The 121,896-nt window shown below is 44.7% G+C and overlaps 3 protein-coding genes and 1 long non-coding RNA gene across 8 annotated transcripts; 1 reads left to right on the top strand and 3 right to left on the bottom strand.

Annotated features, from left to right (window-relative positions):
• Positions 1–1,790: 1,790 nt before the first annotated feature.
• On the bottom strand, positions 1,791–3,565 carry LOC144375019 (uncharacterized). Its single transcript, XR_013434282.1, has 2 exons — positions 2,812–3,565; positions 1,791–2,700 (listed from the first exon to the last, which is right to left on the bottom strand). It is a non-coding gene; the product is annotated as an uncharacterized LOC144375019 (long non-coding RNA).
• A 5,814-nt stretch (positions 3,566–9,379) lies between these two features.
• Positions 9,380–83,857, bottom strand: Fyco1 (FYVE and coiled-coil domain autophagy adaptor 1). Of its 5 annotated transcripts, none has more exons than XM_005332911.4 (18): positions 83,705–83,857; positions 73,455–73,608; positions 69,722–69,828; positions 68,153–68,278; positions 64,291–64,397; positions 62,741–62,884; positions 59,173–59,263; positions 56,205–58,613; positions 55,084–55,176; positions 54,418–54,536; positions 52,525–52,692; positions 50,878–51,027; positions 49,887–50,098; positions 47,172–47,316; positions 31,088–31,183; positions 21,692–21,902; positions 14,837–14,946; positions 9,380–13,172 (listed from the first exon to the last, which is right to left on the bottom strand). In XM_005332911.4, the coding sequence occupies exons 2-18, from the start codon at positions 73,507–73,509 to the stop codon at positions 13,097–13,099; spliced, it is 4,419 nt and encodes a 1,472-aa protein (XP_005332968.2). In that variant the 5' UTR covers positions 73,510–73,608; positions 83,705–83,857; the 3' UTR covers positions 9,380–13,096. The 5 variants fall into 5 exon arrangements, with proteins under 5 accessions (XP_005332968.2, XP_077894105.1, XP_077894102.1 ...); XM_078037976.1 differs by lacking the exon at positions 9,380–13,172 and adding an exon at positions 14,256–14,406; XM_078037977.1 differs by lacking the exon at positions 9,380–13,172 and adding an exon at positions 14,256–14,406 and having other exon boundaries at positions 73,455–73,611; positions 83,705–83,837.
• Cxcr6 (C-X-C motif chemokine receptor 6) lies at positions 39,413–41,619 on the top strand. Its single transcript, XM_021731439.3, has one exon. It carries the CDS (start codon positions 39,670–39,672, stop codon positions 40,693–40,695), a length of 1,026 nt encoding a protein of 341 aa, XP_021587114.1. The 5' UTR covers positions 39,413–39,669; the 3' UTR covers positions 40,696–41,619.
• Positions 83,858–92,934: 9,077 nt separating the features above from the next.
• Positions 92,935–97,069, bottom strand: Xcr1 (X-C motif chemokine receptor 1). The gene has a single exon (XM_078037975.1). The coding sequence runs from the start codon at positions 97,046–97,048 to the stop codon at positions 96,038–96,040; it is 1,011 nt and encodes a 336-aa protein (XP_077894101.1). The 5' UTR covers positions 97,049–97,069; the 3' UTR covers positions 92,935–96,037.
• Between the last annotated feature and the right edge of the window lie 24,827 nt (positions 97,070–121,896).

Raw genomic sequence — 121,896 nt, 5'->3', positions numbered from 1 at the left:
CTGAATAGAGAATAAGGATGACTGACATGTAAAATGCCTTTTGTGGAATTAAAACCAAGAGGGAGGAAAAAAAAGTCCTCTTCAAGACAATTTGAAGACAACTTGGTAACTATGGTTACCTCTAATTAGTGAGCACCTTATGCTTTCTAGATTTGGTGAAGGAAAAGTGAAAGGAAAAACAATACCAAATAAGTAAAAATGCTAAGCTCCACCGAGTGCATGTAGTCTTGTATTCTGAACATAACAACAAGATCAAGTTGGCTAATAACAATTCAGCCTTCTCTATCTTCACCTTCACTTTCTCTGTCTCTCTCTGCACAACAGGGACTCATAAACTCAAATGGGGAGTTAAGGAAACCTCCATAAAGAAGGTGACACCAGAGGTCAGGTGCTGGATAGGCTGCTCATTATAGTCACACTGGTGCAAAAGGCCAAGCTGGCTGAATTAAGGTGAAAGTACAGAGTGTCCAGAAGGGCTCCTCCTATTCTGTGCTGGACACCAGGCAAAGGAGGCACCTGGCTGTGGTCCCCTGACAAGTGTCCAACAGACAGCCTGTAATTACTTGGATTTGAACTTGAGCAGAGAGGGAAGCTCCCAGAGAACGTGTTCTAGAATGTTCTTCAGGTTTCCTAGGAGATGGGGGCACAACACAAACAGCATATCCACACACGAAGAAAGAAGCCAGGAGGAGGCATCTCCTGATCCACCTCAGTCCCTTGGCCCCTCCTAGAGCTGAGATGTTATCAAAGCCCTGTCTTCTGACTGAATAAGTTTCCAGCAGAATCCAGGTTGGGCCACACTTATAAAAAAAAGACAGAAAACTCCTGTGTCTCTCTCTGAGAGGTTTCTCTCTACTTCGGGGAAGAAGGACTTCAACTTACAAGTGATGATCTAGTAAGATGGGTTTCCAGTGAACACTAGAAGCTGCAGTTTACAGAACCAAATGGTTATTCTCTTCCTGACTAAAAAACAAGTGTGGAGTTGGAGCTTGAATAAGACAAACTTTGGCCTCAATTGAAACCTCTGCAGTATACAATTTTTTTTTCATCCATTCACTCAAATGCTATTTTCTGAGATGATTGTGGTCCAGGCACTGTGCTGCCCACCAGAGATGCTGAAATGAGAGCTGAAAGGGACTGACATCAGGCTTCATCATTCTAGTGGGAAGTGATGAAGTCAAAGAGCAAAGACTTGGAATCATTTGCACTTGGACACCTACTGACATTTCAAAGTCAACTGTGCATACTTCAACTCATGGATTTCTCCTGAAACTTTATCCACCTAATACCTTCCCCAACTCAACTAATGGCAACTCCATCCTTCCAGCTGCTTAGGTCAAAGCCCTGGGATGATCTTTGACTCCTCTCACCTTCCATCTAATCCTCAGCAAACCTCTTTGTCAGATTGGCTTCAAAATGCATTTAGAATTAACCCTCTCTTCACCTCTTTCTCCACCACCACCTGGAACAGAGCCACCAACTATCCGTCTCCTGGATTATTGTGCTACCCCGCAATTGATATGACTGCCTCTACTCTAGAGTTTATATGCATAATTATAGCAATGTGCTAGGGTCTTTGTTTCTAAACAGGCCTCAGGGCCATGGTTTATCATCACGGTTTCCTTCCATCACTGCATTTTCGACCCTGGAAAGCCCATCTAATAGGCCTGGCCACATATGGTTTGGATCTTGCTAAAATGAACATTTTCATTACTCTCACAAAGAATTCTGACCAATGGAGGACAAAGTTGAACTAGGTGCTGGAGGAATGAGTCACAATTACCAAACAGTAGGAAGGACTTGCTTCTTTATTCAACAGAGAGAACATGGGGAATTGCTTAAGCAGGGGATGGAAGATTGAAAAAGCAAAAGGGAACATTGGGAAAACATAGTGGTGATAACCACAGGAATCAGAGTCCCCACTTCTGTAAGACTTGGGGAGCAAAGGAAACAGGTTAGAATAAAATAAACTGAGAAGGCCGTAGGAGGGGGTCCTGAGCAGGTGAACCCAGAGCTCTGAGGGGAGGGTGCTTCTCCACTTCCCTCCCTGAGCAGGAGGAAGGAGTGTTGTGGTGAGGCAGGTCTAGGATGAGGGAGAGCCATGTTGTTGCCAGGGTGGAGAAGCCCTGCTGAGGGAGACAGCTCACAGGCAGGAAGAAACAGGTCTCTTGCTTCTCCTTCTGCCCTCAGGGGTCTCCCTATCTGTAGCACCTGACACAGAAGCCTCAGCAGGGTATATAATGGTGAATTCAGAGCTAAGAGACAGTAACATAATAATTAGATTGATTTTTTTTGTCTAAACAATGCCACATATTTCCTTTGCTCCCCTAGTCCTACAGAATTGAGGGCTCTGATTCCCGTGGTTTTCAGTACTATTGCTTTTTCAATTTTCCCTTTTGCTTTTTCAATCTTCCATCCCCTACTTAAACAATTCCACAGTTAACACTACAATGCACCCACAGGTTCCAGTTCATCAAGTCAGGGTCAAGAAGGACAAGATGTGGCCTGGACATCTCCTATAGATCCTGCACTTCTGTTTGATGAAAACCATGCATTTATGTTTCTTTGCATGAGTGGTGGCTGTATCATCAAGCGGAAATGTTCATTGATGATGTTTGTTTTGAGGTTAAGTAAGAGAAGAAGGACCCATCCCAAGGCATCAACTTCTCAACACTGCTCTGTGCCATGAGGGGGATATTTCTAGAAGCAAAAATAACAAATTATGTTTAAAAGCTTCATCACTTCACCAGAAATTCATTATATTTAACAAAAAGGTGCTTTATACCATAGAAGTCCCCACACCAGCACTACCTGAAGAATGGTCTGAGGGCTCATGTCAGTCTGCAAACTGTCCACAATGAGATAAGAATGGAAATTGAGAATAAATGGTTAGATGCATTTTGGACAATTAACATTGTCATGAAGTCCAAGCACATGACCAAGCATGTGGGTATGCTCAAGTGTCATGGAACACTTGGGTTGAGTTGCAGGTGGCATGAGCCACTAACTAATGATCACATTACAACAAGTGATGCTTTAAGGGTTGTTTGGCAATCTTTAGTTAAGAAAACCTCCATGAAGAAGGTGACACCAGAGGTCAGGTGCTGGATAGGCAGCTCATTATAGAGTCACACTGGTGGAAAAGGCCGAGCTGGCTGAATTAAGGTGAAAGTACACAGTGTCCAGAAGGGCTCCTCCTATTCTGTGCTGGACACCAGGCAAAGGAGGCACCTGGCTGTGGTCCCCTTACAAGTGTCCAACAGACAGCCTGTAATTACTTGGATTTGAACTTGAGCAGAGAGGGAAGCTCCCAGAGAACTTGTTCTAGAATGTTCTTCAGGTTTCCTAGGAGATGAGAACACAACACAAACACCATAACCACACACAAAGAAAGAAGCCAGAAAGGGGCATCTCCTGCTCCACCTCAGTCCCCTGGATCCTCCTAGAGCTGAGATGTTGTCAAAGCCCTGTCTTCTGACTGAATAAGTCTCCAGCAGAATCCAGGCTGGGCCACACTTATAAAAGAAGGACAGAAAACTCCTGTGTCTCTCTCTGAGAGGTTTCTCTCTACTTCGGGGAAGAAGGACTTCAACTTACAAGTGATGAGCTAGTAAGATGGGTTTCCAATGAACACCAGAAGCTGCAGTTTACAGAACCAAATGGTTATTCTCTTCCTGACTAGAAAACAAGTGTGGAGTTGGAGCTTGAATAAGACAAACTTTGGCCTCAATTGGAACCTCTAGAGTATACAATTTTTTTTCCATCCATTCACTCAAATGCTATTTTCTGAGATGATTGTGTCCAGGCACTGTACTGGGCACCAGAGATGCTGAAATGAGAGCTGAAAGGGACTGACCTCAGGCTTCCTCATTCTAGTGGGAAGTGATAAATCAAGTCAAAGCGCAAAGATTTGGAATCATTTGCACTTGGACACCTAGTGACATTCAAAGTCAACTGTGCATACTTCAACTCATGGATTTCTCTTGAAACTTTATCCACCTAATACCTTCCCCAACTCAACTGATGGCAACTCCATCCTTCCAGCTGCTTAGGTCAAAAGCCCTGGGACGATCTTTGACTCCTCTCACCTTCCATCTAATCCTCAGCAAACCTCTTTGTCAGATTGGCTTCAAAATGCATTTAGAATTAACCCTCTCTTCAACTCTTTCTCCACCACCACCTGGAACAGAGCCACCAACTATCCATCTCCTGGATTATTGTGCTAGCCCCCCAATTGATATGACTGCCTCTACTCTAGAGTTTATATGCATAATCATAGCAATGTGCTAGGGTCCTTGTTTCTAAACAGGCCTCAGGGCCATGGTTTATCATCAGGATTTCCTTCCTTCACTGTATTTGCGTCCCTGAGGAGCCCATCTAATAGGCCTGGCCACATATGGTTGGGATCTTGCTAAAATGAACATTTTCATTACTCTCACAAAGAATTCTGACCAACGGAGGACTAAGTTGAACTAGGTGCTGGAGGAATGAGTCACAATTATCAACCAGTAGGAAGGGCTGGCTTTTTTTCAACAGAGAATATGAGGAATTGCTTAAGAAGGGGATGGAAGATTGAAAAAGCCAAAGGGAACGTTGGGAAAACATAGTGCTGATAACCACAGGAATCAGAGCCCCCACTTCTGTAAGACTTGGGGAGCAAAGGAAACAGGTTAGAATAAAATAAACTGAGAAGGCTGGAGGAGTGAGTCCTGAGCAGGTGAACCCAGAGCTCTGAGAGGAGGGTGCTTCTCCACTTCCCTCCCTGAGCAGGAGGAAGGAGTGTTGTGGTGAGGCAGGTCTAGGATGAGGGAGAGCGATGTTGTTGCCAGGATGGAGAAGCACTGCTGAGGGAGACAGCTCACAGGCAGGAAGAAACAGGTCTCCTAGTTCTCCTTCTGCCCTCAGAAGTCTCCCTATCTGCAGCACCTGACACAGAAGCCTCAGCAGGGTATATAATGGTGAATTCAGAGCTAAGAGACAGTAACATAATAATTAGATTGATTTTTTTTTGTCTAAACAATGCCACATATTTCCTTTGCTCCCCCAGTCCTACAGAATTGAGGGCTCTGATTCCCGTGGTTTTCAGTACTATTGCTTTTTCAATTTTCCCTTTTGCTTTTTCAATCTTCCATCCCCTACTTAAACAATTCCACAATTAACACTACAATGCACCCACAGGTTCTAGTTCATCAAGTCAGGATCATAAAGGACAAGATGTGGCCTGGACATCTCCTATAGATCCTGCACCTCTGTTTGATGAAAACCATGCATTTATGTTTCTTTGCATGAGGGGTGGCAGTATCATCAAGCGGAAATATTCACTGATGATGTTTGTTTTGAGGTTAAGTAAGAGAAGAAGGGCCCATCCCAAGGCATCAACTTCTCCCCACTGCTCTGTGCCACTAGGGGGATTTTTCTAGAAGCAAAAATAATAACAAATTATGTTTAAAAGCTTCATCACTTCACCAGAAATTCATTATATTTAACAAAAAGGTGTTTTATTCCATAAAAGTTCCCACACCAGCACTACCTTAAGAATGGTCTGAGGGCTCATGTCAGTCTGCAAACTGTCCACAATGAGATAAGAATGGAAATCGAGAGTAAATGGTCAGATGCATTTTGGACAATTAACATTGTCATGAAGTCCAAGCACATGACCAAGCATGTGGGTCCGCTCAAGTGTCATGAAACACTTGGGTTGAGTTGCAGGTGGCATGAGCCACTAACTAATGATCACATTACAACAAGTGATGCTTTAAGGTTTGTTTGGCAATCTTTAGCCAAAAATGCCTAAAAATCTGAGCAACTGCAAGTGTATATTTATTTTTCTAATTTGTTTCATTTACCATGAATTTAATTGTTATCAAGCCTTTCAAAATTTAAAGCTTAACATTATTATCTAACTTGGAGGCATAAAAATTTGCATTGTGTAGCCTTCAGCCTGAATTATAGACTGGAAAACAAACCCCACTTGAAATTTTTGGTCAAGAAATTAGATATATCAGCTTCAATCTGGAGTGTTAGTAAAAGAGAGCTGAGAAGCTTATACATTATCCCTTGTAAATGGGACAGTTATCAACCTGAGCTAGCTGAAAAAAAAATTAAAAGAATCATACTCATTTATTATATTATAAACCTTAATACTGATAAAACAGTATTCATTCAAAAGCGGGTCTCAGTGTTTAGTACAGAAAATCACCACTTACCTATCTTTTTCCTATTTGGTTAGTTATAGCTGCAGAACTATGAAAGTTGAATTTAACAATGAGTCTCCATACTAAATGCCCTAGGCACATTTTCAATGATTAATGGGTACTGTCTTCATAATGCTTTCAGTTTTCCCTATGTTTGTTCCTATATTTTTAAATGCAATTTAGTGTCTGTTAAATCCAATTAAAATTTGATATTATATTATAGTTTGCTTTGCATTTTATTTTTTCTCATAAATTGGTGTTATGGTATTTTATAAAAATATTGACTCATGATGAATTGATAAAAATGCAAAATATGACCAACCAGTTATCACTGAGAGTTGAGAAGTGGCACTCTATATGTCTGTAAAATCCCAGAGGCTTGGCTGGCTGTTGATATCTGGCTGAGCCCTCCCTCTTCATCCCTGGGACAATTATGGTGGGTCGGGATTCCTTCCTTGACAGCACAGCCACTGACAGGGACCAGGGGCTAGACCACAGCTGATGGGCTACAGGGCCTACTTACCTGGTTCCTAAGCCCTGCAACTTTACCTGCTTTGGCTGGTCGGTTCCAGTTTCTGCAGAACACCAGAACAGCTGAGAATACAATACAGTTGCTTTTTCTGGGGCCTGAGGGTGGCAGGAGACACCACTGTTGGGGGTCAGGTACCCAGGAGAGGCAGGGGTTGGATATGGCTACAGCTATTCAAGGCCTTAGTGTCACAGGTAATAGAGGCCCTGAGGAGGACTGTGGGCTTATATATTTGGGGTGTGGAAGAACAACACATCTCTTTTCTGTTCTTTCTCTTCTAAAAAGAGGTCCTTAAACCTTTGGCTGTAGTTCAGAAATCTCCTCTTCCAATGGCTTCCATGGAAACCTTGATGGATTCCGCCTTGCCTTTCATGTTTCAGGTTCCTCTCTTGCTTCCTTTTCCTGGATTTGTCTCATCTGCTATGCGTTGCTGAGCTGCTGGTCCCCAAGTTGCTGATCTAAGCTACAGGTCCAGATTTCCCTCACTGGTTTAAGTTCTTTGGGGCTTCAGAGCAAGATTAGCCTAGCATGGTGTGTGCTAGATACTATTCAACAAACAATTTAGTCCTGGATATAATCACTGTGCTGGGCCCCTCCTAGAGCTGAGATGTTATCAAAGCCCTGTCTTCTGACTGAATAAGTCTCCAGCAGAATCCAGGCTGGGCCACACTTATAAAAGAAGGACAGAAAACTCCTGTGTCTCTCTCTGAGAGGTTTCTCTCTACTTCAGGGAAGAAGGACTTCAACTTACAAGTGATGAGCTAGTAAGATGGGTTTCCAATGAACACTATAAGCTACAGTTTACAGAACCAAATGGTTATTCTCTTCCTGACTAGAAAACAAGTGTGGAGTTGGAGCGTGAATAAGACAAACTTTGGCCTCAATTGGAACCTCTACAGTATACAATTTTTTTTCATCCATTCACTCAAATGCTATTTTCTGAGATGATTGTGGTCCAGGCACTGTACTGCGCACCAGAGATGCTGAAATGAGAGTTGAAAGGGACTGACATCAGGCTTCCTCATTCTAGTGGGAAGTGATAAATCAAGTCAAAGAGCAAAGATTTGGAATTAGATAAACCAACCTTCCATCACTTCACCTGTCACTAGACAGAGGTGGGGCTGGAGGGCATCTTTAACATGAGGACCAAGGGACCGGCTCACATCCAGGCTCCCCACAGCACTCCTGCAGGCCTGCCTTCTCTGCCTGAGGAGTGCTAGAGGAGTCTCTGTCCCTGGCAGAATTGTGCAGCCAATGGAATTGATGACCTTTCAGCTGAGCCTGGCATTGGGACTGACCAGGGTCTTGACTGTTTTGAGCCCTTTGTGTCTGCACATTGCTCTATGCTCTGGAGTTCGGGGGGAGAAGATGATGAAGGAGATCTAGCCCTTTGCCCTCGAAGGGGAACCAGAGTTAAAGAAACCATGATTAAAGAAGCAGCCATGAGAAAATCTGGGAGCAGGGGGAGGAGTGGAGGAGGAATGGGGTGCTGGGAGGTGTCCTTTGAGCCCTGGGTCACCCCACAGTGTGGAGCTGTGATTAAAGTGTGAGCTCAACATGCCCCTCTGGAGGCTCCTGGCTGCCCTGGTGAGGGCAGAGTGAGCGGGGGCAGTAGGGCTTACCCCTTTTCTCTTCCGGTTGTCAGCACCACCCATCAGCTAATCGTGGTTTTAGGCCATCTGTCATTTTTGTCCCCCACTCTATTACTCTAGCCAATAAGAAGTTGATTCTTTGCTCAAAGTGATGAGTGCGGTGGAAAGCGGGGGCCACGGGACTGGGGTGGAACCTCAGCTGGCAGAGGAGGCGGCCTGGAAGACACATCTGATTACCAACCTCGAGGTGAACCAGGAAGTATACAAATGCCAGGCCACAAGGCGGCTGCTGAACTCTACCTGCAGGCTTGAGCCCTTTTGTAAAGTCACTATAAAAGGTCTAATAATAATAATAATAATAATAATAATAATGATGATAATAATAGCAGCAAAGGGATCAGGAGTAGAGCATGCAGACTGGGAAAGGGGGAGGGGAGAGAAAGGGAAGGTCTTGGGTCTTGATTTAACATCTGAGCATCATATTAAGTTTCACTTCCCTGTACTTCCTCTTACTCAAACTCCCCCCACCCCCATTAGTGACCTACCCCATGGTACCATAACACTAAGCCAATCCCAGAAGAACACGACCCCTGGACTCTGGAAAGCCCATGGTGCCATTGACCTAAGCCAATCCCAAGCTAGTCCCACCCGCCCAGCTCTGACGCAAGCACCCCCAGCCTCTCCCATAGCGCTACAGCTCCAGCTCCAAACCCCTACCACACAAAAGCTGAGCCCCGAACATCTGGGGGCCTCTCTCCTCTCTATAGAGGGATGGCCTTTATTTGTTAGCTTTGACAAATAAACCTTGGTGTGGATCTCTGCTTGGTCTCCGCCCTTCATTTCTCACTCACCCATCTCAGTTTCCTCTCACTGTTAGATGCACATATGAATAAGGCCAAATGGATCCACTATTACGTGTAATTCTAATGCACCAAAAATATTAAAAAAGGAAAGAAAAAAAAATACCTTGCTTTGAAGAGGGGTAGCTCACCCCCTACTCAGGTCTAGGCGACTCTATCATTCACCTTCCTCATTCTTTTCAAAGGAATGCAAGACAACACTCCGAAGGTCATAGTGTTTACTTTATTTAAATTCTGAGGTTAAAAATATTTCCAAATGGTGTAGCAGATGTTATAAAGGAATATGTTTTGGGATACAAAAATTTCTCACCCCCACTGTGTTGGTGAGGTTTGGTATTTGATGTGCTTTTGAGTAATTCTTTGGCAGATAAGATTGAAATGGGCTCCTGACTCGCCATCCCATAAGGCCACTCAAGTGAGGATTCATTGATTAAAGTGCATTCCAATTGAAGCCTTCCAGGGAAGGCTGAGTGTCACCCTGCAGTCACCAGAGGCAGAGCACCTCCAGATGACACTCATCCATAAAGTTCTAGAAAAGCTTTCCTTTGTTTTTTTTCCCCTATCAGAGATGTTTCTCCTGCAATTTAAAGTTATACTTTATTATTTTAAAAAAGTGCTTAAGAGGGAAAAGGGAATTAATGAATTCAGTCTTCCATTTCCTAGGAAGAACTGCAATTAAATGAAGAAAGCTTCCACTGAGAGGCACCTAGTTTTGTAAACGTGAAGAGTTGTCTCTATGGTCTTTGTCTGTGAGAGTCCTTGGTTCTAAGCACCACCAAGGGCTTCTCTCTGCTTTACTTCCCAATACCTCAGAGCCAAGCTGGTTTCTTGGTCTAAAGAATTCTCACAGGTAGAACCATCCAGGTGGACTTTTACAAATGCAACTCATAAACCACCTGACCACAGTGCACCATCTAATCACATGAAACAGACTCTGAAATTTCATCTCCAAGTGAAATTTCCTCTTATCTGGGCCTGGAGTGGCTTCACCACCTTAGGCGACAGCTGAAAATCTTCAGAAGCACCATCTCCTTTGAGTTTTATTATGTGGTTTTTCATTTCTACTTTCCAAACCCCATGGCGTTTTTCAGTTCCAGATTCTTGCTTAAGAAATTTCTTTGCCTGTTCTTGGTCCAGTCTACCTGGAGTCCATTGTGCTGTAGAGTCCACTCAGACGTGGAGGAGCACATTTTATGGCAAACACGCTTCCTTGTTGATGGATGAGTGTGTCTGGTAGTTGGTGTCTCTCTTGGGCGAAGGTGATTGTGGCTTCAGTGGTAGGTGAACAAGGCGGCTCGTATCATTACTAAATATGATCATTATCCCCAGAGCTGAGCTGTCCCAAGGGGCTGCTATTAAAACAAACAAACAAAAAAGGAATCTGGGATCCCAAGGGATTTCTAGTGTCACTCAGTCTAGCTGGGGCTGCCATCTCTGGCAGTAATTCATCAATTGTCATTTGCATTAAAAAAAAAAAATTACCCCAACCTTCAAACCTCAGTAAAGTTGGGAACTGTTTAAAAGAATAAAGCCATTTGTAAAAATCACACTTAAATAGGCCAAGACGTTCTCTAGCGACACGGTGCACAGCACACTGGAGCCTGAACGGTGAACTAATGTACTACCAAGGTCCATTCAGCACAAAAATAAATATGCTAATGAAACCAAAGAGGAAGGGCCGCTGGGGCACTAGGTCGCCTCAGTCCAGGGCAAAGGCGAGTTTCCACACAAGGGCAGTCAATGCTGGAGGGGGGCTGCGCCAAGGTCAGGCCCAGCCCTCTGGGAGGAGTAAATCTGGTTGGCTTCACAAGGGCCAGGTGGTCTTTGAAGGTGCAATTGGTCCTCTGCTGTGACAAGTGACAGATATTTAGAATGGAACTCAGATGAACGGTCCCAGGTCCCTCATAGGCCCCAAACACATCAGCTACTCAATGAAAGGTGGTTTTGTTGCAGACTGTAGTGTGGATACCAGTTGAAGGCCATCAGCCAGGCCAGTCTCCAAGGCATCTTGGGAAAGCCAAACCTCAAATTAAGACCTCAGACTGTACTGGGGCTCTTGATAGCTTCTTTGTCGCGGGAATAAGATGACACTGGATGATTCTTTGTGAAGGGATAGATGGGTTTAAAGGAAAAATAATCTGCTCCTGAGTAATCTCAGGCCATGGGCATGCCTGTGAGGACACAGGCTAGGGCATCTCCGGGGGTCCGGCCATTTTCTGTCTCAGTGCTGAGCAGTCAGGCCCTGGCGAGGAAGAGACAAGAGTACCTGGTGGCTTTCTGCCAGACAGGCTGCTCTGAGAACCCAGAATACAAAGGGCCTAGCTCTCTGAAAATGCTGTTGGCCATTCTTGCCCTCTTCACTGGCAAGTGCCCACTCCTGTTTCAAGGCCCAAGTCCATGTCAGAGGCTATGTCCCCTTACTCATGGCCCCTGAGCATCCTTTTTGCTAGTGATGATTGAAGCCACGGTGCATGGTGGGCCTGGAGTCCCTGCCCATTCTCAGTCCCTCCAAATCAATTAGTCCAGGGTTCTGAGAGTTGGTCTGACTGGCCTTGGGTCCCAAGGCCAACTTGGAGCAACGGCTGGGCCCCATACTCAGATCCTCAGTCAACCTTTATGGTGTTTCTTCGCTCACCCTTGGCCATTTTGTCTGATGTCCTATGGAAGTACCTGGGACCTGACTGCAGGTGACTGGCTTCACATAGGACACAAAGGCCATCGAAGTAGAGCTGTCTGTGCTGGGAGAAGGGCCACAGAGAACATGAAGAGCATTTCACTCTTGTCCAGGAAAAGGAAACAGGACCCCCTGTGTCCAGGGGCTATGTTTCCTGGGTGTCAGTGCAGGCTGAACAGAAGGAAGTGACAAGTGGGGTATTGGGAATCTGGCAGGTGGGGACAAGGGACCAAGAATAATTTATGTCTCTGCTTCCTTTGTATGGCTGTTTCCTCTGTTACTTTGGTTCTTAAGTTACCAAAGAATTTTGCTAAGAAGGCCCCAGTGTTTGAGAGTGGTCTTGCCTGGGTTTTGCTCATTAGTAAGCCGTGCCTGCAGCCAGCCCTGAAGGCCAAAGCATAGTTCCGCACCTTGGACACGGTGTCAATTTCAGCCAGCATTTGGGCTTTGTATCCTGGATTATCTTCAGTTGATTCTTAGGGTGATGTTTTGAGCTACGAGTGGAGGGCTTTGCCTGGGAATGGGGTCACCCAGACAGAGGGCCAGGAGGAAATTCACCTCAGAGGCCCCTACCAAGTTGCTGAGTACTAGAGCAGCCCCAGACTCCCTGGGGCAGTAAGGGACTGCCACGTGACAGGATGCACCCCCAACCCCTGTGCCTCAACTTGCATGGTGCCCCATGGCCTCCTTTTCCTGGGAGTCCTCAAGGGCTTCAGAGCCTGAGGACTCACAGGGTGTGGCTAGGGTCACCAGGAAGCCTGGCTGAGTGTGGGTGGGACAAAGCAGGACATCCGTCTCCAGGGGTGGAAATCAGGGCCACAGGGGTCTTACGAAACTCTCCACAGGAGGCTGCAATCAACAGCACACCTAGGAGAAGCTGGCGGTCTCCTGAGGTTTACACCTTTGGCAGGATGTCCCTTTGGGAGTAAGGACAGCTGGGAAATGTCATCAATGTAAATGTCACTTGAGCCCTTAGGAGCCATGGGGCTAAAAGGGACAGGTGCATGGTACAGAGTACACAGTGCCCCAAGAAGCTCAGCTTCTGAGCAGCGGCAGTGCAGGGCTTCTTCCAGAGCAGCAAGCCAGTGAGCCTGGGCACAGCCATTTTTTTTTTCTTTTTTCTTTTTCTTTTTTTTTTTCCTTTTTTCTTTTTTTGGGTGTATGTGTATGTGTGTGCTTCATGTGGCAGGAGAGGAAATGTAGTGTTTCCTGTGGATGAAGTGAAGTTACCGTCTAGGTGTTTCATGCTACGGGAAATCGCTTCCATCATAGATCACAGGCCGGTCAACTGCCAAGTGGTAAAATACTTTTTTTGAGACAAACCTAAAGAAACAGAAATGGAAAAGGGAGGGTGTCACCCTGAGAGCTGACAACTTGAGGGGGGTAGAGGCTCAATGGGGGCCTCCTGTGGTCGCTGTGTGACCCTTGTTGGGAGTGGGTGCTGGAGTTCCCCAGGGAGACCAATGTTCCAGAGAACACAGCCTCTCCCAGGGCCCTGGGCCCCTTTCCTGCTTGTCTTGCAGGTTTCTCACTCTGCAAAAGGTCAGATGGCCTTAGAATGTCACCAGGCTTGTCTTGGGGAATAATGTCCTTTCTGCCACAGGCTATGAACCTTTCACCCTCAGGGCTGCCTGGGGGGAGTAGATGGTCCAGGTGCTGGAGGAGGCATGAGGCTAGGCACCATGGGCCTCATTCCACTTCGGCATGCAGATCCTATGCCACTTCTGCTTTTAAAAGCTCAAGTAAGTCCCTGAGATGACTCGGGGGGCCCTGGCCACAGTTCACCACAGCACTGTTGCCTCCTCCAGCGATCACTGGGAGCCTGCTTGGGGCTGTGTTTTGCCCTTGGCTGCCTCTCCTTGGCTTCTCCAACAATCCACCAGGAAGCTGGGGAGGCACTGACAGTTCTTGCTGCCATAGCTCTGAGAAAATGGGTGCAAGTAGGGCCCACAGTGGGAAGGGTGAGTGCTAACTGCTGCCCCATCCTGCTGCCAGGAGGGGTCGTGGCTAGTGACCATTTAGGTGAGGGCTCTAAAAGACAGCTCTTTGAACATGCTGGGCATACCTTGAAGTCCTGCTGATTCAGGGGGAGTTCATTTCCCCAGGGAAGTGCAGGGAAGGGTCAGAAAAGGGGTGATATGGGAAGGCCATCCTTTGGCCTGTCCTGTAGTGGATATCCTTGGCTATAGCCCTGGGAGTTCAGGCCCTGGTGGTGGCAAGTAATTAGCATGGTTTTTCTTGAGTGCCCGGTTTAGTTATTATGCTAAAAACCAAGTGCCCATGTGGGGAGGGAGGTGGCCATAGCCCAGGCCCCTGCTGTAATCTTTACTGCATCCCTAGACGCCCCAGGTTGCTCCTGTGACAAGGCCCAGGGGCTTCACCTTGCAGTTTTAGATCTGTTTCTCTCAAGCTTTTTTTCTCCTACCTCCCGTTCCTCTCTTTCTCCTTCACGCATTTGTCTGGCCTCTCCACTGTATTTCCTGAGCCCCTTCTTTGGGCATTAAGAGTCCAGTGACGTGAGCAGAGGCAGTCCCCGTGGCATGGAAATTCTGTGGGGCTGGAGGAAATTGCTGGCATGTGGTGACACACTGTTAAGTGTCAAAAATCCTAACAGTCACTGGAACAGAGCCCTGTTAACAAGGACCTGCTGACAGCCAGGTATGGTGGTGCACATCTGTAATCCCAGCAACTCGGGAGGCTGAGGCAGGAGGATCACAAGTTCTAGGCCAGCCTTGGGAACTTAGCCAGACCCTGTCCCCAAATAAAAGATAAAAAGGCCTGGGGATGTGGTTCAGTAGTGTAAAGCATCCCTGAGTTCAATTCCTAGTACCCCCTCCCCCCAAAAATAACCCCCAAACAAATGAAAAACTATTGACAGCAGAATGATCTAATCAATCGTTAGTGTTCACACTGTGCCCGAGAAGAGGAGGCAGAGAGGCACGAGAGACCAGGGGCCTCCATCTGGATGCTGGCGAAGGAGGCCCTACCTGGAAAAGGTGTTGTCGAACACCAGCATGTAGATGCCGGGCGTGCGGACCTTCAGCTGGCCCTGGATGTTCTCCTTGTGGGAATTGCATCTGGTCGTGGGAATGAGGACCTGGGAGGAAAAATAGATGGAAAAACACATCAGAGGCTGAGGACCTCATGGCTGCTCTGGGGGGATCTTTCATTTCGGGGGAGGCGGCCGAGTGCTCTGTTGGGGGTCACCGAGGAGGAGTGGTAGTGCCATCTGCACACCCTGAGTTTGGTGACACTTGTGGCAGGGGGGGCTGTATGAGTGTTATCTGGACCCAAAAGCTGGCTCCCCAGCCTCCCTGACTACAGCCAGCACCAGCTTCCTGGGTTTATTTTAGGTGACCTCCATGTGTCCAGCTGTCTCCTGTTGGTCCTGGGGCTGCCCTTGGTCTCACAGGATGGGCCAAGACCTCTTTCCAGATGACACCGCCTCAGGCCCTTCCTGAAGCTGCTGGCCCCCCTCTCTCTCATCCATCTGAACAGCTCTGGCTCCATCCAGGGCTTCTCGCTGGGCCCCATCACAGGCTCCTCTCCTAGCTGAGCCCTGGCTGGCCCACGTGCCCCAGGACCCTTTCATCTTTCCAAACGAGGCCCTGAGTTTCCTGTTTACTCTCTGTTTTCTCTGGGAATGACAAATTTGTCCCAGGAAACATTTATTTTCTCAGGCCATTTTTCCAAGGGTCTTGTTTTCAGAGACCAAATTTGAGCGGATGGTGTATGCTGGCCAGGGCCAGGCTGGGGACCTCAGATGGCCAGTCTCTCCCACCAGGGCAGGACCTTCTACCTGCTGGCCAGTTAAGACAGGGGCCCCACTTTAAAACCACAGTTATTGTAGGAAATAAAACAAAATCAACCAAACATTTAAATATTTTATATTCTTTTCTTTTCTCTTTTTCTTTTTTTTTTTTAACCCCAAGAAGTGACAAGCACCTAGAGGATCTTGTCTTATGAAATGTCCCAAATCTTAGGAACACCTACACTTAAATGTGCACCAGAAGCTCTATAGACCACAGTGACATCTTCACACTTTAAGTTCCTAATGTGACAAACTACCTCAGAGGTGACCATTTTTATTCTTTAAAAAATTAAATGTATCTTTTTCAGAAATTCAATCTTCTTTATGTTCACTTTTTTTTTCCTATTAATCATGTTTAACCTACACAAAAATGATCAAATCCAAAATAATTATAAAAATGAGATAGCTTTTCAACTCAAACTTGAAAATGGCTGCATATTTCTCAAAGTCCCACATGTTGATCAGACGTTCCCAAAGTGAAGTAAATTCCTGCCCAATGCTCTGTCCTCAAGGATCTTGGGGTTTAATGGAGATGACAGACAAAAATCACACGGAGTTCTGGTGGAGTCGGTGCCACAGGAAGACTGGGCAGGGCTGCCCGTCCCAGCCTGGTGGGAGGGAGAGGAGGCAGAATGGTAGGGAAGACTGGCTGGAAGAGGTGACACTGAACTTGGACAAGTCAGAATCCAAGTTATACAAAGGATTTTGTCTGGCTCAATAGAATTAATTTGTTGGGAGCTGAGAATGAATCATCACTTTGAATTACATAACCCTGGACACTGAGACGCCTCTCCTGGGAATTCTTCAGTGAAGGCGCAGAGGGAACCACCCATGTGCAGGTGATGCCTATTGATAAGGAGAATTCTATGCCTGTTATGGAATTTACTAGTTCAAAAGCCTCAAATTCAAATCCCAGCTGCCTTTAGGTAGAAGAGATGGGCGCAAATCGATAAGCCCCAACTAAGCTGTTTTGCTCAGACTTCATCCTCTTTACCCAAGAAGACTTTTCACAGTGAATCCCTTTGATTTTTAAAATCTATAAAATAAAACGCGGAGCCTCGTGTGTTGTTGAATCAGACCCTATTAGGGCTGATTTACCCACTGAGTCCAGCTTCGTCTATTTCTGCTTGTTTGTCTTTATTTCCCCTATTTCTTATATTTCTGATCCAACTCATCGCCCTGTCTGGGGAACGGTTCAACAGTCATGCACATCTGGGATATTAAACCAGAGATCAAAAGTACATCTCTGGAAAATTCTAAAATATTTAGAAACTAAATTAGAAATTTAAATGTATGGGTCAAGGAGAAATCAGAAGGGAAAACCACAAGGCCAGGAAGGAGGGTGCGCAGCGGGTTCCTGATGCGAGGGTGTGTCTGTGCAGGCTGGGGGCCGATGGGGGTGAGAGGGCAGGTGGGCTTAGACGAGTCCGGAGGAGACAGAGAAGCATGCAGCAGCCATATTAGGTAGGACTGCTGCGTGCAGGCTCTGTGGCACCCTGTTCTGCATGGTATCTTATTCAGTTCCTTTCTTGTTCTGCAGTATTCCATTTCCACGAGGGACTCAGAATCCTGGGAGGCTGAGGGGTTGAGTTCTTCTGTGGTCCCTAACCTCACATTTATGAGCCTGGCTAAGACACTCCTCCAGGCATGTGTGGAAGGAGCTGCTCAGGCAGAGGCTGCCTTGCTGTCTGTCACCTGTGGACCCCTTGTGTCCTGTCCTGAACTTCACACTTACAGCCTTCAGATCAGAGCAACAATGGAGAGCTCCTTCTCAAGAGGATCTGGTAAAGCAGATACCACATGTTCCTTCAAATAATGCTCTTCCTATCTTTCAAACATTCTATTCTACAGAATTTTCATTCATTTAGCTGCTATTTCCCATTGTTACTTTAAATAAATTTAAAAAATATCAAAAAGTCTGGTGGAAATTAACAAGGGCTCTGGGATCCAAGTACATACACACCGCTCTGGATTGGGCAGGGGGCCAAGGTCTCCTTGGTGTGACCCTGAGAGGGCAGGTCTCTGCTGTGTTAAGCTCTGGGGTGTCTCTCACCACCCCCAGCACCTGGGTGGCTGTGTCTGATGTAAGTGGCATGTCTGTGGAGCAGCCCAATTTGTTTTCTCCATCTCTTGGTGGGCTCCAGGGCCCTGGGGCCCTGGTACAAAGCAAGGACTCTACACTAAGTGAAAGAAGATGATAACAAAAAGCAAGTATTTCGTGATTCCATTCACACAGAGTGTCTGGAATCGGCACATTCATAGAGAGTAGTGGTAGATGGAGGATGGGACGTGACTGTTAATGGGCACAGGATATCTTTTGGGTATGACAAAAATGATGCAAGGTAGAGAGGAGTGAGGGCTGCACAACTCTGAATACACCGAATCCCCTGCATTGTGTTCTTCACGTGGGTGAATTACATGGTACGTGAATTATGTCTAGATTGAGGGCTTGTTTCTTTTCTTCAGTCCCAGCTTCCCCTCTGCCTCCCTCTGAGGCCCTTAGTGGGCTATCAAGCTTTCTGGCCAAAGATGGGTCCTCTGCCTAGAGAAAGGCCAGGGCCTGGGTCCTGTTCTCTGCTTTGTCCCAGGCTTCAGGCCAATGGTCTGCACACTGGGGGCCTCAAGTCCTTGGTTTCTTTTATCAGGGGCCATGACCTTAATAGAGGAGGCTGCTCAGGAGAGAGGGTGGCACAGGGCAGGGCGTGTCTATGGGTGCCACTGGGGATGGCTGTCCTGTGAGGCTCTGTTCACCTGCACTCTCCTCTTATGCTCCTCACCCTCTCTCACCTTGCCTTATAACTGCTGCTCCTGGTTTCTTCCAGGGTGGCCTTCCCCATCAGCCCAGGAGTATCACTCCCTGGTCATCATTCCTTTTTTGGGGGGTGGGTGGGTGTGTTGTTGATGGACCTTTATTTTATTCATTTATTTTTATATGTGGTGACACACTGAGCCACAACCCCCTGGTCATCATTCTCGAGACTGGGACAGGTTCCCTTCCAGTTGTACTCTCTGTCCCCACTGACCTCCATCATGACACTCACCACCTGGAATCACAGGTGTTATTTTCCAGGCCTTCTCTCCCACGGCACTGTGAGCTCTGAGGGCAGATCTCATGCTGTCCCTTCAGCTTTTATCCCCAGTGGGCCCTAGAGCTTAGTATACACTAGAAGCTCAATAACTGCTTGTCTACAGATTCCAAGCACCTAGTGCAGTTCCTTGTCTTCACACCTATGCAATCGAGTACTGATCTGCATAGTCCCTGTCATTTCCCATAAGGCCAAAGCTAGTGAAGGGGGCACACAGGGAGTCGCTGGGATAGATACCAAGGGTGCATGCCTGTGCTGAGGGCCATTGTCAAGTAGGAATGACGCATCGAAATTTCCTTGCCAAGCGTACCCCATGCTGCTTAGAGGACATTGGATGGGACATTGCATGCATGCTTTAATAAGGTGAGCTTGCTCAAGGACCAAGGCGGATCTGGGTTTAGAGCTGATCAGGTTTGAGGAAGTAACCGGCTCCTTGAGTTTAAGGCGTTGCCAGTTTAAGACAATGGGTTTTAGGGAAGTTGGAGATTGAAGATTATTGCTGGGATTAGGGTGTTCCTGCTGCTTGTTCCTGTTGAGTTCTCGTGAGATTAAAATGGGATTTGGAGATAGCATCGTGGAGTAGGTGAATTGTGCGGGAGACTGCAGAACGAGATTGCCCCTGGACCTGTGTGGAGGCGGTGTGAGAGCGGGAATAAAGAATTGCTGTTTGAACCTACGAAGCTGTGTGGTGGCTCGTGATTCTGGTGCCAAGCTGAGACCTTGGCACCTGGAAAAGGCTGCTCTGGGATAACACTTTTCAGGGGGACCTCTGGCAGAGATCACAGCCAGCCCATGGCTGGCTGGTGACAGTGAGCCCGTCAAGTCCAGATGTACCTGAGCACTAGTATGTGGGCTCTTCTGCCCCCTGGTGTCCACTGTGGGGAAAGAGTGCTTGCCAGAACCCCAGGAAGGCCACCCAGAGGCTCAAGCTCCACTGCCCAGGGACAGGAGGACTTGGTGGGTAAGTGAATGAGCAGAGGCTCATGGCTCAGCAATGTGGGGGCAGGTGGGACAGCAAGGTCTAGACACCCGATCCGCCACCTGATCCTCCCTGCCGACATTCCTCAGGGTCTAGCCTGGGTGGCGCCTGGTGGGCAGTGAAGACACTTTGGTAAGCCCTTGACAGGGTGTAGGTCCTTCATGAGAAGCTGACTGGCACACCGGCCACACCGCTATTGATCCACTATGGCCCTGGAGAGTTCCTGTGCCCTCAGGGACTGGACTCTCAGCAGTGCTGAATCTGGGGTTGTATGGAAGAGCCTGAGGCCAAGGTGTCAGGAGTAGCCCTCCAAGTGGAGGTGCCCTCTGCTCAGGGAGGAAGAGCCCCAAAGCAAGACTGTGGCACTGGCTGCAAGCCCCAGAGGAAGTGAGGGACAGAGCAGTTTAAAGAAGAAACACAAGATCCCAGTAAACAAGGCTACCTTGAGGGGGTGGAATTACATTTTAAGAGTGAGTTTGGGGCTGGGGTGCTGGCTCAGTGGTAGAGCGCTTGCCTAGCATGTGTGAGGCACTGGGTTTGATCCTCAGCACCTCATAAAAATAAAGGCATTGTGTCCATCTACAACTAAGAAAATAGTATTAAAAAAATCCATGAGTTTGTAGAGAATGGAAAGGGCCAAGCAATTCCACAACAAGGAGGCTCCAACACAGCAGAGACGGCGAAGAGCAGACACTGGAACCAGAACAGAGGGGGTCGTGTACCCCACTGTGCCCCAGCCTGCCTCTCTGCTCTCTGCCTTCCTCATCCTCACAGAGCCCCTCGGTGCTCAGGGAACCAGATACTCGAGGGAACGACTGACATTACTGCAGAGACTTCACAGAGCTCTGGCGTCACGTGACTTCAAGCTGCTCATCCCCATCTTGATCCTTGCTGTTTTTGCAAAATATAGACATCAGCTTTCTGCCCTGGTCCAGCGCAGCTGACTGCTCCAGCATCCCTTCCATGACCCTCCGCTACCCTCCATGCCCTCCCTCTGCAGACCTGCAGTGGGATTCAGACTCCAGGTGTGGGATTCTCTCTTCCTCACCCCATACTGGATCAGCCATTCCTGGAGCCCTGATGCCCTTTGTCCCTGTGCTCTGGATTCCACCCATCCTTTCTGCTGTGGCTCCAGCCCCTTTATCTGTATCAGTGGTTCTCAACCTGAGCTGTTTACTGGAATCCCACAGGAAAGGCTGGGAGATTCTGATTTAGTGATATGGCCTCAGGGTTTTAGTTCTCCAGATGTTTCTAACATTGCCGCCCAAGGTGAGGACCACAGTTCCTACAGTGTCAACATTCCCTGCCTAGAATGTGCAGGAGTTCATGAACTGGCATGTGCCACCAAATTCTTAGCCCCACCTCCAAGTGATAAACGGGGCTATCTTTACTGCTATCCTAGCAGATGAGATGCAGAATACCCTATGCTAATAACCACAGCAGAGAGTTCTCACCTCCCAAGGTGACCCATTCCTGCTTTTGCACAAGTCTGAGAGAAAATCATCCTCCAAACTGAGTCCTAGAGGGGCTGGGGTTGTGGCTCAGTGGCAGAGCTCTTGCCTAGCATGTGTGAGGCACTGGGTTTGATCCTTAGCACTGCATAAAAAAATAAATAAAATAAAGGTATTGTGTCCATCTATAACTAAAAAATATTTTTTTTTTTTTTTTAAAAATTGTGTCCTACATCTGTGTTCCCACTAAGTTTCACCTACTGATTTATCCCAAGGTCAAAATGGATCTGTCAGGCATAGGAGTGACCCTGAGACATTTGAAGAACATTCTTCTGAGCTTCTGGGTCTTTTCTTCCCCAAGCTGGATAAGCCCCAGGTTCTTTGCCTGCTCTGTATGACATAACCTAGAACATTCCAGATAAGCCCTGCTCAAAGAGAGCAGAGCCTGCTCTGGGAGAGGGCTGCCCAGGCATGTTGGTATGGACATGAGGCCCCCAGGCAGGAGCCCAGCCTACCTTGCACTGGTCCAGTGGTGTGTCCTCTGCCTCTCGGAAGACCACGCTGAAGGAGATGCTCTTGGGATCAGAGGAGAAGACCCAACTGATGGTGAGGCCTGCCTCGGTCACAGTGATGGGGATCAGGCTGTAGGTACTGGATCTCACAAACAGCTCTCTGTTACCCTCCCCAAAGTTGGCAATCTCTTCCACTGTGAGTGGTAATTTGATCCTGAAATAAAAATGCAGAGATGGACCTGATCCACTGGCAAAGTGTTTTGTGTCCACTGGCCAGGATATCCGTGGCTCAGAGATGGACAAGCCTTAGGTACCCTTGAAAATTATGGGATGCACAGCTTTCCCTGAGTGCTCACTACATGCCTGGCCCAGTTCCAGGCACTGGAGTCACAGCACCAAAATATACAGATAACAGTCCTTACCCATGTGGAGCTGAGAGAACACATGACCTTCTCTGTGCCACTCATGGACAGTGTGTTAGTGACGAGGTCTGTTTTCCATCACCTTCTTGAAGCTGTCTGCCGCTCGGCTGTCCACTGCCTCTCTGCCCTTTCTCGTTCCACCTCCCTGGCTTCTGGTTTCACCTCAGTAGTGCATGCCTCCCCGCTCCCACAGTCCCTCCTCTCATCTGACTCGGGTCCCTGTAGGACTGCACATGGGCCCTCCTGTCCCACACAGTATCCCATCTGGTCGGATGGTTGGAGGGCTTGGAGGTCCTGAGGCTGTGCCCCTGGTTCTGCCTTGTACTGGCTGGGGGAGCCTCTCCCAGGAGTGGGGAGGGCTTGCCGAGGGAGCTGTTCTGCTCTGGGGCCCTCTGCAGGACTCTGTGACCTGGGTGAGGAGCTGAGGGGTTGGCTCACTTCAGATCGGTGGCAGAGCTCTTCCTCATCTTATGGCTGGCGAGGGACCACATCAGAAGATGACCTTGACATGATCAGGGAATCTCCTGCTCCTCCAGCTTTGAGGCCTCCCAGGCTGGGTGGGCCCCACTCTTGCACAGGGCAGCTCCAGAGGCTCAAGGTTAGTGCAGGATCATGGAGATGGCCTTCTGGGCAGAAGTCCACTTACAGTGATGTGCCCTTCAGCAAGTCACTCACTCTCCAAGCCTCCATTGTGAAGTCGGGCCCCGCCCCCTGCCCCTTGACCTGACCTCAGGTGTTATCACAGTGACAAAGAGGGAAAGGCAAGTTTGTTCCCATTTTACAAATGAGGAAACTAAAGTTCATAAATATTAAGAAACTTAAGTTGGGTTCACACAGGTCGGATCCAAAGCCATTATTTTTCTATTACACCAGACTGCATTCTGTGGAGAAAATAAATGACTGATCCCTTTAACACAGGTAAAAAAAGTTAAAGCTCAGACAGGCTAGGCAACTTGTCTAAGAGTGCATAGCAAGTAACGACCCTGAGAGATCAAGCTACCTCCAAAGCCCTGGAGATAAATGGAATAACTCTCCAAAGCTATGTCAAGGAGAAGAGAAACCAATGATTAATAAAACCAAATGCTGTAAAGAACAGCTCTAATTACTCACCACTGTGAGAATTTAATCAATATAATACTTCTCCATGTATTAATTTAACTTATTTCTAATAAAGCGGTTGTACAATATTTACAATTTTCAAGAATCTAAGAGGGAGTGTATGTGTGTGGGGAAGGAACCATTTTGGGAAGGAGCCTTTTCTCAGAATGTGGAAATCCTATCACATTACCAAGTAAAAAGTCACCAATTCTGACAGCACGTCCCATTGACGCTGGGTCACCTTCTAAATCTCATGTTCTAGAACTCTCCATGGTACCAGCTGGACTGGGTCTTGTCTCTTTCTAGACACCATCTACTTTGCAAGAAGGACAATATTCCATCTCTCCAAAGGAGGTGCGGATAAAGACAAACCAAGGGTTTGTTTCCATCTATAACAAGATCACAAAAGACACTGCCAGAACCTTTTCCAAAGTCCACTGCAACCTTACACAGAAAATACCTCTGCAAAAAATGTCTGTCCATCCTAGGACTGACTTCACCTTTGTCAATGATTGCTATACCCAAGGGCTATGATTTCATGATAACTTGTGCAATCCCCTATTTCTGTCTTTAAAAAACATCCCCTTGTTTCAGTCTCCCTGAACACACACATAGGTCACTAAGACCATGCATATACCCATTGCAAAGTTATTCCCAGAGAAACTTATTAATCTTTGGAGGATGTGTTTGTCATAAAGAACATGGGTATGGGGGGCGGGGAAGTGACCCTAAAGGGGCACAGGGAACTTGCAGAGTGAGAGAACTTGTCTGTATCTTAACCATAATGGTGATTACACTGCGTTATTTGTCAAAATCTAAGCACTATATGCTATAAAACATGAATCTTTGCGCACATACACACACACACACACAAAAAAAAAAATTATGGAGAATCACAGCTTTTCAGACAGGAGTCCCCGGTGTTTCTCGAGTACGCTTGGCTAGCAAAGCAATAAAACTTCTTTTTTCTTCTTCTCAGAACCATTACTGGATTGGCATAAGGACCTAACTTTTGGCAACAAATTTGGTAACCACGAAGGGATCTCAGAGCAGCTTTCTTGGGTAGGCCTGCTCTGCAAGGGACCCCACTTCTAGGCTGAGGATGGTTGGTGGCGGCAAATCTGATAAGAGCCATCAAGAATTAGGTGAAGGGTGAGTTCCCCTCAGGCGGCACTGAAAGAGCTATTCCTGTGAGTAAAGGCAGGGACTGAAGGACCATCCCAGCAGCTGCTGAAGATCCTTTGCTTTGGTGAACTCCTACTTTCTGTCTCTGATGGGTATAGGCTGTTCCACTGTGGTCCAAAAAAGGAAACGGAATTCTGTAAAGTCGTGATACATCCTTGGCCATCTGGTAAGTTCCCCAGTGTGCACGCTGAGACCCTCAATTCTACACATCTGATTTCTCTTTGTGGGGGGACATCTGTGGGTTCCACTGGTGTAGGAGTCATGGTTAAGAAGGAGTCGAGAACCAAGGGATATATGCTCCCTTCCGGTTTGTTCTAGGTTCTTATTTGTTTGTTGGCCTTGGGTTTCGGAATTCCCTCTGGTTGTCTGTCTGTGTTTTTGTCTCTGTTACTGCCCCTTTTAAGACATGGGCAATACTGTGTTGATCTATAGGTAGTCTCTTGGGAAAGATCGTGGCTGGTCTATTTTAAAGGCTCCCATTTGTTGGCCATGGTTTTTGGGGATCCTCTCTGGTTGTCTGTCTTTGTGTCTCTTTTTTGTGCAATCTTGCAATTGGTCTGTCAGAGGTTAATTAAGTGGAAGAAATTTGTATGTGCAGTTCTGTCTGTTTTAAATTTTCTCATCTGTCAGCCATGGTTTCGGTGATCCTCCCTCCGTGTTTTTTGTATCTGTTACTGGCCCTTTAAGACATGGGCCACGTTACAATGATCTCACCAGTAGATTCTCTTCCTGGGAAGAGAGATCTTGGCTGACTGGGCCACCTATAGGTATAAGCCTGTCTATAACACAATCAGGCCCTTGAGTAGTTTTCTGGATTATTATACAATCTTGCAGTGGAAGTTGGTCTGTTCAGAAGTAAAGTATATGGAAGAGATCAGGCATTTATGCAGTTGCATGATAAGGAGTCTGAATAGGCAGAAATTAATTTGAAGGTGCCAAAAGGCACTGCCTCTGGTGTATGAGGATAGCAGGATACCAGGAGAAAGAGTTTAAAAAAAAAAAAAAAGGATTTAAATCCTTTAAGTCCAGTGCTGGCGCTCCTAGCTCTGTGTCTCAGCCTGGTCCCAGGCAGTCACAGATCATCTCCTTGTGGGTCAAGGACATCAGCCTAGGGCTGGAAAAAAGAAAAAAAAAATCCTAGGAAAGCTGTTTGGGCTGTAGAAAAGCGGTCAAAGAGAACTTTGCCTCTGTCCTGCCTTCTAGCCCCTTTTGCCCATGGTGGGTGGGTGGGTGGGTGGAGACTGCTGTCCACTAAGGCCGTGGCTGTAGGTTCCAGCACCGTTAGTCTGTGATCTGGGGACAGGAATAGTCTCCCCTTTTAAGATCTGACAGTACACCCCATTTGGCCAGGGAGTACCCATCACTTAGGCAGAGTGATTCTTGCTATGATAGTTTCCCATCAGACTAAATGTACGGGAAGACTGGCAGGGTAAGCAACTGCACCCAGCAAAGAAAATGACAGAAACTTAGGCCAACCCACCTTTTGTGAGCAGCTTCTGCAAAGGCATCTTCAAGGAAGCCTAAAGAAAAGGATGAGAAGGGCCTCTTCCATTGCATATCAATATGTCTACTATAAACAAAAGTCTCAAAAGGGGCCTCTGGGTACAACTGACAGTGGAGAAGTCACTTTAAGTCGATGGCATTGTGATAATGATAAGAAGGGAGAGAGGTCAGGCTCAGAAAATATTCTGTGCTCCAACCCCTTGAATGCCACCTGGGAGAAAAAAGATCAAAGCACAGTTTTTGATTTTGCCAGACTGACTGTCTGATCCCTCTCCTGGGATGAAATTTGTTGTGTAAATAAAATGCACAGATAATATTCACAAGGATTGCTTTAGAATGTGAATTTAAGAAAGGGTCTCAAGGGGCTGGGGATGTGGCTCAAGCGGTAGCGCGCTCGCCTGGTATGCGTGCGACCCGGGTTCGATCCTCAGCACCACATACCAACAAAGATGTTGTGTCTGCCGAGAACTAAAAAATAAATATTAAAAATTCTCTCTCTCTCTCTCTCTCTCCCCTCTCACTCTCTCTTTAAAAAAAAAAAAAAAGAAAGGGTCTCAAACTAGAAAAGAGATATAAGAAAATTATAGGTATGGAAACATAGTTTAGTATGGAAAATTAGAAAGTAAAGAAATGTTTCTAGATGAGAAAGTATTTTGCATGGTTAAGTAATATTCTTGTGCTAAAGTTCAAGTTGAAAGAGAGGAGAAAAATAAGGATATAAACAAGTTGTTGAATGTCTATGTAAGCGGCAGGTTTATGGAAGGTAAATCTCAAAAAGTTTGTGTATGTTATTACATTGGCTATAATTATCACAGTCAATTAGTTATTCAAAGTTTAATGTACTTATATGAAGCAAGTCTGAAACATTGATCTGCTCTTATGAAGACAATTTTCTCATATCTGTTAGGTTTTATTACTTAGGGAAACTAAGTCTTAGAGGAATTAGGGTTCGTACCTGCTTTCAAATCTTTTAAATGATCAGTTTGTAAATGGTCAAATAAATACCTTTTATTTTAGGTTACAACAATATAGTTGATATTCTAAATATATGTGACTATGTATATATCTAGTTGACACTATAAATATATGTGACTATGTATATATCTGAGGACTACATTTGTCTGAGTCTTGTCTGAGTGTTAAGTAAAAGATTATAAAATGAAGGTTTATCTAGGTTTACTGATAAGGTAATCTCTAAGTGCCCTCTTTTATACATTGTACGTGACATAGAAGGGCCACACTGCCATTGGAAGATCTGTTTGCTTTGACTAAATCTATTTCTGATCATTAACACTGTTTCCTAAATGTACACAGATCTAAGGCTACCCTTTGATATTTTTGCTAGTACTGCTAACCTATGTAGACCTATGACTATTGTTACCATAGGCTATAAATTGTAAATTTCACTTTAAAAGTTAAATTTAGTTAAATGTAAGCTTAGAAAGGCCCTTTACCAAGTTGGTGTTCTCCCAACTAAAATTATCTGTAGCATAGTCCCCTTCAGATTTATATAGAAATAACAAAATTGGTTGGTATTTATTTATGTCATTTAATGTTTTATAAGTTATAGATAAAGTTTTGTGCTACTCTTTATACTGGGATAGGAATTTAAATACTTGTGGAAGTTATTGAGAAGAGAGCCTGATTTGTTCAAAGGTTGACAATGTGAAACATGAAAACATTCTGCCACTTTTTCCACAAAAGGAAAGAGCTCCTTAACCTTTTAATGTTTTGCTGATCAGTTCTATTTTTTTTTTGACTATAGAGTTTTTAAACATTGCAATAGAGATTTTACCTGTAAAAAGTTATAAAGCCTTTATTATTATGTTATGTGTTGTATGTATTATATTATGTGTGCACACTTGTGTTTTGTGTTATATGTTTGAATGTACGTATGTCCATATATCATATATGATGAGCGCTCATGAAAAAATGGATCCAAATATTTTTTTTTATTCACGTGATTTAAATACTTTAATTTAAATTGGGTAAATAACTGCTAAGAATTGTTTTAATTTGTAAAAAAAAAAAAGGAGGTTAACAGATCTGTTTGTTTACTTTCACCTTTCCTTTTCATTATATTTAATAATTCTCTTCAAGACAATGTAAATTGTTAAGAAAATTGTTTTCTTTTAGTGCCTTCTGGAATGTTACATAATTTTTTCTTTAGCCATTATTGCCAGAATTCCTATCTTCACCCCTGTGCCACTGAAGACAAAGATAAAACTAATCTACAGCTTCTGCAATAGCCATCACTGAACTGCTTGCAGAACTTGCCTAGACTATGTGTCACTTGTATGCATTGTGAACTCACTTGTATGCATTGTGAACTATCTGTTAGTGCATCAACTTGTGGTAGTGTTGGGGTATTTTTGCTGATGATGTCATCGGTGGTACAATTTTTCCAACAAGAGCTGTCAATTGGCTTGGTGTATCTTCCTCCTTTCTGCTTGTCATGATCATTCAGCTAAAATTTGGGGGCCAACAGAGGTGAGGCAAAGAACCTCACCCCCCCGCTGGTACAAAGACCTCTCCACAGGTGTGGCTGTATACTGGACCAGTAGTCAATGACGGGTAAGATCCAATTACAATGGTACCAACCTAAGACAGGAGGCTGACGCCCTGAGGTCAGCTCATCCAATGACGGGTAAGGACCATATGTAGTATTGGACAACCTAAGGCAGGCACGGTCCCTAAGCCACATGCTTGTTGTTTAAACAGAGAGGGGGAGATGTTGAGAGCCACAGCCAAAGGGGCCCCAGCAAATCCAGCTGCCAGCAAACTTCCAGCTGCCGGCTGATGATTGGCTCACAGTGGCCCCAGCAACATCTAGCTGATTGGCTCCTCTGTGGTGATGTTCATTGGGCTGTTTCCCTGCCCTTCAGACTGCCAGCTGATGATTGGCTCACAGCGGCCCCAGCAACATCTAGCTGATTGGCTCCTCCACGGAGCTGCTCATTGGGGGACTTCTTTGGCTCTGCCCATGCAACCCAGCCAATCGGCCTCAAGAGCAGGAGGATTGTGGGAGGTGGAGAGGCTGGTGTGGGGGTGAGAGGCTTGTGGAAGCCGGTGGTGGCAGTTGGGCTCTGAGGGTTTTTCCCTGGAGCTGTTTTGCTTGGCGTTTGTAGTTCTAAAAATAAAGTTAGTTTCTTTTGACAAGTGGCTCCTGAATTGTGCCCAGCCAGACTGCAGCATTTGTTTATGTTTCAGACGTAATGCTGTATTATATTACTGATATTCAGAGACTCAGGAAATAATACATGGGAACTTTGTAAAATGATATTTTAAAAAGGAGCAAAGATCAGGATTCAGAAATAAAACACTTTTTAAGATTTGTCAAGAGGCCAGCCTTACCTGAGTTAAGGCTCTGCCTCTCGTTTTCTCCATGTTAGGATGGCTCTGAACAGAGTAGGTTAGAATTAAGCTTATTTAAAGTTGTGTTCAAAAGATAAGATTTTTTTGTTGTTGTTGTAAAGATTACTGTGATTTTAAAGTAAACAGGGGATATAATTGGAAACTTAAGTAAATGTTTGCGTAAATGGTAAAGGTATTTAGCTGGACATGGTGGCATACACCTGTAATCCCAGAGGCTCAGGAGGCTGAGGCAGGAGAATCATGAATTCAAAGCCAGCTTCAGCAAAAGTGAGTCGCTAAGCAATTCAGTGAGATCCTTTCTCTAAATAAAATACAAAATAGGGCTGGGGATGTGGCTCAGTGGTTGAGTGTTACAGTTGAATCCCCAGTACTTCCCTGCCCCAAAACTGTAAAAGGTATTTAGGTTTGTAAAAGAGGTTTAAAGGAAAATAAAACTTGTATGGAATTGAGTTGATACATATATGGATCTTTGTAGAGGCTAAGTTGGCAGCAAAGATGCATTACTGTTTGTTTCCCATTTTCCTTGTAAAACTTTATAACGTTGCCTGTTAAGCACACACCAGAAGTACTACTTCTAACAGAACTGGAATTAATTTGAGACAATAAGCCATCACCATCTATAGGATAGACAGGATATAAAGTAAAAGGGCCAAGAAAAAACGGCCAACATTTTGACCCAGAGAACTACGGGGACCTCTCTCTGGGCCTTGTAACACTGAGTCACCTGATCTGCTGATCCCAGAGATTGAGAGGACCCTAGAGAACAAGAAGCCGACCAATGCACATGTTGCAAAGAAGAGGGTCATTGGAGAGGGAAATGTCCCTGAAGCTTCCAAGAGAAGCTATATATGGTTGCAAGACTCTGATCCATCTTGGCAGATGGCATCACTGGTAGAAGGAAGCTAAAGGAGCCAAGAGGCTTCACACATGTTCCCAAGAGTGACCTCTGGAGAATCCCAGCTGACTCAGTGGGTAGGAACCAGGTTGGTTTTGAGCAATTGGTCTTAAACACCTGATAGGAGAGTATGGTCAAAGCATCGTCATAGTTTTTTTAAAATGCGGCTTAAGATGTCCATTTGTGTCAACCCTACTGAAAGTAAGTAGCTATAAAGGAAGGGTTCCTGTGTGGAAGTGCCTAATAATAATGATCACAAAGGACTCTAGAGTCACAAGGTTGTCCTGAGTCAATCTGAGCCTGATCTCATAAACCTACAAATCGTCCTAACCTCCTACATAGATTAACTGAATCTGTTTTCACTGATATGATTATGAGTTACCATCTTTATAGTTTTCAGAGCCTGGCTGAAATACTAATTGTTTACATAAAAGTGATGCTTTGCTGTCTTGTTTATTGTTGTCTTAGCACGATCCCTGCCCTACATAGGTCTTGTCCAGTCACCTGCCATCTGACACTGTGGACCTCTGGATTGCCCTAATGCTGAATACCCTTAACTGTCCATGCCCTACCTGACAGAGAAAAAGGACTTTGGATCATTTCCCCCAACTTCACCCCAGGAAATGACAGGAAATGTCATTACCCATTTTCCATAGAAATGGAATGTAGAAATTGACAGAGGGAAATTTAACAGTGGTCTACTTTTTTACTTTGAATATAGCCTTTGTTGCTCTGCCACTGTGACTTATTTTTAAAACAAACATGTTTCTTTCTCTTCCTCTCCCTGCCCTACCCTAATCTCCACCCCTCATCAAAGAAATAAAATTAAACGGAAGCGCCCACTGGTGTGGGGTTAGAGCCTTGAGCAGTGCCCTTCTGGGGTGTGTGTGGGGGGGGTCCACTCAGTAGCCAGTCACTTACATCAGTTCACCAGATTTCAGCAAACAGATTTCGGCATCCTGCCCCACAGGCATGTCCTCAGTGTCCTCAGGAGTTAGGGAGTTTGACGTGGTGTCCCTGAAATGTCACAAATGAGAATACAGCATTAGCTAATCAGCAACATAAGGTCCCACATGCTGAGATCTGCAGTCTTGTTCATATAGCCAACCTCAGATTGCATGGGAATCCTTAGATTGCAGAGGCCCCAGGACAGAAAGAGGACCACAGGTGGCAGTCCTGGTGGTGGGTGTGGGGAGGCTGGGCATCAGTTTGAACAGGCCACCCTCCACTCCTACACCAGCAGGGACTTCCCCACAGGTACACATGACCAGTACCACTGATTCCTGACTCTTCAGTGCTGGCCCATGATTGGAGAAACCTGCATTGGTTCATCTCTGGGGCACAAGAACAGATGCAAGGACAGACACTTGGTACATCTGCAGCAGCAGCACAGCACCAAGAATCTGGGGGAGGTGACAGGTGGCTTTGCTGTAGGTGCTTATAACATGATGGCATCTGCCATCCCCTCCTCCCCTCCTCCCCAATGCACACATATTTCACAGCCTTGGTCCCATGGTGCCTTACTTCCCTTTTTTGGAGTCTTATCTTCCCTAGACCACATGTTCCCCCAAAGCAGGACCTACAGCTGTGTCTCCCCTGCTATGCAGGACCCAACCACAGCAGTTCAACCCCTGACATTTGCAGGGACCCAAGAAATCAAAGGCTACTTGCTAGGAAATGTCCAAGGGGCCTGTAAATCATTAGTGAGTAGTTTCAGGAGAAAAAGACACGAGGGAATGCCCTCATGAAAGTCAAGAACCAGGGACAGATTCCTGAAGGAGGAAGACCCCGAGTGTCAGATGCTGGCTTAGCAGATTCATACCAAGGCCCCCTGTAGCCATTTTGACCCTAATAAGATTTCTCAGGCATAAAAGCAGATGACTTGCTACCAACTTACAAAGCCTGTCTATGCTGGAGGAGGTCCAGCGTCTCACAGGTAGAGGCCAGTGTCCTCTAAGATTTGGTTTCCACCAAATGCTGGCCACCTCCAGTGGAGAGTCAGGTCCCCTCATCGGGTGCAGCTGTTAATGTTTCCACCATGTAGCTCCTGTGTCCCCACCTTGTTTGCCTGTCTGCTGCCCAGCTGGAGGGCTGCTGGGGGTTGCCTCCTGCTCTGAACATGTCCTGCAGCACTTGCTGCCTCCCTGGGCAGCCTTGTCACTCACTGCTTTCTTCCCACCCTGGCTGGGGACCTGTTTCTAAACTCTTCCCTGCTGAATACCTCCTCCTCTTGCTTTTCCAAGTACTGGCTTCCATGTCTCCACCCCGCCACCCTGGGATACACACAGTCACAGAACAGGAGCTTGGGAGGGGAGCAGCTCATGAGGACACCTAGTGCCACCCCAATTCTCAGGTGGAGGAGCTGAGGCCCAGAGCAGAGCAGACAGGCCTGAGGCCACTCAGGCTGTCTCATTTAATTTGCTTTCATACTTTTCCAAAGAGCAAATACCAAAAAAAAAAAAAAAAAAAAGAGTTAAATAACATAGGATGAGAGAAAACTGTGGTAGGCCTTCCCAATTTTCCTGCATTTGAGATAAAACATTGTCCTAATCTATTATTCTCTCACTTCCTTCATCACCCTCCTCTCTGACCACACAAACAGCTGATTCACAGGGTAGGTTCCCAAGACCTTGCTGGCCTTGGCTGAGCTCATGCACAAGTGTGGATGGGGGTGGGGGTGGTCTCAAAGGAATATTAAAGGCAGAGAATTTCCTTTCCAATGCATTTTCATGTGAGTCATGAGCCATTGTGTGGGCTATTAATTTAATAGGTCATAACCAACATAAAAATCAACCAAATAAAATAGGAAACCTGAATTCAATAGCACATTGCATGTTGGAAGGATAACTACTGTTTTATGAGGCACCTATTTTAACTTTATGTAACCATATGTATACATCTGAGTGGCTATGTAAAACCCACTACTGTGGGATATGGCAACTGTTAGCGGTGGTCAAGGGATCAAGTTTGAGGATGGTGAACATGTAACACCACTAGAGGGCGCCCTATCTCCTACTATAGCCATTTGCTTTTCTTACTGTTGAGCTGGTTTTTTAGAAAAGAAGCCAGATGGACTTAACTGCTCGCAAGTCCTTCCTTCTCCCCTTGCTGTGGGGCTTCCTGTGAGATATGGTGGCTTCCTACTGCTGATAACATGCCACCATTTCCTGCTGAGTTTCCTCTCTGGCACAAGCACAGCAGTCTAATGACTTGCTCATCTCTCTGGGGGTGGTCAGCTGGTATTCCTGTGCAACTTGCTGCACAAAGAGCCTGAGCTCAATAAATGCCTGTGTAATGTGCCTCAGCATAAGGTTTTTCTCCTACACCAAATGCTCTCAAGGGAGGATGCAACCAAGGTTTCCCTTTAGAACCCACTAGGAATCAAGTGGGGAGTACACACAGGGCAGGAGCTGAGACTTCCCCCACAATGCAATGCGGTCCAAGAGGCCACCTCTCTGGGGTGAGGTGTCATGGTGGGGTCCCTCCTGCTAGAATCTGTCACAAATCAAAATGCCCCCGCCTGTTTTTTATTGAATTACTATACAATTTCAACCCTGCACACAGCCTGGAAAGCAGAATCTCTGCCTGTTTACAGTCTGGCTAAGGAACACCCAGCAGCCCCAGAGGTCTTGCTGATGATCTTCCTCAGCGGCTCCATCAATTGCCCTCTGTCCTGCTGAGCCCTGCATGGTTAGGAGTGTTACTCTGCCCGATTCTGCACACTCTTCCAGTCCCTCTGGTTGCCTCCCTCTGTGAACAGTCACCTGTGAACTGGAGAGGTCTTCAGGCCAGCCCTGCACTGTCCAATAGAGCAGCCAGTAGTTATGCTCATCAGAACCAAAGAAAATGAAAAACTTGGTTCCTAGGCTGCACTAGCCACTCGTTGAGCACCCTATCACCCCACGGCTGGTGGCCACTGCATTGGACAGTGCAGTAGAGGGCATGTCCATGATGGCAGACAGCTATGCTGACTAGTGCAGGTGTGGAAGGCTGGCTTGAACCACATTCTGGGATGTGGGGCACTTCTTTATATTTTTCTATTGAATTTATTTTACTACTACTGTCTTTAAATTATTTTGTCAGTTTCATTATAAAGAAAATTCCTAGTAGTTTTCCATTTAGTCACTGGCTTCCTTTTTTGCTTAAAAACCAAAAGAACACTTTTAGTATCTCGAGTCCTGATGATTTGGTGCCTATGGTCTGACCACAATATGCAAACCTGCAGCCCATCCTCATGACCAGTGCCAGATGCTGCTGAGCAACGCACCAGTCTGGGGATCTTAGCCATGAACTCATCCTCCACAGCCCTGCCAGCCACCAGTGCTTTAGAGCTAGACTCTCCTCCCAAGAGCAGTAATGCCTCACCCCTGGATTCTGGCAGTGGCACCCCACAGCTCTGACTTGAGAATGCCAGGTCTCCTGAAGAAGTGAGCAAGTTAACAGTGTTAAATCTGCAGCAGGGATGTCTGTCACTTCCCTTTTATTCTCCCCCCAATTAAACTTAGAAGATGTTCAATGATTCATGGTAAATCTAAGATGTATACGACTGGGTATTAACCCTCAAGTTGAGAGGTTTGTTTCAGAAAAAAGTAATGCCCTTGGTACAATCAGTACTGCAAATAATAAAAGGCATTTTGTAAAGTGGTTTTGAACTAAACTTTGGCCCTCAGACTGCGAGTAGCTTGGTTCCTTTTTAGTTGCAGGTCTTCTATGCTACCCTGAACTTGCCATTAGAGGGTGGTCATGACAATGTGCCATGCTTTCTCAAATATAGGTGTCCCCCCCAACACTTATGGGCAAGCATGCATGATCATGGAGGGCACTGGGGACAGGCCTCCATTCTTCCCCATGACATGAGTGATTCTCTCATGAGCACAGGCAGCCAAACAGGTTTGACAAGGCTCTGGTCATTCTAACACCACCCTGGCATAGCTGACTTGTCCCTGGAAAAAACTAATCTCTCACAGCTTAAAGATTCCAGCCTTAGGCAGTCTTACTCTAAAGGGCTATCCTGCCCTAAAAGTCCTTTTGGAAAGATGGGGACTTTGGTTCATCTCCCCTGCAGTATTTTGCTCAGCACTTTCATTTATTCATTTGTCCACTATTCCTTGCATTCACATGGCCTCTTGGTTCTTGCCCTGAAAGAACATTTCACTCATTCATACTTTGGTGGAAAGGACAATTTGAACTAGTTAATTCATACGAGGCCTGAAAACCCAACTAGAGGTCTGCAGATCTTTAACTGGGGCTCCCTGGGATAGTTCCATACTCAGAAATATCAGGTTAAGAAGCACAGGCTAGGTGATTCTTAGGGACATGTATGTTCTTGTTAACTCTAATCTTCCATTTATTCATCCGTAAGTGATTAGGGAGTGACTAGGATTAGACAGTTGTTCAAGGGAAACATCCAGCACAGTGCACAATTTTACTGGTTCACAGTAAATTGAGTGTTAGTTTCTGGATCCTGAGGTTGCTACTGGTCTCTACTTCCAATTCCTGACACCCACCCTCAGGAAGAGCCACCAGTTTTGCTGGGCAGGACAGCATCAATCTTGTGGGGTGGCAGAAAGGGAGCCCACACCTCTTCCTACTGCCTTCACCCCCTGGAGCTGGTGGAGAATGAGACCCAGGAAGATATTCCTTCCATTCCTGTCTTCCAGGTACGATTTCCTAAAAGTGTCAGTAATGCTGGACCACGGGAATGAACTCCAGCTGTGCTGAGGTCAAGATGCCAACATGTGGGGGACTCCAGGTGTGGAGAGGGTAGCCCCATGAAACCAGAGAGGTCATGCAGATTAGCTTGGTGGGTGGGCACTGCCTGCGGGGGCCTGTGTGTTGTGGTTGAGACTGGGCTGTACCAGGCATTCTGGCAGAGTCACCAGCCAGAAGTCTTAGCCATGAACTCATCCTCCACAGCCCTTGCCACCCACCAGAGCCTTACAGCTAACCTCTCCTCCCAAGAGCAGTAATGTCTCACCCCTGGATCCTGGCAGTGGCACCCTAACAGCTCTGGGCCACTGGTTAAGCATTGACTGAAACCTGAGTTTGGCTCTTTGAATTACCAGTTACTAGCCATGTGTACCAGGGGCTACAATTTTGGTTCCAGTTTCGCTTTATATAGCGTTTTTGCCTATTATCATTACCCAAAATACGTGTATGATTGTATGAATGAAGTGACTCTATATCATGTACAACCAGAGAGAGAAATGAAAAGCTGTGCTCCATTTGTGTACAATAAATCCAAATGCACTCTTCTGTCACGTATAACTAATTAGAACAAACAGCAATTTTAAAAATGGGGATAATACCACTCTACAGGGCTGCTGGTTGGAGCTCTGTGTACACATACAGATCAGCCCACAGCATGGACTTAACATTGGTCCTGACCCAAACTGTTCCAAAGAGATGTGTGGTTAGGGAATGAAATAATGTGAAGGGACAAATATCACCCTCTTTAGTGGATTGACACAGCCAAACTTAACTGCTTGCCTTTGGTTTACAAATACCTGCCCCTCAGGTCCTGGTGAAGGCTTGAGTGTCAAAACAGGAAGAGGGGGGTGTGAGGCATCAGAGTCGTGTTTATCTTTGACCCCCAAATTACATGTGCAGGCTGGCCATGTATATTCTGACCTGTAGGATGGAGGTAGGGGTGGAACTCTAAATTACCAGCCAAGAGCGCTTAAATGTGCAACGGAAACACAGACCACATCACAGAGGAGTAGAGGCAGATCTTGCTTGGTGAGCAAGCTCATCTCTAGAACAAACTGACAGGGCACTTGTGCTGGTGAGTCATTTGTCTTTTTCTTTATAGTGAGAAGGGGGTTAACCTTAGGCAGGTTGGGGTTCTCAGACTACTGCCTGCAGCAGGGCACAGAGCAAAATGGCCAGGCTACGGGGTTCATCTGTGCTTGGTTCTCATTCCACTAATGCCGTTTGCTGCTTTGAGGATTAAATTAGAGAAATGTGAAACTACTGACTCTTGGTTCTGGGCACACAGTAGGTGCCCATAAGCTGAGAGGACTGTTCGGACTGGTGTAAACAGATACCAGGGAGGTAAAGAGAGTCTTGTTACTGTCCATATTTGTTCACTGAATAATCTGTCTTCTTTTAATTTCTTTTGCATTTTATAAAACAATCTGTTATTCCAGATTACTGTTTGTTTTCTTTTTTCAGTATAAAACAATATGCCACCGTAGAAACTTTGGCTACTATAGAAAAATATAAAGGATGAGAGGAACTAAGTTATTCACAATTTTACCAGCTGGAGGGAAACTGATGATAAAATGTGGTTATTTTTCAATTTAAAAAAATAAAAATCACAATTATAAAGTTTACCACCTATCATAGATTGTCAATCAAGAGTCCACAAAATATGGGGCTCTCGAACTTCTAGAATTGCAGGTGTGTGTATATATTATTTCTGAGGAAAGATCTATAGCTTTCCTGCAATTTTAAAGGGGTTTATGAATAAAAAAGGTGAAGAATCAGAATAAAATAATTTTTTGCCACCTATTTGTTATAACAGTTATAGCTAATAATTTTTTTCATTTTAACTAATAAATTTTTCATATTAACTAATAACCTTTTCATATTTACTTTGTGTTTACACTGTTCCAATCATGTAAATGCATTTTTTTTCCCCAAACAATTGAAGGTACTTTTAAAACATTTTGGTCATATCCTATGTCTGAATTGTAATGATCATTTATTTATTACCAGTCTTTTTACATTATAACCAAGTTACTTTAATTTTCAGAAATCAACATAAGATTTTGATTACAGAAGATAAAGAAATGGATGCTTGTGATTTTTCCTCTAGGGGCAGTGATTTTTAATATTCTATCTGCACAGAGCTGTCCAGTCCCCATCTGCCAGCATTATACTTAAGTTTACCAATTATTCCACAGATATTTGTACAGGTCCTTTGGGTAAATGTGCAGTGCCAGTGTAAAGATCTAGCAAAAGCTGGAAGAGGATAAAAGAAGACAAGAATAAATTATGTAATAAGGAGTTGGACCATACCCTCAAGATAAGGAGAGCTGTCTATTTCTTACTTTAAATGAATAAAAAAAGTTTTTGTCCCCAATGAAGTAATAACATATACAGATCACCATCTGACCTACTTAAGTTAGTACTCGAGAAAGCTTTTTGGCAGGATACCTACTGGTTCACCTATCATCCTTAGAGATCTGACCTTCTGTGGTCTAGGTAGGGGGACTATTTACTGAGCAATGCCGTCCTTTGAAGGGGGGAAAAGGCACTTCTGGCCCCAGGAAAGATGGAGTCCACAGGAGCACCAGGGTGTACTGCTTCCAATCAGACTCAATTGTTTGTAGGAAAAAAAGTATCTCCACTGGATTAAAGAGGGGAGATGGCCTCACCTTTATATGCTGTCATCTGGCCTCGCGGGTTTTTGACTGTGCTGAACCCTGCAAGGGGCTATGTCCAAATACCTGCTCTTCTTAAGACATCTTCTGGAGGAGCTGGAGGGTTATGAACCTGGGTCACTGGAATGAGCTGGCAAGGGCTAAAGGGCTAAAGTGGCTAGGCTGGCCTGGCACTCTTTAGCCCAACCACAGGTTACATCACTCATGTCCTTAGCAGGGCCACAGGGCAAACAAGGGTCAGATAGAAGTGAGCCCGCTGTAGGCATGGAGCCCCAGGCAAGAAAGTCTCACTGCTAGGGTCACCCAGCTGGCGCCCATTTCAATTGGGTCTTCCATTTGTGAAAGAAGACCCAAAATACTAATCCTAGACACTAAGGCATGGCCCTTCCCCAGGAAATCTACCTTTAAAGAGATTCCTAAAGATTAAAAAGTCTTCAGGAAAGGTCTCTGATGGTGGCTGTCATGAACTGTGACAGATGATATGGGGAAAGTCTGGTTAGAGAGTGAGGCCAGCCACCCAACTCTCTAGTCATGAAGCCAGCTCAGCCAAGGTACTGGGCAGTGTGAGCTTTTCCAGTGCCTTCCTTTTCCACCTGTCACCCTTTTAAGAAGATGTAAGCAGGAAGGACTTCCCACCCTGACAGAAGTCCTTGTCATCCCCAAACATCTCTGGTCACCAGAAGTCTCCTGACAGGAGAAGCCCACTTACTGGAGCTTCAGAAATTTTGCAAATGAGGCAGAGGATGGGCAGACAGCTGCTGTGAGGCCTGGGTGGATGAGGACAGGCCCCCTCGTGTGGAGCAAAGGGGTCTGGAATGCATGGTGGATTTTGTTTTGAAACCACTGAGCGCAAGGTTTTATGGGATATGTGTGGGGACTAGCTGGGTGAGATCCTGAGAATTCTAGGGTTAACAAAATGTTCCTCATCTTGTCTGAACAGCTTCCCCTAGAAACTGGTCACCTGCAGTATGCTTGACTTTGCTGTTACCAGGCAGAACACTAGGGGGTGATGCCTACTTGTACCTACAGGGGGCAGTGGTAAGACAGGAGTGCCATTCTCAGTTCCAAATATATTTCCTGGGTTTTCACTCACAGGAGAACCTCAGAGCAGATGCCATGGAGGAGTACGATTACGATTACTCAGATCCCATGCTCTTCAACACCTCTAGTGACAGTAGCAAGGTGCATGAGGGCTTCCTGCAGTTCAGAAAGATCTTCCTGCCCTGTGTGTATGCGGCAGTGTTCATCTCTGGCCTGGTGGGGAACTCCCTGGTGCTGGTCGTGTACATTTTCTACCAGAAGCTGAAGAGCCTGACAGATGTATTCTTGGTGAACCTGCCCCTGGCTGACCTAGTGTTTGTCTGCACTCTGCCCTTCTGGGCCTATGCAGGCTTCCATGAGTGGGTCTTCGGCCAGGTCATGTGCAAGATCCTCCGGGGCATATACACGATTAACTTCTACACGTCCATGCTCACCCTCACCTGCATCACCGTGGATCGCTTCATCGCTGTGGTTCAGGCCACCAAGGCCTATAACCAGCAGGCCAAGCGGATGACCTGTGGCAAGGTCATCTGCTTGATTATCTGGGTAGTCTCCCTGCTGGTTTCCTTGCCACAGATCATCTATAGCAATGTCCTACATCTCGACAAGGTCATCTGCGGCTACCATGATGAAGAGATTTCCACCATGGTTCTTGCCTCCCAGATGTCTCTGGGGTTCTTCCTGCCACTGCTTGCCATGATCATTTGCTACTCCATCATCATCAAGACTCTGCTTCATGCTCGAGGTTTCCGGAAGCACAAATCTCTAAAGATCATCTTCCTCGTGGTGGCCGTGTTCCTACTCACCCAGACACCCTTCAATCTTGTCAAGCTCATTCGCAGTACGAGCTGGGAGTACTATACCATGACCAGCTTTGACTATGCCATCCTGGTGACAGAGGCCATTGCATACCTGCGGGCCTGCCTTAACCCTGTGCTCTATGCCTTCGTTGGCCTCAAGTTTCAGAAGAACTTCCGGAAACTTGTGAAGGATATTGGCTGTCTCCCTTGCCTGAGAGTCTCAAGTCAGTGGAAGTCTTCTGAGGACAGTTCCAAGAGTTTTTCTACCTCTCACAATGTAGAGGCCATCAGCATGTTCTAGCTGTTGGCCTTGCTGGACCTGGAGAAACTGCTCTGGAATTGGCAGGAGCGTGGCTACGTCCTCTGGAACTGATGAGGGAGGCTTTGTTTATGGCATCTGCATTCTCACGGAGAAGACATCAGACATGGTGGCTGGCATGCAATGCTTTGTAGACATGGACATACCCTGCTCTCTTCTTAAGACCCAGGCCTGATGCTCAAAGTGTGTGTATGTGTGTGTGTGGGGGGGGGGCTACAATTTTTAAGGACTTCTTCATCCCCAAGAACACTGAAGCCAAGGGGATGAGGATCTTAGGATCTCAGGTTTGTCATTATTGTGACTGGGGCTGATGGCTGAAGAGGGAGCACAGACAACAAAGCTGTTGGTGGAAGGTGATGTGCTGGCTCCCAAGTACAGAAGACTCTTCTGACCACTGGGCAAGGAGTGGAGATGGGAGTGGCCTTGAAGACAAGTGAGGTCTATGTGGCTCAGACCTCAATTACCAGGCACCGAACAGGAATGAGGACAATGTCTGCCACACCTTAGGTTTTGACTTTTGCATAAGTGATGCTAAGGTTCTCTCTGACTAATCCTGGGAGGACCAGCCCTGGAGACTGTATGTGGACCCAAACAAATTAGAGTTGGCTGAAATTCCACTGGTCCATGAACATGCTAGAAGGTGCAAAACAGCTTAAGACTAGAACAAATTTAAGCATCATTTTTGGAGTGGATCCTTCAGTGGCTCCACTCATTTTAAAAAGGGAATTTATCAAAGACCTGCCACATGCACATATACAAATGTGAACGCACACACCCACACATCAGACGGCGTATCAGTTTCATGACCAAGAAATAAAAATCTTAGTCTTCAAACTACTTTTACCTTTAGGAGCATTTAACTTTAATGCTGGTGTTTGAGCATACAAAAAACAGTTACTGGGAGGGAGGAATGGAAGTTCACTGAATTGGATGGGGTCGGGGGGTGGGGGGTGGGAAATGGAGAGGGGATGGGAATGGGAAAGACAATAGAATAAATCGGACATAACTTTCCTATGTTCATATATGAAATCACAACCAATGTAACTCCACATCATGTACAGCCACAAGAATGGGTAGTTATACTCTGTATGTATGTCAAATTATATTCTACCATCATGTATAATTAAAAGGAACAAATAAAAAATACACAAGATGTATGAAAATATATTTTTAAAAAACCCAGTTACTTCTAGGCTCAGAACACAAGAAATAAGTTAAAATTGCAAGCTTCTGGGGCAATGTCTATGAAGGAAATGAACACATCAATGGTAATAACCCTGCTCTTTCATTGTGGTTTCTAGCCTCCTGCCCAAAATGAGGGGTACCTCTGTTCAGCTTCTATAATACAGCCACAGGATGAGAGAGTTTTAAATGTCAGACTTTACAAAAGTTCATTACATCCTGACAATCTAATAAACAGGTTAAAGATAATTGTTGGGTGTACGCATTCCTCAAATCACTGGCCAAAATGTGGAGAATCATTTGTAACAGCTAAGTGGAGTCCCCCAGGAGGTAAGGGAGGCCAGACTAGTTCAACCATGTGGTCTGGGGGTCAGACAGACAACAGGTCAGAACTAAATCCCTGATATTCACCAGCTGACGAGACCCTAAGCAAATCCCAACCTCTGCCCACTACTTCTTTCTTTTTGGTGAGGCATGGATCTTAACAGCACCTACCTCTCAGGGCTGGTATGAGGGACTTGAGATAATAAAAGCAAAGCCCCTGGCACAGTTTACATTCGTGGGTAAGAGTACCCCCTAAGCCAGGAGTAGTTATTCTTTCTTATGAGACCTATTGAAGCAGAATGGAAGCCTTCTACATCAGCTGTGTGCCTCCCGAGGTGTGGTTCAGCTGAGCACAGGCCGGGCCTTGAAAGGCCCACATGATTCCATGCTCTGTTTCATAAACATGCCATATGCATCCATGAGGAGAACTTCCTAATTACACTCAGGCCACATGGACCAAGCGCTTCCTCAAACAACCAAGTCTGCACTCTGCAGGGTGGCAAGGCTGTCTCTTATCCTCTAATGGGCTTTCAGGGGGGAGTTTGGTCATCCCCCTTTGTGCACTTATCTTAATGAGGAACACTTCTGACAGTGCGGCCACTAGACAGACTCCAGCTTCCTTGACAGTGTCTTGGAAGAGAGAGGCAGGGCTTGGGCACTCAGCCAGTGCTGGGCAACGCTCCCTCCTGGGCACCCCCGGCCAAGTCACGCAGCATCCCCAAGGCTTGGTTCACCATTCACACGACTGGGGTGGCCATGAGGCATGCAGTGCAGTCCAAGGGCCATGCGTGAGCCAACATGAGCATGGCAATGGAGGGGGACTGCTGGGGCCGCGGGGTTTCCCTGACCGAGTGCCTGCCTGCAGAGTAAATCAAATGAGACAGGGTACCTACTGGAGTGTGTCCTCTCCCAAGCTCCCAATCATTTGTACAGGTCCTTCCACAGCTTAGAAAAATGCTGCCTGATTGTCCCCAGGACAGCAGCAGAACCTTCCTTCAATTCCTCTATCTCCTCCGACACTCGCTGGTCCACTCTGGGTACTTGTACTCTACACTTGAGAGTAGACCTGGGTCATCACTGGCAATAACCACTAGCACAGCACATGTAGGTTACAGAGAGCTTCCCGTCTTGCCCTCAGCTCTATCCACACCACAGTCTAGGAAGTCCAAGATGCTCTTGTAACAGCCTCCATTCCACAGAGGAGGAGCCTGAGTCAGGGGAGGGCAAAGTCAGCTCTCAACCTCAGACCTGCTCTTCTCCTCCCTGCCTTGGCTGCTCACAGCAGAACATGGTGTCAAAGGTTTAGGATGCAAGGGGGACTGGGGGCAGGAGGCCAGGTAGATGAGGATCCACTGGAATCCAGATTCCCCTGGGGTCTGAGGGTAAAAAACATGCAAAACCCCAACAAACTCCCAGCTTATAGGGGTAGTAACATTCTTGGCTCCAGCCCCAGAGAGCGATGTAGTAGAGGCCAGAGGCCTGCATCATCTGAGATGTGCTAAACACAAGGTGATCCCGTGTCAGGGGCCCCTTGGCCACCCAGGTGTTCTCGGTGAGCACACTGGTGGGAAGATGGTGGCCACAGAAGGAAAAACACCATTTGATAGGAAGGCTAACACCGTCATACCTATTTTTCAGATGAGAAAATGAGCTCAGAGAGATTAATACCTGTGATAGCTCACACAGCAGGGTGCCTGCTAACTCTGCACTTGTCTGAAGGTAGAGATCTTGGGTTAACCCAAGCACAAGGTGGCTTTATAACCATATCCTGTTCTTATTTTTTCTCTGAGATACCAGGCATCCAGTCTCCTGGCTGATGACCACAGTTCCCTCACTCTGACCACGAGCACTAGTTCTGAAGCAATTACTGGCAAAGAGGCTCTGTGGGCTCATTTGCTCTGTGGGCAAGTTTCAGCTCCCGTGTCAACCAGGTATCTGGAGGAGAAACTTTCTTTGAAGAAGATGATGGGGCTGTGGTGTGCAAGGTACTGAGGTCTTGCACAGCAGTGGACACACACACAGCTCAGCTCCTGACACTGCAAATCAGTGTTGAACATCGGGGAAACAGTTCACCTCTAGAGAAGGCTCTAGGTGACAGGCTGTGGCTCAGTCCTTTGCATAAAAGACTCTCATCTACTCTTCCTAAGAACCCAGTGGGCAGGTGCTATTCCAGTCTCTTCTGCACAGGAGAGGGGACTGAGTTTAGGGACTGCACTGCTATGGGCCATGAAGCCTGGAGGTGGCAGGCCGGGGACTTGTTCAAATGTGTCTGATTCTAGAGCATAAGCTTTGTACCTCAATCTGTGTATCTAGTGGCCAAGAAGGGAGGCTGTGCACGATGGGGGCTGAGCAGAGGCCAAGGGGGTCAAAACCTGAGGCCCCTGCTGGCTGTTGCCCAACATCCTCTTCTGATTTAGCAGCTGACAAGAGCTTGATTTCCTTCTCTGCCTGCCACCTCAATCCTGAGAAAAGCTGGACACCTGGTCACGTGCACCACAGGAGAGGGGCTGTGCACCTTTGTATGCCACCATTTGGGCAGAACCAAGTATGGAGGTTGCTTAACAAGTCCCTGGCACAACTGCCAGGTCCACCTGTGCAGCTGACTGTGACACTTTCTTTGTTCCATCACTGCCAGGATGGATGGCAAGCCACCTCTCCGCCCTACAATCTGTGTATGTGTGGAGGAGGGGACAGGCAGCAGGGGAGAAGGGCAGGATTTTGATGGGCAGATGGAGATGTGGAGTTCTGAGCCCCCAGTCTAGTTCTGATGCTTATGAGGACAGGAAAAGTCATGCAACCTCCCAAGGCCTCAGTTTCCTCACGGAAAAATGGGATTGGAATATCTTCTCCTAAGCAAGGGGCCTAAATGAGGCTGTTTAAGGACAGCAGAGATGGGGAAGGGGCTCCACAATTGCATTCAACAGCACCATGTCCAAGGGCCTTTTTCTCCCCGAGGGTTTAGACTTGGTGCTCAATCCCACCTGGACCACTGCTTATCTTGGATCTGTTTATTCTTCCTGGTTTCCTGCCAGGGATGCTCATGTAAATCCAGAGATCTAGATCTCCCACCCTTTCTCAGACTCCTGGTGTTTCTGACTGGGTCTTAAGACTCAGAAAGAAAAGAATGTAAGGCAAAGCTGCCGGACAGGCTTGGGTATATCTCTAGCTAACCCACAAAGAAGTCCCCATGACACAAGCCTTTGCTGACAAGGAGTAGCGCTTCACCCACAGGTGAAGGGCAGGGCTTGCAGGTTCCCATCACAATCCCAGATCCGCCTTGGAGGCTTCAGGTATCCTGGCCGGCAGTTTCCTTTCCCTGAAACAGTTCCTATTTTCCCAAGAACAAAACCACACATATTTGTCAGCAGGCGGAATACCTTCTGCTTTTGTTCCTACTGGGAAAGGGGAAGGTGTGGGGTTATGAGAAAGGGAGCTGCAGGGGGATCTCTTCTCATGCAGGTTACGGGAGGCAATGAGACACTTTCAAGCCAAAGGTGTCCTCCTGGGCCCCTAGGCTGCTGGTTCTGCTCACCTTACCTGCTACATACTGACTTGACAGGTGATAAAAGCTGAATACTTGCAAAGCTCTCCTCATAAACCTTGTTGGGCTCCGTGAGAAAAATGAGAGGGTCAAAGGGAGAGTGAGCACAAAGTACATGTGCAGCTGATGTTTCTGTCCCTCCAAAGGCTGCCCTGACCATGCCAGCTGCAGTGTTCTCACAGTGCTCAGGAGGGCACAGCCCAGGTCAGGTCAGAGGAGTGGAAACTCCCTTGAGCGCTGCAGATTGCAAGTTGACAGACTTGCCTCTAGGTTTTTGCTGCTGTCAGACTGTAGGGCCCGGGATGGGCCTATCTAAAGGATGCCTCAGAAAACACATCTACCTAAGATGACTGCAGCTAAATCTGAGATTCCTTTCTTGTGGCATTGTTACTCAGTCTGATGAGTGTCTCCCAAAGATGAACTGAACTCACTGTTTTATAACTCAAGGAAAAAGCTCCCCATTACTGAGTCTAAGACAGTCCCTAATCGCTGCTGATTCTGCCCCTCTGCACCTTTCCTCTCCTTCTTGGAGCACTTTCACTGAAGTCTCCCTGATTGTGTGGGCTGCATGCTCTCCCTAACCCCCAGGGCCCAGGGTCATTCTGTTCCATTAGCACTGGGCCACATTCTGCTTTCATGGGCTGGCGAGCCAGGTGGGTAGGTGGTAAGGTGAGTAGGACTGGGAGCCTGAGGGCTTGGGAACAAAGCTTGTAAAGGTCAGCATGTTCCAGAACCATGGCCAAGGGCAGCATAGCATGAGTTACTTTTTATATGTTTGGGTTGCTTTTTATGGGCCTAACAGTGGGTCTCTGCTTCAAATTCACAGGCTGAAGCTTAACCCTCAATAGCTTAAACTAACTGTGTTTGGAGATAGGGAAAGATGATTAAGTTAATGAGGCTATAGGGTGGGCTCTAATCCAGTATAAGAGGAGTAGATAGGAGATATGGGGAGGTACCAGGGGTGTGTACACAGAAGATAATCATGTGATGGGACAGCAAGAGGGTGGCCATCTTCAAGCCAAGGAGAGAGGAGGTACCATTTCTGCCAGTACTTCCATCTTGGACTTCCAGCTTCCAGAATTATGAGGAAGTTCATTTCTGTGGGTTAAGCTACTCAGTCTGATATGTTGCCAAGTAGACACATACAGTTGTCCAAGCCAAGGAAGATGCCTTAGAGAAGATGCCGAGACCAGAGTACCACTGAGACATTCCCAGGACTCTCTGGCAAGGTTCCACACTGACAATTCCCCAAGTGCTGGCACTCTTCATGTGCATCCTGTCCCACCCTCTATTCTTTAGCAAAGATAGCCAATCCGGCTTCCAGTGTCTTACTTTCCTGGTCTTTTGATAAGAAAGTCCAAGGGAGAGGCACACAATGAGCACCCAGGGAACGGAGGTGCCATCTACTCACTGTTCGGCCACATTTGGATCAAAAGAGTCAGTTTCAGTGGGTGTTTCAGGTAAGGAGAAGCCGGATTCCTGGATCTGGCACAATTCCTCATCTGTGATGATGTCAAACACAGCGTCATCTGGTGGCCTGAAGTCTGAGTTTATTCCTGGATGGCAGAGGAGAGCAGGACAGAGGAGACACACAAATCATCATACACAGGATGGAGAAGGGTCTGTGGGAAAGTGAGGTGTATAGCTACACAGAACAAGCTGCTGGGACATGCCTTAAATGGTCACTCGAATGATGGCTTTTATGTTCAGATATGAGATATTCTAGAAAAGCAAAGGGGCTGCAGATGAGACTGAATGAACAGCCTGAGAGACTTTTAAAATAAAATCAGGGGCTTAGAAAGATTTCAGTTTCTAACTTCTCTAAGGCCATTACTTTAAAGGAAAAACCTATCAAAATGTTTTCAGGAAAGAAACAATAAAGTACACACATTTCGGTGCCACTGAGTCCCTGCTTTGTAAGATACAGGCAGTATGTGCTTGTGCCTCTTGGAAGCAGGATTATGACCTGCACAGCACCTCTCCCTGCCCGAGCCACTGTGAGTTGGGGCAGACTTTTCCTCAGCTCAAGGAGCTACAGCAAGAATTACGCTTCCAATCAGGGGCCTTGTGTTTGACCTTGTAGGCCTTTCAATAGGACGGCCACTATAGAGAAGCTACTGGGTCAGTTATTCAACCATAAGCACTTGCTAGCATATATTATAGAAAATTAGGGCAAATGTGAGGTGGAAAAAGATAAGAAAAGAAAAAACAGAGCAGATGGGGGATGCCAGAAGTCAAAATAAGCAACCTCAGAACTTTGGTGTGGTGTCATTCTGTCATTGTTGGAACATCTTCCAGTGCGTTGGGGTGAGGAAAGCCCCTGAGTTGTTTAGTATAATGGTTCATGCAAGCTGCCCTGCTGTGCTTTAGAAGGAACAGTTTCCCTCTTATCTCAAGTTTGTATAATAGAGGATTTAAAGCATGGATTGGAAAAAGGAACCCACAGATTGACTTTTTCCTTAGACCTAACTAAATTCCTGAATCTGTACTCTGAGACTGGAAGAAGGATGATAAAATAGGCAACAGGGATCCAAAATGATGTCCATTGAGGGAAATCAGAGACCTAAGTAAATAGGAAGCTATACCATGTTCATGGATTGGAAAAGTCAATTTCATTAAGATGTCAGCTCTTTCTAAACTCATCTGTAAATTCAAAGTAATCCTAATTAAAACCTCATCAGAATTTTCTTGTAAAAATTAACAAACTCATTCTAGAATTTATTTGGAAAAGCAGTAATTCTATAATAGCTAATACTTTGATAAAGAACAAAATTGAAGAACTCACCCATTCCTCTCTTTAAGATACTGTATAAAACTATGGCAACCATAACAGTATGGTACTGGTGAAAGAATAGGCACATAGATAAATGGAATGGAACAGAAAGTCCAGATACAGATCTACATATATAAGGTCAACGGACTTTTAACAAAGTTGCAAAAGTAATTCTGGGTAAAAAGAATAAATTTTTCAACCAATGTTTTTGGAACCACTGGACAACTAAACCAAACCAAACCAAAACAAGTAAATCTCTACTTATACTTTGCAACATACACAAAAATTAACTCTAAACAGGTCACTGGCCTACATATATAACCTAAAACTATAAAGCTTCCAGGAGAAAACAGAAGACTTTGAATACTTGGGATTAAGCAAAGCTAGCTATGACACCAAAAGAAAAGAAAAAAAATAATGATAAAGTGAGTATCATCAAAACTATACATTTCTGTTCTTTGAAGGATACTTCCATTCTTCAAAGAAAAATGAAAAAAAACAAGTTATAGATTAGGAGAAAATATTTGTAAAACACATATCTGATAAAGAAATTTTATCCAGAATATGTAGAGGACTTTCAAAATTCAATATTTAAAAAAATAGGTAAACGATTTGAAGAAGATATAAAGCTGTGCAAAGTACATACAACTCCCATCCCTGAGCAGTTCTCTGTACCTAATAAATAATAAGGCCTGACAATTTCCTTGATAACCCACTTAAACAAAAGAGAAACAGCATTTCTAAAATCTGGCTGGCCGGCACCTGGGTCAAGGAGGAGTTCACAGGGATCAAATGCAAACAGCAGTGATGGCAGAGCAGAGATGACCTCCACTTCTGTCCTTACCATATCAGCTCTACCTCACTGGGCTCTACATCCAAATTTTGGTGTCCACAGGGTGGGCTGTATTAGAAACAGAAGGAACCAATCCTCACTTCATTTTACTGCTTAAGTGGAGGACACAAAGGAGAATACATCCTCCTTGGTCATTAAGAGAGAGTATGAAGGATATGGGCTGTTCCAGGTACAAATCATGGTCTTTGGTTACTATGGAAGGGAGGATGGATACCAGGGCTGAAGGTCTGGAGGACAGAATTTTCCAAAGTGTGGAATGTATTCCACTGGTGGTACATATGTACATAGGTCTCAAGTTAAATCACCCTGGATCATATCAGGAAAAGCGTATTCTCTTTTTAATCCCAATTATATCAACAAGAAAGTCTCAAGATTGGTGGGGCATATTTTTAGTGCCTCTTTGACATCTAAGTTTGGAAGACATTGAACTGAGCTTGCTAATGCTAATTAACCACAGTGGGGAAGGGGTGACACCTAGAATGTAGCAGGCAAAAGCTGACCTTGGTTTCCTATGGCCTGGGACCCAGCTTGGGTTGGTGACAACATGGGACTGAGCTCTCCCTGGCTAGTGCCTGAGCTGGTGCTATCAGGAGAGCCAGGGCCTTCACTGAACTTCCGGAAACAGGCTCGGCAGCAGCGTTCCTTCTTGCCACTGTGCTTGATCAGGACATAGTTGTTGCAGCAGTAGTAACAGAAGATGCGGCCACATATCCTGGAAATGAAACAGGGTGGAGCTGTAAGGATGAGGCCCTGTGGGTCTTCACAATCTGCTCAGCTCCAGACTGGGCTCTGTGTTGGGCTTTGGAGACACATGGCTCTCTAGACCTGGCTATGCCCTTGGTGTAGAGGGCGAATGTAAGCCTACTGCATAAGACTCCATTAAAGACATCCTGGCAAGTTCGGTGGGGAGAACAGTTTACTCCCGTAAGTCTTGGGAGGCAGGAGAGAGTGTGGCTGAACCCTCTTTTCCTGACACCACGCTGCAGGAGTGCATTCCACAGCTCAGGGACTAAGGCTCTAAGAGACCAGATGCTCACAGGCCTGTGCTGACCATTCTCCAACTGCCCCAGCTCCAACCTGCCCTTCATCTTCACCCATCTTTTCTAGGCCCTTGGAGATCTGTGCACCTCTGGCACTGCCCAGGTTCTCCTTCAGAAGCCTCAGGACCAGCTCTTGCTGGGTTCCAGCAATACTTTCCTCTTGGCTCCCCGTGGGAGCAGCCAAAGGGTTGCTGGTCTCTGATGGGCCACATCCCTGGGGGTCCCCTTAATCCTGTCCACACCTGTATGTAAGTCTTTCTTGAGTGTCTTGCTAGGACCCCAACTAATACACCCTCCTCACCTGCTTCCTCAAAGTCAATAAGAAACCTGCTCTTCCTAGAGAGTTGGCCATGGTACCCACACTTGTCCCAGATTTCCTATTCAGGGCCACCGGCTATGGTTCTGGGCCTGCAGGACAGGGTTTCGGTGGTGGCCTGAGAGCACTGCTGACCTGCAGTGGTGCCGCCGCACCATCCAGCTGAACTCTCGCTTGCAGTCGTGGCAGTGGTTTGCTTCCGTGTCCCCAAGCCACCTCTCCTCAGCACTGAGCTTCTGCTGGAATTCCAGGGCATCTGACTTCTGCCAGAGAGCATCCTTGTCCCTGGGACAAAAATCACATTAGAAGAAAGAATCCATGAGAATAAGAGAATTATTCTTGCTTCATTTCAGAAGACTGATGTCAAATTTCCCAAGACCTAGGAGGAAAATGCACTCTTACCTTATAAATGCCCTCTGTTCCCATGCTAGGTCCCCTCTGTCAACCCAAACATGCAGGTTCTTTACTGACACCATGTATGTGGGTGCAAACAGGAGGCATGTCAACTGCAAGGAACAGTCAGAACTGACATGGGTCACGTGCCACTGGGGTATCTAAACAACACTGCAGATGACTCCTGTGGTTCACACTAAAACATGCTGTGCACGTGGACAGTAAATGTGTAAATCTGTGCAGTAAGCCCAGGAAAACGTACTTCCTGGCTGAATCTTAATGTGCTCAAAGCCCTTCATGTTACGGTTTGTTCAAATAACCACTAATCACTGGTAAAGATCAAAATCCCCAGCTTAAAAATCTGATCAGATGCTAACTTCCTTTGATGGTATGGTCACTGTTGGTGGTCACATGGGAAGAGTGAGGCTTTTCAGAAAGGTCTGCCTGATGCACCAGGGGATGTATGCAGAGACGTCCTCATGTCTGCTAGTGGTCATTTTCAGGGCTTCTAGTTCCTGAAGTGGTAAGTTTGGCTTTTTCGCATTTGGAACCCCAGCCAGCATCCTGAGGACTGATGTGGTCTCAGAATTGCTGACATAATCATAGAGCCACTTGGGTCCTAAAAAAAATTGGCTCCATCACCAGCCAGGAAGCCCAAATCAACCACAGACCTCTTTCCTTAAGTAAAAAAAGCCTTAATATGGAAATGACTGACCTATTCCAGGACACTTGAAATTGTCAGAAGACAAGAAGACTTGTTCTCTGGACTAGCCCTGTTCTCCCAGCTGGTTCACAGCATCTGATCTTTCTGTTCCCGTAAGTCTGGGCACCCACATCCTGGACTATGTGAATGCTATCAGGAATGCCACTGGGCTTTTCTGTCACAGCCCTCATGACAATGGCTGAGTTAGGAGGGCACAAATGCCGAGTTTTAAATCTGCAATGTGCAGGCAGTTTGCCAACTTGCAAATGAGTTGCAGTTTGACTATCATTATTTTATAATCCCTAAGGAATGAGGAGATGTAGGCATAGCATACCCTGATGCTGGGGGAAGTGGGACAGTAAAGAAGGAGAAAAGAGCTCATCAGAAAGGGGAAGAGAATAGGGAAATCCTATCAATTATTAAACATCATTTATTGTCACTCTTGTGACTGGGTACACAGAGTGGGAGAATGATCATATACCAATATGGAAACCAGATGGCTCTAGTGGGAACAGTGAGATCCAGCCTCCTAAGGCTGCCAGGGCCCAAGCAGACTCGGCAGGCACATGAGTGCTTAATAACAGGAGGAGTGCAAAAAACATGGAAGTGTTCTTTGCAGTCAAATGTCTTAAAGAAAACCAAGTGCTGGAGAAAGTCCCCAGCTGTGTGTTTGGGCTGATCCTCACCTGAGCAGCTCTATCAGCCGTTCCTCGAGGTACTTCTTGGTTCTGTTCAGGTCATCCAGGTCTGCGAGCATCTTCTGGTCATTTCTCTCCCGGTCTTTCGCCTCCTGGCAGAGTTTGTTGTAATACTCTTGGATTTTTATTGTGGCCTTTTCAAGTTCCTTCTGGGTCCTTGTGGAGGGACAGTGGTAAGTTTTCTTGATTAGCCACAACTTTCTACTTCCTGGTGCCTCTGGGCTCCCCCTGGCCTCTAATGAGGAGTCCTGTTGCCCTTTAAGCCTTCCCTCTGCACAGCAGGGAGCCCTTGGTGTCTGCTCACAGGTTGTGCATTACTCCAGAAACAGACTCTTCTTATCCTCCTTTCCAACACAAAAATGAAATTCTGGGAGGGTAAGGTGATCTTAAGTTGCTAGGAATAACTCAAGTGACCTGAACTCTACACCCCTTGGGTCTTGGACAGGGACTAAGGCTGGAGAGGGGCCTGAGGGGCAATGCTCTTGGGGTGATGATGAGAGAGGAGCAGGAAAAACAGGAGTCAGGACAGAAAGGAGAGGCACAGCTTCCTGGAGGTAGCTACAGAGGGGACCCTAGCTCTCAGGTATCTTTGGTACTCTACACATGGGACATGGCCCTGAGCCCACAGCAGGACTACCCCTGAGAACACTCCAAGGCCCAGTGAACTCTGTTCTGAGTACTCTGGAGTCTCTTAGTGTACCACAGAGGGTGCTGGCTGAACAAGGGTGTCTTCCCAAATTGGCCCATTGGCTACTCCCTATGGTGATGGTTTCCAAGCTTCCTCTATAAACTTCCAGGCCCCACAAGACCTTTGTAAGGGCACACTTAAACAGAGGGCCTTGTAGAGAGACTGGTTAGTACCTAACCTAACCTCATGTCGAGTGTAAAATTATTAGAGTTGTTTATTAGACACTGCCCACCATGAGAGCCCTTGAGTTCAATTGAAAGAAAAGAAAGAAAGAAAGAGAGAGAGAGAGAGGTGGGGGGAGAGAAAGAAATAAAGAAAAAAAGAATGAATGAACGAACGGATTAGCACAAAAGGATGGAAAAGGTTAAAAAGTTGAAGGTTTTTTTTTTTTTTTTAAATATTTAAATCATCAGAAGAACATGACCTGTCTAAGGGTAGCCAGGGTCCTACAGGATTCAAACACTGGAAAAATCAGATGAGAAGAAATGCACATTCTAGCTACTGAACATCAAACACTCTGGCTCTCTCACTGGGCCTGGACCTAGTCTAGAAGGCAAGTGGTGACAGGAGGTGAGCAATGGCTAAAAAGGGAGGGACAAAGCCTCAGGACAACTGGGTACGCCTGTCTTTGCTGGTGACAATCCAGTTCCAATAAGCCCTGCCCTGTGTCAACAAGAAGACAGCTGGTCCTGGTCCTTGGTACATTTGATCTCTTCATGGAGAAAATGGGTAAAAGAATACCTTCTTCATAGAATGGATAGGGGGATTAAATAGCTAATTATGAGTTGAGTATTCCTAATCCAAAATGTTCTGAAATCCACAAAGATTTCTGGTCCCAAGCATTTTGGATAAAGTATATTCAACTTGAACAAGCAAAGTAGTTAAAGTGGTGCCTGCAACATTTTAAGCATTATTTAAATGTCGACTATCATTATCCCTATTATTATTATGTCATGACTTTTAGCTCAGCTTAGTTTTCCCCAAGCATGTGGCTAGAGTGTGTCCTCTTTGTGGTCTGCAGCAAGCAGGAGCTAACTTCTCTGTGGCATACTTCTGGAACCTGCATTTTCGGAGTTTGTGGATTTCCATGCAAAAGGGTTTCCTCATTCTAGTATGAGTGGCTGAGTCTCTAAATGACTGCGTCAAACGCCCCCTTCCCTGATAACCACCAGATGCTCTGTGGGTGGACTCACCTTTCCAGGTTCTCCCGCAGGGCAGCCCCCTCCTTGTCCTTCTTCAGCATGGCAGCCTGGCACTCTGAAAGACGGTTGCTGGTGCAGCTCAGCTTCTGTCGCATGTCTGCTTGGGAGGCCTGGAATGGGACATGAGGGAGAAGACACTCAGCATGCACAAATCCACCAGAAGTGTCACAGACCATCTAACCAGCTGACAGGGTGCCTTGTAAAGGGAAAGATTTTTTTGTTGTTTTTTAAGTTTAAGAGGTCAAGACCCTCACTGCATATTTGTGTGACACACTCCTCAGCAACAACTACAACTGGTCACGGTGGTTGAAGGGGTAACAGAATCTCAAGAGCGATGCTAGAGGTTGAGTAGCAGGGAGCAGGATTCACTTGTGGCACCAATGCCACCCCTGTGCTGGCTCAGTTTATAATCAGTGGCTAGAGAACGTGACAGAGATGGCCAAGGTGGACAACTTCCTTCCTTCACTTGGCAGCTCAGCCAGACCTGCCCAGGGAGTAGGGACACAAACTCAGGTGTTCATGAACTGATGACAGGGTGTCTGAACTGATGGAGACTTCAGCTTCGGAACGGGAAGGCTTACGAGGAGCCTTCTTAAATGGTCCAGTGAACCCAAACCAGATCTCTCCCTGCCAGGTCCACAGGGGGCCACAGCCCACCTTCAGCTTGCCCACAGCCTCCTCGGCGGCCTGCAGCTGCCGACCTCGTTCCTCAAGCTGGGCCCTGAGGCCTTTGCACTCCTCGCTGGAACTCTGGAAAGGATGAGAAAGAGATCATGAGAGATGGGCCCATGCTGAGACACCTTCAGCCTTATCACCCAAGTAAAAACCAGCCACGGCTCATTTCCTATACTGTCTTCTCAATAAGCTTTAGGCTCTACTGGTAACAAAAGACTTTCAGACTTATTAATGAGAGAGATTTAGCTTGGTCCTCAAACTTAGAATTTAATTTCTGTGAAGGGAAAATGTGGCCTGTGAGTCTCATCTGGAGCTTCATGGGGCAGAGTGCCCTAGGGTGGGAGGCACTTCTGGGGAAGTGCGTGGAGCTGCCTAAGAATGGAGGGTGAGGAGTGACCTGAGAGTGCAGAGGCCTTGAGGCAGACAGACTAGTGACAAGCCCCCTGGCTTTGTTTTCTTCGAGCAGCCTCAGGCGCGTGGTAACTGCTGACCTCACAAACTTGTCTGTCCCAAGGACCTTGTGAAAAACGGGGTCAGCTCCCTATACTGCATCTATGGGTAGAGCATCTGAAGGAGCTGGGGCCCAGAGACAGGACCTGAGCCTGGACCTGGCTCTCTATAGGGGTTTCCAGGGGCCAAGGCAGGGCTTGGAAACTAACATGCCCAATGGGGCTGGCATATATGAGTGCAAGAGGAAACCAGAGGATGCGTGCTGCTTTGAAGTGGGTAGCCACTGTCAAGCGCCTGCTGTCTGTTGCCATGTAGGAAAGCAGACGAAGGCTTTTAGATCTTGAGATTTCAAAAGAAGCCACAAAACTGAATTTGTAAACATCCTGCTCTTTAAATGTTGGCTACTCATTTAAAAACGTCTGTGTGGTCTAATCTCATCTGCCATGGCCTTGAGTTTAGACATGTCGGGTAAGGCATCACTCCCCAGTATTCTGTCCCTAACAAGTTCCTATAGAGAAGGCTCTCCTGGACCTATAACAGCAGGAGGGGACTTCCCCTATTGGTCTGTACCTCAAGTATATTCTGTGGCCTTCACCTGTCTCTTGGCTGCAGGGACAGCCTCTCATGGACCCGATGGTTGAAGCTAGGATTACCTTCAGTCTGCTCTGATAGTCCATGATCTCAGTGCTCAACTGGAACTTGAGAGTGTCATGCTCCTGCTGTGCAGCCTCCCGAAGGCTCTGGGCCTGCTGCTCGGCCTGGGCCAGCTGGGCCTGCAGGCCAGGCAGGGAGCGGGCTGCCTCCTCGGCTGCCTTCAGCTTCTCCTGCAAGTTCTCCTTCTCCTGCTGCAGCCCGGCCACTTGGCGCTCCAGGACCTCTCGCTCCCTCAAAGCTGCCTCTTTGGAGTCCCGGAGCTCCTGGGCAGCACAGGCCAGTGCTCCCTCCACCCGCTCCTTCTCTGCGGTCAGTGCGCAGACCTGGATGCCCAGCTCGGCTGTGTCGGTGTTAGCCCGGTGCAGTTGCTCTTGCAGTTCAGCATGCTCCAGTTGGGCTTCCTCAGAGGTGCATTTTGCTTGGGTCAGTGCCTCCCGCAGGGCCTGCAGCTCCTGCTCTCTCTGCTGGGCTTCATCAGCCTTCTCTTCCTGCAGCTTTCCTTCCCGCTCTGAGCACTGCAGCAGCTCCTGGACGTGGGTCCTGTTGAGGGCTTCATTCTGCTCCTTTAGCTGCTGCACCAGGGTCTTGTGCTCCCTCAGAACTGCCTCAGCCACACACAACTGGCTCTGCACCTTGTCCTGGTCATCTAGGGCTGCTTGGAGCTTAGCCTGGAGCTCTACCACCTTAGCCTGCAGCCGCTGGGCCTCCCCCTGATGGATTTCCAGCTGCGCTTGAGATATGGCCAGCTGGACTGCGTCATCTTGGGGTGGGCCGAGCCCTTGCTGGCCTTCCTTTGTGGTGAGGGTCTCAATCAGCTGGGTCTGCTGGTGGCACTGGCTCTCTAAAGCTCTGAGCTCCTGGCTCTGGGCCTCTGCCATCTGCCGGCACTGTTCTGCCTCCTTCCGGAGCTGCTGGCACTCACCCTCCTTACTCTGCAGGGCAGCCTCCTTCTCGGCAACCTGGGCCTTCATGGTCTCCTTGGCCTTCCTTACAGCCAGGAGACTGGCCTCCATCTGGTCACCCAGCTGCCGGATGCTGGCCTGCTCAGCCTCTAGAGAGGCCAGGGAGCCCTGGATGGCTGCCTCCCGCTGCTGCAGGGCCTGGTAATCGGCTTGCAGGGCCTGCAGCTTGCCCTCCAGGAGCTGGTTGCGCTCAACCATGTTCTGCAACTCTTTCTGCAGCTCCCTGTTGGCCTGCTGGAGCTCCTCCTCCTGGGTGCCCTGCTGTCCCTCAGCGCTGTCCATCTGGCCCTTCAGTAGGCACTGCTGCCCCTCCTCAGGCTTCTCAGAGGGCTGTTGCAAGGTGTTGTGCAGGGGGCCCAGGGACTCACTCCTCTCACTGATCGCAGGCTGCTCTGCACTTGGCTGCTCAGCAAGCCGCTCCAAAGTGCCCACCTTCTGGTTGAGGTGGTCCTTGTCCTGGATGAGCTGCTTCTTCTGCTCCTCCAGGTCGCTCACACGCTGATTCACCTGGGCCAGCTGGGTCTCCAGGAGCTGTAGCTGCCGGGTCTGCGACCTAGCCTCCTGCTCCAGCAGCTCCTTCTCTTCCCGCCTCCGCTGTTCTTCCTGTTTTACCCCTGCCAGCTCCTCCTTCAGGGAGCTCAAGTGGGCCAGTGACTCTTGCAGCTGTTGCTGGAGCAGGGCTACCTCCTGCCCCTTCCCAGACAGCTCTTCCTGGAGTGGGGCGATCTCCTTCACTTGGCGCTCCAGGCCAGCCACAGCCTCCTCCTTCAGTTGAAGCTCCTTGGCCAGCTGCTCCAGCTGGGCACTCTGCTGCTGGTTGAGCTCCTGGACCTTGGTGCTCTCCCTTTCTAGGGCCTGAAGCTTTTCCCCCAGCTCCTTGATCTTCAGGGTCGAGTCAGTGGGCATGTGTTCTTGCTGCCACTCCATGTCCAGTGCTGGATCTGCCTTCTGCTCAGCCCTGGCCAGCCAGTTCGAGAGTCTGGTTAGAAGCTGGTCCTTCTTGCCCAGGGAATCCCGTGCAGCCTCGAGCTCCCGTGCCAGGGGCTGCAGCATGGCCTCCAGCTGCTGCAGAGTTGAGTGGCCATCTTCCTTCATGGCCACACCCAGCTCCAGGGCCTGTAGGCACATCTGCAACTCCTTCACAGTGTTCTGGGTAGCCTGTGTGACCTCGCACTGCTTCTGGAGCTCGGTTACCAGGCCCATGAGGCGCATGTTGTCCTCTGCCGCAGTGTGTCCCCTCTCCTTCTCCACCTGTAGCTGCTCCCCCTGCATGCTGACCGCTGCCCTTAGCTCCTGGTTCTCCCTGTCCAGTTGCTGCACACGCTCCTGCAGTTGCTTCTCCCGCATCTCCAGCTGGTCCAGCTCTAGCCGCATCTCATCAAAGCCCTCCAGGGCCTCGTTGTTTAGGGGACTGCTAAGGTCAAAGCTGGAGGCCATCTCCTGAGCCTGGGTGGTGGGGGAACACAAAAGACAAGTGGTTTTAGGGTAAAGCTACCTGGAGAAGCTTTAGAGTTTAATGAGAGCAGAAGTAAAAATAACTGACTTACAATGAGTCAACAAGCTATTCAAAGGACCAGAACACTTTTGCTCAAAGCTTATGCCACAAGGAGATCAGCAGTATATTCCAAAGCCATGAGGCCAGGTGAGTGAGCTCCCCTGACATGCACACCTGCATTTCCTGTCTGGCCTCTTCAACAGAATGAATGGATGTTGGCTCTTAGACAATCTGTTATATTTAAACTGTTGCTTGCCCATTGTACCACACCCACCACCAGTGATAGTCTGTTTCTTTCAAGATCCATTAAAATCTTTAAACTTAAAAAAAGACCTAAATGTATTTAATTGTAAAAATCTGAACTTCAGGAAGTAGTAGATATAACTTTAGAGGTTATTCTGCTCTGGCTGAAACAACAGGTATTTGAGGATATCACTCTTGAGTCACTAGGGGCAAGAACATACCCTGTTGACACAATTGCAAGGCAATCCCCAGTGTTTTCAGCATTACCTGCAAGTAGCTGCTCACCAAACTGCTCATGCTGGAACTTCGGCTAGGGGGTTTCCATAGGTAAGCAGAAGAGCCGGCAGCCAGTGTCCTCCTGTGAGGTCACACAACAGACACACCTGTATTCAGAGCAGTAAACACACACATTCGTGCACAGACCTTGGTGGTCACTATGCAACCAGGTGGTGGTAGGGATCTGCTATGATTTGGACATGTGAACTCAAGGGTTCACCTGCTGGGAGTTTGGAATCTAGGGTGGCAATGATAAGAGGTGGTGGGACCTTTCCAAGGTGTGGCCTAATGGGAAGTCTAGATCAACTGGGGGCATGCCCTTGGAAGGGACTGGGGAACCTTAGCTTCTGGCTTCCCATTTTAGAGATGTGATTGCTTGCTCCCACACATGGTTCCCACCACTGCCATCCACCATGCAGTGATGAAATCAGGGAGGGCCTTGCCAGAGTCTGAGCAATGCTGTTTGGGTTTTCAGACTCCAAAACTATGAGTTAAATAAATCCCTTTATAAAGTTAGCCTGCCTCAGGTATTTCACTACAGTGATGCAGAATGGACTAACACAGGGACACTGCCTTCCCAGATACAGTGTAAACACCTTCCACTGAACAGTACATCTATGTAGGTCTTTGACACCGACTCCATGGTTATAGTTTAAACATCATGGCTTCCCTCCACTGCCAAAAAAGAATTAAGTAAACATATTTTCCAATTTTTGTTTAAATTTTCTTTGAGCTTTTAATGCCTGCCCTGATCAATCATATAGTGAGGAGCAAGTAGAAGTCAATTTGGTTAAAAAGGTCACTCTGTGTTTGGGGCTTATGATCACCACTTTACATTACACATATATATTGTGGCTGGAAGACCTGCTTCTAGATCATGTAACCACATTGGACAATGTAGATAGAGAATATTTACTTTACAGGAAAGGTATATTGGCTAGCTAGCATGAGTCTAGAAATACAAAGACTTGTGTGGTAACTTGTTTAGCAGGAACACTGCAACCTAAACACAGTTTTACCCCATCAGAATTATCATATATGACCTAAAAATTATTGTATGGTCCAACTCGATATTCTCCACAACCCAGCTATTATCCTTGTCAGTATCTATCCCAAAGATAGTTGCATGTGTGCATAAGGAGATAAAGAGGGATGTTTGGGAAACACTGTAACCGTGGAAAAAGTGGAATCAGCCTAACTCTATAGCTAGGGAATCAGATATGCAGTGGTTACTCACACAGCAGAATACTCTATACCATGGGTCAGCATTCTTCTCTTGTAAAGGGTCAGACAATAAATAACTTGGGCTTGTGGTAGTATATGGTCTCTGTACAATTCAGCTATCACTGTGGCATGAGAGCAGCCATAGACAATATGTAAACAGATGGCAAAGTTGGGTTCCACAAGGCCCTGGGGGCTGTGATTTGCTCATTCCTGCTCTATAACCATAGAACTCCACAGGCAAACACAGGTAAAAACTTCAGAACAGGCTGAAGTAAAAAAGGCAAGTGGTGAAGGGTTGTTATCTCATGATACAATGTGTGCCTATTTAAAAAATATACGTAAACAAAACTATGTACAGTCAAAACATTTATGGACACGCACATAGTAAAAAACAAGAACATTTGGAAATTGCACGCATCAACGATGGGGCTGTAACCACATCTGGAAAGGGAGAAAAGGAAAAGAGAAAGATGGCAGTAGAGTGGGGATTTTAGCTGAATGTACAGCATTTTATTTCTGAAAAACCCCAACAAGCACCCACCTGAAGGGACTCCCAGTGGCTGAGTATGGGACAATTTAAGTTTCAAAATGAATAATGACAGCGACAGAACACAACCCACTGAATCAAGTGTGAATTCTGAGTCAGTACGGATATAAATGAATAAATCAACGAGGAAGAAGGAAAAGGTCTCCCTTACGGCAGAATGCCAACTAATAATGAAGAAAGAATGATGGAGTTAGAAAATTAGTGTGATGGTAATCACTGCTTCAGGTAAGACTTCTCAGGACGCTGAAGCTACTAGAGGAGAGACATTTGAGAAAGAGGATACTAGGAATCTCAAAGAATCTCCCCACAGGACACATGCTGATTACATTACCCGGCATATACTATCTTAATGAAACCAATCAACATCATGTGCCTCCGGATATACTGGGCTGAGGAGGACACAACATTTGAGGTATTTCTGCAAAAAAATGCTTAACCTAATCTAACAACAAAGAAACACCAGACAAACTGAAATGAAGGGATGATTTAAAAAATAACTAGCCTGTACTTTTCAAAAATGCTAGCATCACGAGAGGCAAAGAAGAGAAACAGTTCCAAGTTAAAGGGAACTAGAGAGTCAGATCACTGCAACATGTGATCCTGGACTGGATCTTGGATTATAAAAGACATGGAAACAATTTGTAAAGTATGAGTAAAGTCCATAGAAAAGACAGCAATATCCTACCAGTGTTCATTTTTTGATTTTAATAACTATACTTAGGTACTTAAGAGAACAGGGAAATCAAGCCTGCAACTTCCTTTTGAATGGCTTAGGAAATAAACCAGCCTATACATATAAAGAGAAAGAACGATAAACAATTGCAATAAAATATTAACAACTGGGGATCAGGATGAAGGCCAGATAAGTACTCTGTACTATTTTTGCAACATTTAAAACATTCTATAATGACTCAAAATTAAAGTTTAAAACAGGACATCTGAACATGGCCAAATGTTTGAGATGAAATCTTGGTGTTTGCTACATGGCTATCATATTAGAATCAGTACTTTTCCTTACATAGAAAGGTGTAATTTCCTAATAATCTATAGGAGTATTAAAATTAGAAAATTCTATTAGCAGAAAGCAAAACACAACAATGAATGTTAGCCCGAGTTCAACCAGAGTCTGGTGCCTGGGCCCTGCTGCCCACCAGCTCCTCTACCCTCTGATCCTGTTTCCTCACACTGTGAGCTCTCTGATGGTGTGCTCATTACACCTTGGCTGGCTTGCTGACCTTCAGACAGAAAAAAAGGAGGGACAGCAATCTTTCCAGCAACCCTGACAAGAGATAAGATGGGACTTTTGTTCCCTTTCCTACAACTGAGATAACCTCTGTGACCACGGGCAAACACAATGGGGAAAAGCCCAAATCCACCTCCTTTACTCCCACACCAACAAGTCCCTTAAACTTTCTAAAAATCTTAAGCCTCACATCTCCACTGACTCATACCACATGGCCAATTAGGCTGGGTTATGGTTGGAGCCTTTAGATGTTATCTTAGTCACGACTCACCAAAGTCTGCAAAATTAACAGGCAGAAGGTGTGCAAACCTGGATGCAATTTACTGAGCAAGCAAAATTGCTTTGAGTGGATTGGTGGCTGTCTTCAACACTTCAAACATCTCTTTCCCTGACTTTTTTTTTTAATCTTTATTTTTTTAAATTTTTATGCGGTGCTGAGGCTTGAACCCGGTGCCTCACGCATGGTAGGTGAGTGCTCTATCTCTGAGCCACAACCCCAGCCCTGTCTCTCCCTGACTTTTTAAACCAGTGATTCCTCTAAATACCTAGCAAATGTTGGCCAGGCAGCATCCAAATCATAGCCTCTCGATGCCAGGTCAAACTGAACCTCAGTCAATTCATAGAGTTGGCCCACGATGTCAGAGCTCAGCTTTGGCTTCAGAAAGGGGCTTCTTGCATAGTACCAGTCGCTGGAGGAAAACAAAATGTGTGGGTTACTAAATTAACGAAAGACACACATGTAAACCAATTTCATTTTCACTGTAGGAGTATGTAACTCTAAAATAAGGCTGCTCTTCATCAAAGAAATCACTACCATGATCTGGATGTTTATTCACTTATTACTTATACCTATTTCTCAAAGAGGATGTGAAAAGCCTTAAATCTCAGTTACTTGCCAAGAAATGGCAATTTTGGCTGACAGAACACTTCCCTTTTGAAAAGTAATCTTACCCTCTATTCCTTTCAAGAACTAAATATGAGACACTGAGCTAGTTCACTGCTAATTTCTGTTCAGACACCAGTTTAAAAGCCAAGCAACAGCTACCTAGCCAGAAATACCAACTGAGCTTAGAGGCAGAGGTTGTTTTGTTTCACACGAAACAACAAAAACTAAAAAGGATAATGCTGATGAGTGTAGGTAACTTGGCTAATGTCTGTGGACTGTGATGAAGCCAAGCTGTTCATAATTATCTTCACCAAACATCTAGAGAAAACTATTCTTCAAATCAAATGGGCAAATGTTTTCAACTCACACAACTCACAAGACCTGTCACCAGCAAAAGAAGCCTGTCCTTAAGCCAATCAACCTTGAAGGTGACAAATGAAATAAAACATTCTCTCATGATAGATTTTTTTTTTTTTAATTAAAAAGTGATTTCTTTGACCAACTAGAGGTGAGGAGAGGTGAGGCATTGCTGGTAAATGGATGCTGGGCAACCCAAAGAAGTCTAGCTGTAGTGGCTGGTCTGCAGCTCCTAATCTAGTGCCCATTTCTCACACTCTCAATCCAGTCTCTCTCCTCCCTCTTCTCTTCCTGACTAAGGCTGCAGCACTAGTGATCCAAAGGCTGACACACAGACAACCTGGGCCCTGCAGCAGCTCACACCCTTGGCCACCCCTCATGCTCTCCAGGAAGCCCGGATACACTGGTAGGTGCTGACTGCTGCAGCAGGTGAGGACCCAGGTTGGGTGGAGTTCAAAACCCAACAGGCACTTCTACTGAGAGGCCAAGGCTGCAACTGTCCTCAAACACTGACATCCAGGAGCCGCCACCCGTAGAGAAAACTTCCTGGCACTGTGAGTTAGGAGACCTGGCTGTAAGCTCTGACTCCACAGCTCAGCTCAGGGGGGCCTAGAGAAAGGCATTTAATTGGACTGAGCTCCCTTTTCTCACCTGTACAAACTCAGGGCTGCCTGCCCCCCATGCTCAAGGACTGTGTTGGAGGGGCAGAGAAGAACGATGGATGTGGAAGGACACAGCAGGTGTCTGCTACGGGTGACATGAATGGGTACTACTAGAGGAGCTGTCATTGTTATTAAGAAGGGATGTCAGTTCGTGTCTCAGTGGTATAGGGTGAAGCTGTCCTGCATTTACCTGGTCACTTTGGTATTCATGAAGCACTGCTGTAAGGTGTCTGCCAACCGCTGATGCACCAAAGAGTAGCGAATAAAGGCTCTTCCTTTCCCCAGAGATGTTCGAAGCTAGAAAAAGCAGATTACATAGAGAGGAAGAGCTGTTAGCTGACTCCAAATACAGACCTGGCCCAAGGGAGGACTTGCAAAAACCAGACACCCAGTGCAGAACACCTCGTTCAATTCTACCCTACACAGTGGCTTCACTCCTGTCCCTCAAAGGACACAAAGCACTTGATAATGTCACTCCAGAGTGAGGCCTGGAGTAGGTCAATTCTTGCAGGTCTACATTTGACAATAATCGAGAGGCCTACAGTCGTGTGAAGGAAGATATATGAATGAGATGCTCTCAAATCCCTGTGGATCCTATTAGAATGACATTCTCCCTCCTATGCTCCATCAGAATTCCTGGGTCAAACATGAAACTCTTTAATTTGGAATGTTAATTTGGAACTGAAGGGATGGTATGCCTGCCCCCAAACACCTTGTTTTTAAGGTGTTTGGGGGCAGGTACAGGGAAGAAGCCTCAGAGGCTTCGCTGGGGCACATGGAAAAAAAGGAAGAGAGGCCAAAGGCAGAGGAGGGTGTGGGTGGGGGGGGGGGGGAGATTCACCATATGTATAATAGCCTCCTCTGTCCCCATAAAACCATCCATAAAATTCACACGACTGTCAGCACTTCCCTGGTTGCTTTGGTTTCTTTTCAGATATGCCATCTTACTGAATTTAGTCAGAGCATGCCCAGGGGGTGACAGCAGAGATCTCCAGGAGGCCCGTCACACAGTGCTGGGTGGCACAGAAGGGCCCAGGTGACAGGCAGGTCTTTGAAACCATCCTACAATGTCCAAACTACAAAACCAATTCAAATGAAAGACGAGGTCTGATTGGAACCGTCTTAAGGTTTAAAGTTACCACTTAACAACATGGTTTTTGAGGAGGTTTCTGGAAGTCTGTTGAGATGGTGATGGAGTATTCTGGTCAGAGTATGGAGTATTCTGCCACAAGGCAGCTAAACCATGGCAGCTGGGGGCATGTGGCAGCCAAGACAGATGGAATAAAGGGGCCAGCTATAGAGGACACTTTGAGACTAGTCTGCAAATTAGGATTCATATTTCTGATAGGTCAGTCCTAGAAGCCCAATTGAAGTAGGTGAGATTCAAACTGCTCCCCCCACCCCGCAGCGCCCCAAACTACCACATGCACCTATTCTTTCAGGCTCTGGCTGAGAGGGGTGAGTCAGGGACCAATGCTTCCCACTCCTCTGACCCGCTTCAAAGGTCAGGAATGTGGTGGGAGATGGCGTAGCAGTGGTTTCACAGAAAGAAGGTCCTAAACCTCATTCTATGGAGATGTTAACTGAGGCCCTGGGTGGACACAGGATATATGCGTTGGCGCCTCAAGCACTGGCACATGAATGATGTAAACATCCAGCAGCTTGTCACACCATTAGCTCAGAGCTAGGTCTTCCTACTGTCAACTCAAGGAAGTAATACTAGAACATGAAGTGGTTTTAAAAAATAAAAAGGTGTGAAACCTCATGACTTACAGAAACTGTGACAATTTTCCACGTGAGTCTGGTGTATAGTCAGGACACCCAGAAGTGAAGGCTGGCAGTGACCTGACTTCCTGACTTTATAAAAACTGCCACGGCATGTGTACAGAGAGGTGACCTCTACAGAGGCCCAGGGGAGACTCTCAATGACATTCCCATGTCCAAATACTCTTTCCACTGAGGAGCAAGGTGAGAAAAAGTGCTCAGAAGGATAACCAGGAAACTCAGGTCAATGGAAACAGGTGAGCAAAACACACTTCCCCTCAGCCCTGCAGAATTTAACAAGACCCCTCTCCCCCCAGCCCTCCACTATAAGCTTCCAAATCAGGAGCCTGTTCTTATTCTTGGCATATTGACCAATATCACAGCCTTTAGAACAGTAAAACCTTTTAAATGGCAGACATTTGAGCCCATGTTTCTAATTAAGCTCATTAGTTAAACTGATATTTTATATATATATATATATATATATATATATATATATATATATATAAAATCATATAAAAAGGGAACCATTTACTTTAAAAGGTGTTTTTAAACATCCTTTAGGGAAGGGAACAGTGGTTCCTTTGTACTACAAATGAAAATAACTACATAGCTTTTTTATTTTTACCTTTTTAGATCTTGGGTCCACTTTCATTACCTAATTCCTTATTTTTTTTTAGCATCTAAATAGAACCCACATGTACTATGCTGAGAAGAGACATGATAGCAGCACAGGAGAAGGCATCTGCAGGACACTTGAGACTAGTCTGCTCACAGTTTCTGCTTTAAACTGTGCCGTAAGCCTGATGTCAACATGCACCCTGTTCATGGTGATAAACCACAGTCCAAGGAGAGCCCACTTCTGAACTTCTGGAAGCGGCTTACTAGAACTTTCCTATTGTAGTCCAGATGGTTATCTCCTACCCCATGGGAACTAATGGACCCTAAAAATGCTTCTGAGCCATGAACTTTTACTATCATCTCTCCTGAAGATCTAGGCCACACGTGATTACTGAGATTGACCCAAGTACCCAGCAGGTCACCCAGCTCAGCCATGTCCAAGCCATTCTAACCAGTGACCCCACAGAGAACAGTTTGTGACCAAGATGAAAGAATTGGCTCTATAGGAGGCAAAGCCTATGCCAGCCACCAAAAAACCATTTGCAAAGTATGCTTTTTGCTTCTGGAAGGTCCACTTCCATGACCTCCAACTGTCTAAAGGTCTTAAGAGAAAAGATGAAACTAGCCAAAAAATACATTGCTTAAAGCTGGGGAATGGGAATTAAAACTAATTTATTTTCAGACTTCAGCTGTTCAAAGGCATACAGTTGAAGGCTTTGGTTATTTTGAGGGAGTAGCTTAGGAGGTGACAATAGGAACTTTCCAGATTTTTGATGCATTAAACCCTGCTCTCCATCTTGGGTGCAGCTGGTGGAAATGCCCAGGCCCTGAAGTCAGCGTATCTGGTGCCATCATCCTCTATAAGAAGAAACACCCTGGCTCCAGCTGGCATGGCTGGGCGAGGGCAGCTCTTTTCAGAACCCCAGTGCCTCAGCCTTTGCAGGAGGCCCGCCAAGGAGCCTGTGTGCTGATTTCAGAGTGACTTCCCCCTTTCTGGAGATGCTGACAGGATGAAATGCACAGACCCTTTAGACCTCCTGCCCCAAAGCTCAGGGCTTCACTTCTGGATGAGCTAGCTCATGAGAGGGAGGGAGAGACATTCGCTGGGGGTAGGGGTGGGAGAGAGGCGGAGAGGGAGAGGTTGTGAGTGTGTGGGTCAAGTGTGAGTGTGCGTGCTTGTTGCCCAGGAGATTTGTAAAATGGAAAGCCACAGCATTCTGGATGCAGGAAGCTGCTTACCACACCAGCATGCTATGAAATATTCCTGAGATCCAACCTCAGTCTCTTCCTTTCAATCCAAGTTCCCTGGGTGAACTGTAGGGAAAGCAGCCTAGCAAACTCTTAAGAATTAAATTATTATTATGTTTAAAGGTACAGACATACCTCCAAAGGGTGCCATGAGCAGAGAGTTACAATGTGAATGGCCCTCCCTGCCAGGAGATGTTCAGGACCAAGCAACCCCTCTGCCTGGCAGGTACTCATTTAGGTGGTTCCCCAGGCTTGAGCCAAGCCAACAGTGGGTGCTGAGTGTGCCTGGCCGGGTTTGTTACTTCTTCACCTGTAACCCCCACGTCTGCACTTGGCAATTGGCGGCAGAGGTGTCTGCAAGGATGTGCAACCCCACCCAGAGGAAGCCAGGGGGTCCTCTGCTACTCCTCTCAGCTTACCTCCGAGATGGACTTGACAAATCGGATCCCATCGTTGGCTCCTTTCACCTTGGCCAGGCAGGCACAGAAGTAATCCCAGTAGTCTTTCTTATTGCCCAGGAGGCTGGCCTTCTCTTTCTGATCGAACTGGGTTGGAAGAGAGACACAGAAAGGGCCCAAACCCCCTATTGCTCATTCTACCATTTAAATGATAAACTATAACAAAGAGCTTCTCAGGTTTTAGCACTGGGGAACACCCTTTATTGACATTATTTTTATTTAAGGCAAACCAAGATATATTAATCACAAAATGAGAGTATGTGAATGCCCAATTTTTAGATGATGAAACTGAGGCTATGAGAGACTGGCTCAAAGTCATACAACTAGTGAGATTCAGGAGTAACGAAAGATTTAGCCCTTGAAGGGACTTCTGCGCAGAGAGTTAAGCGGAAGATCACTGGTTGCTGTCAACACATGATAAACAGAAGCAAAGAGTCTTGAGTCAACATGAAGAATGTTAACTATGCCCCAAATTAGGGAAATGTGGCCATGACATTTTATCCCAGTTACTCAAATCTTTAAGTTTCAAGGCTACTCTAATACATATAGAACAAATTCAAGTAAATGTCAGCTCTGAGTCATTTCAAATCCAAACCAAAATGGGCTTAACAACAACAACAACAAAAGTCCATAAGCATTTGTGTAAAGCCAAGCAAAGAAGTAGTTGAAGGCATGAGGAAGGCAAGCCCTCAACCCCAGGCCTCTTCCTCCTCTGATTCTTTCTATTAGAGCTTTTTTTGTTTTGTTTTTTTTTCCCTGATTATGGAAGCAAGCTGTGAGAAATCCAGATTTGAAAAAAGCAAAACAAAACAAAACAAAACAAAAAATTACAAGGCCTAATACCACTACCCTAAAATAATTTCAGGTTCATTTCCCTTCTGCTTATTTCAGTGATTTTCCACAGCTACAGCTGTTCTCTAGAGTGCTTTTTGAACAGGCACAAGAGTTATACCACAATTATGCTAAAAATAACAAAAGTTTCTTGTACCAACCTGGGAGGTCCTGATTCAGTAGGTCAGGGTGGAAACGAGGAATGTTCTAACCAGCTCCCCAGTGAGGCTGGTGCTGCTGGTCTTGGCCCATACATGGTACAGCAAGACTCTAAAACAGGGGCCTACAGGTAATCCTCAGAGGGTCCTCACACTCCTGGAAACTGCCCGTGTGACTGGGTGTGCACATACACGTCTATTTGGGGTGAGACCCACAGCTTTCATTGAACCCTCAAAGGGCCATGTAACTGCGCTAAAGTTAAGATTCTTGTTGTTCAGTGGCCTTGTGACTTGCCTTGAGATGCCTACATTTCTAAAGAATGTTCTCAATTCCAAAACCACCCTAAGGAGTAACACCTTGATTTCCCCAGAGAACCACACTGAAGAGGACTGAGCTCTAGCTTTGACCTTGAGTCTAACTGTGGGCTTAATGGCTCTGTTGATATTCCTGATGGTATCATATCCTCAATGCTGATAAGTCACCCAAGAGGGAAACAAGAGACAACATTGCCAAAATCAACACAGGACAGGTGTCACTTACTTGCAGAAGATACTCAAGTTTATAAGAAAACTTGTGCAAGCTGGTGCTGTCATCTGTGATGGGCTCTCCTGCTTCCTTAAACTCATTGCTTAGTTCTGTCACTGCATCTTTAAAGACAACAAACAGGAACGTGTGACCAGATAGAGAAAGAAGTCAGAGAGAAGGGTGGGAATAACCCAGAAAGCATGAGGAGTGATTACTGATAATAAGCAACCCTAGAAATGTAAAGGGCATGTAAATATCTAGGGATGTTTATGTGTGAATGAATCATTTAGTCCCTTAATATTGACTTCCAGAAGGTTTTATCCTTTATTCTGGTCATATTTATTGCTCTTCACTGTCTTAGTCTGTTTTGTGTTGCTATTACAAAATACCTGGCTTGGGTACTTTTATAAACTAAAGGTTATTTATTTTACATTTTTACATCTTTGAAATTGGGATACGCCTTTAAAATCAATCTAAATACCTTAGATTTGTTGAAATAAGGCAATCCTTGTCTTATAATGTTATATTAAATGAGAAGGACATAAAGACCTGGTATCAGTTTTGTAGGCTAAAAGACAAAGAACAGGTGGGCCCATTGGGCGGCCCTATGGTGGAGGCCTTCTGGCTGCCTCATAACATAGTGGAAGGGGCCAGACACTCTTTCTAACAACCCACTCTCCCTGGAACTAATCCACTCCTGTAAAACTCATCGCACTCAGAGACACCACATTAATCCTTTTTGAGGGTTGTCAGGACCCAACCTCCTCCCACTAGGCCCTGCCTCTTAAAAGTTCCAATACTTTCTAATACTGTTACATCATGACCAAATTCCCTTCACTTAAACCTTTGGGGTACAGACCATCGCATTCACTATAGTCCTACTGCTCAGTTCAGGTTAAGTGCAGGCTTTCAGAACACCCTAGAGGCACAAATAATAGTACGGGTAATAACGATGACAACAATATCTGCTTCTGTTAACTGAGTGCCTCGGAAGGGCCAGGACTTTGCACACATTTCTCATTTATACAACGCTGCAAAGCCAGAGTTGCTCTATTTCAACAAATTCAAGATGCAACTGATTTTTAAGATGCATCCCAACTTCAGAATTGTTAAAATGTGAAAAAAATAATCACAACTTTGAATCTCTGAAATCTGATATTATCATCCCCATTTTAAGAAACCTGCTTTTTTTCTGGGGCTTTCTGACTTCAGAGTGCACCTCTTAACTTCTAAGATAATTGACTTCCCTGTTGGAAAGGAGGGAAACCTACCTTTGGCTTTCACTCACTGCCTCTGCCGAGGGACAAAGAGACTGTCAAATGATGGAGTTGGTTTAGATATGGGAAACATTTGCTCAGTTGAGACAGCTGAGATGTGCTGGACAAAACTCCCTTCTTCTCTGATAACTCTTCGAAGAAAAGAAGCCCCTACCCCTGCCCCCAAGCACCACGGTTTAAACACACCTGCCCAGGATAGTAGCTAGGCCTGAGCTGGCTGAAAATCCAATCAGCAAAAGTGGGCAAATGGTGAAGACAGGTTCTTGAGACTCAGTCTTAGGACAAGTGATTATTGTCCAGTTGTGACCTATTTGGAGTGACTGCTACAGCTGGCATTGAGAGCCAGAGCCTTTCTCCTCCATCCTCCCTCCTCTGCGGGCTGGGCAGACACTCAGTTCTGGGAACTCCTGAAACTTTGCAAGAAGGAGCCTTTGGATATGAAATTTTCAGCTCTAATCTCTGACAATCCAAATGTAGTAATTATGAATAATTATAGCTTTACAGAAAACTTCATATTTGACTCTCTCAACAATCCTGAGGTGTCATCATCAAACCCATCTGGCACACAAAGGGAGCAAGTGCACACTGGAAAGGTGATGGGATTTGTCCAGAGTTTTCCAGGGTTAAAAGGCAGAGCCTGGAATGCCTGCCCAACTCCAAAGCCCACGCAGCTACTGTCACCCAGAAGCTGCACGGTGTGACACACAAGAGTGTCTCAGCTAAGGATGCACTACTCCAAGTGAGTGCTGTCAATCTGTGGGCTTGTCAAGACCTATACTGGCAGAGAAAAGGAAAAAGTCTTGCTCTATGGGTTCTGTAGAGACATGGAGACCAACCTAGGGGTTGGCTGGGGGTGATCAGACTTAGCCAGCATAGGGCGTAGATGATGGATGGGACAGGAGCTCAGCCTGAGGGCCCTGTCTTTTTCTCTCTTCCCTCCCAATAAGGACCTCTGGGTCCCACAGATATCCTTGAGAAAAGAGACTGAAACAGAGAAGATTCCTACTTGGTGGAGAAATCTCTGAAAGTCAGCAACAAACTCAGATTTGCAGGGGCTGTCATTTTATTTTCTCTGCATCTCTGTAGATTTTTCTTTTAAAAGCACCTAACATTTTAGCAGAGAGCAGACTGTGTGGTTAAAAGAATAGACTACTGTCAGGCTGTTGGTAGTGCACACCTGGGTTCTGTTCACCACTGGCTGTGTGACTTTAGGTAAATTACATAATCTCTCTATGCCTGTTTCCTCATCTGCAAAATGGGAGTAATAATGGCACTGACCTCACAGGACCAAATGTGAGGACTCAGATAAGACATGTGCATGACAATCCTGTGCATATGCAATGCCATGTAATTACAGGCTGAGCATTCTAATCCAAAAATATGGCCCTCAAAAGTTTGGGATTGGGGGGCATTTCAGAGTTTGGATTTGCAGATTAAGGATGCTCAACTGGTAAAGTCTATGTAAATATTCCAAAATCCCAACTATCTGAAGTCTGAAATACTTCACACTTGAATAAGGGATGCTCAATTAGCTATCTGAGGCCCAAAGCATTATCAATAAGAGGCAATATGTCTGAGAAAGTGGTTTCTATCTTATTGACCTTGGACCTTCACAATGAGGACTGTGGCCTGCACTCCAGCTACACTAGGCCAGTGGCTCTTGGTATGAGAGACTGCTCACTGGACCCAGTCTGATGGGTAGGACCTGGGTCCATTTAGGTACCTGGGTCTATGAACTATCAGAAAGTGTCATCGGGACTCAATAACATGGAGGAAGTGGTCAGTTTCAGTTTGTGTTGTAGCGAAAGTGCTGGAGTTCCAAAAAAAAGCCGGCAAGACCAACCTGGTGATTGGTGAAAGAGGGAAATGTGTCCAAATTCTGACCCTTGGCACATCATCTGAAAGGGAGAGACTTGAATCTACGGCCAACAGAGAAGTAATATTTCCCCTGAAGCTTGATCCACATCCCCTTCCCTGCCCTTCTCGGCAGGAAGGCTGCAGTCACAGTCCCTTCTCATTTGGGGAAGTTGGAAAGTAGCAGGCCCAGACCTGGTGTCACAAGCCAAGGGCCATCTGCCAGCCAGACTAGGTGCAGCAGCAAACAAGACAGACAGGTATCTGGCCTTCCTGCTCAGAGGGAGAATATTCACTGCAAAGAAGCCAACTGCATCAGAGCCCAGAGGTTGTGACTCAGCCAAAGACTAGTACTGAAATAAGATCTAGGCAGGAGTCAGTATTTGATTTTGTTTACAAACTGGCTTTACAGAGCTCTGAAAGGAGCGCCAAGCAAGTTCTCCCAGTCTCCCACAGGGTAGATATCCGAGCCCCAAATATTTCAATGTGATGTGTCCCAAGGGCTCCAATTACTCTGGGTGTGAACAAAGATGAAAGGGCTGAATTCAACTGGCAAGAGCAGAAGTGCAGCCGCAGTCCCTCAAAATCAACCTGGTAGCCCAGCAACCCAACCAAACCTTGCAGATCGCGGATGATTCTCTGGAGTTGGCTCTCGGCGCTGGTGGAAGCCATGGTGAGTCCACCTTCCCTGACCGTGTGGGTCTGGAGGAAGGCTGGAACTTGGTGCTCTGAGGCTGGCTGGTCAGCAGTGGTCAGACTTCATGGTGGCACCTGCTTGGAGGAAGCAGTCACAGACACAGAGTATTAGAGGACCTCTGCTCTGGACACAATGTCACCCCATCTGGTGCTTTTCCTCGATAGGATGGCTTGACCTTCCTGAGTAGGTCTTGTTCTGTGAACTCTCTTCGTTTTGCTTCTGACACATATTCAGGCACAGTGACCTGATTTGGGGCTTAATAAAAAACACGATCAACCAAATAGTACAGCTCGTTTTATTCTGAGCTCACCTTCCCCTCTTCTCATTCAGGACTGCCTCCTATGCCACCCCTAAAAATGCCTTCCCCTGCCAGGTCCCCCAGCCCCTCATACAACAGCTAGACCTCATCAACCCAGATTTGTACAGCTCCCCAAAGCCTAAGGTGCCAACTTCTGCCAGAGCACTCTCTCCCACAGACCCAATGTCCCCCCAGGCCAGTAACTCTGGGTAGGCAGCCCTGGGGGGTTGAGGAGCTAAGAACACATACCCTCAGAGCTTCTGGACCAAGGACAGCCTGGCTTGCTGGGCAGGAAGGAGGCTCCCTTGAGGTTGGGGATTTGCAGTCTCCACCTGGCCTGTCATCCGGGGGACTGTTCATCTCCTGTACCAATCAAGGGACCTGTCTCTATTTTAAGCTTAGTTACCATCCTCTCCTGCTGGGAGTCCTGAGTTACTAGCCTGACGTGGGCAGCTGTTAATGTGATTTAAGGACACAGTAGTGATTGAACACCAAAAGGGTGAGATGTGAGCTCATGGAAAAGAGGTCCGGGCATGCATTTGACACTCCTAAGTCCCTTCAGAACCTCTAATTTCTCCCTGAGACATCCAATGCAACGTCCTGGTATGTGTTTTACACACATGATCACTTTTAATTCTCACAATCACACTGGTAGAATAGATAATTTCATCCCTATTTATAAGGGAAAAACTGACCCTCAGAGAGTTAGGAGCAGTTTGAACTCTGCTCAGTGTGATTTCAAACCTGTGACCTCTACAAAGGACCAACCACTTCTACTGGCTCCTAGAAACTACCCTTAACTCCAGTGTCTCCCAAATAACATGTCACCCTGAGTGTTTCTAGCATTTGCTATTCTCACTCTCCAGTGGCCATCTCCCTGATCCTAGAAGGGAAATGGCCCCAACCATGAGCAACTCCAAATATTTACACAAGCATTCCTGTGTCAGCAGGGAAAGAGGAGGGCCTGTGTCACAGGACTGAGATGCCCAGCGCCTATTTTTAACTAACAAGCCAGTGCGGCTGTGAGTCGGTGAAAACAAAGCAGGAAGAGAGAGGGCTTCTCTGCCCTAGGAGGGGTAGGTATCCAGGCCCACACCTGTACCACAGTCCCAATAACTCATGACTCCGAGCTCCAGAGAGCAGAGATTCAGGGGATTGATGGAGAGCTCCCTCCCACAACAAGTGCTGGCACCACCCACCATGGGCATCAAACTGAGGGCAAGGGTGGTTCATGAGAAGCCTGCCTGCCCATCTCAGGGCTTCTCTCTAGGTCACCTGTGAACAGTGATTTGGCAAGAAGCAGCCAGAGCCCTAGAGAGAGCCAGAGCCCAAGCTCCTTCAACTTCTGTAGGGAAGGCCTGAAGCCCAGGCAGACACGGTGCCCCTCCTGGGAAGGCAGGGATCAGGGTCTTCACCATGGATACTCACTGCCCCAGCACATGTGCACCAGCTGGGGAACAGAGGCATTCAAGGCACAGTCCAGCCCCAGGGGAGACAACAGGAAAATATCCTGATATCCAGACACAGTGGGCACAAGGGGCCCCATGCAGGGATATGAGTACGAGGACAAATTCACAAGTGCTCAGCAAGAGGAGGAGTGAGTCATGGATACCCACAACAGCAATGAGCCTTGGTGAGCCTCCCATGCATTATGTGGAGTGAAAGAAGCCACTGTGAAAGCTACCTCCTTTCGATCCCATTTATAGATGTTCTTGCAAGGTCAAAATGTGGGCAGAGATCTGATCTCTCCCAGTGGCTGCCAGGGGCCAGAAAGGAATGACTACAGAGGGGCACAGGGAAAGTCTGGGGAGGCAAATTCTGTCCGGTGTCGTGATTATGTTGGCGGTTACATGACTATATGCTTGACAAGCATGTATTTGTCAAAACTCACATAACTAGATTATATCTTAAAAACAGTGAGCACTGTGATGAGTTAACATGTGATAGGAACTGACAGAGAGTTAATTTAATTCTGCCTGGGGGCGGGAGAGGGTTGACAGATAATATGTGATGGCCACTGAGTTGGGCCAGCCTGAAAAATAGATGGGAGGTCCCTGACAAGAGCCTAGGAGGGGAGGAGCCAATGGAGGGTGCAGCAAAAGTGAAGGCTGTTCCTCTTACTGGGCGAGGCAACTCAGAGGACCTTGCAGTTTCAGGGAGAACTCATCATGGAGGAAGATGCATGCACCCATCCCCCATGATCATCAAATGAAGCCCACTGCGCCTGTGGGCACACTTAACACTAGTGGTGAGATGCACACTTGGGAGTGGGTGGAGCTTGAGAAGGAGGCCAGGGCAGCAACAATGCTGAGTGACTCATCCCGGCTGTAGCTGGGACAATGCAGGAACCACACCACCAGCTGGCTGTCCTGGAAACCAGCCCCATTTGGAGTCAGACTGTGGGAAACAATGTGTAGAAACCAAGCCAGCATCTTGGTGAGATAAGCCTGAACACAGATGGAAACATGCTCCTTTAAGACTTCTTGGTGCTTTGGTGGCACTGCCCTTGTGTCAGCCTGAGCCCAGAGGCCTTCTGTCTGACCTGACCTTCGCAATAGCGTGTTTAGCTGGCATCAAGTTCCCAGGTCATGGGTTGAGCTGTTCCCAGCCGCTGATTACACAAGCTCATTTTCCAATGAGCCTGTGTCACCGCCAAGGTAATGAACTCTAAGAAACTGGCTGTCACGCTTGTGGGTCACAGTGGACTTTTCCACCAAGGCTGTGGGATTCTGGAAGTAAAATCAAAGTTCCCTTGGGGGAACACTCACCTCTTCCTCTGCCTCGATCTGGGGCATTATTCACCAAGGAAAGGCACAGGTTGGGATACTACTGTTTCGCCCACATGGTCAAGTTTCTTGTGCTCTAGAGAGCATGCTCTTTGGTTGAGGGACCATGGACTTCTGCTATGAACCAGCTCCATCCTGACATCTACAATCCATCAGCAAACTGCTCTCCTGATTTGGGAGACACTAAATTTCCGTACACACTGCCATGTGTGCTTCAGGGAGCAGTAGGGATGGGGACACTCCAGGGCTCCCATACCTTTCAGGGCCTCCAAAGTACAAGTCACCTCCATGAACCCAAGGTCCTTGTTGCATGACATAAAATCCTTTATCACTGTCTCTGGAAAGCTTTTTCAAGTATTAGTTATTTGTTTCATAAAATCTTTGGAAATATTGGATTTTCTTGTCAGCAACTCAAAATTTAAAGTTTAAGCCTATCCCGAATGTCCAAAACATCCAATCTCCTGACAAGAGGAAAAGGGACTACATGCATTAAAAAAAAAAAAAAATTTATCATTTATTACCTGGGACCAGTACCCAAGATGCTAGTCATGGCTTTGGTCTTATTTTAGAGGTGAAGGCCCTTCCCTGACCCCCAAATTACTCTTATACCTGCCTACATGCTCTAAGTGCCTTACACAATAGACACAGCAGATTAGTTCCAAATTAAGAGTCAAAGACACTAACTGACTCACGTAGACTTAATGACACTATAGTGCAAATGACTAATATTCACAATGTTGCCCAGGAACTAGATCAGGCAGAAGCATACAGTAAATGAATAACCACATAAGAAAGGCGATCAGAAGGAAAGAGGAGAGTACAAGTCAGCCTTGCCATGACTTCAAACTTTTGCTCCCAACACAATAGCCAAGAACTGACCCAGAGAGAACACGTTCAGTGGACTCCTCCCCAGTTCCAAACAAGGTGAAGCATACCATTTGTAAATTCTACCCGACCAAAAAAGAAAAAAAAAAAAAAAGACAGGTGGGAAAGCAGTAAGCCTTTTTGGAAGAATCCATTGCCTTGACCTGCTTCCATACACCCAATAGCATCTATCTAGTGACCACCCATAGAAAGGGGTACACTTGGCTGGTACCTGTAGTTTTGAAGACTTGGAGATGCTGCTTGCTTAGGTGTTGAAATGTGGTGGGCGGGCAGACTGCTCTCCCTAGAACTTGAAGAGGGTGGTGGCAAGTCCTCAGGAGTGTACCAGAGGCCGGCGGCAGGCAGTTTGGCACACGTGAATACAGGCTCACTGGGTGACCCAATCCCTGGGACCTATAATTAAAATGCTTGCAACTGCAGCCTGCGTCATCTCTCTCAAGTGCTCCTTGCTAACTGAGTCTTCTCTCTTTTAAATGGAATGAGGGAGGGAGGACTTGGGACTCTGCTATTGCTTTTTGCATCTTATATTGGCCTCCTCCCTCCCATCAACTATAGTTGCTTCCTTGGTCACTCCCCTGTACATATACAAAACTGGCCATGGTTCCAGCCCATGGACACAGGAGAACTGGGTCAAGAGGATCCGAACCCAAAAGGGGTTGCTCTGAACCTGAGAAAAGCTGACCACCTTTTTGAAGGAAGGTGGGCAGTGGCCCTGAGGGAGGGGCCACACATCTGTACTTAGGGCTGTGGGCCAAGGTTCTGCCATTAGAAAACCCAGAGAAAATACCCAAAAGGTGATGGAGAAGGTTTGAAAATCTGGGTGTCACCAAAACAGCTGCATAAATGACTGAAAACTCAACTGGCTCATCTACTCCTGCCCCAAAGAGGACACACCCCACCTAGGCGGGGGAAGATGACAGATCTCCAAAATCATATGCTCCAGGTACTTTCCTGACCAGAGTGTCAAGGGGGTCAGCCTAGCCCAGTATGAATTAAGACCTTTCTTTGATAAGATTTGACAAAGCCACGAACAAGGCCTGGAGGTACCTCTTGAACTAACAGAGCTCTCGTGCTAACAAAGTGCCAGGCAGATAAGGGGTGTGTTTTTGACACTAAAAAAAAATAGTGGGGCTATTCTGATCTAGCAGCTGGAGCCACACAGCTATGATCAGGAGCGGTGGGTGGAGCCCTGGCCTTTAAGGAACTTATGCTCAGAAACAGACAATACATACCCCAATAAGCTTACAATTGAGAAAAATCCCTTGAGGCTTGATCAGTGCTTCTATGAAAACAAGCGAACACACAAGGCACAAGCTCTTCTCTGCTCATGACTTGGAGCTGCCACTGCAGGGTCTTAGGGTTTCCTTCTCCAACTTTGGGGCTGTTCATCGCCACAGTAATTTCTTGTTTAATTTCTGTTCCTCACGCCTGTCTGTAAACTCCAATGCTGTTCATTATTTCCCTCACCTCGCATGTGGTTCTGGCACATACAAAGCCCTCAGTAAGTTACTTGCTGCATGAGTGAATGAGTTAGACAAAATAAAACACGGATCCTCGCTCCACAAACCAAACTAAACCGTGAGGCATAGCAATACGCCAAAAATGTAAATCATAATTTCCCAGATGTGGGGAACAAGTTTATGTTTCAAAATTCAACTCTTCTTATTTTTAAATATTGCTTTGTTCAGCACAAGTTATTTTTATGTTCACTAAAATGATTTATTTTAAAAATCTGGATGTAATGGTGGATATTATATTGTCATTTTATGAGAATCTTATAGAACTATTATTCCAAAAGTGAATGGAATCATATGATTCAGGAATAATTTAAGGACAAATTAAGTGTGTATCTCCACCTCTACTTTATAAAAAAGCCCACAGCTGTGCTGAGAGCTCAGGTGATTGCTGTCAGATCTGGGTTCCACATCTCTTAACCTGGCATGTGAGGCCCTTTATTCTTGGGCTGAAAGGTCCATCTTCTGGTCCCTCCCCCTTCCTTTCTCCTAGTGGTGTTTTGGCCTGGGCTGCCCTGAATTCAATGGCCAGGGCCCTAACTCTGGGTTCAGACGCTCTGTGTTGTCCTCTGTCAAGACTGAGCTCTGCCTTATGCTCCCCACACTTCCCTCTGACCAGGTCCTCCGGTCTTTCTGGTGTTAGCCTGGATGGGAGGGAATACACACTACAGTCTGGTCCCTAAGGAAGTCTTACCCAAACCTTTGCCCATCCAGGACAACAATAACCACTCCATCTGTAACCCAACCCTTCTGTTAAGAGTTGACTTACGTCTCCCCTCTTTCTACCCCTTTTCATATGTTGAAATCCCAACCCCATATCTCAGAATGTGACTGTATTTTGAGGAGAGAGCCTTTAAAAAGGCAACTGAAACTTTGATTGGGCAAAGGGGAGGGAGGGATGGGGAAGGGATATGGGGGCAGGAAAGATGGTGGAATGAGATGGACAACATTACCCTATGTACATGTATGACTGCACACATGGTGTGACGCTACATCGTGTACAACCAGAGAAATGAAAAGTTGTGCTGCAATTGTGTACATGAATCAAATGCATTCTAACCTAATTAAATTAAAATAAATAAATAAAACCCCACCAAATCTACTTAAAAAAAAAAAAGGCCACTGATATTAAACGAGGCCATGAGGATGGGCCCTAAATCAATCTGACTGGTGTCCTTATAAGAAGAGAAACTTTATACACTCAAAAGAAATACCAGGGATATTTGAACACAGGAAAGGCCAGGTGAGGACACAGAGAGAAGACAGCCATCTTCAGGCCAAGGAGAAAGGCCTTGGCAGTAGTCAAACCTGCCAATACTTTGATCTTGGACTTCTAACTATTAAAACTGTGAGAAAATAAGTTTCTGTTGCTTAAGCCATCCAGTCTCTGGCATTTTGTTGTGGCGGCCTAGAATAATAACACACCTCTCCAGGCCTGTCTCTTTCCATTCCTGGAAGTGTGGCTCTGCACCATGACCCAAGCAGGTTGTGGAGAGGAGATGTTGCTGGGCCTGGGTTCTGCTGTGTTCCTTGGAGAGAAGCAAGCCAAGGAAAGCACACAACCTGGACACAGAGGAGCAGGGCATGAGGCTATGGAGGCAGAGGGCAGGGCCAAGCAGGACCAGGATGGTCTGAGGCTGGAGCTATGGCAATAGGCAAGGTGTGTGCCTTCTCTTTTGTCAGTGGTGAGTTTTGTCAATTTGGACCCTATTCAGATTTTGGCTATTGAACTAGTTAGGTGAACTTTCCTTTACCTATTAAGCAACAAATACTTTGATGAAGATCATGCCATGGCTGAGTGGGACTCAGATATATTTAGCTCAGCAAACTATTTTCAGGCAATCTGTCTGTCCTGGGGCAGTTATCTGACCTCTTCCTACCTTGTTTTTTTCCAGGTGTAATGTGGGGAGGTAACCCTTCACCTTCCCTCATAAGGAATGATTAAGAATTATTATCTTTGGAGGTGGGAAAGGGGAAGAAGAGACATTCTCAATGGCTAACTTTGGCTCAGGTTTCTAGGTGTCTCCTCCCTGGAAAAGCACCTAAGATTACAGGTTCAGCTTTAAGAAATTCCTTCTAGCTCCATTATAACTTCCCACCTCTGGTTTGACTGTCCAGCCCTGTGTTGGACCTCTTCTGGGAATCCTTCCCTTGGCCTACCCTCATGAATGCTCAGGGCTTGTTTGGAATACTTTCTTTTGCTCCAAGGTTTTCTTCTGGATACTAAGAGATCCACTAACTTGATTTCTTGCTTTATACCAAGGGTGCAGTGCCCCAAACTTCCAAGGTGGCTGGCCAGATAAGCCCTTGGGCCCTAGACTTATAACCACAAGGCTCCAGTACTATAACCAAATTAGGTCTTTCCTCAGAACCACTGTGATGTACACATCCTTGTCCCTGCAAATGGAATCTAGTCCAAATGAAAATAGGTCCGTGGGCCACAGAAACCATGTGAACTGGAAGGACCATTGATGGTCACTAAAATCATCGGGCTCCAATGTGGGAGAAGAAGGGGAAAACTCCTTTTGCCCAACTAGGTACAGTTTCTGCTATTCTCCTTTTCCCAAAACCATAGGGCCAGCTACTTCAGCCATTTTTAGGAATGCATCAAAAAATAACAAGTAAGTAGGCAGTGTTTCCATGGGTAGACACACGGAAACATTCCAATCCTAACCAACTGACTTATTTAATTGCTCATAGATGCTCCAATACTGTTTATTTTGAGTAAGACAAGAACACAGCAGTTACTAGGTGAGCAGATGTCAATATGACCATAATCAACATATCTCTGCTTATAGGTGCCTCTAAAGTCACAAACTCCAGTTAATGACCCTTACCTGCTGCTTATGATTAATGTAAACTCCAAGTTCTACCAGTTTCCACCAAGAGACCATATCTAGATATCATGCTTCCTCTGCCTCATGTTTAAAAACACTCTTTTCTGGGCTACCAAAGTCTTGTCTTTGGAATATCCAGAAAATATAGGTTACCCATCAGCTAAACCTGTCTCATAAAGATAAGTTAAGAATGGGGGTTGGAGGCAGGGGACTGCCATTTCTTGAGTACCTATCCTGTGTTCAATGACCAGCATGGGGTGAAAGCCACCAGCCTCTCTGATCTTGCTTTGTTATAGGTTTTTCCTGTCAAACATATGTGGGGACCATGCCGTCCTAAAGGACTAGACTAAAAATCGGGCTCCTATACCCATGCTAGTGCACCAAACCTGCCTCAAGTGGCAAAGCAGCAGCCAAAAGTTCATCCCAAAATCTCTCAAGCAAGTGCAAAAGTAACTGAAGTAAAATACTAAGAGTTGAATATATGGATGTTCTTTATAGAATTCTTTCAAAGGTTTTGCGTTTATCTATTTTCTTAATAAAATATTGAAAACAATTTAAAAAACAACAACAAATGAAGCACTACACAAAGATGAACACATCAAACACAAGCAGAAAACCTCTGTCTCCCAAAGCAAGAGCTTTTCAGATGCTTCTAATCAATTCACTTTGATTTCCAGGGTGATAAATAACCATGACCCACAGCAAATATGAGGCATTTAATAGTTTAAGAATGGTGATTATCACAGAGGGTCAAGTGCCACCCACTCAACTCAACCCCATTTCAGAAGGTGAAAGCAGAAACCCAAAGCTTGACAACTGCCCCCTCCCCTGCCACCACTGCTTCCAGCCTCAGGCAGATGGCAGGGGAATTAAGTCTGCTGCAGGAGAGACCACAAGGCACACAGCACAGGAGGGCAGTGAGCAGATTAAACCCTGATCCGCTGCCCCTAAAAATCCCCTGACCCATTTCCCAGTCGGGAAAGGAAACTGCTGTGGTAAGACAAGCAGAGGGACAGAGAGGCTCTGGCCAAAACAAGCAGTGTCAACAAGTGCTCTTTTTCCCCCCCTGGAGGGGATAACCAATAGGAACAACGAAGTAAGAGTGATAAGGGGCATCAGAGGACATATGTGCATTAACAGGAAGCCACGTGGGTAAAGTGTCAACCACATGTACTTTACTTATATAAAAATAAAATTCCATTCTCCCTCTATACTCCCCAGCCTAGGTTCCAACAGCATGGACTCGTCCCCGTCCAGTGCAGCCTTAGAGATAATTCAAACCGTCAAACGGTGGTTTCCAGGAAGATCACTTAGAGGCTACCTTGAGGCCGTGCACCTGGGCACAAGGAACAATGAGTACAGTGAATGGGCCATGGCCTGAGTACCAGCCTGGAAGAACAAACCGTTCCCTTCTGTGAAGAAGGGAGAAACTGGGGCATCAGGAGTCCTGCAAAGTTAAAGTCTGGGCAGTCCAGATGAGCTGTGCAAGCAGGAATTCGGGGACTTGTGCTCCTCTACTAGAGGGTCCTGGGCTAGTTCCTGAGCCTCCACAGGGTGGGCTCCTTTGGCCCCGCGGCCGGCCCGGCTCTTGGAACTGGTGTTTGGGGTTTGTCTTTCTAACTAATCACTGGGGAAGCCTAAGTTCCAAGACCAGCTCACGGAGGCCAGGGGTGACTTCTGGGCCCGCTGAGCAGGAGCAGGGTCTGTGGTAGAGTCTGTGGGCGAACCGGGATGGGCGGGGACAGTAATGGCAACAGGTGACAAGCTGCGCCAGGAGCGAACCTCTCCGCTCCCGGATCGTGAGCAGTCCCAGGGCCCCCAAAGTCCAGCAGGTCTCCCGCGGCACTTACGCGGTCTTGGGTCCACCGCCGCGCAGAACCGAAACTTTCTGGGGCCAAGCGGAAGAGCGCGCGGGCGCTAGCGCGGTGCCAGCAGCCATGACGCGCACACCGACCGCGGGCGGACGGGAGCGACTACAACTCCCGGCATGCCCCGCGGGACCGAGGCCCACAATTCCCATCCGGCCTCACGGATGGGCGAGCATGACTACGACTCCCAGCATGCCCCACGAGGCGAGTATTGCCGGCTCCCGCAAGTCCTGCCTTCTACTTACAAGTCATTGAGCCAGCCCCAGATGAACTTTTGCCCTTCTTTGAAATTCCAGAGGGCATGTGTGCCCACAAATCATCTGTCTGGGATCTTGAGAGCGGCGTTGTTAGTGTGTGACTATTGAGCACTTGAAATGTGGCTTGTTCGGGTATGTTCTGCAAATGTAAAATAGCCTGCATTCAGACTTAGTCCGGAAAAAGAGTTGTAAACCAGCTCACTAATATTTTTATATTCTTACGTGTTATATTTTGTATATAGTGGGCTAAATGAGAAATAAGAGGTGTTCTGGGCCTCATATCCCACCTTTTGACCCCCCTTATTAACACAGGAACTTAAAACCAGTGTTCAAAACTTTGTGTTAACGAACTACCACGCTTAACTTAGATCCTAACCTAATTTCTGCTGGAAAATTGTGTATTGCAAAATACTCTGAAGCTGGACACAGTATAACAGGATGCATTCAATTAGCAGTGTCTACTATGGGCATAAGAGAAAGGCAACAGCATACAAAAAACTGTGGCCTTGTGGTTGGTTCAAGGCCCAAGCACTGATCTGGCCACTGTCCTCAGTCCCTGACCTAGTTACCCCACCATTTAGGCTAGAAATACCTCTTTAACTCATAGGACTTAGCTAGTGGCACTCAGTCTGGGGCGATGGCTCCAACTTTTCTAATGAGAAAAGTGGGGAATTGTCTGGATAGAATAATACTGGAAAGGAAATAGATTTCTTAAGTTAATTTTAGCCTATGACACCTCATTAGCCATGTTTAATAAACTAGATGTAGATAAAACAGTGAATTGGATTGATGAAATAATCAGTTTGGGGAATGGGTCACAAGAAGGCTCCTGAATAGAAGTGATTTTCATTCTTGTTAAGTGAAAGGTGTGGGAGACCAGCCTCGCACATGACTAAGTTAACTCCCCTGCTGGGCAGTGTGGCGTCAGGCACCCATGCTGCTAGACTGTCCTGCTCTTCTAGGGTTCGAGTGACTGTGTCTTGCTACAGCCCCATGGGTGAAGCTAGGCTCACCTGTTGCTTTGTAATATAATCCCTTGCCCTGTTTAGGCTAGAATGTTCCATGGAGGTGCCTTGTGTGTGTGTCCCCTTCTCTTACTGTGCCCTTGAGTGTGGCCTACCCAGATTTCAGTCAACCTGCTGACAGTGGACATCATGAAGATAGACTCAGCCCCCTGAAACCTGACCCCTTGCCTTATTTGAATAGCTTCTCCTCAATAAAAGGGGTCAGCATGTGCTGTCTCTCTCTCTCTCTCTCTCTCTTCCTGCGGACCCTTAAGGTCAGAGGAGCTGTCACAGTGACCCCAAAGAAAAGGGTATTTGTGTCTCTTGTGCAGTTATTTTGTGCAGCCCAATTAGCCCAATTCAACTGGAGTGACCCCTGAGCCTTTTAGTAGCGAGAACAGAAATCCGGCAGAAAGGAAAACTGTAAAGGGAGAGGAGTAAGAAGAGATGACAAAAGAAAAACAGAAGTCATCAACATAGTGGTCTAAGAAAGTTCATTGTTCCAACCACAGAGTGAGCAGTTTTATGCACTATTAAGGGTGGGAGGGATTTTAACATTGGTAATTGGGTCCAACATTCTTATTTGAAACTTAGGCCCAAAATAAGTTTAGAGAAAAGTGGGTGAGAAACTTAGCACAGTTATGCATTACTTAGGACAGTGATGTGTTCTGAGAAATGTGTAGCTAGGCAATTGTCAATGTGTCAACATCATGTAGATTAAGATGGCTATGATGGCACTAGGCGAGGCAATCCAAGGGGACAGCATCATATATGTGGTCTGTCATTGACCAAAATGTTGTTAGGCCATGCATGAATGTATTTGTTGAGGATCTATGATATACCAGACCCTAGCCAAAAGATCCATATAGGATTATATTTAAAACTCACAGTAACTCTATGATGTAGGTAGGATTTATTATCCCTACTTTAGAGATGAGAAAACTGAAGCTCAGAGAGGTTCAGTCATTGTTCAGATGTACCAAGGTGATAATTAGTGGATAGTGGAAGAGATTAGAGCAGAGGCAGGAGCTCCCGAGAGGTGTCCCATCTACCAAACACACTGTCAGATAACAAGGAAGAAGGTTAACAAAATCATTAATATTAGGTAGTTTAATATGTATTTTCTTTTTATATAAAGCTGAGTATTTCAAACTATAATGTTTCACACAAACAACTCAGCATATTCTTGGGTTCTGATCTGTACATATGAAGTAAAGAGATCAGATTCAAAATCACAAAAACCCCATAGCTTTAACAAATAGCAGGAGAGGAGGCTTCCTACTAGGAAAGTGACCATGTCCATAGTCCTGATGAAGGAAGAGACTAAGCAATTGTTTGCATTCTTTAAAGGCACCATGTTAAGTGTGTTCTACTTGTGCTTTAGTTTTAGAAGCTGTGTTTTCTGCCAGGGAACTCACCAACTTGGTCTCAACTGACCAGGTCAGGGTGGATGCCAGCTATGCCAGTGGCCAGGTATGGCAGCTCAGCTCAAAAGAGCCACCCTCTTCTTGATAGTCCCTATCAAACCAGTCTTCTCTTCTGAAAAAGGTGAGTATAAGACACACCCAGGGAGTCAGAAGTTGATTGCAGAATCAGCAGCTCCAAGCTGACTGGGTCATTCTCTCCTTCAGAAACCTGTGTTTCAGTAATTGTTAGGGACAATACAGAAGGATCTGGACTTCAGTGCTCCAGAACTTGACTTGAATTCTGACAAGTATGTTTTACAGAATTGTTTCCTCATGATTCCACCTTTGACTTTTTCCTCAACAGTCCCCACCAACTGACAACCTTTGAAATTTTATTTTATTTTATTTTATTTAAATAAATCATGTGTGTATTTTTTTAAGAGAGAGTGAAGGGGAGGGGGGAGAGAGAGAGAGAGAGAGAGAGAGAGAGAGAGAGAGAGAATTTTAATATTTTATTTCTTAGTTTTTGGCAGACACAACATCTTTGTTTGTATGTGGTGCTGAGAATCGAACCCGGGCCGCACGCATGCCAGATGGGTGCGCTACCGCTTGAGCCACATCCCCAGCCCGCAACCTTTGAAATTTTAAAATAATCTCTTGGTAATATAGAATCAAACTCTTCCCCATTTTGAGTTGTAATCAGAGAAAACAGTATTTCCCACAAAATAAGGTGGCAGTCTTTCCTGGTTCACCCAGGAGAGCGCTGTTGTCCCAGCATGAGTATTAGCAGTGCCTCCTCTCACTCTGGGTCGTATCCCAATTTGTTAGTAAGTTGAATACTCACTTTTTCTGTTAGACTATTAGTTTTCTTGGTGTTAAAGAGCATCTCACAAGGAACGTTGAGACATGTTCTGTGATCAACTAAGTTTTGGAAACACAGGATTGAAAAAAGACAAAGTCCTATACCAAAGGTCTATTGGAAACCTCCTAATATTTAAAAATAGGGCTCTCGTAGAAATCCAAAAAGCACTTGTAAAACAGAGATTTATTGTTTTACAATTATAAGCAATTAATCTATTCAATAAAGGATGTTCCAATTCACCTTTGAGGACAATGTTTCCCTAATTTGGAGAAACCACAAAAATGGGATTTTTTTTTGGTCTATATTCTGTTTTATTCTTAAAAATAAAAATAGAGTTCTGTTGGTAATGGAAAAGTTGTATTTGGTTGAACCAAAGTTGTTCATTCATTCAACAAAGAGTTGTTGTTAGCACTGCCATTGTGATACAAAAGCAGCCATGGGACAATTCACAAAGGAGTGGACACAGCTGTGTTAAAATAAAACTTTATTTATAAAAATAAGCAGCAGACCAGATATGGTAAGCAAACCCCTGACTTAGATGGGTAGACTTCAGAAATGGACAAAATAGACAAAAATCCTTGTTCTCAGGGTCTTACATTGAACAGGAAGGAGACAGACTGGACGATGAAGAAATAATTTAAGTGATAAATAAAAGGTGATAATTACTATGAAAAAGAAACAGAAAAGAAAATTCATAATCAAGTGTTGGGACTGGAAAGTAGTTAGGAAGAGACAGTCTCTCTTAGAAGGTGACATTTTAGCAATCTTTTTTTTTTTTTTTTTTGGTACCAAGGATTGAACACAGGACACCCTGCCATTGAGCCACACCCCCAGCCCTATTTTGTATTTTATTTAGAGACAGGGTCTCACTGAGTTGCTTAGCACCTTGCCATTGCTGAGGCTGGCTTTGAACTCACAATCCTTCTGTCTGCGCCTCCTAAGCCGCTGTGATTACAGCACCCAGCTTTAGGAATCTTGAAGGAGGTGAGAATTGCAGTTTTAAAATATGTTCACAGAGTCACACTACTCTTCCCCATAAGTGACAGGGTATCTCTTACTTATCCCCTTGAACCTGGGCTGACTTTAGTGAATCACTTGCAATCTACAGAGTGCAATAAAAGTGATGCTGTTTGATTTCTGAGGTTGGGTGGGCATAGGCAGTACAGTCTCCACCTGCTTCTCCGGAATTGCTGCTCTGGAATCTGAGGGAGCCAGATGCTGTGTTAGAAGACCAGTCTTCTGGGAACTTCCCATTGAAGAAGCCATGTCAACAGCCCAGTGGAACTCCAGCCAACCTATGTCTCATCTGCCAATCACATCACTGCAACATAATGGACGTCTGCCTGGACAAGCCATCATATGAGGGCAGCCTCAGCTGATCCCTGACCACAGTTGTGTGTGCAATCCTTGATGAAACCTGCCCTGATGATACTTCTTTCTATTCCCAAACCACAAAATTGTGAACAAAATCAAATGGTTGTTTTAAGCTACTAAAAGTCAAGATCATTTGGTAGTCAGAAAGGCATCTGGAATGGAAACTGGGTACCGCAAGTGGGATGAAGAGAATGTACTGTGTCAGATTGGATTTTCCAAAGATAATTGTGATAATATTTTCCATCCCACATGTTTTCACAGTATGACCTTGGCATCAAGAGGTTACAATCTAATTCCCCTTGCCTGGGATCTGGGTAGCTGGTGGCTGCTTCCATAGTAGAGAATGGTAGAAGTGTTGTGTGACTTCCACAGCTGAGTTAGAAAAGGTGCTGTAGTCAGAGTTCTGCAATCTCATGGAAGAGGTAACTGTTGATTGTGGAGCAGTAGAGAAATTTATTGATAAGTTTACTAAGGTCACTGCTAATGAAAACCTGATACCAGAACAAGTCTATAATTCTACCAAAGCATTACTGTTTGGACATTATTGCTCCAGAAAGACATTGATTATAATTGATAATGTCTTTTAATTCTCCCTATGAGAATTAAGGATGCAGAGGATAGGAGAACTGCACTGGGGTGTGCTAATACAGGAGGCACCCATAACTATAAACTTGCTGAGATAGCCAAAGCTTACACCCTCCCTGTTTTAAAGGAGCCCATATCTTACCAGTTTATTATGATACTAGCAAAGCAGTGTGGATCACCAGGGACATCTTTTCTGATTGGTTTCACAAATATTGCATGCATCAGGAGTTGTGCTTACCATAGAGAAGCTGAACTGGATAATGACTGTAAGATTTTGTTATTCCTTTACAACTGTTCTGCTTATTCTCCAGCCAAAATCTCATTAATAATGTTTATGCTATGTATTTTCCCCAAATGTGACTTCATTAGCTCAGTCATGTGACCAGGGTATCCTTGGATCATTGAGGAATAAATGTGAAAACATTTTCTTGAACAGTGTGTTAGCAACAATGATCAGAAGTATAGATGTGTGACTAAAGACACCGTTGTGTGTGCCTGGACAGCCCCTGGTGTGTGATTGTGTGCAGTGCTAATGATGAATAGGTAGTGACTTGGAAGATTGTGTATGTCAAGTGAGGGGAAAAAATGTCTGATTTCCTTACATAAGCAAACATGTACCTTCAGAGTTCTTTAGTAATCTGGAAGTAGATATTGAAGAAGGTTTTAACATGAATAACAAGACACCAGTAGTTCGTTCATGAACTGATAGTGAAATTGTCAAAACAGTTCTGAATCAAGGTGATTCTAACAGTGACAATGAAGATCAAGTTAACACTGCAAAAGAAGTGGCTGTAGATGACATGATAATAGTGTGCCATGGGTTTATCAAAGACTAGAGCAGTGATCATTCATTGTAGAACAAGAAATAGTGTCTCTTGACCAAACAGGGACTTCAAAGAAAAAAGCTGTTGTAAATGTCAATGTTAACTATTCCTGCAGGTGACGCTGGAGGGGACATTTTTAACAGCATCCAGCAGAATGCCTCCTCATCTCTGGAGGACCCACCTGTGCTTCCCACTTGTTCTGTATTTCATCTCCATCCCCAATGTTTTATGCACAATTAGAAACATTTTTTTTCTTTTTCTTTTTGCTGAAAGAAAAAGAAAAAAAATGTTTATAATCCTTGGTGATGCAATTGCAGACACCAGGACATTGTACCCTGACACATCTCTGATGCAATTACATTGCAATCATGCCCAATATCCCTTCCATACATTTCTTTTCTGTCATGGCAACGGAAGGTGATTTCTATTGCATATAGTTGTATCCTGTTGGACACATCCCTTATTTGTGAAGTTGGCAGGATGTGATTAGAAGAGCATATGTTTGGGACCAAAATGGATCAGAATTGAAAATCTCCAATAAGTTCTAACTTAAGCAAATCATTTCTTTCTACCTAGCCCCCTTTTCTCATTGGAGTGGTGGAAACAATGCCTACCTTACAAAGTTGTAAGAATGTGACATAATATATGTAAGGAAGATAGCACAGTGCCTGACACATAGTATTATGTGTTGTTTTAGTCAGTTCTTCCACAGTTGGGACCAAAAGACCTGATAAGAAAAATTAGGAAATATTTATTTGGGGGCTCCCAGTTTCAGAGGTCACAGTTCATAGACTGCCAGCTTCATTCCTTGAGGCTCGAGGTGAGGCAGAATATCATAGTAGAAGACTGTGGTGGAGGGAAGGGGCCCACATGATGATCAGAAAGCAGAGAGACACTCCATTTGCCAGATACAAAATATATACCCCAAAGGCAAGCCCTCAATGCCTATCTCCTCCAGCCACACCTACCAGCTTTCGGTTACCACTCAGGGGATTAATTCACTGATTAGGTTAGGGCTTTCATAACCCAATCATTTCGCCTCTGAATGCTCTTGCGTTTCCTCACACATGAGCTTTTGGGGACACCGAATATCTAAACCATAAAAGTGGTTGTTAAACATGGCTTTACACCCTCCCACCCACTGAAATTTGTGTTCTGTATCAGTTTGCTAGGGACTTGCCATGACAAGATTCCATGAATGGGTGGCTCAAACAATGGAAGTGCACTGGCTCAGAATTCTGGAGACTGGCAGTCTGAGATGGAGGCATGCGTTGCCTGCTTCTGGAGCTACAGGGGACATTGTTTCCCTGCTTCTGGAAGATTGCTGGCAATTTGGTGTTTCTCAGCTTGTGGAAGCCTAACTTTGGTCTTCACATGACATTCACCTTGTGCTGGTGTCTGGGTTCAATTTTCCCCTTTTCGTGAGGGCACCAGTCATATTGGATGAGGGGCCCATCCTGCCACAGTGATCTCACCTTAACTCCATCTGCAATGACCTTATTTCCAAATAAAGTCATATGCAGAGAAACTGGGGGTTAGGACTTGAGTGTGAATGTGGGGGTAGAGGATAATGTGATTCAATCCGTAACATGCCCTAAGCTGTAGATTTGTATCGCCTGAAGGTCCTCATGGAAATGCAACCCACAATTTTGTTTTGAACTCAATCTTTAACATTGGGATACAGACTGGTAAGGGGGCAGGTGAAAGTGGGCAGGTATTTCCCCCAAACTCCCACTGTTCATTGCAAAGTGCCTTGGAAGAGTCTTAATGTGTTTCAAGTGTGCATTCCCAGTTGTGTGAACAATCAAGCCAGGTCAATAGGGGTCACCAAGGTGGTTTGGGCAAAGAGACTCCTTTGAGCCTAGAGTAATCCTATGGAAACCTTTCCTCAATATAGGAATAATTGAAAGTAGCCAACTTGAGAGTGGGGTGATTCATCTTTGAGATCTCACTCTCCACAACCTGGGCTATAGTACTGCACAGAGCAGACACTCCACAAATGTGGCCAGGCACTGCCAGGAGGTCTCCTTGCATCTCTCTCATCTGCCTACCTCTTTGATCCCCGCAACTCTCCAGTGCCCACATCTTTCTTCCCTCTCACCCTGAGTGATGCCCAAGGCTGGTTTTCTGAAATGATCAAAGTCAAGGAACCAGGTTCCCTGGGTTATCTTTTGGTTTCTCTGGTCACACTTCTTGTGTAGAGAGGCCCATTGGGGGTGTAAAATGGGTTACCACAACCCCACATGTAAAATCCGATGTGGACCACGGTGGAGAGAGCTCTGCACTCAGAATAACTCATTCAAGAGCTAGGAAGGCCCCTTTTCCCCTTCTAGAATTTCTTCCCAACCCTCAGAATATTCACAAGTTTCAGGATGCTGAAATTCCTGGTAGGATATAGTACTGTTCTTCCCATGATAAGACTGTGTCTCTGAAAGATCTTTGTTTAGGCACAAAAGGGTCATGAAACAGGAAAAAAATGGCTTGGACTTGAAGAAAGAAGACTTCGGTGTCAAGGTAGAGGAGAGTTGGGAACAGGAAATTGAGTTCCAATGCACTCAAGACAGACTCAGTCACCTGAACAATTTCTCTTAGGGCTAAGTGGAGCCAGTGTCCCCACCATTTCGTCCCACCAGGCCTGTTCTACACCTAATGCTCCAGCTCCAAATCCAACCCAGCCCTCTATAAGCAGAGAAGTTTCAAGAAACATAATGCTATAAGATGTACTTCATGTTTGTATAAATATATATAAAAATATACTGTACTGTCATGTATAACTAAAAAGAACAACAACAAAAGAACCACAGTGCTCTTGGGTAGATAAAAGGAGAGACATAGCAGGGCTATGGATTCAGTGTTTGCTACCCAACAATAGTGATTTGAACTAAGACACCAGCCAGAAGTAAATGAATACAAGGTGATCTTTTACTTGTGCATATAAGCAGTGAAGCTTTTTGTTCTAATGAAATGATTGCATAGTAATTCATTTTTATCCACGACAGACTGGTTTGCAAATCAAGCATTATACACACATGAATGACCTCATGCACATCCCCCTGGTGTGGGTGAGTCTGTGAGTTGGCTTCTCTATAGTTTTACACATTAGGAAACTGAGGCTCCAAGGTTGCAGTGGGTAAGGCAAATAGCTTGGCTTTGAGGTTTAGGTCCAGGGTTCAAATGCCATGAGTCTTCTCAGGCAGCTTATTTTGGGAATTTCTTCTAAGTTTTCCTTGTGTGGGGCTCTTTGTCCTGTCTCAGGCAGATTTCACAAAGGAGAGCTGTCCGGCGGCATTCAGCAGAACTTAGTTGCAAATGAACCAGTCGATGTTTGAGGTGGTGGACCCTAGAGAAAATGTTCATGAGAAGACCTGGTGTTGACCGGAAGACATCAGGGAGATGAGTGTGGAAAGAGGAAATGGAAGGATCAAAAAGCCAAAAGGGGTCTGCTGCCCTTTTACTTGGCAAACCACAAACATTGCACAAACATTGGAAGTTTCTAGAAACTGAGTGTGTGACCTCCAGGGGTTTTCACTCCAGCTAGAGCCTTTTGAGGTTGCCCAGGGCTTGGAGACCTGCTCTGTTTCAGAGATCAGTGAGGCTGGTCTCTTCCTGGTTCTGTCTGGGGGAGTGTGAAAGAGGAAATTCTGGGAAAAGTTCTTCCCTTAGGGAACACTGTGGATTTGTTTGTTTGTTTGTTTGTTTGTTTCAGGAGCAGTAAGAGGCTTAGCTCTGACCACCACAGATAATCTTGTTATCTCCTTCCATCTGTGGTTTCTTCCCTCAGTGATGAGCAATCACCTCACCTAGGGGCTAGTTAGCACCTTGTCCCTTCACTGTGACAGCACCACACAATCCTCTCCATCAGGTGCTACTGGCTATATTATTATTAAAATAGATCCTTGCTGCTCTTCCCTAGGCAGGTCTGCTAGTCTCCTCTGGGCTAGCCACCCCAAAGCACATAGATCATTAAAATTGTAGCTAGGACTGAAAGGGAAATTGCCTGGTAATCTCTAGGATCCAGATGAGGGTTATGTTAGATACTTACTTAAAAAGCACACATAGAGTGCCTTCGGGGTACAAAGTCCTACTCAAAGAGAGTGTGAAAGAATTTGGAGGCCTCATTCAATTGCAGCCACATGATCCTAACTGGGGTACATGTCAGAATTACATAAGGATCTTTCCCCAACACCCACTCCAGAGCTGAATCAGGTTACCATATCCCGTTCAGGTCTTTGTGGTATACAGAAGTTTAGAGAGTGACTTGTATCTATGCCTTGATGTGTGAAGCGAAGGGACCCAAGTAGACCTGCAGACCACTAACTGGAAGGCAAGTTAGGGAATAGCCATTGCCACAGAGGGCAAAGCAAAGAGAGGGGCAAGCAATGTGCTCTGAGTCTTGCCTAGGAAAGAGGATTAATATTCATAAAGAAGGAACATGGGGCAAAGAAGGTAAAGTGTGCCCTGTGGCCTGGCCCTCCAAAGAGCATAAATCTGAAGGATTTATGTCTTGTCATTCTTTGTTCTCCATGATAGAACACCAGGGCTCAAGAATAGTTTCCTGCCCTCATGCAGTCTGTAGTCCGATGAGACAGTGAGAGAAGACATTCATGTACCCAACTACAACACAAGATGGGGAGGGACAAATGCTACTTGAAAGGGCTACTTGCAAGTGCCACAGCAACCCAGAATGTGCCCTTCTGATTTGCAGGCTGGGGAAGGATTCCTGGAGGAGCTGATCTTTGAGCCGGGTCTTAGAGGCCAGAGAGGAGAAGGACATGAACTTGAGGCCCAGATGAAAGTGTGACACATCTCCAGAGGCAGAAGACTGAGGAGAAGGGTGTGTGGAAGAAGGCCCGTGGGCTTTTGTGGTTGGATATGAAGCGTCTTGGGGGCAGGGGACTTAGAGTGGTATAAAAATGGAAGAGTGGTTACCAGATTATGGAGGCTTTGAATGTCTTGCTAAGGTGTTTGCACTTTATTTGTAAGTCATGAGGAGTCAGTGAGGGTTTGAGAGGACCAACAGGAAGAGGAGGAGGGTTGAGGCCATTCAGGGATGAAGTCACGGGTGCAATGGCAAGAACAACATTGAGAATCACTGGGAAGACAGAATGCATAGGATCTGGCTGTGAGGGTTTAAGAAAATGCAGGGTTCCAAGAGGACTCAGGGTTTGGAGTGTGGACCATGAAAGAAAGCTGGTACCATCAACCGAGCAGGAAGTGGGTACTTTGAGTGGAAAGTGACCAGTGTGAAGTTATCTTTCCCTCACTTGGAAGGGACAAGATGTTGGAGGAATGTTCCATCTGCATGCCTTTGCCAATGTGGGGACTCATCTGGGACTTCAAGGTTGGATCATTGTACCTGAAGGGTAGCAGCTGCACCCTGTTCATCTTTGTATCTTCTAAATGTTTGGTGCAGAAGGCAGCACATATAACATTTATTCCTTCAATACAGTATTCATGAGCTGGATGTTGAAGATCCAGTTTACGTGGTAGGAGCTGGAGCCAGGATGCAGAACTATCTTCAGCCTCATTTTGGGTTTTTAGAATCCAGGTTTCATTGGGATTGTGCTTATTTGAGGATGTGGTTACTCTTGTCCTGCAGACAGTCACTGGGGAATACAGGGCCAGCTCCCTCCAAAGTGAACAAATCAACTGGGACTTCCCTATAGCCAAGGAAGGGGAAGACTGTCTTGCCAACAACCTGCATTGCAAAATCATCACACACGTTGAGCTTGAGGCTCTCCTTTCCTAAAATTCTTTCATGCTTTGGAACATTCTGACCAAGTGAGTAATTGATATCTAAGTGAAAGAATGAATGATGAAATCAGAGTGCAATGACCATATAAAATGTTCAGGTGGGAAGCCATTTTCCTACAGAGGGGAGGCATGACCTTCTTCCTCGCCACCCTGCAGTGGTATGTGGCATCTCCATTGTTAGTCTTCCTGGTCACCTTCTTCTTACTCCCAGTTTCCCTGTCCACCTCCACACTCACCATCCAACTGTCCTCAGTAGAAGGAGGGGCCCTCATACGTAAAAGCACCAGGAGAACGGAGGTATGGGCTAGGGCTGGATATCTTCTCCCGGCACAACCAGACCTGCCGGAGGAGATTTTTGAGGTGCTTGCGGAACTTAACCCCCACAAAGACGTAGAGCACCGGGTTAAAGCAGCAGTGGGAGAAGGCCAAATTTTTGCAGATGATCATGGCGTAATCCAGCCGCAAGATGAACTCACAATTCTGGATGACATTGATTTTCATCAGTGTCTGCAGAAATAGAAGGAAGTTGTAGGGAGCCCAGCTAAAGAAGTATACCATCACAACAGTGAAGATGAGCCTCACCGTCCTGTGATGCTGTTTGGACCTTGAGTGGAGCAGGGTCCTGAGAATCTGTATGTTGCAAAACAGGATGATCCCCATGGAGATCAAGAAGAAGATGTTGTGCTGGTAGACAGAGGCTATGAAGCCCTGGATTTCAAAATAATCACAATCCAAGGAAATCACCTTGTGAAAGATGGCCTCAGGGATGGAGGACAGGATGCTGGCTGCCCACACAGCTGTGACTATCAGCACACGGCAGCGGAGAGTAGAGACTCCCAGGGTTGAGATGGGGTTCACCACAGACAGGTAGCGGTGAATGGTCATGATGGTGAGGAAGAAGATGCTACTGTACAGGCTGATGGAGAAGATCATGCTGAAAAACTTGCAGAGGAAATCTCCCAGCAACCAACCCTTGTGGTAGGCTAAGATCCACACTGGCAACAACCAGGAGAATATCAGGTCTGAGAGGCACAGGTTGAGGATGAAGATGTTGGTGAGGGACTCTAGGCTTTCATACTTCACCAGGACCCACAACACCAGGCTGTTGCCCACCAGACTGAGGAGCAACACCAGGCAATGCAAGATGGTGGTGGAAAAGGTGGTAAATATGAAGTTCTTCTCGCACAGAAAGCTCTGAGAATCATAAGCAAAATCGGTAGTTGAAGGCTCAGATATGGTTGAGGACTCCATCTGGACCATACAGCAGGAACTCTGAGAGTATCTGAAATGATAGGCATGTGGAGTTTAAAGCCATATAGAGCGGGTAGAGATCAATAGGGCCCATATTACAAAAAAGTGGGTCCAGAGCTCAGGTGCCATTGGTGAATTGTTCATAATGAGATTAGGAATTGTGCTAGAATATAATCACTAAGCATATGGGTTAATCTGGTTAACATTGTTCTTTTCCATAGTAAGAATTTCTTAATGAAAGAAGCAGTGCATTCATTTACAATCTGTCACAGCCTCCTTTCTCCTTGCAGATGGGCACTTGAGCAACCCTAAGCTAGATGGATCTCCCAGCCGATGATCAAGTGCGAGCAGTGGAACTGGATTAGAAGGCTTGAGATCAAACTGGGCTCCATTACTGTGCTCTTGGACAAGTTATAGAAGGCTTTCTGAGCCTTATTTCCATATCTACAAAACAAGCTAATGATCCCAGAGTGATTCTTTCATTTATTCAACGAATAGCTACTGAGCATTTACCATCCCAGCCTTCCTCCCTCCCCTTGCCTCTTCCTCCTTCTCATAAAGTACCTGAACCATGATGTCAGGATTCCTTTCAGGGAATGTACTGTCTTCTAGAACAGCCCCAGAAAGTGAGGACACAGACATAGCAAAACAATCTCAAGACTACAAGGAATGTTCAGATTCCAAGAGACTGGATCTTTGCTAACACAGAGGACTAACTCTCCAGGCAGAAAGTGTCGTCATTAGAGAGTTTGGCTGACAGTACATCATACAGATGCAGGAAAGTGACAACATCCTAAGTGTCCAATAGCAATGGAGGAGGAGAATGGATAAGGAAACTGTATTGAGTCAAACTCATTCAATCCTCTATGCTCGTGAGGCATTAGAAATAGACTAGAAGGCTGAGGAGAGAAACAGGAGAGAAAGTGATGGGAAGGGCTAGAATTTTCATCGAATCAGGTGGATAAAGCTGTTGAACCTAAAGAGAAGGAGGGCATAGAAGAGCTGTCTGAGCCGGATGAGAGAGTTCCCATCATCTACTATGTTCCAAGCACTGCGCTCACGCGCTATACTGAACTGTTCATATTATGCCCTATTTTAAAAGAGAGGACACGGAGGCTCATGAGTAATAAATAATCTCTATCCACAAGAAGCTTATAGTGTAGAATGAAACAGAAATTAGACAAATGTCTTGGGTTTTCTATTGTGTGATGGGTTGGAAATGGAGGTCTCTCTGGACAGAGGCCTTGTGAGCATGCTTCACATCATACAGGTGACCACCAAATCTGTGGTCGTAACTCTCATCTTCCCCTGACCCATGGAACCCTGATCCGTTTTCCTAACACCAACACTCAACAGCTTTGTGGTTGAGAATTTCTTAAAATTAAATGGTCTCTTCCAAGAAAGAAGATTTCTCCCTCCCTCTTTATTTTAATTGACTGAAAAAAAAAACCAAGTTGTTTTATAAACTTAGTGTTTTCACATCTCTCACAAATACAGAGCAGAGATGAGCTGGCCTTCTTGGGTGCTGATTCGTATCGCCTGTGTCACTGAGGAGAATCAATCACACACTTCTATTCTCAGTGGAGATCGCACTTCTTTTCTCAGTTCTCCGGAATAAAAGAAATTCTGAGCTGGTCTGGATAACAGGGATCCACTGGTCCATCCCATTAACTTCCATTACTCTCTACCTTACTCATTTTTTTTTTTTCTGAAACGATGGTCCTGAATCATTCATCTCAGATGGGTTGGTAAGATGACTTCCACCAAGTTCTTAAATGCTGAATTATTTATCAGGTAGAAGATAACATAACTGAGTAGGCTCCTATGTAACCAATACTTCTATAAGTAAGAACTATGAATCCTGGGCCAAAAACCCACTTACTCACTCACCAATTCAACAAATACAAAAGTTCCTGAGGGGACTGAGGAACCATGAAAACAATGACTACTGAAGGGAGTTAGGCATTTGAAAGAGGAAAACAACTGGATGATGCTGAGCAAGATTCCCAGGTTTATGGCTTTGGCCTGAGGGCAGGACCTGATCATGGGTGACAACTAAACTCTATAGAATACTTACAATGTTTTCTGTTTTGAAGAAGCAGGGGTCCAAATTTTAGAGCAACTATAGGTTCTGGAAAGTGAGGAGGTAAATCACCAAAAGCTTAGAGAATGAGAGCCCGAATTCTGTGTATGTACTCTGCCCAGATGTTTGGCTGACCTCTGAACCAGGAATGTACCAGTGAGAGCTAAAAGATCGGAATTGAGACTTTCTGCCACCACTCTCAGTGGAGACAGAGCTTCAGAGTTTGAGCCTACTGATGTAATGACGGCTCAAACAATCAACAATCAATCAACACTTTCAGAAGAATAAAACAGAATCCAGAGTCTCCACAATATAGCAATCTTAACATTCAGGGTATGATATATGCAGCCTCTGAAGAAATAGGAAACCATGAGCCATACTCAATAGAAAAGACAAAAATTGACTCTGAGATGAGGCACACGTTGGAATTTGTAAATAAAGATCAAAATGTCTGTATTATAACTGTGCTCAAGAAAATGAAGAAAAATATATTCACAATAAATGGAATGATAAGAATGTGAACAAAGAAGTTATATAAAAGGCCTGAAAGAAATTAGAAATCATTAGCAATAAGAGAGCTATAAAAGGTTCAACAATCTGGAAATACAACATACTTCTAACGAAATCTATGAGTGAAAGAAGACATCAAAAGGCAAAATTTAAAATATTTTGAAGTGAATGATAATGAAAATACCACATGTCAAATCATGGGATAGAACAAAAGCAGTGCTTGAATAGAAATGTATGGCTTTAAATGTTTATATTAGAAAGAATAAAGATCTCAAATCAGACCTCAATGACTTAAGAAGCTAGGAAAAAAAAAGAGCAAATTCAGCTCCAAATAAGTAGAAAGAAGGAATAATGAAAATAAAAGCAGAAATTAAAAAGAGATAAAATGAGCAAAAGTAGATTGAAGCAAATTTTAAAAATTAATAAAACTTAGCTAGACTGATCAAGGACAAATACAAATTTTTAAACAGAAGGATTATTGCTACAGATCTTACAGACCTTTAAAAGACTAACAAAGAACTATTATGATCAATTTTATATTAATAAATTCAACAATTTAAATAAAACAGACAAATTTCTTTAAAAATTCATTGTACCAAAACTGACATGAGATGATATATATGGAAAATCTGAATAATCTTGCCTTTATAATAGTAATATAGTTAACTATAAAAAAAGTTACCACAAAGAAAACTCCAAAATGAGATGGTTTTCTAAAGTTATTTTTTCAAACAATTGAGGAAGAAATAACATCAATCTTATACAATCATCTGAAATAGAGGATAAAATCCTTTCATCTTATTTTATGAAACTAACATAACCCTGATACTAAAATCAGTTCAAAAATTATAATAAGTGAAGACTATAGACCAATATTTCTCATGAACACAAACACATAAATTCTTGCAAAACATTAGCAAATAAAATCCAGCAATGTGTTTTAAAAGGATAATGTAACATGACCAAGTGGGGTTTAATCCTAGAAGTGTGAGTTTACTTTAATATTTGAATACCAATCAATTTAAGTCATTGTATTAACAGAACAGAGACAAAACTGGGGTGATCTTCTTTGATCAATGCAGAAAAACATCTGGCAAACTTCAGCACCCACTCATAAAGAGGGTATTGAGCATCCACAAAACCATGTTCTTTTTCTGTTGGTTAGTAATTCATTTATTCAAAAACTTCAGAGACAATCATGTTCTGCACCTGGAAGGCTCTAGGCTACAAAGGAGAATAAGACCAAATCCCAAACTTTTCCAAGTTACTTTCTAAGGGTTTGGCTCTCCTTGATGGTCATCCCTCCTCCTCCCCATGTCCATGATCCAACTATGAACTGAACTTTCTGGCCTGTGATAGAATTTGGATCCAGAAACACAGCTCTCAATTATACTACTACTACGACTAATAATAATAACAACAACAACAACAACAACAAAAGACCTTACAGAAAGACTGGTAGTCAAAGAAATACCTCCACTTCCTTCAGCAAAAGGTAAAGAAAGACATTATATATATGAGTTCCATTCAAGAATGGCCCACAGATGACCTCTAAAAGAGAATGCAGTTTTTTTGGAAATCCCATATGAAAAGACTCAAGAGGTTCTGGGGTGGGGGTGGCACAGAAATCTGCCTAGTTTCCTAGTCTGCCATCAAAACCTTAGAAAGCCTGTGCCCATCAAAGCTTAAGAACCCCTGGCACAGTTTATAAAATCAGAGGAAAATATAAATTTAAAATGTCTATAAGGGAACTCACCTGAATGTCCACCTCTTTACATGTGAAGCAGAAATGGTTCTTCTTTTTTTCAAATTTCACTTATTAAATACCTGCTATTTGGCCCATAGCCCAGTTGTGTTAGGGAAGTACAACAGGGGGCTGGGGATATAGCTCAGTAGGTAGAGTGCCTAGTTTTGCATGCATGAGGGCCCTGGGTTCAATCCCTAGCCTCCCAAAACAAAATAAAACAACAACAGGTTGCAAAGAGACCAAAGAAAGTACCTCATGACATCTGCTGGTAGACATACTGTCTTCATGGTATGATCATTGTGTCCTGTTTCTTTAGGACTTTCATTTCATAATTGTTGCAGATATAATTCTGTTCCTTATGCTTTTTAAAAGGCAGAGCTGCAATGTATTCACCAGTGGCATATGGATGCATAGCATTCTTCTCATGTATTGAGAGTCATGAGCCTAGAATTTCAGTGCACATGCCCTGGCAATATATTTCCAAAAGTCAGTTTGCATGGTTTGTTTAGAGAACTGGAGTTCTAAAGGTATGCACATCTTGTATGGATGGCACTGGGGATGGTGTGTCAGACAACGAAAGCAATCATAGTGGTACAGAATCTTCAGACACAGAAGGTTAAATTTTGTTAAGTTCATACTTTGCCACACTATGGTAAATTTCCTCAGGTGTAATATTTTCAACTAAAATGCACAAATCAATAAAATCTACATTAACTAATGTGTTAACCTTTTTTTTTTTTAGACTGGAAAGATGTTCGCTAAAGTGTCATGAAGAAATTATTCATTTATTTTCTCTGTTGATATCCTATTTTTTATTTTATTGACAACTTGTAGAATTGGAGAAAATTCAATAAGTGTGTGTGTGTATGTGTACGTGCGTGTGTATATATATATATATATACATATATGAATGAATGAATTATGTATGTATAACTGAATTATTTATCTGAATTAATTAATGCCCAGAATATATAAAAATCCTATAACTCAACAACAATAAAATAGACAATTCAATTAAAATGTGGGCAAAGGACTTAAATAGGCTTTTATCCAAAGGCATACAAATGAAGAGCAAGCACATGAAAAGGCGTTCAACATAATTAGTCACCAGAAAAATGCAAATAAATCACAGTGAGATACCATTTCATACATTAAGACGGTTAAATAAAAAACAGAAAATAATAAGTGTTGGGAAAGGTGTGTGGAAATTGGAACACACATGAAAACACAGATGGTTTTATTTTTTTCTTTCCAATTTGGATGCCTTTTGTTTATTTTTATTGTCTAATTGATCTGGTTTGAACTTCCAGTACCACGTCGAATAGGAGTAGTGCAAGTGCATTTTGCTTAATTCCTCTATAATTATTTTTTTCCATTTTAAGCTATTTCAAATAGTACTTTTTCTCTTTCACTAATTGTTGTCGGTAAAGAGAAAAATATTTGATTTTTTGGGGGAAAAAAAGACGTCCTAAGAAGTGAGGTCAGACAAAGCTTAGGAAACCACTGGTGATCTTAGGCAGTGGAAATTGAGCAGGATGGTGCACAGTGAACCAAAGTATGAAAGGGACATTAGGAAATGCGGAACATTAGGTTTTGAGAAGTATAGTAGAAACGAAAGTGTGAAGTCTTTTAGAAAGTAGGGTAGAAATGGGCCATAGCCATAGGCAAAAGAGAGGTTAATTTTTTTCTCCTTTTTTGTTCATTTGTTTGTTTTTCCTGAAAGAGGACTCATTTCCCAACACTTATTATGTATTTATACATACATCATTCATTCATTCATATATGTTTTTCCTGAAAGAGTTGGGAAAAGAGATTCAAAGGTTTAAAGCTGAGAAAAAGAAAATAAAAACAGTGAATCCTCATTCATAAAATATATTTTGTTTCCATCTTAAAAAAAAAAGTAGTGTAAATGGACATCCATGTCTTGTTCCTGATCTTAGAGAAACAAACTTTTAATCTTTTTTCCCTGATTATAATATTAGCTGATGGTTTTTCACATATGACTTTTATCATGTTGAGGATTTTCCCTTCTAGTTCTAGTTTTTTTGAGTGTTCTTGGCCATGAAATTGTATTTGATTGTGCACAGTTCTTTACATCAGTTTTGATGGTCATGTTTTTTCTGCTTCAGATAAGCTAATCAATATTCTCCAGTTTGGGGAGCAGTGGTTTGTTCTGTGACTTCAATTCTACAATGGATCTAAGAAAAGTAATTGATTCTCAGTTTATTCAGCTTTTTTATTACTGCAAGGGCTGGATTAATGACTTCCAAGCTCTTTACATGTTGGGGTTGAAATTGGAATGCTTCCATAATTAACATTTTAGTTTATATCTTTTCCAAGTAATTCCTACCCTTATAAAAACTTTTACATATTCAAATACAAACAGTTGCACAGTGTTTATTACAAAAATGGGATCATTTTATGCAGATTTATCTATCTTTTGTTTTTCCCTTAAACAAAATGGCATGAACATATTTCTAAGTCCTTTATATTATTCTTAAGAGCTAAAAAAGTATTCCACTGCGTTTCAGTGTTATGCTTTACCCATTTCTTCATGGATAAACATCTAGCCTGTTTCCAATTTTTAAAATTGCCATGATGCTACAGGGAGCGTCTATGTACATATATCTTTAATGCCCTGGTGTTAATGCTTCTGTAGGACTGACTTCTCAAAGCAGAGGATTAATGAGTCATAAGATAAATACATTTTCCATCTTTTAGATATAGCCAGATTGTCCTCTAAAATGGTTATTTATTTTCATTTCCACAATTATATGTATAAGAGTTCCCATTTCCATGTACTTGGACAAAATCAGATGTTATTAAACTTTTAGAGTATCAGTTTTCTGAAAGGAAAATAGGAGTATTGTGTTGTTTTGATTTAAATTATATACAATTTTGAGAATGGGCTTTTCCTTCAAAGATTTATTGGCCAATTGAATATGTTCACGAGGGTTTCTACGTGTTTGAACTGCTCTTTGCCAAGATGGATAATATTGAGAGGAGTCATATAGGAAGTGTTCAGCAACTATTTATTCCTTAAAGATGAAACTAAGCTGTTTATAACTCCTCACATTCAGTTTCAGTATGAAAAATATTCATGTTCTTGCCTTAAACAGAAAGTTCTAGAACACTGTACAGAAGTGTAACTTAACTTCTGCCTTCATCAGATTTAATATGCAGAAATGGAAGTCCAATCCCAGGGACATCACAGTGTGGACAGGGGCCCAGTTTCCATAGGTAAGAGCTGAACTCACTTGTGGGGAAGTGAAATTCAGGGATCATTTGTGGGGAAGTGAAATTTAGGGAAGAGACAAGATCTCAGAGATAGCTGGCATTAGCCTTGGGATGGTGCCATTGGCAGGAAATAATTGCTATTGACATTGGAACTGCTGGCCCTAGGTTCCCAGGGTCTAATTGAACGAACCTTCAACAAGATACATGATTCTGCCTGAGTTGCAGCACAATGCACAATGGGACCAGCCATAGGCATATTGTCACATTAAAGGTCTTGCAGCTTTGGGAGCCCTTGGAAATGGCATCTTGGCCTTGCAGGGCAGTGTGTTCATGGGGCCTCTGTAGTCATGAGAGCAGCCTCTGGTGGTTGTTCAGGCCAAAGATACCACTGAAAGGTTAGAAGGTAAGAACCCCACAGCCTTTTTGATGACAGCACAGGAGACCTCTTCAGGTAACTCCTCCTTAACTGAAGAAGGTTTTGAGTGATGGGGATAATGAGGACAAGAGCTGAGGTCCTGACATGGTTGTGTGCGTGGAGGCCATTAGAGTCTGGACTGTCAGGTGAGTGCTATTTTATTGGCAATGTTATGTTGGAGAGCTTGAAATCCTTCTATTTATGCCAGAGTCTGAGGTAGGGTTAGATCTATAGAAGAATGTTAAGTATGGTTTTAGCTTTGAGAGTTATAGATAGAGTTGACTCTGGAAGGGTCACTGTATATCAATGCACAACAGTCCTCCTGAGTTCTTTTTACAATTAAATTACCTTACTATTATTGAATAGGTAATACAGTCCCAAGGTCAATGTGAAATCATTCATCAAAATCAAAGGAGTAAATTCAAAAATCAGGAACCCATGACTCCATATTGATAATATGTTCAGTAAAAGAAAAAAATGAGAGGGGAAGGTTCTGTTCCCAGGGAAATGCCAGGGGCTAGCAGATAATTATGGGTGGAGAATTGGAGCTGGAAAACTACTCTGCTACCAATATTGTGAAGAATGGTTCAGACAAGAACCATCAGTGGATTTAGGGGTGAGGAATTCTGATGAGAAGCAAGATATTTGCATGCGCTTAAAATATCTGTATAAGTTTCTTATTAGTTATCAGGCCAAAAACCATTACCTATCATTGGAAAGATTAGATCAGGAGATTATCTGCCCCAGATGAAGAAAAATATGGACATAGCATGTTTCCAGATGTGATGTCCCCTAAGAAGAGCACAACACTTCTCGTATAATATTCAGCCAGGGATGCAAAATCTGAATATAAAGATGATGAATCATCAGACAAGCCTAAAATGTGGACTATTCTATTAAAAAAAGGTTGAAATGAGGAGGCTCTATTTCTCAGAAATGACAATGTCAAAAACAATAGCAACAAACTAAAAAAGGATGAAGAGCTATTCCATATTAAAGGAGATAAAGAGACGCGATGAATATAAGACATGACCCAACACTGGATTCTGTAGTAGAGGAATAAAAATATTATAAAGATCATGTTTGGATCACCTGAAGAAAACTGGAATATCAATGACTGATTAGAGGGAAGTGTTATGTCAGTGTTGAATTTACTAGGCTTCAGTAAGACCTTGGATGAACTTTAAATGGCTATGTGAGAGAATACTACTATCCTTAAGAAATACATCCCTAAATGTTTAAGGATAAAATGACAGGGCTATACAGTTTTCCTTCAAATGACTTAGGAAAAGAAAGGTAGGTAGCATATATGATAAAGCCAGTTGGTAAAATGTTAACAATAGACGATCCACGAGAAAAATACACTATGCTATTTGTATTCTTCCTTTTTCAAAAGATTAAAATGGTGACGTTTATTTTTTTGGGGACAAGTTGCCCTCAAATCAATGCCCAAGTCACATTTTCTAGGCTGGCCCAGGGATCAGGCTTAAAATCTTACACCTGTCCTTGCCCTTGTTCTAATTTGGTCCTCTGCAATGCTGTATTATTCTTATAACGGCTCTCTGTTTGAAATTATTTTTAAATTAAAAGTTAAAAAAATTCAAAAAGCCAAATATATACAGAACAAAATTTTACTTCTAATCCTGCTTCCCCTATTCCCTCTACTTTTATTCATTCCTGTGTTTCCTGCCCAAATTTCTTTTTGTAAATACAAGTAACCATGAATAAATTTGCCCAGTTGACTTTTGCACAATCTAGAGACTTTCAACCTGCTCCAGTGATATTACCTTTTTTCCCCCCCTCTATTTTCTACAGAAGTCTTTTTCCTTAGCATGATGTACAGGAACTTTCCCCCTGCACTGAGTCATAAAGACATCTTCCCTTACCAGCACTAAAGGGTGAGTGCTGCACCTGATTTGTTCTGGGAAATGCTGTCCCTGAAGAAAGAAGTGGTCTACAGATGTGGATCTGCTGGACCTGCCTGGAAACCAATGATCAGCCAAGAGCAGGAACAACTGACCTAAAGAAATCTATCATTGGTAGAAACTTTAGCTGATAAGGCATCTATAACTTAATATGGGGAGAAGAGTGTTTCTCTTAAGTCATAACCCTTGGTGTTCTCTGAAGTATAAAGTTCAGGGAAGGAAGGAGTAGACAACGATGTCCCGGGGGCTCTCTAGACCCTGATTCCAAAACTCCAAGGTGCCTAAGGCAGTCATGATCATTGCTTATCCTGCAAGAGGGTCATGTAGAAACATGGATTTAGGAGTCACCACCACACTATCAGGCACTGACGTGACCAGACTTCATGATGACGTTAGGAAGAAGGAGCTATTAATATCGAATTTTACAGATGAGCCAGGAAAGGTGTCCAGAGGGTAAAGTCACTTGCCCACAGTTAAATAGGAGGAACATGGTGGCCCAAGTGGGATTTGACCCAGCTTGTCTGTCTTCAAAGTCTCAGGTTTCTGGAGAACAGCTTGGTTTTTGGTGAGCCATACTTCTTCCCTGGATTGGTTGTAGGTTTGAGAATGGGTCGCTGACTTCTTGGACTTGGATGGATGATGCCCCTCCACTATTTCCCTTCCTTCCTGGTGTGGGTGAGTCCTCATGTATGTATCACATTAACATTTTAAGATTTCATTTCAGTGCCCCCCACACACAAAATTTCTGACCTCACAACAAGCAAAGGACTATTTGATGATACACGTAAGATTTGGAGGTATGGCACAACCATTCTGGAAAACAGTTTGGCAGTATAAAAGCTAAATACACACTATGTGACCCAGTCATGTAGCTCCTAGGTATTTACTCGAGAGAACCAAAAACAATGTTCATGCAAAAATTTGTTCCTGAATAATTATAGCTGCTTTATTTATAATAATGCAAAACCTGAAGCAGCCTGAGCATTCATCATTGAGCAAATGGATAAATCAACTGTAAAATATTCATGCAGTGAAATGTACTTAGCATTAAAAAAGCAACAGATCATTCACCAAGCGGCAATAGGGATGGATCTCAGAATAATTATGCTGAATGTAAGAAGTGAAAAAGCATACATGCTGTATTATTCCATCTATATAAAGTTCTAGAAAGTGTGAACTAATCTATAGTGATAAGATCAGTGATTGCCTGGGGGTGGGGCATAAGGGAGGGAGAATTGCCAAAGGGCATAATAAAACTTTTTGGAGTGATGAAAAACATGTGCTTTCTTGATTTTGGTAATAGCTTCAAGGATTTTCACATGTCAAAATGAATCAGGGGCTGGGGTTGTGGTTCAGCAGTAGTGCGCTTGCCTAGCATGTGCAGGGCCCTGGGTTCAATCTTCAGCACCACATAAAAATAAATAAAGAAATAAAATAAAGGTATTATTTCCAACTACAACTAAAAAGTAAATATTTTTTAAAAATGAAACAAATGGCACACTTTAAAATGTGCAATTCATGGTACTTTATGTCTTGTGATAGCCAGGTTTATGTGCCAACTTGGCGAGCCTATATCCCACAGATACACAAATCTAGGTATCATGGATGGGATCAACATCCACAATCAAGATTGACAATGTAAAGGAGATTATCCTTGCTAACATGACTGGGCTCAGTGATCCAATCAGCTGAAGGGCTTGAATGCAGAACTAAAGAAGAAATTCCATCTGTGGGCTGCAGAGTTAACTCCAGCCTGCCCTTCTTTTTTTTTTTTTTCTTTTGAGAGAGTGAGAGGAGAGAGAGAATTTTTAATATTTATTTTTCAGTTCTCGGTGGACACAACATCTTTGTTGGTATGTGGTGCTGAGGATCGAACCCGGGCCGCACGCACGCATGCCAGGCGAGTGCGCTACCGCTTGAGCCACATCTCCAGCCCCCAGCCTGCCCTTCTTCATTCCCTGCCCCACAGGACTTGCCTAGTCAGCCCTACAGTGAAGTCATCTCACAGTACATCTCCCTATCACCTCCCTTCCCTTTCTCCTTCATTCCCTTTCTCGACCCCCCCTCAGTTTTTTATTGATGCATTAGAATTGTACATAATGATAGGATTTGTTGTTACATATTCATACATGCACACAATATAACAATATCCTTCTCTCTTTCTTATATCCTTCTGGTTCTGTTTCTCTGGTGGAAGCATGCCTAACACAGATTTTGGTAATGGAAGTGGTTCTAGAATAGACTCTTAAGAATGAATGTTTCTGAATTCTGACTTGTTTCTCTAGTCATCAGACTTAAAGCCACTAATGACTCTTTCCAATGACAAAGAGAGCATGATGTAAGATGGCAGAACATTGTCATTGGATATTCCTAATCAAGTGCTTACAACACATACAGTTCTGGGTGACCATCTATTTGATTTGTTAGGACATTTTAATGAGGTGTACGGTGAGATTGGCTGGTTGTTCCTCACCATGCTACAGAAAGTCGGGAAAGAAAAGGATGAGCTCAGGGCTTCAAAGTACCAGCTCAATCTCTGCATAAGTGACCTGAAAACTTTTACGACCGTCCTTAAAGAAATTCTACTTCTGTAGGTGCAGAAATGGATTTCTGAAAAACAAATTCTGAGTCTCATCCTTCAAGGGGCTGAATTACAATGCAAATTGAATTCATAAACTTTCAAGGTGTCTTCTGTAAAGTGAGGAATAAATCTTGAAAATTGCCCTGGGGACATAGGGGAAGATGCCAAGGAAACTGAGGACATAAAACACTGAAATTCTGCTGAGACTTCTTTGCCAGTAGAAGCAGCCTTTCCAACCTCACCTGTCTACCCACAAAGTCACAAGGATGGATGTGAACAGCAACACTCCATCCTCAAATGGAAATGGCAAATATGAGATCAAGCCTCAACAGCCATGAAGGCACAAATAAGTTACATGAGAAAGTGTCCAAAGTGCTCATGGACCCAGCTCTTACTACACTGCCTTTTCTTTCCTAACCTTCACCTATGACCTCATGAGGAATTCCCCACGGCCATTTGAATGAGGGAGAGAAAGACTTAAGTCCAATTTACTGATGATTCTGCATGATATGCAGGCTCCTCCCCAAAGTAGTCAGTCACAGCACTACAATTTTTCTGGGGGAAACTTTGAGCATTGCCCTGTTTGGAAGGAAAAATGGGCACCCAAACTCTCAGCCATGGTATTTATCAAACAGCCTTGGGTTCAGTCCCACAAATCTCAGTCTGTGCATATTGAATTCGCAAGTTGATTTCAGCAAGAAACTCAGGTCTCAGTTCCAGCTTCAGGAACAATGAAGTGAAGAATTCTCACTGTTACTTCTATATAATATGCAGCCACACAAGCCATTTCCCACTTTTTCTAGCAAAAAGAGGAAAGGGTGCTTTCTTACTTTTGCACTTTCACTTCACGGAGGCCTGAATATGAACAAGTTCTCCAAGGTTTTTTTTTTTTTTTCTTTTATTAAGGCATGTGTAGGGGCTGGGGATGTGGCTCAAGCGGTAGTGTGCTCGCCTGGCATGTGTGCCACCCGGGTTTGATCCTCAGCACCACATACCAACAAAGATGTTGTGTCCACCGAGAATTAAAAAAAATAAAATATTAAAAATTCTCTCTCTCTTTCTCCTCTCTCACTCTCTCTTTAAAAAAAAAAAAAGGCATGTGTAAAAAAGGGTTCCACCAAAGAAACAGTAGGATGGATATCTATATCTATTTATAGCATGTATTTCTCTATCTATCTATCTATCTATCTATCTATCTATCTATCTTTATCTACCTATTTAAAACACATGATACAGGTCTCCTACATACAGTGAGAATGTGCTAAATCTTTCTACAAAACAGGTCACAAAGTCCTTGGGTGATACTACTCTTTTCTTTAATACCCTGTAACTTACATACAACATAAAATAACTATTATTAATACATCTTATGTTAGATGGCAAGGATTTAAAGAGGGGGAAAACTAGAAATATTTGTTTAATGCACATCTATTTATACAGACACATGACAAACTAAGGAAGAAATACTCATCAATTATAGTCCTCATTTGTCCATCTGGTCACACGAGGCTGGCATTTATAGCTGCCTTCTTCTGCTGCCCATTCCATATTGCCTTTGCCCTCCGTAAGCACCTCGACTGGTCGTGATTCCTCGTGGGTGACCCAACTTTCCATTAGCAATTGTGTCTGACTGGGTTGGAGTTTTCCATTGACTTCTCTCCGGGTATAGAGGTACTAAAAGATGCTCTAGGGGATCTCCTGTGTTCCAGGCATATCTTGCCTTAACTCTTGTTGTATAGGAGCAGCCCAATTCTCTTTTGGTAATCAGGATAAATTAACTTAACCAGTATGGTAACTCTCTTGTTTGTCCTTTGATTTAGAGGCAAGAGGAACCCAAAGCAGCAGGGTGGGTCTTAACTTGTACCTCAGTGGAATCATTGTTGTGTCCCCCTCTGAATGAACACTTGCTCTGGGACTCCCCATTGGCCTGGACAAGTTTTTATTTCATAGTCATGCAGTGGTCTGGGTCTCCACCTACTGGATCCTTCCTCTTCTCCACCTTTTCATAGATTTTGGACCTGCAACTCTGTTTTCTTCTTGATTACTCTGGCTCCTTCTCCCTTTATCCTTTGGGCATTTTGCCCAACAAATCTCTTATACATCCAATTCTCTCTTGGTGTCTGTTTTTGCTTTCTTCTTCTTCTTCTTCTTCTTCTTCTTCTTCTTCTTCTTCTTCTTCTTCTTCTTCTTCTTCTTCTTCTTCTTCTTCTTCCTTCTTCTTCCTTCTTCTTCCTTCTTCCTTCTTCACTGGGATTGAACCCAGGCCTTGGGCATACAAGGCAAGCACTCTACCAACTGAGCTATATCCCCAGCCCTTGGTGTCTGTTTTTGAAATTCCAAGAGAGCAGAAGTTCAAAGGTCATTGTGAGTTCTTGTTTGGAGTCACCCTTCTCCAGGAGGCAACAGGGCCCAGAGAAAGTGGGCAGGAAGGAGGAGGCTGACACATCCAGAGGGCCCATTGACCCATCTATGGGAACTTAAGGCTTGTCTCTGGGTTAAGGTCACTTTACTGGTGGGTGAGACTAAAGTTGGCTATTGACTTGGGCAGAGATATGATGGAGCTGACTCATACCAGTTTGGATCATGTTTTAGGGAATTTTACAAGCTCGTTGAGCATCATACTATTAACTTGAAATCCACCACTGAGAAAGTATTTGCACTTCATAATTAGGCAAATGCAATAGATGAGAGCTTTTCCATTTGGAGAGTTGATTGTTAAAATTTACCAGCCCATCACTGGATGGAAAGGTAGCATTCCATTTAGAATTTCCCCTGGAAGAAAGTTCCAAGTTATTATCTTGGATGATATAAGTCTATCATTCAGAGTTCCAGTAGGAGACAGATGCCTCTTCTCAAAAGGGTGGTTGAAAACAATTCAAGGAAAGAACTATTGGGTGTAGGCCATGCAGGAAGAAATGATAAAGTACACCTGATCTAGCAAGAGTGAGAAGCTTCTACCTATCTGAAGCCTGAAGGCAGAAGAGAAAGAGCTATATTGAAGGACTATGAGACTTACAGCCTTAGTAGAGGACTACCTGACTGAGGATGCAGGCTTTGGCCAAGGAGTGTGGCACCTCCACCACTTCCTGGGGGGAGGAAGCCAAAAGAATTAAACTCTAATCTCTTTTCCCTCCAAATAACCCATTCCAAACTCCTGCTGGAGTCTTCCACTGGTACCAGCCATGGGGCAAAGGAAGGAAAGGGGGTTTATTGATGCAGTCCAGATGAGTCTGTTTATACAGACATATGAGAAGCATCAGAAGCGAAGGCAGGACAGAGAAGGTGGAAGGTGGACCTGAGGGGCAAACATAAGACGCTTGGTTTGAGCCTTGGATGACCTTCCCTCTCCTACCTCCTCACTCTCATTGGGTGCACACCGCCCCTTGCCCACTACCCTTGGCCACATAGGTTTATTCTGCCTGAAAACTCTCTCACTTCCCCCTACCCCCAGTTCAGTTCTGCTCATCCTTGGCTTAAACATCACTCTTCTAAATGCATCAGCCTTTTTGTGAACTGTATTATTTTGCACACCGTCATTTCTCAAAACCTTTATCTACATGTCATTGTATCCAATGAATGATGATCATAATACCAGAAGCCAATAACTATTGCACATTTACCATGTGCTGGGCACTGTGTAATATTTTTAGACAATTCCAGACTACAGTCTCCATGAGGACAGGGGCCATGTCTTTGTCTTGTTTATTGATTTCTCTAATACATAAGGTAGTGGCTGACACATATCAAGAACTCAACATACATGTGTAGAGTGTAAAAAAAAATACCATAATGAGTCTTATAAGTGCTCCCTAGCTCTCCTATGGTGGGTGAGATTAAATATGGCTGCAAGTTCTTTACTCCTCCTATTGAGAGGTAGAGTCCAATTCTTCTAGGTTATAAGAAGCCTTGCTGTTTCTACCTGGGTCCCTTGAAACATTCTCTTTCCATGCTCTAAACCACCACTACTTATGAAGTCTAACTAATGAGGCTGCCATGTTGGTGAGGTCATTTATGGGGTTGGTTAATGGTTCCAGCTGAGCCCAGCTCTTCAGCTTTTTCTGCTAAAGGCCAAACATGGGAGGGAAGCTGCCTAGGACTTGTCCATCCACCAGCTCAACAGTGCTGAGAGACCTCTGATGCTGCTGCTGCACAGAAAAGAATACCCAGGCAAGCCCTGCCTGAGTCACAAAATTATGAGATATAATCAAATAATTCTTCTTTTAAGCCTCAAACATGTCGAATTACTTGGTTACATAGCAATAGTCAAAATAAGTATTGTTGGTTAAGGGAAAATCCCCAACCTACATCTCCACCCCTTTACCCATCCCTAACAGTTCCCCCAGAGGACTGTTACCCCAGGAGCTCTGCTCACTCTTCAGCAACTGCCCTTTGATGTGGTTGTAAGAGAGGCTCCTTCTCTTGGTTCAGCTTCCATGTGCAATACTTCTGGGGAATCCCCCAAGTGTAGCCTATCTATCTATAGCAAAGCTTCCACAGCTGGGTTGTTCTGGCCACCTGCCAAATTTCTACAGGGGCCCCCCACTCAATCTTGGGGGACAGCAAAATCTCTGCCTCCTGGGTAGAGACCCTTCGCTTTGAAGCCTGCTCTCTCACCCTATTCACACCCTATTAGAAGCATTCACTCTGAGCACTGGGGAGACACAGGAAATTGCCCAGGGCTGCCCCAGCTCTACTTCAGCCTCAGTCTCTGAGTCAGGCATGTCTCAAGTGGAGCAAAGCTCTGCTGAGACACCAGGGTTGTCTGTGTGGGGCTTTGGAAAGCTCCACTGAACTTTGCAGTGTCTGGAAGCATTCCTTATCACAATTGGGGAAAAGCTACTGCAGAGGCCAGAATTCTGTTAAACTGGAAAAACTCTTACAAAAGAGAATTACTAAAATATCAAAAAGATTGAGGTTGAGGAATGCTGATCCAAACTGACTCAGTGTTCTTAGCTTAAATAAGGAAGTGGAGTTTCTTCTCGTACTATATATTTGGAGCTTGGGGCCCAAAGACCCAGTCTTGTGTTTCAGCTGAAGATATGGGGCCCTAGATACTGCCACATATCTAATTGTGTTATGCAGCTACAATCATATGGTGTTCTAGGTAGATTTAAATATAAAAATGAAGCTGTAAAACCCAGAGGACATAGATAGCTATCAGATAGATGAGGAAAACCTTTATAAAATATTTATGTTTCTATATGTTGCATTATAAAAAGACAATATACCTACAATCCTCTAGCACCTACCATTCAAGAAGGACAATGTTGTTATCTATCAACGTTGAATTATTTTGCTTGATACAGATTTCTTCCTTTCTTTTTAATACATTTTAAGTTCCTGGGCTTCCCATTCCATGGTTTTATTGAATGTACCGAATGTACTAATTGATAGGAAAAAAACAGTGTTGTTTTTTTCCTATCAATTTTTCATAGTAGAATTAGTATTATCAATTTTGTTAAGAGCGGGTAGTGACGATGGGAAGTGGGGACAAGGTTTACTGAGAAGGTAAATATTGCCAACTTACAATAAATGGAGCTTGTCTACAAAAAACCCAGGCCTTGACACATTGCCTCTGATATTTCCGCGAAAGGTTTCTTGTTTGGTCTAATTCTTTTAGAGATGTAAATCTGACTTGATATTATTTTTTACACCTTCCTTTTCCTGTTTCTTGTTTACCATCCTATCTGCAATCAGTTTAACTTTCTGAAAATGAATATTTGAACTGCTGATTAAGTATAAACGTACTGTGTGTGTGTATGTGTGTGTGTGTGTGTGTGTGTGTGTGTGTGTGTGTGTGTGTACACGTGTATGTGCTTGTGTGTGCATGGTTTCATATGTTTTCATGTCAACACAGATTAGCTGACAAAGTTCCATTCTCTTTCAATAATAAATATGTGGTTCTTCCAGCACACCCTCATTATGAAATCAATAACTGAAAAGAAGATGACAAAAATAGTCAACCAACCTACTTTTACTGTGTTTAAAGATCAGAACCAAGTGATTTATTGGAAAATGAATAGCATACTTTTAAATGATCCAAGGATCAAGAGTCTCAAGGGGAATTAAAAATACATTAAATTGAATAAAATAAAAAAACAACATATCAAACTTCATGGGACATAGTTAAAGTAATAGTGAGAGAAAAATTCATAGCATCAAATGCTTACATCAAGAAAATGTCTCACATAAATAATCTAAACTCCAAGAACCTAGAAAAAGAAGCACAGTAGAAGAAAGAAGAAAAGCAGAATTGTTAAACTTGAAATAACAAAAACAACAAAGAGATGAAATAAAACTTGTTCTTGAGAAAGATTAATAAAAAATATAAATCTGTAAAGTGCTGGCAAAAAATAGAAAGAATGAATGAAAAAAAAGAAGACAGGCACAAATTAGCAATATCAGGAATGAAACAGGAGATATCACTACAGACCCTGCAGAGATAGATCAAAAGATAATAATCAAATACTGTGAACAACTCTACACCCCAAGAGTTGAAAACTTGGAGGAGACACTTGAATTCCTGAAAACATACAGACTACCACAACCCACTCAGTTAATAGATCATTTGAATAGCTCTATACCTATTAAGAAAATTGAATTCATAACCAAAACTTCTCAGAAAAAAATTTTCCAGGCCCAAAATAGTTTGATGGGAGAACTCTTTCAAATGTTTAAAGAAGAATTAACACCAATTTTACATATCCAAACCAGAAAAAGAAGAGAACACTTCCCAAATCATTTTATAAGACTAGTTATCACCTTAATACCAAAACTAGACAAAGACAGTACCAAAAGTAAATACATACAACTATAAAACAATATGCTTCATGAATATATCTGAAAAATCATTTACAAAATATTAGCAAATAGAATGTGGAGTTTATTTCAAAGATGCAAAAGTGGTTCAATACTCATTAAGGTCAATCACTATGATCTGAAGTATTAAAAGTTGAAAGAATAAAAACCTTATGATCATATATATTTATGGAGAAAAGTATTTAACAAATAACAAAACACTGATTTATGATAAAACTCTCAAAATAACACTAGAAATAGAGGGGGAAATTGATAAAGGATATCTATAAAACCAAACCAAACAAAATAACCCTGCAGTTTATATCATAATCATGGTGAAAAATTGAATGTTTCCATGTAAGAATGGGAACAATCTGTACTGAAAGTCATAGCCAACGCAATAAAGCAAGAAAAGGAAATTAAAGGCATATGGATTGGAAAGGAAGAAATAAAACTGTTCCTGTTTGCAGATGACATGATGGTCTACATAGAAAATGCTAAGGGATGTACAAAAGCAAAGCAAAACAAAACTGAAACAACTCTTAGAATAATAAGTGAGTTCAACAAAGTCGAAAGATACAAGATTAACATATGAAAAATATGCTTCTATATACTAGTAATAAGCACATGAGAATCAAATTAAAGTACAACATCACTTGCAATCTCTCTCTTTCTCTTTCTCTCTGTTTCTCTTCTTTTCTCTCAAAAAGAACCAACCAACCAGAACTTGTATGCTGATGAGGCCAGCCTCAGCAATTTAGCAAGACTCTAGCAGGTTAGCAAGACCCTGTCTCAAAATAAAAAAAATAAAAAATAAAAATAACATGGGCTAGAGATGTGGTTCAGTGATTTAGTGCCAATGGATTCAATCCTGCTACCAAAAACAAACAAACAAATAAATAAATAAATAAAATTTAATCAAAGAAGGGGCTGGGGATGTGGCTCAAGCGGTAGCGTGCTCGCCTGGCATGCGTGCAGCCCGGGTTCGATCCTCAGCACCACATACAAAAAATGATGTTGTGTCCGCCAAAAAATAAAAAATAAATATTAAAAAATTCTGTCTCTCTTCTCTCTCTTTAAAAAAAAATTTTAATCAAAGAAAAAAATTTGCTTTGCAAAAGGGTCTGTTAAAAGACTCCTAAAGTGCAAGAAAAAAATCAAGAATTTATTAATTCTTAATTAATAATTTATTAATTCTTAATTAATTAATGGGATGGATTCAAACTAAAAAGCTTCTTCTTGGCAAAGGAAACAACAATGTGGAGAGATAGCCACAGTGTGGGAGAACATTTTTACTATATGCACATCAGGTAGCGCACTAATTTCCAAGATATTTAAAGAACTCAATAACCTCAACACCAAAAGAATAAATAACCCATCAATAAATGGGCTAAGGAAATGAACAAACACTTCACAGAAGAAGATATACAATTGATCAACAATTATATAAAAAAAATGTTCAATTAGAGAAATGCAAATCAAAACTACTCTAAGATTCCATCTCACTCCAGTCAGAATGGCAATTATCAAGAGTATAAGTAACAATAAGTGTTGGCGAGAATGTGGGGGAAAAGGTACACTCCTACATTGCTGGTGGGACTGCAAATTGGTGCAACCAATCTGGAAGGCAGATTGGAGATTCCTTTAAAAACTTGGCATAAAACTACCATTTGACCCAGCTATCCTACTCCTTGGTCTATACCCAAAGGACTTAAAATCAGTATACCATAGTGACACAGCCACATCAATGTTTATAGCGGCTCAATTCACAATAGCTAAACTGTGGAACCAACCTAGATGCCCTTCAATAGAGGAATGTATAAAGAAACTGTGGTGTTTATACAAAATGGAATAATACTCAGCCTTAAAAGAGAATAAAATGATGGTATTTGCAGGTAAGTGAATGGAGTTGGAGAATATCATGTTAAGTGAAGTAAGCCAATCCCCAAAAACCAAAGGCCAAATGTTCTCCCTGATAAGTGGATGCTGATCCATAATGGGGTGGGGGGAGTGGGAAGATTGGAGGAATTTCGATTGGACAAAGGGGAGGATGAAGAAGGGGAGGGGACATGGGGGTAGGAAAGATGATAGAATGAGACGGACATCATTACCCTAGGTACATGTATGACTGCACATATGATGCAACTCTACATCATATACTACTGGAGAAATGAAAAGCTGTGCTCCATTTGCGTACAGTGAACTGAAATGCATTCTGCTATCAAGTATAACTAATTAGAACAAACAGCATCATCTATGCAAACAAAACACCCACATGCTGCATTTGTAAAGAATACACACATATGGGCTGGGGTTGGGGCTCAGCAGTAGAGCGCTCGCTTAGCATGTGTGAAGCCCTGGGTTCGATCCTCAGCACCACATAAAAATAAATAAATAAAACAAAGGTATTGTGTCCAACTACAACTAAAAAATAAATATTAAAAAAAAAGAATACACACAAAGCTGGATGTGGAGGTGCATGCCTATAATCCCTGTGGGTAGGGAGGCTGGGACAGGAGGACTTTGAGTTCAAAGCCAGCCTCAGCAACTTGGCGAGGCCTTAAGCAACCCAGCGAGAACTTGTTTCTAAATACAATATTAAAAAAGGGAGGCTCAGTGGTTAAGCGCCCTTGGGTTCAATTCTTGGTACCAAAAAAAAAAAAATACCAAGTATTTAATGAAAATGGACCAAAATATACATTAAATACAATAAAGAAAGAGGAATACCCAAAGACATAGAGGGAAATGGGCTGGGAATGAGCAACCAATAAGGGAAACAGCAAACTTAAATAAAGAGAAAGAAGGACTCTTGGTGGTTGGATGGTTAGAGTAACCCACAGGCAGAATTTCAATTAAGTTCTGTGCATCTGGATGATTTGCAGGAATACTCAGGCATGATTCTGAGGATGGGTCAGGTTTGGGACAGGACCAGGACAACACCTGTGGAATCAAAGGTTTTTTGATCAGGGCTGTGCCTTGAATCTCTTGGGGAGCTTTGGAAAACACTGATGTATGGGTCTCAAAGCCAGAGATTTTGATTTAATTGTCTTGAAGTGCTGCCTTGGATCATCAAGGTTTTAGAAATGTCACTCCCTCCTCAAGTGATCCCATGTGCAGCCAAGATTGGGCACCACTGCTCACGGGACTGGATGTGTCTGTAAAACAATTGCTCCTGAGACCCTATAATTTAGACAAAACTGGAGGACACTTGAACTTCAGTCTCCTTGGTTGTAAATGGGGAAGACACTCATCTCTTAGAGTGGAGTGGATGAGATGTGATGCTGGCCACTGATTGTCGAATGCAATAAATGGTGGCCATTGTTTTGAAAATTAAAAGGTAAGGATCGTTGTAATCATGAACAGCAATGTTACAAGATAGAATCACGAGTTCTGAACGGTTGGGATATCTCCTTTTGAAGGAGGAAAGTTTTCCCATGGGTACAACAAGGTGCTAGAACCTCAATCGTCTCAATTTTCTTCCAAGAAGATTGGCCTTCTGGGCAGTTTCAGTTTGAACATGCTAGAGAAATTTGCTGTCAGCCACTGCCCTCTGTTGAAATAGCGTTGTCACATAGGAGTCAAGGATACCCAGACTTGCCAGGTAATTGCCCTTGAACTTCAACTCACTGGGGAAAAACTTCCCCTTGAGAGCTGTTGTAGAAAATGTTACCCCACTCCAAAAAATTCCCACCTGAGCGCATAACAGCTTTGGATGTTTGTTCTAAGCATTTGACATATCATATTTTGAAAAAGGAAATCAATCCTCACCAGAGACACAACTCATCACGCTGCAAACACAAGAGGCAGATGCTACGAGGACCTGGGTTACAGACAAGGAAACTGAGGCTTAAGGAAGCTAGTAACTTGCTCAGAGACACACCGCCAGAGACTGTGCTCCAGCCAGCCTTGCACGCGCCTCTGATTCCTGATAACTGTTTTGCAGCCCGTGTTGTTGTCTAAGATTTTTTTTTTCCCCTTCTCCATTTAAAACCCTCTGAGTCAGTGCTCATCCTTCACCACCAAATCCTTGAAGGAACAGCCCTCACTCCCTCTCCTGGCAGCGGGGAGTCTGCCGCCAGTTCTCACCCCCGTGTTCCTTAGGCGTCTGGCTGAGATGGTTTGGATATAAGCTTGTCCCCATCAGATTTCTTGAGAATGCCAGGATTGTTCCAAAGGTGAAATGATTGGACTGTGAGAGCTGGAACCTAATCAGTCCAATCTAGTTTGAATGGACTGACTGCGTGTTAACTCCAGGCAGGTGGGGTGTGGCCAAGAGAGGTGGACATGCCCTTCAGGGGACATGCCCTTGAAGGGTTGTTCTTCTGCGTCCCCTTCCTCTCTCTGGGCTTTCTGACCCCACCACGAGCTGAGCAGTTTTTCTTCTCTGGGCCCTCCTCTTATGATGCACTGCCTCACCCTGGGCCCAGAGCAAAGGAGTTGGCCATCTATGGACTGAGACCTCTGATAACCATGAGCCCAAACAAACTTTCCTCTCTCTACGTTCTTGTCAAGTATTTTGGTCACAGCGACACAAACGGTGACTGAAACACTGGCCTGACCTGTTTCTCTCTTCTGTCTGTGTGCTCCCCGCAACACCCTTGCCCGTTTCTACAGTTCAACCCTCATGTCATGCAAGCACCCCTGGAACTCATCCATTTCTGTCCACACCTCTGTCCTGGGCTACAGGTCCCCAGTTGTCAAGGTTGGTGTGGGTCTCCTTACTCAAAGCGTGGGCCTTGGGGTATCGCCATCACCTAGAAGCTTATTAGAAACGCAGACTTGGGCCCCTGCCCTGGCCTGCTGTATCAGACTCTGCATCTTACCGAAACATCCCACATCCCCAGCAGATGCCGTGGGAAGGAGCAGGTGCTTAATTGACTCCCCATCCCTTCACAGGCGGGGGCCCCCACACCTTAGGTGCAAGGAGCACTGGCTGCTAACTGCTACTGCTCACACCTGCATCCTTATCCGGAGGACAGCCCTTAGCTCAAAACTGTGCAGTCCAGTCATATGGGAACCTTTGAACAATCCCCAAAGCAAAGGCTGTGTCTCAGACCAAGTGAATCAGCTTCTCTGAAGGTGAGACACAGGCATCAGTATTTCTGAAGCCTGAGAGTCCCTTAAATGGACTAGTTTGGGACTCCCTTCCATGACTGATGGGTGCCATCTTTGCTCAGAGGGTTCTAGAGGGGCTGCAGAAGCCCAGCCCTTGTCTCAGTGTGGGCTGCCTCTGCTGCCTCCTCCTGCTCCAGCATGTAGACCAGGCGGAGGCCAGACTTCGCCCCAGCCCCCTCCTCCTCCTCTTGAGCCTGCTTCTCTTACTCCTCACGGGTTTCTCTGGAGAGCCCTTCCTCCACACCTCAACTGCACACGAATCCGCTTCTTGGGATCCCACATAGGACATAAGGGTAGATCCATCAATGTACCCCAAGCTGAACTCAAGGTCTTTTCCCTGCGCCTTCGCTTACCGGAGTCCCCTCCCCATCCCCTAATTCAGAAATGGCTTTCCACATCCTCAGTCCCTTGTCCTAGTCCTCCCTAGACACTCTAGATGTCATTTC

Source organism: Ictidomys tridecemlineatus, chromosome 2 (assembly GCF_052094955.1).
Source record: "Ictidomys tridecemlineatus isolate mIctTri1 chromosome 2, mIctTri1.hap1, whole genome shotgun sequence".
In the NCBI taxonomy this organism is placed as follows: domain Eukaryota; kingdom Metazoa; phylum Chordata; class Mammalia; order Rodentia; family Sciuridae; genus Ictidomys; species Ictidomys tridecemlineatus.
This window is presented reverse-complemented; position numbering and strand designations above follow the sequence as displayed.

Coding starts and splice junctions, on each gene's coding strand:
- Cxcr6 (XM_021731439.3), top strand. CDS start 39,670: ATGGAGGAGTACGATTACGATTACTCAGATCCCATGCTCTTCAACACC.
- Fyco1 (XM_078037976.1), bottom strand. CDS start 73,509: ATGGCTTCCACCAGCGCCGAGAGCCAACTCCAGAGAATCATCCGCGAT. Junction 69,829..73,454: donor AATCATCCGCGATCTGCAAG/GTTTGGTTGGGT, acceptor TTGTCTTTAAAG/ATGCAGTGACAGAACTAAGC. Junction 54,537..55,083: donor AGGCTGTGGGCAAGCTGAAG/GTGGGCTGTGGC, acceptor GTCCCATTCCAG/GCCTCCCAAGCAGACATGCG.
- Xcr1 (XM_078037975.1), bottom strand. CDS start 97,048: ATGGTCCAGATGGAGTCCTCAACCATATCTGAGCCTTCAACTACCGAT.